The sequence below is a fragment of the Nymphaea colorata genome, chromosome 8 (assembly GCF_008831285.2).
Source record: "Nymphaea colorata isolate Beijing-Zhang1983 chromosome 8, ASM883128v2, whole genome shotgun sequence".
Classification (NCBI taxonomy): domain Eukaryota; kingdom Viridiplantae; phylum Streptophyta; class Magnoliopsida; order Nymphaeales; family Nymphaeaceae; genus Nymphaea; species Nymphaea colorata.
This window is the reverse complement of record NC_045145.1, coordinates 21,191,068-21,312,963: the sequence shown is the minus strand read 5'-3', so window position 1 is coordinate 21,312,963 and position 121,896 is coordinate 21,191,068. Positions and strand designations below refer to the sequence as shown.

Sequence of the window (121,896 nt, the reverse complement as noted above, 5' to 3'; positions counted from 1 at the left end):
GATGCCATTATGAGATGGGAATATTTCAAAGTCATTCAACTCACCAGCTAGCCTCCGCAGCAACGAAATGAGCAAAACGAAGCATTGCAGGAGAGAGCATAAAGGAAACTAGTCTACCGTTCCAAATAAGTCTGTGATGCATTTGTGGGCAAGGAACTCATAACAATTATATCCCGCGGCATTATCACCCAAGGGACATATTGTAGTGCAGGCTGCACCTAACCTGGTCTCCTCAGCCACTGTAAATATGCACCTCCAGGACCAGTAACTCCAGCATGTCAAAAGAAACTAGGTGGTTCTCCTCCTACTCAAAACTAGATAATAGTAAGATCGAACTTGAAACAGACGAGCAGAAGAGAACTAACATCACGTTGCTGAGCCTGCTCAAGTAGCTGACGCTAACAGCATCTCATTATACAACAGGAATGTAGATCAGTTTGCTTTGATAAACAAGAAATTATTCTTACAGACTGTTGAACCATTAACAAAACCTACCATTCTGTTCCACATGGACAAGAGACGGAATACATCGAGGATTGATGACTGTTAAGTCACTCAGAGCTATGATTCACGCACGTTACAGGTTGAATATTCTAGCAATGTAATAACCACAGACATTTAAGAATGCAATACCTTGAGAAGAAACATGGAAGTAGAATGTACAAGGCTGACCATTGGTTCACTAGCTTATTTGAAAAGTGAAAGAGACCTCCAACCGTCCTGCAATATTCCTCATGGAGCCTTCAGATAAGGACAGAGATGACTTTTCGGAAGACAATTGGGCCACTGGAGATACTGCAAGGGACAAATCCCCCCAGATCTGGGGCTTGTTCGTGCACCCATAAACAAGTGTCTTATTTTTCAGATGTAGGAATATTTCATCACCATCGCCTCCCAGACAAAGAAATGAGCTGCAAGTATACAGAACCCAAAACAGGCATAAGAATAACTTTCCTAAGAAAGACGTCCATGAGACAAACTTGATAAAAAATGTTGCAATGTGGTTAACCTAGGTTATGTGTTTGTGGGTGTTAGCAAATGTGTGTCTTTGTTGTTCTTCAACTCATGCAGTGGGAACAAAGAAAGGACCAGATGCAGAGGAGGAAGATCAGAAGTTGCCACAGTGACACTGTCCTTTAACATAAAGATCTTGGAAGGATTCTTCTTTCGTTTCTTATCTAGAATTGCAGCTTAACGTTGAATTGATAATTTTAACACATACTAGGAAACCCTAAGAGGTAGCTTTCCCACATAGAGATGATTTGTCACAGAATTATAAATAATCAACAGGTTTAGCACTAAACCCAACCTGAAGACTCCAAAAATATAAATTATTGATCGCATACTAGTCCAAGAGAAGGGCAAGAGGGGGAATTTTTAAATAGTGGTCCACACTAGCCCTCTAGCAAGGAAAGCTGTAATCCCATGCTATACCAAATCCTCCAAGATAGAATTATATTACTTTTTTAATCATTTTTGGTTTACTTCTCTTATGCCTGATATTAATCAGAAGATGCCACTTTGCTCAGAAACTGTCATTTGTCCATTGCCAGATAAACTTACAAACCCTTTCTAGCCCTAACATTTACTCCAGTTGTTCCAGAATAAATGCCCCATAGCAAAGATCTTAAATAAGTAAAAGCTTCTAAAACTAAGCATTTACATTCTTCACCCTCTAGATCTAACTTTGATCCATGCGTCCTATCCCTGTGGCAGGACCATGACTGATGACTGCTAGTAGGACAAGGCCAGAATTTGAGGCCTAGAATTAGGTTTGTTATAACACACAAAAGTAAATCCTAATAGGCAACCTTGTTTGAACTTTTGTTCTTGAAGTCATAACCAGCTGAAGATGCTAAATTTTAAATTCTATGTTGCATTTTATCTTTTGCCTATCCGAAACCACCTCCAGTTGCCCAGAGTCTTTCTGTAAGGTAGCCCAGATAGGATAGACAACATGTTCACAAGCAATGCCCAGTTTTCTTTTTTTCTCCCTTTAGCAACAAATTGCAGAAACCAGCAACCTACAAAGCCATGGCAGTGCAAAGGCAAATTCCAGTCTAACCATTTAAAAGCTAGCACACTAGTATGCACCACTTGGCTAGACAATTGAGATCAACTACAACAACAGACGCAATTATAATAACTAGTGTTTAGGACAAAGAGAAGGTAGAAACCTGACGAGCAACCTGCACCAGTCGCCTGCTATCCCGAGATGACTCCATCACTGTGCTAGAGCCACATGGCTTGTGCATACTACGAGGTCTTCTAGCTGTCCTCTTCCTTGAACATGGTTTCTTTTCCTCAACAATATTTTCAGGCTTGTTACATGATACTTCCCTTTTGCGTTTCCTATGAAATGTGTACTTGAGAAGCTTATCATTCACAGGTCGGGCAGGGGCATTAGGAGGTTCAGAATGCCTTTCGTTCACATAAGAGTTCTGCAATGAATTGGATTTCATGATGGTCTCTATTGTAGTGGAATCATCCAGATCATTTGCAGCTTCAGAATCTGGCTTGCTGAGTGCCGGACCATAATTCATTTCCTGTTTTTCTGTGTTGCTATGAATATTTCCATTTTCAGCCAACGCATTCACACTGCTGTCTTCACATTGAATTGCTTTGTCAGCCATGTTTAGAGCTGAGGACAAGGGAATGCAATCATGTCCACTGCTTAGGGAATCAACATCAGCAGATAAATTAGTATGCTCTTCCAGGTCTTTGCCTTCCTCCACATAGCAGTCATCACCTGACAATACAACACATACATGTCAGACTCATCAGTGACTTCTTTATCCCCGTCAGTGGATGTTGGTTGTAAGTTAGACTCGTTAGCAAATTCATTGGTAATTTTTGTCAAAATGTTTTCATCTAATGCATCACTAGCACCTGACTCGTTACACTTCGAGAAAATTGGCTAGTGAAGTGAAGTTGAGCAAGTAAAATTTTGTCAAAAGGATATTCTGACAGACACTATTTCTTAAAGAAGAGCAATGTGCTGACTTACCAGCTTCTTTCTTCTCAGTGTGGCCCTCAATGTGCACCATGTCCCTAGCTTGTGTCAGGTTGTTCACATCCTCAATTCCTGCTTCATTTTCCTTATTCATGGCAGATGAAAGAGCAAAAGATTGTTCTAGGGCACCAGTTGCATCAATGCCATTCTTTCCAAGGGAGTACCCATTAATATTTTTTTCAGAACGAGGCCAACGTTCAGCAAGTAGGTTCTTCTCAAATGCACGAATTCTTTGAGTACATCCATTCCTATATGATTCTGTTTCTTTACATCTCAAAATAATTGCTGCTAAGTCTGGGTTGCATGCATTAAAGTTTTCTAAGGATGCACTACTCTGTACTGTTGAATTTCCAAACATTTCTTGCTGGGAGTCATTTGACAATCTGAAATCCATGCCCTTGTATTCAGACAGTGGGAGTGGTTCACTTTGGGAACAAACAGAAACTGATGATTTGAATTTGTCTCCATTACAAGCAGATTGAAAAGAAGTGGCATTTGTTGCTAAAACATGTGGATCTGATGCCTCCCGAATGACATTTTTCTTCCCACACTCTCCAGAGGATCTATTCAATTCATTTCTAAGATTTTGTATTGTATCTTCTGCTTCCATTAGCTGAGACTCAAGTTCCTTAATCCTTCTGCTCTGAATGAATGATGCCTTTTCTGCTTCAGCAATCTGGGAATGCAATGATGTTAGTTAGACAATTATAAGGCATTAATAGCATTGAAGGAAATAAAGCACAATGAGATTCATATAAGTTTCTGCAATACTTTTTATGGCTTTTCTTTTTCTACTGCCATTCTCAGTGCAGCTTGGTTTAATGATGACGCTCATTAGTAAAGCTTTTTGAATGCTAAAAGCTGAAATACATTTAAGCACCCATACTATGTCATCATATATTTACTCAAGCCACCAAACTACTTGAAACTAATTTCAAAAAACGACAAAAAAAAATAGCAGTTATATCAATGTGCATGTATATAGAGGTGGAAGGTTGGCATAAGTAAGAACAAGAAGTAAAAAGGACATCTGCATGTGCACATAAAATTCATGAAAACAAGCTGCAAAATGGCTAGTAAGTTTTGCACCGAAAATATAAGTCAGGGAGCAATGGATACAAGAACCAAAGAGCAATCAAAATAAATAGAAACATCAGAAGTAAGCACCAAATTCTATAGATGGTTACAACAGGCACTCTAAGATGAAAAAGGGGGGAGAGAGAGAGAGAGAATTAATACACAACAAAACTCCATATTAAATCCACAAAACAATTGATAAGATTTCAAAGCAATATGCTTAACAAGGATAACAATACAGATGATACACAAATTTATAATTTTCCAGCATAAGATCTTCAAAGAAAACAGTACCTAAGTTGAAGGAGGACTCTTACAAGCTATAGCATGCAATCTTTAAACAGATTCAGAATAATCAGCTAAACAGAATCTTACCTTTGACTGCTAAATTGTACATTATCCAACCAATAAGAACGGAACTCACAATCTTCAATACATGCAAGCTTCAGTCTCCACTATTAGCAGGATAATCTAATAAACTAGCTTCACTCTCACTATTAGCAGGATAAACTAATAAACTAGATTCACACTCCACTATTAGAAGGATAAACTAATACTTGGTGAACCTCTAGATAAACATCTCACTTTCTCTAAATGACAAAAAAGAAGCAAAAGTATATAGACATGAAGAAGCAAAAAAATAATAAGGAAAACTTCACACAGTTTAGCCATCAGAAAGCTTTAGGACAGAAAGCAAACTAAGAATCTGGACTAGATTAATGACCAATTACCCAAACAACAGATGTTAACAAAAGGATCTAAGGGAAAGCTTAGCAGGTAATGTTTCAATCAAAATTATATATCCACAATGAAGATAAACTAAATTACGTATACAAACACAACCAGACACCATAACCAGATCGGTGATAAGTAAATCAACCTGATAAATGTATCATGGGTACATATGTAGCACATGTTTACAATCACACTTGGAAAAGGAAGCAAGTTCGCCCTGTAATTTTATGACAGTTTCATGCACCAGACCAAGACAGTCTGAGATGGTTGTCATTTGTCAATTTCATATTGGGTTTGATTTGAAATCAAAAGCTTGCAAAATATGGTAGAAAGCACCTAGCAGGAAGGTAATTAAGGATCATTACAAGATTTCTGACATTCTGATGATATCTCTTCCAGCTCTATCTTCGTCATATCATTCAGCGCATAATATGAATCAGGGTCTTAAAACTTAAAAGGCTGGCCACTCCGTTCTAACCAGCTAAAAGCACAATGCTATTTCCTGAATTTGATTTTGTTGCTATGCAAGGCAATGTCAAAGGATTCTGACTCCCTTTTTATAACAGCTTTACTCTTGCTTAGACGTTAAAAACTAAAAAGATCTCTCCAACGTCATTACCTACCAAATTTCACATATAAAAGGGGAAAGCAATCCTCTCATCTTTCGTCCCCTCTCCATCTAAAACTATCATTTCCTTCATCACGGTTATAGCTGGAAATATAACCATTCCGGTAAGGACCATCAATGCTGTCGCAGCTCATTCTTTCACAACCATTGGCTTGCGTTCAGAAACCAAATCCACATATGTTTCAAGGCACGTTACTTGCAGGCTCAATTAAGGAACCCTCGCTAAACCAGCAAGTAATACATCCCCATCGGTACTAAATGTCATAAACAATTGTGACACAAAAAGCAGAGGACATTACAGCAATCAAAATAATAACCCACTTGGCAAACTATTATCATTATCTAGCTAGCAAACCAAAATTGGACGATCCAAATGCCAGAGTTTTGCCGTCGTCAACAAAGAGAAAGAGAACCATTCAAGGCCGAAACATGATCAGCATTAGAAGAGATAATTGTACTCGAACAAGGCAAGAAAAGGCCGACAAACAATCCAATAGATCAAATCATGACGATAACAAACCCAATATCCCACTTTGCAAAGCAAGCAACTCAAGATGTTCTACAACGATCAAGCAAGTTAAGCAACAATTCTGTTCATTAGACAAACTGAAACTTTTAAACCGTCAACCACAAAAATCAACAAAAGCACAAAAAAGGGCACGAAGCACCATCATCACAAAAAAGGCTAACAAGAAACCTCGTCAACCATCGATACAAAACTGCAGCCTACCAACTAAAAAAGCACCAAAAAGAAAAAGAACTCGCAGAGAAACCCAAATAGGAAAAATCTAGGAAGACCAACCACCTCCCACCTTCAAGTCCATCGTCTGCTTCAAGCGTACCAGCATCATCAGCGCCTCCTCCCTCACAGCATCGACGTCCCTCTGGAACCTCCAGGCCTTCCGCTCAGCGGCCAGAATCCTCTCCGCCGCCTCCCTGGCGACGCTCTGGACAGCCTCAGCTGAAACCCATCTTGGAGGTAGCCTCATGTGAATCGAATCCGCAGCTGGTGGAGCAGAAATGGCGACCGGCAGAGGACCCATCACCTGCAGAAGCTTAGAGACAGAAAGCTGATAAGAGAGAAGCCGATGACAACCCTAAGAGAAGGCAAAGAAGGGATAGAAAAGCCGCCGGGAGACGTGTGAAAAGATGAAAAACCGCCCTTTTCCGAGACTAGAGAGTGAGAGAGAGTCTCGTCTCTTACCTCTGCTTCTTCCATGGCTGCAATGGAAGAGAGGGAAAGGAAAGATAAAAGAAAGAGAGGAAGGGAGGGAGGGAAGCCTGCTTCTAACAGTGAGATGGGTTCGGTGGTTGTTTCTTTGCAGCTGTTAGGAAACGATACAACCGACCTAAATTACAGAAGCACCCTTCCCTTCCATTAAAGTATCCAAATTAGCTCTTCCTCACCAGAGAATTATCCGTGTTTATGTTTATGTATTACAATTGCGAAAGAGTCTAACCAATCTTTCTTTTACAAATGTTTAATGATTTTTATTTTTTCACTCCCTCTTTTTTTTCATCTTAAATTTTTCTCTACCCATAAGGTTCGAAGCTGTTTAAAATTTATGTGGTCACACAATATATCATTTACGTTGAGCATTACATTATGCAGCTGATCAACTACGTTACACTCCTCAAAACATTTTATCAGTTTAAATGTGATAGGCTATAAAAAAGATACATGTGTCAATTAATCTTGAATGGCTTAATTATTATGAGGTCGATAAAGCAACCTATAAACCAACTTTCGTAGTCTTGGTGTTTACTTAATTCAAAGAGAATTTCTCTTCTCATGATATTATATATAAAAGTAGCCGATTTCTTATAATAACGAAGGTGAACTCATGTACAAGAACTTTACTTATTAGACAAAGCCATATAAAAAGTACAAACAATAATGGCAACATTAAAACTCAATGTAAAACGTATCCACTTTAATACCCCTCTTACTTTCCTCTAAAACAGCCATCGTTCAGAAAAGCACATATCATTCTAAATTCAGTTTGTTCAAAGAAACAGGTTGCCGCTTTTTATGCAACATCTTCCCGGGCATCTGGATTCCGCATTGACACAGAGTTTTAAAAATTGGAGTAGATTCATGGAGTCCTAGTTGCCAAATGCCTCTTCATGATCATCTAAACATCGGCTCCTTTTTCTAGAACCCTGAATTGCATCATGATACCAATCTTGATGCATAAACTCGCTTAAACTTCAAGTTAAATTCCATTGCACTCAAATTTACATAAAATTGCGCGATAAGGTTTGAATTTTAAATTTGTTAACTTATCTAGTTAATAAAGCAGCCATGCCTATAGATTATGGTACGGTTTCCAGATTTTGGTTTTGTTAATTGTACTAAGCTCGATCGAATTCGAGTTTTCAAGCATTTAATTGATCTAGATCAAGATGCCAACATTGCTAGTATCACGTAGAACCTTCGATGAATCAACTTGATCATAGACCTAAATTTTTTTATAAAATGCATGCTTAAATGTCGTGACCTAGCGGCCAAACTACTAATCATGCATCTTAATTAAGATATTATGATTAACTTAATAAGTATTGTTAACATGTGAAGTCGTTGTCATGACTGAGCGTCCTAAGCAAATGGTGGAGGAGAGACTGAAGAAGCGGGGTGACGTGCTATTGTCGTAATTTCGTGGATGACTGTGGGGAGTTTAAGAGAGGGCTGGGTTTGAGGGAAGTTGGTTGTTGGTCGGAGCCGCCGCCGATCTCCCGAGCCGATCGATTCGCTCGGTAAGAGAGAGAAAGAGAGAAAATATGTTGACTGAAATGACCCAACAGGCCGACGATCGGGGGGAGCCGGGCAGAGTGGGAAGTTAACGGGTCGGGTTTGGATTTGGTATCCGATTTATAAGTACTAATCATTTCAGAAAATGTATATTTCAGTGCCTTTTTTTTTTTGCTACAATTGAAAAGGGAGATTTCTTTCATAAATTTTAATAAAAAGCGACATTTTACATAAAGATATTAAATAAGTCGTCATAATTATGAAATTCAAACGTTTTTTTTTCTTATTATGCATACATAAATAATTACATTTTGACTTTTAAATCGTAATCAGATTGACTTTATTTATTAAATATTCAGTAATTATCATGATTCATCGGGTGACCTTTAATCATGCGTGCGTGGTGCATGTATAATTACTAATTAAATTAGTATACATACCATAGCTAAAAGTTATTTATATAAAGTGAAAAATAATTAGAAAAAGGGCTCTCATAATATAGGCACTTTTAGTTATTACTAAATTAATTAGTAATTACTTTCCTGAGTTGGCATTACACTAAAATATTATAAATAAATTTATATGATCTAAGGGCACAGTTATTTGTGTGTATATATATATATATATAATACAATTATATGTTGTCATGTTCTATGTGGTTAAAGGTTTAAGATCCCTTGCTAAAAGTACCATGAACTGTTGCTAAATTTATCAAGAACAGTTGTTGCATCATAAACGGTTGTCTTTATAACAAACGTTCAATCGTACCCGTCTTACACAAGGTTGCGTTTCACAAGCAAAAAAGATGTGGATCTTAACGGAGGATTAGATCACAATGGCATAAATTTTCATTGCTTAGAGGATTAGATTTGGACCAGATATTTAATTAAACCATTAAAATAAAAGATATAGAGAAGGAAAAAAAATTGGACGCACATGAGATATGAATTTAGAAATGAAGTCCCATCAAATTATGAACCAAAATTGGTTTTAAATAAATATATAATCGGATTTGGATTTAAATTCCGGTTCAAATACATATATTATATCAAATATTCACACATTATGGAAGTTGGTTCTTTCATATCATAATGCAATTGTTCAAATTTGGTGGTATTTTAGTTTGGATTCTAACCCGAACATGAAAATAAAAGTTGGATTAAAATTGTCAATTTAAAATTCGAATTCAAACATTGCATTCATTTTTTTTTAATCACATTCGAATACAAATTCAAATCCTAGTATTTGAGCATCCGATAAAATCGTGATATGGACAAATAATGCATCCAATTTGTATTCGATTCATAGTATTTGATAAAGCGACTTAGACTCGTGTTTGAATCCAGATCCAAAATTTCCAACGGAAGTCCAACCCTTTTGACACTCTCGGACCAGAGTAGGGATTTGGACCCTGGAAGGTCTACCGGGTCCGGGAACTGCATTAACCCTAACCCTAACCGCAGTGGTGGATTAGTTAACCGCGAGAGGAGAGCACACGTGGCAGGTCGTGTATATCCAAAACCCTGAGAAGGACGACCCCTCAAGGGTCTATATAAATTCCCCGCCGTGTGTGATTTCTTCCCTCTTTTTCTACCTCTTTCTGGCACTCTCCCATTTTCTGTTCTCTCGCGCGCCCTTGCTCCCTTCATTCCTCTCCGGCCGTCCACTCCCCTCGTCGATCAGTAGAAAGGCCATAGAATCTCGGCTCCACGTCCGTACGGGCGGTTTTCCGGTGATCCCAGGGCATCGGCGGCCGGCGGAAGCTCGGAGTCCTTGTGTTCTGGTCTTGGCTCGAAGTTCTTTCGGGCCAAGACTGAGGATAATTCGCGGAGCACTCGGAGCTTGTTGGAAAGACTCCAGTTTTCGGCTTCTTAGGTCATACTTCTTGTTGTTCTGTGTTAGTCCATTCGATTTGGTCTCCATTTCTCTCTGTTTGCTCCGTGCTTTGTGTTTCTTTGACGTTGATATCTCCGATGTATCTTGTGGGTTGGGTATCTCACTGGTAGGAGCACTAGATCGACGAATGAAGTAGGAGAAGGGGGAAAGGTTGTAATTGTGTGGCTTTTTATTTGCCTAGAAATCGTGAAATGCCAACCGATCAGCTCCGACGATACAGGCAGAGGGGGGAGCCTGGTTTTGTTGGGTCTTTCTGCTTCACAGAAGTAATGGGCATCGAGGGACGTGATTTACGAAGAAAGTCATGAAGATGACTCCTTCCTTACTTTTTCAATTGTTGCGTTTCACTTGTCTCTTTGCTAGTTATTTTTTTTTCTTTTTGTTGGGTTATTACTTCAGCCTTCTTGTGGACGGATATTGTTGGTTAAGCATATGTGTGCATTCCATGCTCACTGGAACTGTACACTATGTCAGGATGCGGATGGAAGAAACAGTGTGAAAAATGCACTTTTTTGATACTTTCCACCGAAGATAGAAATAGCTTCAAATTTGAACTGTATATTGGTCAATATGAAAAAGCAAAATTATTCTTAATTTTGATTGATTAGTTTGGTGGTTTAGGCTTTTCATATTGATTAGTTGCACGGAACAAAGTAGTTCCATTTTTATTATCCAAGTCAGAAAATAGATGTTACAGTTGCTTGGTTTGTTCTCACTGATGCGAAATTTAGACCAAACTGAATTTAAGAATTACTTGAAGGTCAAGGATCGATAACAGAAAGTCAAAGTATCATGTTTGTATGCTTATATCTGGATCCACTGTCCTGTTTCATTAATTGATCCATCGTGGGAGTCGATTTGCATGTAAGCTATATGAATTCAATGTTGCAAGCTCCTAATGTGCTGATCTCTTTTATTTCACGTTTTGGTTTCAGATGGCATCTGATGAGGGTTTCCTTACAGAAGAACAGAGGGAATTGTTGAGACAAGCATCACAAAATAATGGTCATTCTTCTTTGTCTTTTAACTCCCAGTCTTCTTTTAACTCTGATCGTCATTCCCGAGTGAAGAATTCACGTAGACATCATTCGGGAAAACTCGTCCGTGTAAAGAAAGGTGAGATCGGGATTTCCTATATATGTGAATAAGACTTCACATTTATTAAAAAGTGATCTTTTGGATGCTTGTCCTGGTAAAATTAGCGTTTGTGCAATCTTTCCATGTTCTGCTTTTGTAGGTCGGATTTTCCATGTTTCTTTGTAGGCTATGGATGATAGCGGCTTCTAGAGAGGAGGGAGAAAAAGAAAAAGAAGGTAAAATTTATGGCAAGTGATAAGATACAGCAGTCGACAGACATCTTTGAGAAGTTGGTTTCTGTCGTCCTCCCTATGGAGAGAAAAAAAAAGAACAAAGACAAAACTATATGGCAAGTAGTAAAAATTAAAATACAGAAGTTGACACATTTTCGTTGAGGACTTTTTCATCTCCTTGGGCGTGGCAACCAAAGTTGATATGTTTGGGCATTCTAAAAGAATTGTTTTTTCTTACTTAGTTACGCATACTGGCTGCTGGCCAGGTATGCATCAATAGATGATTCACTTCTTTCAACCTTGGGTGGAGGGATACTGTGAGGATGCTAGGTACTGTGTAGATCCACTTCTCTTGGTCATGTTCTAGGCTTCTAGCTTCAATGTTTTGTTTAGCAGTACATGAAAGATATGATAGCCAGCTGGAGTTTTTCATTACAACGACAACCCCAAAAGAAAGAGAATAGTACTGATTGCTTCATTCTCCATTCATTAGGAATTTAGGATTGATGAGTGTCACTTGCTGATGAAATCAGCTTCCGTTGGTAAATAAATAAGATAAAAAGGAAAAATGAAAACTTCCACTTCCCATCTCAGTCTATTTGAAATATACCATATAGATGTAATGTATATATACCCATATCATGAGGCAAGCCTAACTAGTTGCCTAACCCACACTTGCAAGATCACTATGGACCCTAACAAGGACGACAGATAGGGGCCACCTCAAATAAAGGTGCATATGTATTTGGCAACAGTTGATCACGCCATGAAATGGTGGTGGTGCAGATAAGCCTTCGTGATGAAGGAGTTAGGGAATGCAAATGGTGGCTTCAGGCTTGAGTGCTGGAGAGCCCGACCCATGACCAAGTTGTAGCATGTTTTGCCTTCAGCCCTTACTTGATAGGAGAGCCTTGGTGCTAGTCTGAGGTTGCTACAGGACGACTTCGAGCGGTGGCTGGACTAACCTGTCATGTTGATTGGCAGAGATATTAGGAGAAGATTTCCTGGTTCACATGCTAAGAAGGACAGAGACTCAAATAATTTTATGTCATTTTCATGACATGTGTACATTGAAAATGGATGGAGCTTAAATAGAATTTTCTATTCTAGTTGTGGAAATTAATTCCATAGTCACAGAAAACGCTTTTTTTTGGGAAAAACTAAAAAAAAAAAAGGCTGTTTAAAACTAAAATAAAAACATTTTTTTTGAAAAAAATGCGTTTTTTTCACTTTTTCATTTTTTTCAGTTTTTTTTAATGCCAAACAGTTTCTTTTTCATTTTCTATTTTTTATTTGTTGCAAATCTATTTATATTAATTTCACACTTATTTTATTTTCCCCCATTTTTAGTTTTTTAAAATTTTTAAAAGTTTACCATATTTTTCTCAAGCTCGCTATATTATACCCGAGAAAAATCTCGCCATTTAAAACTCTGAGACATTATTTGTGACTGTGGTACTTAATTCAAATGGAAAAGAAAAGCATGCTCATATCCTCAAAAAGAACTGCCAAACTAGAGTGTTCATCCAAATTAACTAAAATAAGGAAATTCAAAAATAAATGGAGAAATCTTTGGTGAAATCTAGTTAAACTTGAGTGTCTTTCTATGGGAGGCATCATCATGATTTTTGTCCTTATCCTTTTATTTATTGTTCTTTGTGTGGCTGCTCCTCTTCATATGCATTTCTCCTTTCTTTTTAAAGGGAGTAAATGTTATGGTTCCTTTTTCATTGTCATGTTGATAGGCAAGGCCACGCCATGGAGGCCATGACATGTAAATTGTAATGTGTATCTTCAATTCACCATAGCACAGTGTGGGCCATCCTAGGGATGGGCTGTCCACTTTCATCATCACCTCCATGATATGATTTCATACCCATGTGATATATGTATATAGATGGGCACAAGGAGACCACCATGATGATCTTCTATCATATGGACTGGTCTTTGGTGAGAAAAGTCCTTGCCATGCTTTGACCAACTTAAACCCTCCTTTGTACTTGGCCTGGTTCACCATAATATAACTCCACATCGTTAGGAAAGTGCGCTGGTCTGGTCTAATGGTTTTGGACTGGATTTTGATGTTTTTAGATCTAGGTATGAACACACTAACACGAGCTGGTTGGCCTTGGTTGACTGGACCAAGTAGGGAAGGTGTCCTATAGCTGGGGGTTCATCACATCGTAATGCATTACAAAAAATTCATTACCTAAATGAGATAAAACAATAAGTTTTCTCTCTCAATTGATCACATTAAGGCGTGACATTCCCATGATTTGAATAATACTTTTGTTAGTAGCATTTGAATTTTGTGTCAGGTAGTTACTGTTATTTGGTTAATATCACAACATTTTTGCATTGCACATATGTATGTATGTAAAATTGAAATCTGTCGGCTGCTGAGTGTTGCCGGATGGATTTCTGTTTTCCATACATTGGTGACAGTTTTTCAAGGATTTTAGCAGCTGTTTTTGGGATTTTTAGCAACAAAAAATAAAATACATTCATCTGGTAATGCTCAATCAACAGTCGGCAAATTTCAATTTCTCTTTTATATATATAATATTCACCGAAACTTTTTTTTTTATATCACTGACCTTTTCTCTTTTCCTGTCATTCTTTTTTCTTTTGTCATCTCCGTTACTGTATTCCCTCCTATGTCACACGGATACGGCAGAATGGTTCAAGTACCGGCGTCGACACGCCGACACGGGGATCCCGACACGGCGATACGGCTGGATACGTTTTGGATCGGGTCTGGGTCAGACCCGATCCAAACCACTTTTATAACCGATTTTTTAACCCGTTTTGTTTTACGCATTAACACTTACCCTCGACGGTCGACCTTCCTTTACCCTCGACGGCTTCCGCCGCAGGCTGGCAGCACAGTTCGGCAATGGCGGGCGACGGCGACGACCTCCGGCGACTTCCGGTGGCGTCCGGCGGCAGCCGGCGACAGACAGGTAAGTGTTTCTTTTGTCTATTATTTTCGATATTAGAAGTTAGGGTTTCAACTTTTATTTGGGGATTTTTTAGATTGGGTATTTCTTGCCGATTTGGGGATGTTTTTGGTTTAGAATCATATTCTTCAATGCTATGTGCGATGTTTTATTTCACTGTTTCATAAATTTTATGTTCATTATACGTTTTTTCCATCTTTTTTTTATGTTTAATGTATATTGGATATTTCTTGCCGATTTGGGGATGTTTTGGTTTGAAGATTGGACGGTTTAGAATCATATTTTTCATCTTATGTGCGATGTTTTATTTCACTGTTTCATAAATTTTATGTTCATTATACGTTTTTTCCATCTTTTTATCATTTTTATTTTTTTTGAATTTAATATTCGCCGTGTCCGCGTATCCTAAAATTTTGAAACTTGCCGTATCCCCGTACCCGTACCCGTACCCACAGGATACCCGTACCCGTATCCGTGTGACATAGATTCCCTCCTATGGATTGGAGGACACTAGGGAGAGAGGAGACCTGAAAAACCAGTCTATAAATGGGACTGGTTTAACTCCTTTCCTATGTATGTATGTATGCATGTATATTAATGATTTTTATGAGTCCGATTAATTTGATTGGTAGTTTACAAAGTGTCACATGTAAACCTACATTTTCAACAGGCAACGTGTGAATGATCTAGCTGATTGGATGGCCTATAATCATTTTGTACGGTCCTGATATTGCTTAGTTGACATGTATATGTAACTAAATTAGAGTATAATATCAGAAATTGGAAGCTGTACCTGCTGCCAACTAGGGTGTGTTGACTATTTGAAGGATTCATGTGATAGAGGGTCCAGATTTGGGTCTCTTCTGAACATAATAAGAGCCAGGCCATGCTAATGGTGGTTCAGGTCATGGCTGAGCTCTGCAGAGACTGCACATTCAGTGAATCATGGACGGAAAGTTCTAAGTCCATCCCGATCCTTACCATGGCAGCTGAGCTCCACCTTATGCATTCTGTTATCAGTCAGTTGTTGCTTGGTGTTTACCTAGATGGTGACTTCTCCATTTTTGCTGGAAATTGTAAGATTATTCCAGATTCATAAATAACAGAAAGTAAAAAAAAAAGCGTTTTTTACCATATCTGCATAGGATTAACAGAATTTGATGTTCGTTTTGAAAGCTGCACTGTGTTTTATATATTAGGTTTCCTATCTGTTATTGTGATCTTTTATTTCATTGGGAGTGTTCTTCCGAAAATTTGAAGGGACTTGAAGGCCAAAAGGCCCAAAACATTGACTATGATTCTTCTCAAGTTGGAGCTCTTGGAATAATTCAGGATAGATTCTGGATTGATGAGAAAAAGAACTGCTGTTGCTACTGTTTGTCTAGTTTGCTAGATTTATTTCTTGAAATTTTGTTTGACATTTGATAATGAAGGCTGGAAACTGTTTACAGGTGCTTTTATTTAGCTGAAAAAAAAGAAGAAAATCTAGGATATATAATTGTGCAGAACCTCCTCCTCCTTTTTCATCATAAGCAAAGTTGTTGACATTGATTGCAAATTGAGAGAAACATTTGTGTATTATAGAGATGCTAAAAGGGTCCGGCCTATAGAGTCCTTGGACTCATGGAACCTTCCTGATGCAACTGGCATGGCAATTGTCATTGTTACTTGATAGAGTGCCTAGGATATTTGTTCTTCACTTGTGCTGAAAAACTGATTCTTTTCTGTTAGCTATTTTTTTCTATGGATTGGCTTACAGCAGCTTAGAACGAAATTGAGACCGTCTCTCATATGGGGAATTGTGATTGTAAGCTTTGAAAAGTGTTACATCCTGGACGTAACACTGCGAAGCTTATAAAGCTGTGGGTTTTAATGGAGAACTTGCACAGATATTCTAGTTAATTTTGTGGTCTATGTATTGATGTTTCTTTCTGGGAGTACATTGTGACCCTTGTTTACCTCTAAATACTAATGTCATGCATTACAGTATAAGGGCTTGAAAGGTTGAACTAGCTTGAATGTAACTTTTGGGTGATTCCATTGTAGTATCTTGTGCAGCAAATTTTTTGGTCATATGGAATGGCTCATGGATTCTATGTTCTCAATTAATGGTCCTGGCAACTTGCTAGATTTCTTATGTTAGTTTGGTAAATAACTACATGTTGGTAGAATAAGGTTCCTGTGTATCCTGGAAACTTGGTGAAGTCTTTGCACTTTGCAGGACTTTTCACTTGTTAAAAGCAGTATTACGTTACATAGTTGAGTTGCTTGCAATCCTGGGTTACTCTAATTGTGTAGTACAAGGTTTTCGTTTAAGTGTGCAGGTATCGTAAATTTAACTTACCTTCAAATGAAACATGGCTCCTGATTCCTGCTCTGTGTGTTATAGATGGTGCTGGAGGGAAGGGTACATGGGGGAGGCTACTTGATACTGATGGTTCTGCAGAGCTGGACCGCAATGACCCTAATTATGACAGTGAGGAGGTTCTCTCTCTCTCTCTCTCTCTCTGTGAGCAACTTACATAGATAAATTTTGGCCACGGTATAGCTATTTCTAGACAAATTGTTTGGTCTCTTTCTGAAAAGAAAAATTGCGTCATTTTTCATCTTGTGGTAGACCTAGCGAAGGACTTTCATTTCGTCTTTTTACATGAAAGTTTAGCATTTGTTTGAAGATGAGAAAAAGTGATGGTGTATTGAGCAGCTTGCAACAAAATCTTCTCACAGAAAGTTGAAATGGTAGATTTGGCAGGTCCAAAGCTCTCCCTGTTCTCTGGTCTGTGCCACTGTATCCCTTTGCTGGTCTAAGTAAAGTTAATCAAATATCATATCTAATTGATGCCTGAGTGTGGGTTCTGTTTTAGACACCTATTTTCAGTTTCCTTTGGCGTCAAGGTTCAAAAGCTGTTTCTTGCCACCTATACAGCAGGAATAGTTAATAATTTCTAACTGATTGTACATCTGATCTTTGTCTTGATTCCACGTTCTCCTTTTCTCTGGTGGAACTCAAGAATCCATGTCTGGTGGATGTTTTCCTTTCACAGAAACTAAATCTTGCATCCAGACAATCCTTGATTAAATAACCATGATTTTTGACTAATTATAATGGTTGTCAGATTCAAAGGTTGGACCTCAATTTTGTGCCATTTGTTTAATCATTCTTCTGTCAAGCGAATGCTATAAATTTTGGGTTTAATCAAATAAGTTGCTCTTTTTGACATAACAAAAACTTGTTCATCTACTTTGCACTTTTATTGACTGATTTTGCTAGATTAAGTGTTTAATGGAGAAGAAGCGACCAAATTGAATCACACAGGAAGATCAATTGGGCTTCCACGGAATTCTACAATCTGATCATGATTCATAGGCTAATCTAACTTGTTACAGTTATGCATGAGCATTTTCTTGGCCAATTATTTCAATTTGAAATTCTTAATTAAAATCATGCAGGAACCCTATCAGCTGGTGAGCTCTACATCTATTGTTGCTTCACCATTTGACAGCTACAGGAAATCCATCAGAACTATCATTGAGGAATATTTCACTAATGGGGATATAGCCACAGCATCTTCAGATCTTCTGGACCTTAATTCCCGTGTTTATAATGCTTATTTTGTGAAGAAGCTAATCTCTATGGCAATGGACCGTCATGATGTTGAGAAGGAGATGGCTGCTGTTCTGCTGTCCTCACTCTATTCAGATGTCATCTCATCAGAGCAAATAGCTACTGGGTTCATGAAGTTGCTTGAGTCTGCTGATGACTTGGCGCTAGACATTCCAGGTGCTGTTGACGTTCTTGCACTTTTTGTTTCTCGTGCTGTTGTGGATGACATCCTCCCACCTGTTTTCCTATCTCATGCCAAGTCCTCACTTCCTGAGGGTTCCAAAGGTGCGGAAGCCGTCCGTGCTGCTGAGAAACTCCATTTATCGACACCACACCATGCAGAGTTGTTAGAACGACGGTGGGGTGGATCTACACATGCAACTGTTGAGACAGCAAAGTCAAAGATTACAGTCCTGATTGATGAGTATATCCGCAGTGGGGATATGCAAGAAGCTCTTCGGTGCGTGCGAGAGCTTGCGCTGCCATTTTACCACCATGAAGTGGTGAAGCGGGCAATGATCGTGGCTATTGAGAGGAATCCTGTGGCTGAATCACTTGTTCTCCAGCTGCTGAGGGAAGCTGCAGATGAGGGACTCATAAGTTCAAGTCAGATGTCAAAGGGTTTTGCACGAGTCTCTGAGAGTCTAGATGACTTGACACTGGATGTGCCTGCTGCAAGAGATATCTTCCAGTCCCTTGTTCGTGTTGCCACAAAAGAAGGTTGGCTGCCTTTGGATGAAGCTCTGCCTGACAAAGATGAACAGTTGTACAAGGTGGAAGTATCTGCTCTCATATGTGAGTACTTCCTTTCTGGTGATGCTTTTGAAGTCGCTGAGAGTCTGGAAGAGCTTGATATGCCGGAGTTCAACCCAATCTTTATCAAGAAACTGATTACTCTGGCTATGGATCGTAAGAATCATGAGAAAGAGATGGCATCAGTTCTGCTGTCAGCACTTTACAGCGAGGTCTTCTCAGTTGCAGATGTTGTCGCAGGCTTCCTGAAGCTCCTGGAGTCTGCGGAGGATACAGCACTGGATGTGCTCAATGCATCGAATGAGTTAGCTCTCTTCATTGCACGAGCTGTGGTGGATGAGGTTCTGGCCCCTGCTAATCTTGATGAGATGGAGTCAAAGCTGGCATCGATTTCTTCAGCGGCTGAGACCGTACGTGCTGCTCGAACGCTTGTATCAGCACCTCATGCAAGTGAAAGGATTCTGCGCTGCTGGGGTGCTGGTGGTGGAACCACGGGAATGGCTGTCGATGACGCCAAAGATAAAATCATAAAGCTTCTCGAGGAGTATGGCTCAGGTGGAGTGGTCAGTGAAGCATGCCAGTGCATCCGTGAGCTTGGCATGCCCTATTTCCACCATGAGGTGGTTAAGAAGGCGCTGGTTATGGCAATGGAAACCAAAAATGGTGACAGGATGCTGGACCTATTGGATCAGTGTTCCAGTGAGGGGCTGATCACCGTGAATCAGATGACAAAAGGTTTTGTGAGGGTGGCAGAGGGAATCGATGATCTAGCTCTCGATGTTCCGGATGCTCGTGAGAAGTTTGCATCTTACGTTGATCGGGCGAGGAAAAGTGGATGGTTGGTGGGTGTGTCTGGCTTGGGACCCAAACCGGCCTTGGCTGAGGCGAGTGGTGTAGCTGTGACTGCAGTGGCCTAACCTGGCACCCCGGCAGCCAAGATTGGGACGGTCACCAGCTGAGAGGTTAAGCCGGTTTGGTGTAGTACTGCCATATTACTCGCTTTCTCCATTCATTTATCACTACCATTATAAAGTAGAACATGTGTGTGTGTGCGTGTGGTGGGCCTGAAGCTGTATTGCTGCGTGAGTTTGACGGATTGAGGTCTAACTTGAGGTTGAGTTGCATCCTGTTGGGCAGTGTGTGGTCATCTAACAAGGCACAAGCTTGGGGGGGTGGGTCTACATGTCTAAGCCAGGGTAGTGGAGGTGATGGCCCTTTTATAGCCATAACTTGGACATGTTTTTTCTGATAGTGAGTATTTTGTGTAGATTCTAGGTTCTTCTACTTAAAGAGAAGCAAAAGAGAGACCTTATATCGAGATGCCTGTTTAGAAGATGGACACTAGAGCGAGCAACCTTTATACTGGTTCTTGCTATTCAGTCTTGGCGCTTGCAGTGTAATGTTGTTGCATGGTTTTTCACATATATTTCATTAGTTGCAGTTTCGTCGTTTGGTTGTGCTACCTAGGGATGATAACATGTGGTTTTACGCTTATTTCTTCTTTCTTTAAATGACGAAGGGAAACTGCTGAATTTTTGATATGTTGGAGTTATGGACTTGAAAGGTGCGTGTCTATATGGCATTCTGGTTTCTTCTTTCGCTGTAAAATTCTCAGGTACTTTGTCTTGTGCGTGGGAAAAGTTTTATCTCCGGCCTCGCTGTGTATTTAACTGTTGAGTTTTTCCCTCAAGTCGAAGGATGTATTACGACCCACTTAATCAGCCTATACCAGGCTTTTGAGCCCGTTCCAGCTATTCAGAATTACTATTACATACTGGTGCTTCTGTAAATACTCAGCTGACAAAAACATGATCACGGAGAGCATTTGCATTCTGCCAACTTAGAAAGACTTCGTCTCCACTCCGTTTATTCACCAAAGGGCGGCACGAATAGCCAAGACAGGACGACCATCAACTGTTTATTTTGTAATACTTTTACGCGCCTAACGAACGGTAGGTCAATTGCGTTATACAAAATGGCGGTGAGATAGTGGTAGGAAGTCTAGTGAAGAAAAAAGGAAAATTGCCTCTTATAATGTTAGAAGTTCACAATTACCGATTTATTTCATATGGTTACTATTTTCCCTAAACTACCAAAACATCGGGTGGCCTACTTTTCTTTTCTGACAGAATTTTGTAACTAATCAAAACCTGCCGCTGAAGCCTCATTCGAACCAACGGTCTTGGTGCTTTACATATAATCGATTCAATGCACCCATTGAGTGGTCGTTTTCTTGATAGTATGTATTAGAACACATCTGTAAAGTGACGGATATATTCTAGTAATTCCTTGAACCTATGCTAATTCATGCATGAGATGGGTTAAATGGATCTGCAACTGGATAACATTGCCCTTGGATTATGCGTAGATTTGATACAGGTTGCGGTAAAATTGGATTTGAATTAACTATATCTGGAGTCACTTGGCTCATTCATGAGTAGTGGCAGAGCGCTTTGATGCAATTTGTGGTAAGATTGGATTTGAATTATAACAATATCCGGAGTCACAGCTCACTGAACAGTAGCCTGGGGAGGGGGCTGGGGGCTGGCCACCCTCAAACGAACAAAAAAAGTGCATGTAATTTATACAAATTAATTTAATTTATTGAAAAATTATATTTTGGTCCTTGTTAAATTTTAAAATTATAATTCAGTCCTTTAATTAAAAATTCCTAACTCCAGTCTTACTCATGAGGGTCTTCTATTCGTAGTAATAAATGATCGAGAGAGAAACAATAAGAAGAAAAAAGCATGAGTATTTCGCCCTATATAAAATTTGACTACAAAAAAACTCACCCTCCCTAAACCAACAAGGTGAGTCAACTTAGGCCAACCAAATTTAGTGAACACAACCGAACCGTAAGAGCTTAGACGGACCCCGATGTAAACTACTTCGAGATGAGGAACACTTACTTGTGGCTGCAAATGCTTCTATTGTACAGTCCACGATGACGCTCTTAATAGACGGGACCCACGTTGCAGAAGGTCAAAAGCAGAGCCATACAGCAACCATGGAAGGACTCTGCGAGTGGTGCTGATTGATCTGGAGCAAGAGAGTCCTATCCTTCTCTCTGTTCCACTGCCTTGCAAATTGCAAGCATTCTGGACGAAGAGGACGACATCCCCTCTGTCAGAGGAAGCGTTCTTCCGCACCCCCGGAACTCAGAAGAAGAGGTAGTGGGGCTGTCACCGGAGAAAGTACCCAACAATGATTCGTTGGTTAATATGCACGGCGACACGACAGTCTGCAGATGCTGTGTCCTCCATAGCTACAACTGCAGTTTTTGCTCTTTTAGACATTTTGGACGCCTTGCTCTGTTACATTTACGCTCTCCTTGACGCCCTGTTAGAGGGGAAGGCGGGCTCTACTGTTTCCTGCTACTGCTATGGGAAGCGAGAGAGGACAGAGAAGAGTTGCAGGACGTCCGAGACGATCCATGACAGGGGGAACCAGTGGAGGAAGTTGTTGATGGGGGCGGAGGAGTTTCTGGGGCTTAACAATCGATCAACAGGAAAAGAAGGCGGAAAGGAGGCATCTGTGAAACAGGGTGGTGGTTCCAAGGCCAAGGGCGGCCGATGGTCGGACTGCAATTGCGAGAGCTGCGTTTCCTGGGAAAGAGAAGATGGGAGAAAACTTCATGTGGTTGCAGAGAAGTCAACATTGCATCCATTGGGTACTCTCTCTCTCTCTCTTTCTTTGTTCATTTTTAGTTTCCCTTTCATAATGCCACCTTCCAAATTTTTGTAACAGAAAAGGCCGAGGCCGTCATCTTCTTGCACGGGTTTCAATCTTCTTCGTCTCTGTGGACTGAGACGGTGTTCCCCAACCTTTCTGAATCCGCTAAAGCCAACTACTTGTTCTTCGCCGTGGATCTTCTTGGATTTGGGGACAGCCCTAAGCCGAGGGACTCGCTTTATAGATTGGAAGACCATGTTGAGATGATCGAGCGTTCAGTGATCCAGCAGTTTAATCTCGACTCCTTTCATCTAGTGGCCCACTCAATGGGTTGCATTATCGCATTAGCCTTGGCTTCGAAGTACCCGAGTTCTACCAAGTCCATCACGCTAGTTGCACCAGTGAGTAACGGGCTAAACGATTAACTAGCTAAGTAAATCAAGTCCTGTGACGACATATCTTCTCTCAAATTTGTTCCTAACAGTTGCTCTGCTTAATGAAATGACTTTCCAGCCATATTTCTCGGCGTCATCGGGAGAGAAGGCTAGCCGAATTATGATGAACAGATTAGCCGGAAAGAGACTTTGGCCGTTTCTATCTTTCGGTTCTTCTGTAATGACGTGGTATGAGCACGTTGGCAGAACCATCTGCTTCATCGTCTGCAGAAACCATAGGACATGGGAACGGGTGTTCAAGTTTCTCACAAGAAAAAGGTCGGTAGGCCGGAAGATTGATAATGCTATTGTCTTCTTGCTAGATCTTAGAAAACCGACGCCTATGGCTATTGAACTTCTTCTCTTTGGCATCTCCAACTAGTTTCTGTTTTGCTTTTTCTTCTGCAAGAGGAAATCTTAATCTCTTTCTGGTGTACGTAGGGAGGTTCCCTTCTTGATAAGAGACCTGACAAGGCACACACACCATTCAGCTTGGCATACCATGCATAACGTCATCTGCAAGGGAGCAGAGTATCTCGATTCTTACCTGCAGGATATCAGAACCGCTGAGATTCCGATCCTGGTGGTTCATGGCAGCAAGGATCAGATAGTTCCTCTGGAGTGCAGCTTCCATATTAAATCCGCAATTCCTTTTGCAGATGTGAGAACTATACCAGGTGCCAATCACGGGACGGTGATAGTTGGTAGAGAAATTCATTTCACGAGGGAGATAGAAGCGACATGGGATGCATCCAGAGTGCGGAAACAAGATTTGAGGACATAACCAAGTCTTGCAGATCTTTTGAGCCGATTTTTTTAGTTTGCATTTTTCCTCCCCCTCTCCAGTACTTATGCAATGAAAGACAGTCATCAGAATAGATGCTTTGAGTTGGATAGCGGAATTCATGGGTGCCTTCAGACAGTTACATGCCTATTATGTAGCAAGAAGGATAAACGCATTCTGAGTAGAAATGGACATTCAGTAAAAGAAAGTGTATAAGACCCTCTTGTAGCAACCACTTGACATTTTGAGACAAAAACATCATGTATGATACTATTGTTATGAAAGAATGTGAATTAGGGACTAACTTTCTATCAGCCACGAGTCCGACCAGTTATGCCAGATCTCTTGTATTTAAAAAATTTGAAGATTACCAAACACTCTCGTATAATACTTGCATTCTTCTTCTTCTTCTTCTTCTTTTGGTAACACTTTGCCTTATATGCCGCTTCATGTTAGCTGCAACCTATTGTCTCTCGACTATAATGGAGTCCTGTCATCCATACCATCCACCATAAATGGCAAACTCATGATCCGAGGTCGCCCGAGTCGACTAGGATCGCTCATTTACTGGGTCATATGTCAGGGTTCATCGAATTAGTTGGGATCATCAATTAATTATGTATTCTTTTTTGTTGTGTGTTTCTGGATGCTAAAATTTGTTTATTTTTGAATTGTGAAATATTACCAACTTTACTAAGTAGATATAAATACTCATATTACATGTTGTTCAATCTTAGTTGATAAAAAAAATGAAACAAGAAGTTCCGACAAATTTACCTTTTTCATCTATTTATAAAAAAAAATGCACTATAAAAATTTAAAAACAAAGAAAGCCGAGTCACTGAATCAATTTTCTAAACCGAAACCTAGTGTTCAGCCGATTTGTGGGGTTTGCCAATTATGCCATGCAGTCGAGGAGGTGGTAATGCATGCCGTGACTGATCACAGGGGCCCGGGGCGGAGCCAGGATTTTTTCAGGACCGGGTCAACAGTTAAACTTTGGATCCAAGTAAGGCCAAACTAAACCCGAATCTAAAAAAATATATTGCACAACTAAAATTTTTAAAATTTTTCAATGTATTTTTTTTTCAAATAGTTGGGGGTAGGGCCATGGCCTATGTGGTCCACCCCCTTCCTCCAAGTATGTTCCTTTTCATTCAACACTAGAACTAATGTTCCATCGACAAGCCCCGACTTTTTTTAGCATGAGCACATCAGAGTCATTTCAAATAGCCAAACATGAACCCGAACACATGACCTGCTTACAGACAAAAATTGAGCCTGTTTGGTTAAGAAAGGAGAGCATGTCCGCATAGTCCCAATTCATAAAAGGCCTTTCGAAGTACTCTGTATCGGAATGCCTCCTTTGCTACTCGAGAATAAGTCCTCGGTTTAAACTTCAAACTTCTTCAATGTCACTTGATTTTTATGTTATTTGAGAAAAGAAAACCTAAGCCTCGGCTAGGCCTGAAGTGAGCTTGAATTGGCTAACTCAAGCTCGGATCGTTTAATTAGATGAGCTCAACTTTAATATTGAATAAATTGTTTACTTAAAATTATAGCCCGAGCCAAATCTTTAGATCTGAGCTTTAACGGGCTGGGCAGGTGGTGACATGCAAGAGGCAAAGTTACCTTTATTTCTTATGTTCTCAAGGTCTATAACTATTTCGGAACATGACTGGTCGTATGGTATACCATTCAATTCGAGTATTTATACCATTCAATTCGAGTATTACGCATGCCTTCATTTTCATTTCAAATGAGTAGCATCCACACATCGAATGGAGGATGGTCGCTCTTGCCAACCGGCTATGTTACATCCCTCCAGGCTGAATATAGCTGAACAGACTCATTATATTGCCCAACTAGATCAGATTTAAATATGGTAGATCATATTTATCATACTCGACGTCTCAGTTGTTGCTTAATTTGATTCAAAATAGGATTCAGATCCAAATATTACAAAATAATAAACCATATTCAAATCCGCATATTAATCTGATTCAGATATTCATAGAAAACCAACACTTATTCAAATTTTGTAAGAAATACCCAATATTCGAATCTTCTTTTATGATCCAATTTCTTGAAGTTGGTTTCGGAATCCACCATGTTTTCATTCTTATTGGTGTCTTAAACAGATCAACAACGGATTCCCCAAGAACATGCCAGTCAAAAGTTTTTGTGGAATTGCTAAACTTGGATATGCTGCGCTACTTTTTTAAGTTTTATATCTATCATCCTTTTCTCAAAGTCATCGTTCCGATGCAACCCCTTCGGGGATCCAAGTTCTCACAAAAAAAAAAATGGTAAATATGAAAAAATCACCGATTCACCGAAATCCGAAAGTCGAAGACAACTCCTGTTGTCAAGTCCATGATGTTTTTCAGGGGTAGGTCAAACGGTCCGCAGGTCGGACCAAGAGGAGCGACGGGTGAATCAAACTAAAAAAATGACTTTTTCAATATATTACCATCAGTTACGCTACTTCCCTCGAGACAATTTTTCCTCTACGATAAATGGCATTCCTCAATCTCTAGTTTCTCCCTAAAATCAAGATAAACCATTGGAAGAACCGCTCGCCGAATTTTAGTCACCATCTCTAGTTGAAGGCGAAAGTCTTCAATTAAGCGACTACCTCTCCAAGCCCTGGGACAAAGTAGATTCTCTAGCATTCGTGAAGGTTCAAATCCTATTTGCAACTTCGAAGGGATGAAGGATGGATTCCTTTGCAGGTCTACAAAAACAAAAACAGCTAGGAAGGGAGATGCCAAGCCATGACAGTCTTTCATTCGTTAACACACGGTCTTTACAAGCCATTGGAACTATGGCAGGCGTCTTTCTTGCAAAACAATGGCCCCGAAAAGACGTCGGCTCCAAGTCATGGCGGTTGCCTCCATTTGGCCCCAAACAGAGTGGAAATGGTGAGATCGAGAGAAAAGCGGTCCTCTGCCCTTACAAGCCTGAGCATTTTTTTGAAGACTTGTTACTGCTATGAGCAGGGTTAGAGTTAGAAATTTTTTACAAAGAGAGTTAAATTATAGTTTCAAAATTTCAACAGAAACCAACCAGAATATAATTTTTCAAAATCTTTTATATCAAATGAATGATTTTTTTTAAAAATTTACACACAATTTTTTTATTTTGAGAGAAAAACCGGTCATCAGTTTGATTCTCATATGAAACTCATGATTCTCATATGAAACTCATCTGTGTTGCCAACCCAAGAGGTGTTCCTTTTTCCAGTTCTCAAGATATATGGTTCTAAGGCCATAATCAACATCCAGCTTTGCTTTTGGCCTAGCAGATATATAATGGCCAGTTCATATGGCTGAGCATAAACAAAGCTTTGTTTATTTATTTATTTATGTGAATTATCAAGGTAGAGAGAAGCGGTGCTGCTCAGCCTAGTAGGGGCAGTGACAATGACAACACACATCCTTCATGCATCGTGACGATTCCACTTTCCTCGGGTCCTTCATTTCCTCTTGTCGAACTCAAAATAAAATCCCCCATCACAATCATTTAGTGGAAAAACGGACAGCTGAACAATGAATCTGTTCTTTCAGGGTCAACATCACACCCAAGTAGGGCCACATCCCATTTGCAACCAAAGCAAAGGTCTCTTTTCTTCTAGATCTCATGGTAGCCGCAGCATCTTCTTACTGAAGATCATCATTCTGTCAACGATGAGGCATCATCTTGCCTTCAATTTCATTATGCGCACTCATTACTGGGGGCCCGTTCGGACAGTTCATGTGTCAAGGGAAGGTAACCAATCTGAGAAACGCGCAACTGCTCGGTGTTATACATGGAAGAAAAAAAAAAAACTTCTAAATGATTATGAGCAAAAAGTTCTTGGAAAATTTTAGGAGAAGGATCTTAAGCTTCTGTAAGAAAGGTCAACAGTAAAGTCCTCAAAGAAACATTCTTGATTTTGTTAAGACAGTACAAACCCCTAAATGGGCTCTTCATAGCCTTCTCTGCAGAAGGGAAATCGATCTTTACATAAGGAAAACTGAAGAATCAAAACCAGATGATAGAATATTTCCATCATTATGACTCCCATTTTCATCCAAAGCAGGGAATTACGTGACAACCAGAAAAATCAGCCCAATTTTCTCCAGGTCCAAACAGAGAGGCAGCAGCTCCACCATAACCCCAGTTGCTCTCCCATGCCGTCTAAACAGGACGAAGATCCGCCAAATTGGTGGGCTTTTTACGCTGAGATCATTCATCCAACAGAAACCACATGGATCCCAACGTCATGAGATTCATCAAGATAACCAAAGTATAGCATGATGATGATAAATAAGATGGTAGCCATCACTTCCTGCTCCTCGATAATGTCAGCAAAGCATTTTGGGTTTCTTCACTTGAAGTTCTCATCCAATTTTCCGGCTACCAACGATGTACCCAAAAGAATCTGTACCTCCCAATCCGCCAAGAAGGAGATCATCTTCATGCCCACTAAACCATCTGTGGCTTGAAGGAAGGCATACGTCTGGGGGCAGGTAAATGACCTGGTTGCTCCAAGAGAACTCCACGGCTATCAACAGGAAGTAGAGAAACAACACAAAAGGAACTGCAAGGTACAAACCACAATGTCCCTCAAAGATAGCTAAGACCTCCATTGTTTCTATCTCAGGGAGAGAGAGAGAGAGAGAGAGAAGGTCTACCACCACTGAATCTTGCGAAGGCAATGAAGAAGCTTGCGGTTCTATGTTTATATAGGAAAAGACGTCATTCTAATGTGTCCTCATGAGATGTACTCTGCTCCACAATTGGGTCAAGTTGGTACCATTAATTTTTGACAACTCACTTGTTTGTGACAAGCATCGACTGGCGTCAATATCAGAGGTAGGAACGTAAATGGACCTCATATTTCTGATCAGCAATTCAATTTCGAATCCCGAGTTGGTTTCCTGATCAGTTCAGATGCAGCGTGCAGTTTTATTACTGAATCTGCGTCAGGCTTTGATACCAGACTGAGATCTGATAAAGATATGGCCCAATTACACATAAATGCCATATCATATGCCAGTGGGATCTGCACTACATTTAAGATATTAACTCTGAATTCAAATATAAATCCAATTAGGTATAGGGTCCGATTAAGTCAAATTTGATAAAAGGCTGGATTCGAATGGAATTCAAACCATGTAAATCCCTAATCAAGATAAGCTTAACGTTAAACACCTCATACACACTTTATGTCATCTCTCAAGCAGAAAAGGAGGGCAGCATTTGAGCAGAAAACTTGGACTACTGCGCCCATAGAAAACAGAAGAAAACGCATGAATTTGTTGAGTTCCACAGGCCACAGTGCCCCGTGAGGTTCACGTGCACATCCCTGTATCTGGATGGGGAGAAACAGTTTTCTGGGTAGTGGAACAACTACAGTAACTGCTCTCAACAAAAAGATGTGGAGAGCAATAAAAAGTTGACGCTTAGAAATTCCTTCCCATTCAACAAGCAACAAGCCAATGTTAAAGATAAGCTTGGGCATCGGGCAGGCTCGCTGCCCAAAACTAGTTCAATTCTAGGCTTGATCCGACCATTAAAACTCAAGCTCAAGTTCGGTTCGATTAAATTAATATGTATATATATATATATATATTAATATAAATAATATGTAAATGTAATTAATTGTAATAAAATATTATATTTTTATATAACAATTAATAACATAAATATTAAAAAAATTATCGAGCCCACCCGGCCCACAGCTAAATAAATTATCGGGTTGACCTGGTGTATTTTTTTGGGGTCTAGGCCGGGACTCAAGTCGGGCCCGGTACCGGGTACCTGCCGGTGGCCCAGCTTGATACCCAGCCTTAGTCAAAGACATTAGATATCATTAGACCAAATAAGTTGTGGTTCTGGTCTAATCTCTCTGCAATTAATTGTCTTAAATTGAAACTTAGAAAAATGTTTAAATCTCGTGATCACTGTTACAAGTGCACTTATCTTCTAGGGTCCCAACACAAACTCTTGACCTTGAGGGTGATGAGCACAAGGAAGATGCAGTTCCTTTTTTTTGGGGCAATGGATATGAACCATTCACCCTCAAACAAAAGAAAAAAAAAAAAAACTTAAAAAGATAATCTCAAGGAGGTTGGTGCAATGAATAGGGTGGAGGCTAGTAGGCAGTCAGTCTTCATTTTAAAATATCAAGACATCAATTCTTTGTGCTAAAAAAGGAGGGACCATTGATGTACAAATTAAAACACGATGAAGGCGGTACGAAAAGCAGACCATGTATCTTAGAGGATGGAAAATTGAGTGGAAGGTTTAATTTTCTTTTGTATGGTAAAATAAAATACTCCTACTCACCCAGAAATTAAAACTTGGAAAGATGGATGAAGTTAACTCTTTATGAAATGCCTTAAGCTAGTCCAACGTGAAGTAATTAATTTTTTTCTGAAGGGAAAATGCCATGTTATACATGGCCCTAACAGCCCAAACGTAAGAAGCTTTTCTTTAAATATCTGGAGGACTGGGAATCGTCTGAGGTCTCAAAGAAAAGAAAGCGGCCTTAAATGCAAGTGACCTTGGCCCAATAAATGTCTTACTAAAACCCACTTTGATATATCACTATCTAAGAACACGAAGAAGAAGGCTCACTAAACCAAGGAGTTGGGCTTTAATCAAACCAAAAGTAGGCCTGACCTAGTCCATCAACCGCACCCACTTGTTGCTTAACTGATAAGAGAAATAAATAACAAAAGGTGATCGAGCTCACTAGACTCATGAGGTTCACAACTACATGTGGGGTCATGTAATTGGGACTCATCACATGGGGACTTTTCTAGACAAGATCGGGTTGATTGTTGTAGACATGAGCTACTTGGTCTAGGTTCGATGGCTACTATCTTTAACGAACCCAGTTGGTGACTCTTAAAGGAGACAAGTGGGTCTACGTTTCCCATGGTTATGCACATGGGTCTGTTCCCTTGCTCAAGTGCCATGGTTCCTTTTAGGTGTGCAAATGGACACCACAAGTGGGTCTCTATAATGTGAGCGAGAGGATGAGAAAATTGAAGGCCCATGGGTCAAAAATGATACGATCCATGGTACTGGTGGATTCCACAGGATCTGGGTTTGGAGAAACGAAAGTGGTCCGATCCAGTATTTAGCTTACATTTGCTGGTACTGGTTATTAAAAGAACTGTCAAACTTCACTCAAGCTTAATTGGCTCTAGCATGAGTTCCAGCTAAAATCGACACACCTTAATCTCTAGGTAGATGTTTTAGAAAACAATATTGTTGCTGCTTGTGATCCGGTTATGGTTTTTCCTGTGACAGACTTTGCTGGATCTGATCTGGGCAAGGTATCTGAACCATAAAATCCCCTCAGGCACCTAGTTAACTCACTGAAACCTGATCAAGGGCTCGAGGGGCGTAGCACAACTGGCGGGCAAGTGAAAGATTGGTCGTTAATTTGATTCTTGTGGACACTATTCTTTTAAGCTACAAACGGTAGATGCACGACACTTGTTGATGGGTATACCAGTGTCCACCTAGGTCCGAATCTGCCTAAGACCCTGAGAGCAGAGATAAAATAGTGCAAGCAACATGTTTTTCCCGTTATTTGTGAGATCATGATACACACACATATATATATATATTTGATCATTGCAAAAAGCTGTCGATATCCGTAAGCGTGTGCCTGCACACACACACACATGAGCATGGGCATAGGTCAGAATTAACCAGTCCGTATCCGCGGCACTCTTGAATTTCTCAATCGAAATTTAGTCATAGTGGAATACTTTTGATGGAAAAATTATGACGTCGAGCAGAAAAGTGGTACTGGCTCCAATTATTGAGCAGGTATGATTTTTTCGGATTGGACTAAAGAAGTTTAGAGTCATTCGGATATCCAATCTGAATCCAAACCGTTTGGACCCATGACGAAAGCAATGATGTACATATTCGTATGTTAAAAAAATTAGCCGTCTACATTTATAGCAGGATGTTTTTTAAAATTTTATGATGGCAAAAAACCGTCGCAAATGGTGCGTTTCATTGGATAAAAACTGTGGCCAATCAACTACTGTCGTGGAATGCATCATTTAAAACAATTTTTAGTATCACAAAATATAAAAAAAACCATCTGACGATAGAGATTGGCCGGCGGATTTCAATCTTCGTATGTTCAGTACTGGTTTGATAGTTTCAGCAAAATTTTAAGTCTGGCAGGCTTGAAGATACAACTCAATCCATCACCAGATATTTGATGCTCTAGATTCCAAAGGGGTCCTTTGGAATCTATAAAAGCTTACAAATATTTGCAGTACCCCTGAAATAATCTGTGTTGTCATCAAATTTGACCATGTATTTGGACTTCTATGTTGTCCATCTGAAATCGATCAAAAAATTGTGGATTTTAATGGCGGATTTCTGTGTCTCTGAACTGAAATAGCCTTTTTTAGATCAGAAAATTGTGGCATTTTCATGGCTGCCCAATTCTTAAACGACTCGCAGCCCTTGTGCATCTTTTTTGTTGTGCAGATTCAAGGGATCATCCACTCCCACCATGTGGATCACAAGGTTGAATTTCATGGGAGCGGTAACCAGTAATATATATTTTAGCACTTGCTTGGTCAAGTGGGTTACTGTTTCATGAATTTGCAGCATAAATTAGAGGTAAATTTATATAATTATGTGCCGTGTTACAATGAATCTGACTCAAAAAACCGATTTTAAAATTTATATAACTATATGCGGAGTCATAGTGTTTCATGAATCTGACTAGAAGAACTTACACCAAATTATATAACTATATGTTGTGTTAGAGCAACAAATCGGACTCAAAAAACCTACCCCAATCTTGAATCTGCCACATAAAGCCGGTGCAAATTCATAAAACTATGTGCTATGTCACACTGTTTCATGAATCTCTTAAAAAAAAAACATTTTCCGATCTTACTATTGCCGATTGACCTGTAAGATGCATCTACCTGCGTGATCAGGCAGTAAGAGGGAGGTGTGGTTCTGTGAATCGTGTAAGTTGAAACTTTGGCTCATGTCCCAATGCTGCGCGAGCTTTCTCATGGCGTTGTTTGTTTGAGTATCTGAAGTTTCATCGACAAAAAAGTGAAGGGCACCCAAGCGTGTTACGTCGAGAGTCAATATTCCGGTAGTGTGTTTAATCACAAACGTGAAGGAAACCACGTGGTTTTCCTCATCGTCAAAAGAAAAACACAGCATCTTCGATGGAATTCAACATCTGATTGCTCAGTTTTGATTCATATATCAGAGTTTATCTCTGAATCAAGGGAGCCCGCGTCGGTTCTTGCTCGTTACATGGACAACCATGGTTCAACTCTTCACAGAGGCCGAAACATCTGTAGGCCTTGGAACGAGGCACTGGGACAGGCTTTTCCGACCATTTATACGGGCGACCCATGTGCCGTTTATTGGTGTAATAAATCAAAAGAAGAGTTTCATCTTATTTATAGTTACTGTTGAGTGATGTAAAGCAATCTATGTTCATCAGCAGAAAAAACAAAGAAATTAATGAATTCCGAGTTTCAAGAAACACTTGAAGATGAATTGAAGGAGGAAAGATGTGTGAACAAAACTGTATAATTCTTTAATTTCCTTTCACAATACAAAGACTTATACAGGGGGGTTTATAATCTTTCTCCAGAAGATGAAAGATCTCGCTATGGAGGGGATTCCCGCCGACTCCTTCACATCTCCGCAGGACTTCCATTTTCATCAGAAGAAGGGGATTTGAAGGTACAGAAAAGTTAGCCTCGCGAATCCCGACATACAGAAGATGAAGGTCTTCAGCACAGGGTGATCTTTCTCGACTTCTAGAAATTGTGAGCAAATGGTGGGATTCTAAATCCTGATTCCATTTCATCTTACGAGAAGGCAATTCCACAAACGCCAACATCACATTCACCAAGATAACCAGACTGTTGCAGGAAAGATCGAATGACGCCATTGATTGCTTTGCCAAAAAGAAATTCTTCCAACCCGTCTGATTTACAATAGCAGGTGTCGATCTTGAATGCCACATTCGACGAAGTCCATCAACTTCTTGGGGTGCTTCACTGGAAAGAATACATCAATTTCTGACCACCAATTATGTGGTCAAGAGGGATTGGGGAACCGAGTACCCTGGTAACAGGAAGATGATCTTGGTGCCGACCGAGCCATTTTTGGTTTGAGGGGAAGCAAGCATCTGGGGGCAAGCCAATGCTCTGGTTGTTCCAAGAGAACTCCATGGCCATGAAGAGGAAGAGGAGAAAGAAGACGAGGGGAACCGCTAGGCAGAGTCCCTCAAAGCTAGCTAAGCTTTCCATTTGTAAGACAAGAAGGCAGAAGGTGCTGGTGGTTGCAATTAGTAGTGGGTGGAGGCGATGGCCGGAGAAGGCTGTGGGATTAATTCCGGAGCTTCTGCTGTTTATATAGGCAAGGATGACGATCATTCCGACCTCAAGAATCGTGGATATGGACTTCCCAATTGCTTGCCATCTAGTGAGCTTCACAATTTCGTGAAGTCGGTCGTCTCGTTTTTTTTCAAGATTCACATTGTTCTCTTAAGCATCGTGTCAAAAGCCACGAGAAAGAAGGCAAAAAAAAAAAAAAAAAAAAAAAAAAAAAACACAAAACGAATGGCATAGAATGGCTACCGCCAGTTGCTTTCATTCAAGCTAGAAATTGACTTAATGAGAAGCCGCCCCATTAGTAGTTTTTTTTTTTTTTTTTGCCGAAATATATTAATATCTCAGTTATACACTTTTAATTCAAAGGGCTTTTCTTGTCCTCCCCTGTTGCATACAGTCTCTAATTAAGAACAACTTTTTTGTGAAAAAAAAAAGACTTCTGCTAACGTCGGAAACCGCTTTATTCTTTATATATATATATATATATTAGATCACTAAGTCCTTTACTGATGTCAGCCGGAAGATAGTCTTATGGACCACTCAGAGTCTTATCGATCAAGCGCTCAAAGTGGTCCGGTCCACTCAGCTAAGACTACTTGCACCTTCGTCGACGGAAACAGTGAAGAAGAATAAATACGAAAAGGTGGATGCCATGTGAGGCAACTGGCAAGCGGGGCTGTCCAACCGACGCTTACTGTCTGTGGGCATGAATATCAATGTAGATGACACTTAGACTCAGTCCTTCGCAGGTCGCAAATAATGTTTTCACTTGTTCCAGACAAGATTTAACAGAAGAAGAGAAGAGATGAATATAACCGGTAGTAGGGAAGCATGTACTTGACATAGACAAGGCATGTAGATCTCTACTTGTCGTGGCCTGAGCATGTTAAGTGGGGACTCTCTAATTTTTAGAATGCTGGGGGATGGAAGCCTTTTCCTAAGCAATTCATGGATCTTGCTTGGCAAGTGGCTCGCTATGTTCATTGACATGAACTCAATTGTTGATCTTCCCTTCCCTTTTCCATGTGCATGATGGCCTTTTCTGGTGGAGAGTTACATGTACATGGCTCTACTATGAAAATGCTGGAGAGTTCAATTACAGCAAGGAGCTATGGAGGCCCAGCTAATATGTATGATAAACTGTGCTCTGCAAGCAGTAGATGCTGTCTGGATACTAAGGGTTAGGACTCAAAGAAGACCAAAATAAGATCGAGTTTGGACCGAGCCTACTTTCACCTGTCTAGAATGAACCATGCCCTGGTCTTGTGCTTTTACATTGAATTTCTCTCCGACCCATTGCCACAGATATCGTGATATTAACGAAAAAAATAACACAAGTTGAATGAAAAAGCCAGAAAACATGAATATATATATATATATATATATGTATATATATTGCGTTTATTTTTTCCCTTTTTTTACATCAATGAAATTCAAATTTAAACTTAAATAAAGTTATTTAACAATCATTTTTATCATCATCATAACATTATTGTTACATGAGTGGACTGTGTAGTACATAAGCAACAGAGACATGATTGTGACAAGCCATGTGGCCACCAGTAGGTACCCAGACTCGGGCCTGGGCTATCGAACCGGCCCAATTGGCCTCGATATTTTTTTTTAAAATATTTATTTTATTAATATATATATATAATATTTTATTATGATTAATCATATTTATATATTATTTTAAATTAAAAAATATATTTTTTTAATTTAATGGGCTCCAGGATGGAGCTCCGATTTTAATAGTTGGGCCGAGCCATGCCCAAACTTACTTTTATTGGGAGAGCATTCCTTTCTCCATTCTAAGGAACTCAGAAAAGGTCTCCTCTTGAACCGATATTTGTCAATCTTGATGTAAAATTATATGCAATAGGTTTTACAAGTTGCTACCAAACCCAATTATTAATACACAATAGTGTTCTATACATATAGAGAGAAACTAGTACTTTGACTACTCAGTTTGAATGGCAGACTGAATTCACAACAAGAGTCAGGCATTTTCATTTTCTTCAACTCCAGTTGAATGGCAAAGACCCTCTGCCCAGTAGAAAGCCAAAGTTCTCACTCAACTCCGAGTGAATGGTAGGGGTCCTACTTTCTGTGTCGGTTTTTTTTAACTCACTTTTGCTTACAAAGTCTAAGCGGACAGTCTTGATGAAGTCATGCAGCATGTGAGATTTTAAACATTTTCCAATATTTTTAGTTTTATGATCAGTTGAGGAGTGTTCTTTTTGTGGCTTTCCTACAAGAGATATATATTGCTGGTGTGGCTAATCTTTGTGGGGACAATGCTAAAGTTCAATGCGATAAGAGCCTACTTCATGCATAAGATCAATAAATTTTTGAACAAACAAACACACATATTCATTATCTACATTATTTATTTTTCAAATGATGAATTATTAAACAAAAAAATATTAGAATAAATGAAAACAGAAACAATAACTTTACTATGTCCTACTCCCACGCTTATGTCCGGTTCCAAGTGTGTAGTATCAGCTAGGCATAAATTACCATTTTGGGGCCACCCACTTTTGGGGATAGGAGGTGCATGTAGGGTGCGCATCGGGCCTGGCCCCGGCTCGGCCCGATAGCCCGGGTCTCGGCCTGGGCCTGGCCTGGGCCTGGCCTGGCCCAATCCATTTAAAATTAAAAAATAAAATTTTTAATTAAATTTTTTATATAAGACAAAAAATTTTTCTAAAATATATGATGTCGAAACCTTTGCTTATAGCCGATGTGGTGGCTGTACAAAAGATCTTAGGTTCTTTGATGTTGCTTAGAGATTGTCTTTGGTTTCTGTTTATTTTTTTTAATTTGTACCCAAAATTTCATTCAAAAGTAAGCATCTAAACAAAATGATCCAGATCTAGCAGCCGGATCCAGGTCCAATCCAGATAGGTGCGGTTGATCCCGAATGCCGGTAAACGCAGGAAAGAAAGAATAATAATTGAGGAAGAAGGAACCCAAAGATTTCACTAATCCAAATCATGCAAAAACGTGAAGTCAAAAATGATGTATTCGCTTATGTCAGACGAATTTTGTCTTTAAAAGAGAAAGCATGAATATGATGATGTGACTACCAGAGACATGGCCTTGACAAGCCATGTGGATTTGAACTTAGAAAGCTGGAGATCTTTTCGGAAGCAATTCATGGCTCTCGCTTGGTGATCGTGTCAAGTTGAAGACTTTGGGTTCATCTCTCAAAGCTGCGGAATATTTGGAAAAGGACATGGTAAAGTGAAGCTACATTATCATCGAACGTCAAGAAAGAAACCGCGTGGTTCTTCTCCTCATCATCAAAAGAAAAACTCAGCATCTTCAATGGAATTCAACATTTGTTTGCTTTAGTTTTGATTCATGTAACAGAATTTTATTCTTCTTTGAACTCAAGGGAGCCCACATCGGCTCTTGCTCGTTATGTGGACAGCCATGTTTAACTCTTTACAGAAGCAGAAGCATCGAGGCACTCGACAGTAATTTATGTTTGTCTGCAGAAAAAAGAAAACAAGTTCATGAATTCCGAGTCTCGAGAAAGAGCTGAAGAGGAATTGAGGGAGTGAAGATGTGCGAGCAAAACTGTATAATTCTTTATTTCCCTTCACAATATAAAACATTCGTACAGGGGGATTTGCTGGTTTGTAATCTTTCTGCAGAAGATGAAATATCTCGCCATCGGCAAACACGGGACATCAGGAGTGGACTCCCGACTCTATCACATGTCCGCTTGACTTCCATTTTCATCAGAAGCAGGGGATTTGAAGATGCAGAAAGTTGGCCTCGCGAATCCTGACATACAGCAGATGAAGGTCCTCAGAAAACGATCTTTCTCGACTTTTAGGAATTGTGAGCAAATGATGGGACTCTAAATCCTGATTCCTTATCATCTTAAAAGAGGGCAAGTCCACAAATCCCATCATCGCGTTCACCAAGGTAACCAGAGTATTGCAAGAAAGATTGAATGACGCCATTAATTCCTCTGCCAAAGAGAAATTTTTCCAACTGACATGTGATTTACAATAACAGGCGTCGATCCTGAATGTCAGAAGTCCATCAACTTGAGGTGGGGCGCTTCACTGGAAGGAAAACATCAATTTCTTGCCACCAATTATGTGTTCAAGAGGGATTGGGGATCCAAGTACCCTGGTAACAGGAAGATGATCTTGGTGCCTGACGAGCCATTTTTGGTTTGAAGGGAAGCAAGCATCTGGGGGCAAGCCAATGCTCTGGTTGTTCCAAGAGAACTCCACCGCCATGAAGAGGAAGAGGAGAACGAAGACGAGGGGAACCGCTACGCAGAGTCCCTCAAAGCTAGCTAAGCTTTCCATTTCTTTAAGACAGCGGAAGATGCTGGTTGCAACTAGTTCTGGAGGGAGGAGATGGCCGGAGAAGGCTGTGGAATTAATTCTGGAGCTTCTTCTGTTTATATAGGCAGGATCATGATCATTCTGGCTGCAAGACTTCTGCGATGCATTGATTTCGACAATTTCGTCAAGTGGGTGTGCCTTCCTTGACGCGAACAGTCAAGAAGAATAAATACCAAAAGGCGGATGCCATGTGAGGCAAGTGGAGTTGTGCAACAGAGGCTTATTGTCATGAATATCAATGGTGAAAGGACAATGGAGATGGCGGCACTTGAAGAGTCAGTCCATGGCAAGTGGCCCTTGAGCCAATTTGAATATTACATCAGCCTTCGTTCTCTCCCCCTTGGGCATGTTGGTGCTTTAGTTTTTGGTGCAAAGAGCTGCACCACAAGTGGGTCACAGGGCATGGTCTGGCTTTTGCACCAGGGGTGGAGGCAGGTGTGGGCACTTGCCCACAGAAAGCCACAAAAAATGTTTATTTTTATGTTCACATTTTAGGGTAACTTTTTTCATTTACATGTTTATGTCTTTTAAAAATTCAAAATTTATTACTAGTGCTTTTTAGTCACAAATTTCTGACTTGGCCCATGTTCTGCACCTTCTAGTGGTCAACTAGGCTTGATTAACAAATACATGCATGAAACCTTCCATTATATTATAAAAAAAAAAAAAAACCTTGAGCCCCATTCTGGTTCACGGGTATGAATCCCCAATTTACTACAAAAGTTTGGCTGAATGGGTTTTCTACAGATGTAGGAATATCAGGACTGAGACTAGCCGTTTAGTAATATGTCGAAAGAGGCCATTTTTGCTGTAATGCTGCAAAACTCAAACGAAATGCTTACTGAAAGGCAATTCTGAGGTTATATATATATATATATATATATGTATATACAATCACAAGTGAAATCCAGTACAGATATGAATGAACCAATTAAATATTAGGCCACAAGCGAAACAATATAAGCAGTACATCACGGAAATGGTAGATCACGTCAGATGCAAAAAACCAACTTCAAAAAATAAAAGCCGCATGAAGTTTCAGAGTAGTCATCTATTTCTTGTATGATTAAATTCGAGTAGATAAATGGAAGGAGATCCAACACCCAAGTGATCATCTCTCCATTCCCTCATCCCTTTTAGAGTCAAAAACTGCTTTCGTCAATGATAAACAAAACTCAGTTATATGAATCAAAACTGTAAAACTCAGTCATATGAATCAAAACTAAACAATCAGATGTTGAATTCCATTGAAGATGCTGAGTTTTTCTTTTGATGACGAGGAAAACCACGCGGTTTCTTCCTTGACGTTTGATGATAATGGTGTCACACGTTACCATGTCCATTTCCAAACGTTGCTCAGCTTTGAGACATGACACAAAGTCTTCAATTTGACACGATTGCCAAGCGAGACCCATGAAAAGATCTCCAGCTTTCTAAATCTTTAAGCCAAGTAAATCCACATGCCTTGTCAACGCCATGTCTCTATTAGTCACATCATGTCTTCACTTTTTAGAGACAAAATTCGCCTGTCATAAGCGAGCGAATACATCAGTTTTTTTACATGACTTGGGTTAGTAAAATCTTTGCCTACTTAACGAAGCTGCTGCACCAATTAACTATGGAGGAAGAGGGTATTGGATAAGGTTTGTGGAATTCTGGAGCTTCTTCTGTTCACACAGTAGGCAAAGATTTTACTAACCCAAGTCATGTAAAAAAACTGATGTATTCGCTCGCTTATGTCAGGCGAATTTTGTCTCTAAAAAGTGAGGACATGATGTGACTAATAGCGTTGACAAGGCATGTGGATTTACTTGGCTTAAAGATTTAGAAAGCTGGAGATCTTTTCATGGGTCTCGCTTGGCAGTCGTGTCAAATTGAAGACTTTGTGTCATGTCTCAAAGCTGAGCAACGTTTGGAAATGGACATGGTAACGTGTGACACCATTATCATCAAACGTCAAGGAAGAAACCGCGTGGTTTTCCTCATCATCAAAAGAAAAACTCAGCATCTTCAATGGAATTCAACATCTGATTGTTTAGTTTTGATTCATATGACTGAGTTTTACAGTTTTGATTCATATAACTGAGTTTTGTTTATCATTGAATCAAGGGAGCCCGCATCGGTTCTTGCTTGTTATATGGAACAGCCATGGTTTAACTATTCACAGAGGCCGATGCATTGAGGCACTCTACATCAGCAGAAAAAGCAAGCAAGTTGATGAATTCCGAGTTTCAAGAAACTGTTCAAGACGAATTGAGGGAGGGAAGATGTGTGAGCAAAACTGTATAATTCTTTATTTCCGTTCACAATATGAAACCTTATACAGGTGGAATTGTAATCTTTCTGCAGAAGATGAAATATCACGCCATCGCCAAACACAGGACATGAGGAGTGGATCTCCCGACTATCCCATCTCCGCATGACTTTCACCGTCATCAGAAGCAGGGGATTTGAAGATGCAAGAAAGTCGGCCTCGCAAATCACAACGTACAGCAGATGAAGGTCGCCTCCCAGGGTGATCTTTCTCGACTGCTAGGAATTGTGAGCAATGATGGGATTCTAAATCCTGATTTCTTTTCAATCTTAAAAGAGGGCAAGTCCACAAATCCCAACATCACGATAACCAGCCTGTTGCTGGAAAGATCAAATGACGCCATTAATTCCATTGCCCGAAAGAACATGTCTCGCAACCTGTGAGTGATTTATCTTGACTGTCAGATTCGTGAAAAGTCCATCAGCTTGAGGACGTCAACAGTTCTTGGGGTCTTCACTGGAAAGAATACATGAATTTCTGGCCGCCAATTACGTGGTCAGGAGGGATTGGGGATCCGAGTCCCCTGGCAACAGGAGGATGATGAACTTGGTGCCTATCAAGCCATTTTTGGCTTGAAGGGAAGCAAGCATCTGGGGGCAGGCCAATGCTCCGGTTGTTCCAAGAGAACTCCACCGCCATAAAGAGGAAGAAGAGAAAGAAGACAAGGGGAACCGCCAGGCAGAGTCCCTCAAAGCTGGCTAAGCTTTCCATTGCTTTAAGAGGGCACAAGGTGCTGGTACCAGCTAGTTCAGGAGGGAGGCGGTGGCCGGAGAAGGTTGTGGAATGAATTTTGGAGCTTCTTCTGTTTATATAGGCAGGATCGTGGTCATTGTGGCGACTTCCCAATTGCGATGCATTGATTTCGACAATTTCGTCAAGTGGGTGTGCGTTCCTTGACAAGAACAGTCAAGAAGAATAAATACCAAAAGGTGGATGCCATGTGAGGCAAGTGGAGTTGTGCAACCAAATATCAATGGTGAAAGGTCCATGGCAAGTGGCCCTCTAGCCAATTTGAATATTACATCAGCCTTCGTTCTCTCCCCCCTGGGCATGTTAGTGATTTTGTTTTTGGTGCAAAGAACTGCACTCAAGTGGGTCACAGGGCGTTGCTGAAAACCAGTGGCCGCTCTCTGAAGGAAGAAAACTAATCTTAATTGTTCATGAACATAGGAAAAAGAAACAGATCGATGAATGGAATTCGACTTCCGAGAACTTGGAAGAAAGCATTGAAGACGAATCTGTGACTGCATACCTCTTGATTTCCATTTACAGACAAAACCTTATCCAGGGATTCGTAATCCTTTGTTACAGAAGATGGAAATCTTGCCACCGGCATGAAGACTGGAACCTCCCGACTCTCACCTCTCCGCATGCTTTCCGTTTTCATTTGAGGACATCAAAAAGTTGGCCTCACTTCTTCTCGCGCCAATCCAGGCAAACAGCAGACCAAAGGCTTCATGTCAAGGTGGATCTCTCTGGCTGTAATTCTAAGAATCCTGACCAAACGATGGGATTTATGGGATTTTGAACCCTGATTCCTTTCATCTAAGAGTGGGCAAGTCCACAAATCCCAAAATCACATTCACCAATATAACTTGAAATTCGGAAACCGATGAACACCATTAATTCCTCTGCCCAAAAAGCCAATTTGATTCGCTTAAGCCCTTGTGGCTAGCTTTATGGTCCCCATGGAGCTAAATCCAATCATGAGCATGTTATCATTTTTGTTTCAGGTGCATAGAACAGCAGAACAAGTGGGTCAATTGGCATGCAGGACCATGTGATGTGCACCTTCCAGTTGTTGTCCAGTGGGCTTGCCTTAACAAACACATGCATCAAACCCTCCATTGACAAAAGCATTGAGGTCCAAGCAGGTTCATCGATAAGAATTGATGAATTTCAAAAACTACGCTTATAGCCGAAGAAGTGGCTATAGAAAGATCTGAAGTACTTTGATGTTGTTTAGAGATGTCTTTGCTTTTGTTGTTTGATTTGGACCCAAGACTTCAATAAAAAAGTATGTGTTGTTTGATTTGGTCCCAAGATTTCAATAAAAAAGTGTGCATCTAAACAAGAGGAGCCAGATCTAACAGCTGGATCCAGGTAAAAATCCAGACAAATGCAGTTCAATTCATATGCAGGTAAATGCAGCAAAGGAAGAAACAATACTTAAGGAGGGACCTCAAGATTTTACTAATCCGTAAAAAGCGTGCAGTAGAAAATGATGTATTCACTTATCTCAGACAAATTTTGACTGTAAAAGAGAAAACATGATGTGACTAGTAGAGACATGACATTGACAAGGCATGTGGATTTACATGTCAAGTAGGGCTCCCCTGTATTTAGGTTTACAAAGGTGGAGACCTTTTACGAAGTAATTCATGGATCTCCTTGGCAACTGGCCTGGTTGAGTTACGGACTTGAGCCCTCGTGATTGTTCACTTTTTCACGTGTACTGCTGCCTTTTTAGCTCACATTATACGAACCTGGAGAGATCCCACATGGGTCCTCAAACTCAAAGTGGGTCCGCATAGTTGGTTGGATTGGGAGCCGCATTACTTTTTCATTGGTTTTTCAGGATATTACTTTTTTAGACTGCAAACGATAGTAAGCATAACTCTCTTGACCCCTAACCCGTCACAAACTACTCGAGGGTGAGGCAAAGGAAAAGGGCTGCAGCCCTTCTTCGAGCAGCTTCTACTCTCCTGAAGGATAGTGTTATGAAGACAGGCCAAACCAAACATTTTGATTGCATTCCTTTTCAATTGCAGCAAAAGAATTTGCATGTTACTCTTAAGTGTTGTGACGCCACTTAAATGTATAATAAACTACTCTGTCTAAGTATTAGACCCCATCTTGGTACTAGGGCTTGGACGCAAACAAGGCTTGATTGAAGGCAGGTCTTGCTTTGAGGTAGTATTGGTACCGAATGTGAACCAAGTCTACCTGCACCTATCTGCAATGAAGCAAACCATGTCACACAAAGATTTACATTCGGTGGTTTTTTTTTATTGAGTTTCAGGGTTTAATTGTACTCTGACCTAATTTTAGAGCCTGGCTTCTATGGTATCACATAAACCGTAACGTTGCTGCTAGGTTTGAGTGTTGAAAGCATGTTGGCATGCATTTGATAGTCTTGATCAAAGATCTGAAGTGACTTGAGAACCACAAAGAATTAAAGATCCATGAATATGGGGTCCGCCCTTGGATCCACAGATTTGGAAAAGAGTCGTAGAAACATGATTTTGACAAAGGCATGTAGATCCATTTGACTTAAGCTAATCGCAGGAGCAGAGGTTGTCAACACGGGCCTTTGGATCTTGAACTAGGTGGAATCCAGATCCAAGTCCAGCCACCTGCGTTGCCTCCACTGGACCTGGGCCTTTGCCCCTAATATGAGTCCAGGACTCAGCTAACCAAGTGCACCTTTACTCTCCTCGGTGGGAAATCAGTATTAAAAGCCATCAGGCAATTGATGCCCTTCAACCAAAAGTTTCTGGATCCAACACTAGCTAATTGCCATGTGGGATCTCTTAAAATTCTTAGGGAGCGTTTGATCACTCTGGATATGAAATCAACGATCTATTGTATATTTGACATGGCATGCTTTTGCTGATATAGCAAAAGATTCGTGATAAAATCCATGGGTTATCAAGCTAAAGATTCTAGGCCAGACCTTAAGAACAACATTTGAAATCTTTATTTTACTTATTTACATTAAAAGAAGATCGGATTTAAGATTGCAGAGGGGGAGGGTCTAATCTTAAATAACGGTTCTCAAATCTTGAGGATCTTAAATCCCAGGCTATCAAACGCTCCCTTAGGAACTTGGAAAGCAATTCACGAGTCCGCACTTGCACAGGGACTTAAGCTCAAATCTTGATTGTTCACCGTACCCGTACTACTTGCACATGGGTCTATCAGTGTGAAACGGTTTTTATGTGCGTGGGGGGTTATTGTTGAGGGAGAGTTTCTTCTAGAACAGAACAGCGCATGCATGGATACAAGTGCTCGCAGTTCGCACACTCACACACAGAAAATTACCTGATTTCTCTTTAAGTCCTACTGTCATACGATTTTGTCTTTTGTATTTGGACAAACCCCACGTTACATATGCACAAAGAATGATCTTCTAATCAACCATAGAATCTTATATATACTACATTTTTGTGAGGCAAAATTGTTATGTCACTGTTACTTTATTAAAAGTTGAAGAAAAAAGTGTATGTGTTATAAATTGCTCATTTGATATTATATTTCGAGAAATAGTAAACAAGTTATGCAGATTACATGGGGGTTTGAGAGAGAGAGAGAGAGAGGGAGAGAGAGCCGGCAAAAAAGGTCTTAAAGTGCAACTGAGCCCGGGAAGCTGATTGATTTTGATGCGCATAGATTGGCCAACTTTTACCTTCATTAAACGCAGGGCATTAAGAGCAATCGATAGAGAAGCGTGGGATGGGCGAATGCCATGTGAGGGAAAGGGACTTTTGAGCGTTATCCTTCTCTATATTCGTGATCAGTGGTAAAGGTCAATGGAGATGGACATTAAGAGAGTCCATGGCAAGTGGCGCTTGGGCCAATTTGTTCCCTTCCCCTTCGGCATGCCATGTTTTTGTTTCTGGTGCAGAGAACAGCGCCATAAGTGGATCAACCAAGGGACCTAGTCTCAGCATTGGGGGAGCCAGAAATGGGAGGCTAGGTCCCTTGATTGCAACTGTTCTGCAGACAAATTGAACGCAGCTGCAGTAGCAAAAACGAAAAGAAACCGAGTTCCTCATGGAACAGCTCATCGCAGTGGCAACAACAATGAGGATACATGACAATAGAAGACAGCATCCCAGTCACTTGCAGTTTCAAAAGAAACCCTTTAGGTAGCATAAAACCGGCAACATTTCTCAAGACTTGCTTGTATCTTCTGTTTGAGCACCACCTTTATCCCAAATATGAATGCATTTTATGTTAAAGCATGCCACGACCATACCATCATGCAAGCACCATTCGTTTACGCTCCACAACATACAACATCAAGGAGCACAAGGACTGATTTAAAAACTGTATCATCTTGAAGAAAAAATTTGTCAACTACAGGGAGGACTGATCATGAATCAGTTTTCTGTGCTGTTGTTGAGGTAGAAGTTGTGTTTTTTGGTAGAGGAGCTGGACGAGGGACTGGTAACCCCAAATCCTCTGTAGCTGCTATTAGTCTTTGCCAGGACCATGTTAGCAACAATGTTCAAGGACTCGTGCTTCTGGACATAGGGTTGCGAAGCATATTCCTCAACTGGCATCCACTGAATAAAGCACGGAAATAGATCAAAGCCATCAGACATACAGCCCATCAGGTAATATGTTTGCAGTTGAAAGCAAAGTCTCAGGATAACCCAACAAACACCAAGAGCAACATAAATATTGGCCAGAGCCCTTCTTAGTATGATTTACACAGGGAAGAAAAATGTACAACTTATTCAGAAGAGAACGGTCAAACTGCCCAGGTAGAATAGATGTTATTCGAAAATGTGTCATTGTTGCAATGTTATATGGATAAGATGACATTTGGCATCAATTCTGCTTGCAATTTTCCTATCTGAAATGCAGGATGGATGTTCTCATCAGCACAGAACAACTAATAATATTTTAGTATTTTAAACAATGTGTTAAAAAATTACTAACGTAACACAACAATTATATGTATCAGTTGCCACATCCACATTCAGTGGAAGGCACCAGGTGCCTACAGCCAAAATGGCACCACTGGCTGGCTTGGTCCACCGACACTATCCTAACTAGGATCTAGTTCTGTCCTTAGGATAAGTACAGGAAAACTCTGCCATTTCATGTACTCATCAGAATCTAAATGCCATCTAAAGTCTGAATTCTAATTGAGATAAAACTGTAAACATATGGTCCCCCATTTGGAAAGCCAACTATAAGAGCCTTGAAACATAATGACTAACAATATTGGTGTTGTCATCTAACCCTTAATATTGATAGGTGCTTAAAAGGTCACGAAGGAACATTGCCCTGTTACGAGAAGTAAAAATAAGCTTTTCACACATACTTGAAAGTAACTATACCAATTGGTGGAATTTACCTGAGCATCTGCAATTTCAGAGTCTTGCTTCACGATAGCATATGTCTTGGGCTCCAACATACATACGAAGAAGAGATCAGACTTTTTGTTGAAATGGGCTTTGTGACTTTCTCTAAAAGTTGAAAAGGAGTGTCAAAAAAAGGAAACTGTACAGGATTACAAAACTGATTTAAGTACATGGCCCCCCTTCAATCCATGTCATCACTGAGTTACATATTCATGTTACACATTTTATATTCTGAACCAGATAAATCCTAACACTACACATATAATTATCATCTGGATAACTGTCTGATGACCAGAACCCATGTAAGAGATTATGACATGGAATATAAGGGATTATGAGAGAAATCATAGCAATATCTGTATTTTAATCTGCATGAAGACATCATGGCTGATACATCAGCACACTCTGGCCTATGCTGGTGAGAAAAGCATCACAGATGACATTCTAACGTGATGGAATTCCTCAGTTCGATGCACAGTCTGTATCTTTGACCTTAAATAGCATGATATGCTACATGGAATAAAACAGCTCAACTAAGACAGCTCAACTAAGATGCACATTTATAATCTAACATGCTTCATACCTGAATCCAAGAATTTCCACAAACTCAGCCTCAATCTGCAACAATTAAGAAAACACAGGAGTGTCCATACTGATTGAAATTACTGCAACAGATTGACCTATGTGAAAACTAAATTAGGCGAATTTTCAATAGTTTACCCCTGTTTCTTCCATCACTTCTCTTTTAGCCCCAGTAGATATATCCTCCCCCTACCAAACAATAACATTATAAAAAGGTTCCAAGTATGTGTCATCCTCCACAAAATAAACCTAAACTCCTAAAGAAATAGAGACCTCTTCAACAACACCAGTAGGAAGTTTCCAAACACCAGAACCCTTGAAATAGCCAGCCTTTTCTTGGACCACTAGAACCTAAAATCATGTAAAATTACAAACACAAGTCAGATGATTTGGCACAATAGTTTGCTCAAATTAGAGTGCCTTGTGATATGCAGCATAGGAGTTCGTAGGAAAGAATCATTAAAAAGGAGACACAATTTTTATACTTTTATTGCTTCCTTCCTTGGCAGGTAGGGAGGTATGTGTTCTACATTGAAGAGGACAGAAGCATAATTACTGTGAACAGGTACGTTCTACATTGTAAAACATAAAAGCATAAAGCCTGATTGGAAAGCATAAGCACTATTCATTATCATGGGAAAGCGTCTACTTTCCCACGTTAGTAATCAACTTCCAAACATGATATCTACTAATACCAAATCATTGGGAAAGTAGATGCTGTTCAAAGCCAAATAAGAAAGTTCTAGAATTGCATTTCCACAACATGTGACTTTCATTCCCATACAGCAGTTACTATTGCAGGCAACAAACTTATTTTGTTCATCTCATTTTGATTTATTGTCCTATGGTCTGCTTGCAAAACAACACACACACACACACAGAGAGAGAGAGAGAGAGAGAGAGAGAGAGAGAGAGGGAGAAAGAGAGAGAGCAACTCACAGGATTTGAGTTGTTATCGCTTACATATGAAATTTATTTTTACATGTAAAACAAAAACACAGTTCAAATTTGACCTAACAGAACAAAAACTAGACGCCATACCTCCTTTTTGTTGTTAATGACAACAGCGCCGATACCAAGTCGGTGTGTAGCATATATAGGCAGAACATTTGGAGTGTCAGGGAGCCACTTTACAAGCATTAAATAGGTGGGCTCTGCATGGTGGTACCGAAATCCTTCCTGTAAAACAACAGAAGAGTCGCTCAATCATCTCCTGAGTGTAATGTAGCCAAAACAGCAGTAGAAAGGGAATGATATATCTTTGACAGACAACATATATGAGTTATAATCCACACACTGAACCAGATAATACCAGTGCTTACAAGGAACTGGAATGATATCAAAAAAATCTTGGCAGTTGCCACCAAACTTGTTGGCAAATGAAAATTCTTTCAGTAGAATGTTTTACTGTTAGGAAGAAAATGTTTTGCATATGTACAATTTGAAATGACAAGAAAATCAGAAAGTTGTAAATAACTTTAACCATAACAAAATCATTTATTTAGTATGATGACACAAAGAAACTATATAATGGTCGAATTTCTTATCTTTCAAATTTGGCATACATTGCAAGTTATTGTTCTGTAAATCTATAAAAATTATCATGACATTTTTAAAAATATTTTCCACATTCATGAGAATGGACAAACTTGAATAGCCAGTTGCTGAAAGCCTTTTGCTTGAGAAGTTATAAGATTTCCTACATCAGTTTCAACATGGAAGTAGCAAATGAAAGAAATATACTGAAAGTCTTTGAAAAATATATGCTTAGGAAAGTAAGTTTTGTTCCCTGATCGTGAAAATCCATTACTTATGTTGCTAGCTCCATGAGCAAATGAAAACGAATAAAAGATGACTAACGGCTAGCTGCATTTTAGTTATGTCATAACAGTAAATAAGAATGCCTGGATGTTTAACTTATCGCTGAACCAATAAGGGAACAACACTAACCTCAATGGCTGCAGGAACAAGCTTCGCACAGTCGCATGGAATGTTAAGCCAGATTCCTTTCTTCCTCTGAAAACCAATAACGTTAGGGAACTCTTACAAATACATTATAAGCTGCAGGTCTACACAAACCTCAGTCTATTGCTACAATGGAAAAGCCCACTAACAAAATATTCAGGTACAAAGCTGCAACTTTCCAAAATTATATAAATGTGAAGTTTAAGGTTGCACTAAATGGTGAATCTCCTAATATCAATTTCAAGATTTAGCACCAAAAGAATATGTGAAGGAGGATGGGTAAGAAGGATCCTCTGGCACACAAGCCAATAAGCAAATGATGTCAACTGTTTTACCTTTTTTCCATTTCAAGCTTTGAAACACTCCAGAATTAAAACGTGTACCACCAAAAATTCAGTTAAATGCAGCCATCTAACATGGGTTTACCACGTCTAAACATATTGCCTGCTATAACATCTCCAAACAAATTGATGTATCCTGGTTAAACAGATCTATGTTTGGTTCTGCTACATCAGATTTACTCCTTTTTAAGTGGTATACGGTCGATCCCCAAATCATGTTATTGATCTACCCTTGGTCCCAAATGTCAGAGATATCACACCTGCAACACTAGATACCATTGAGTATATGCGCGACATTCATAGCCAGGTTAAATAAAACCTCAAAAAGCTATGAAACCTACAAGTCCTATGTTGATCAAGGTCGATGAGAAGGTAGTTTTGCAGTTGGTCGACTTGTCTGGGTCTACCTTTGTCCTGAATGATGTTCTGTTGGAACCTAAAACAAGCTAAGCCCAAAGAATATATGGTCCTTTTTAGATCCTTCGTTTGGCATATTTCGCTAGTCTTCAATCTCTCTGATCTATTTCTCTGCTCTAGTTACAATGATTTATGGGAGGTGACCTCTCTCCAACCAAGGGAGAATGATGCAGAGTGTGACCAGACCTGCTATGTGCCTGGATCTGGCTCCACGACTTGAGTCCCACATCAAAGCTCTAGTGCAGGTTATGAGGCCCCGACAGTTGAATCCACTATAGATTTAGAGCACAGTTGAGATGGAGCACCTCTATGTAGATCGTCAAAGCTGACGAAAGGGCAACGACGGCGTGGTTATAGTCCATCACCAGCTTGAACCACATTTTGGCTTGTAGTTTTGGATTGGATCCTGTTAGATCTAGATTACTTTGCTTGGGTCACAACCCAAGGTCATTCTCCTTTCCCTATATAAAAGGGCATGTGGACCTTCTTTTGGCGGTTGGTTGAATCATAAATGCAGCTTGTCCTCATGTTTTACATAACCTTTGATTCTCTTTAAAAACTCTTTTTTCTTGATTCAATATTGTAGTAGGCCTTCTTATTGTTGTAATTGGCAGGATTAGGAACTGTGACTTGCATCACTTAGTGAACCTATCCACGACAAATTGAAGAGACAACCAGAAGAAAAAGAAAATGGTTCTATCTGGCCAAGTGCATTGGCATAAACCCAAGCTTCCCCTTTCTCCACAAGACAATACAACCATGGGTTACAGGCTACATCATCCTGTCCTGACAGCCAATTTGTGAAGTCCAAAAGCCTTCCTCGCTAATCGAGCTAAGCAGTAACCAGAGCCCTCGGAAGAGCCCTGCCCAGAGTTGCTAATCGCATCACGCACTAGAGGATATCTCACATTAACAAGTAAAAAGTAAATCAACGAAAGCACCCTGCACTAGAGGATATCTCACTCGGAAGCGCCCTGCCCAGAACGCACGTCAAAAGGAAGCTTATCAATTAACGAAACCTATTATTCATTAACCAGAAAAAGGCAATGGCGAAAAACAAAAAGTAACTGAATCGTTACGATGGCCGATGGGATCAAACTGGAGAAGCCAAAAAGAACCATCAAAAAGAAGAAATGATGCATAATGGAGGACAAAACCAAGTAAGTTCTAAATACAGCAGTTGAAAGGGGGGAAAAAAAAAGAGCACCTGTTCCTTCCATTTGGTTAGCGATGCTCTAAGTTTTGCTACAAAAACACCAACATCGATCTGCTCCTTGATCGTAACAGTGACTCCATCATAGAGATCCTCCTCCCCAACTAGTACCTCAACCTCTTCCTGTGAGGTAGTTGGGACCGACATACTCGTATAATCCCAAGGAAAGCGCCTACCACTTTCACCCTTTCAGCAGCATAGCCACTCTAGTTGTCACGAGCTGACCGTCTGCGACACTAGCAGTCCCAAATAAATGTAGTATATTAGCGGCGGGAGAGAGGAAGAGGCTCACCTTTTGAATACTGCAATAATCACGAGCAAGTTTTCCACAGTTTTGCTTTCCGAAAATTGACACGAAAATATACCTTTCTTTGTGAAAACATAAAGTTTCTTCTAACACATGGTTTACTTAAATGCCAATAGTATTGCAGGCTTGCAGCGAAGGTCATGCCTTTATATAACTTAAAGAAAAAAACGAACGAACGAACAAACAAGAACTTCTAGCCAGTCACTGTTCGATTGAAATTTATACTGTCTGGAGACAACTGCAGTTTTGAAAAGTTCCCCCCTCCCGTTTGATTAGCGATGGGGATGCCAATATACAAATGTGAAGCTAACATGGTTATTTTGGATTAGATACAACATCAAGTGGGCCTTCCGCAGAAAGACTGCGTGGGGGTTAGGCCCCCCAACCTTTTATTCAAAACCAAAATGAAGGGAATGCACAAACAAAATGAGGAACCGCAACACACTCAAGCGGGCCTTGGGTTTTGACAAATGCATGGATGCATCATCTGATACACAGAAATTGACAAGGTTGCTTACCACTTGCAACTCCACGCCGGCGCAAGGCATCATATGTAAGAGGTGAGGATCATCCGGACCGAGATCTCAGTTGAAGATCTCATATCCTTGGGCTCCTGGTAAGACAAAATTAGACAGAATTCTTCAAGGATCTAAGGCTGTCATATAGTGCCTTCCAGTCGGACCGGGTATAAACCCATGACCAACATCAGATCCAGTTGGACTGCCTCACTGGTGACTGGCTTTGAGTCGCTAACCGGGTTGGATTTGGACAAACATAATCAAATTAGGGTGGGCACACGGGGTAACGGCTTATAAATTTTCAAACTGCGTACGAGCTATTGTGTGTGTGTGTGTGTGTGTGTTTTCCACCACCGCACCAGGCTTAAGCCACACTCTCCTCCTCCTCCTCTCTCTCTCTCTCTCTCTCTCTCTCTCTCTCTCTCTCTCACACACACACACACACGCATGCACACTATTTGCCCAACTGAAAGCGTGAAACATCTACAGCTTCTTTACAAATAAAGACCAAGAATCACTTCAAGAAGAAAAAATACGCACCTCACTCCTCCACTCCAAATGGAAATCTCTTTTGACCATTTCTACAAGCAACGATTTGAAATTCATAAATCTCTGTCTTAAAGACAAACCAGACTAGATCAGAAGCAATCAGGCGGTCCCTTAAAGGCTTCCAAAATTTAATGAAATGGGAAACAATTGAGAACCAAGACGGAACAACCACTTTTCTAAACACTTCAAAAACTTCAAAATGCAATTGAGGGCAGATGACAAGCAACGAAAAACAAGAAGAAAGAACCAATACTTTGAGGCAAATAGGGAAACTATTTGCTCAAAATTTCAACTGCGCATTACAGAACCATTTCCATCTGACGGAACTCATGGGCACAAACTGGAGTCCCACTAGAATTAGTAATACGGAGCACACAGAGATCGCCTCTGCACGACTGCAATCAAGAAAGCTGAACCTCGAACATGAACCAAAAGCATATTTCACTGAAGGAAAAAGAAACCCAGAAAATCGAATGGAAAAGAGAGAAAGAGAGAGTACCCTATTCGAAAATGCTGGCCGGAAGCAGCACGGAGTTAAAATCATCATCGAAACTTTTGCCGTTGAAACTTTAAAAGCGCGAAGTTTTGGCTTTTTTTACCTCCTCTTTCTTGTCACACTCGGACGCCTTCGGTGGTTAGTACACCCCTATTGTATAAATTTATAATAACTAAAATGTCGCCATTGAAGTAAAAAAAAGGAGAACTTTTGAAACGACAAAAGGAAAATTATAAAATATTAAAAAATTAAGCATATCTTCTTAAAAAAAATTAAAATGCTCCCCACCTTCGTTTTTCGTACATTTTTGTGAGAACATATTTGTTGCATGAGACTACTTTGGGGATTTAGGTTTGCTTTCATGAAACTAAACTTGTCAATTAGAATATTATACATTATCGTTTGCAGAATACAGAAATAACATTTGTAAGAATCAAACTATCTTCGGGCCCTCAATCCGGCTACACTACACTTCTTAAATACTAAAATTGAGACAATGAAAATGGTATATATGTATGAGGAAAAAAAAAACAGAAAATTTGACCTATCGAGCCATGAATAAGATCTGCATGAATCTCATTGACTGAATAAAAGTACCTGCTCACCAAATTGCAGAGAAAAAGAGGAGAACCAAAGAAGAGGAGGACGATGAAGGCTTCTCATACACAACCCGCGTCGCACAAACGACGACTTCTTCTTCCTTTACTTCCTCTTTTTCCTACCTTCTTATCTGCCTATTGAATGTGACTGAAAGTCTGAAGCGTATTGCCAATTTCAATATTTTGACGGAAAGTGACGACTCTTAAGCAGTCATGAAAATGTCATAGCGTTCGAGGGGAGCGTGAATGGTTGGAATTCATCGATCAATAAAACTAAAAAGATTCACGTTCCTCAAATACAGTGCTGAAAGAAAGAAAAGTAAAGATTAATCTGAATGGTTGGAATTAATCGATCAATGAAACTAAAAAGATTCACGTTCCTCACATACATACAGTGCTGAAAGAAAGAAAAGTAAAAGATTAATGTAAATTTGCCTCACACTTGGTACTACCTCGAGCTTTGATGTAAAGTGTTTGGATTGATGACTGAAATTTTACTGAATGCTTCATCAATTGGCTTTAGCTTCACGTTGTAGTTTATCTATTTTAAAACATTAGTTTATAGCTCTGATGAAAATATGGCACCATGATCTAGTGAATCTCAAGCCATCCGGCATCTAGCTTTGGTTCGTATAAAGAGAAAACCAAAGTCGTAATAAAATTTATGATGGTTTTTGAAAATGCTTCATATAGGACAAGTTTCAAGTCCTATCACGAACGTGGAGTAGTTTATATGTTCCATCAAGGCTTAGATATGTACTAAGTTTTTTTTTTAAGAATTTTCCTTTTCAAGGCCCACCTTTTGTAGTGGCTCTAACAAATTTTTGCAATATTTAAAAAAAATGACAACAATTTGTAATTATCCTAGTAAGGATCGAACTTTTCATCAAAATTTCAAATAAGAACATCAAAGAAACTATCATTTAACATGAAAGAAGAAAATTTACTTACAAAGGTAAGTATGTAATTTAGTAATAAAAGGTAAAATTGAAAACAAAAACTGCAGCGGAATTTCTCTATATGAACGTTCACCTGAAGCCCGTATTTCATAGCTTTCATAAAAAAAGCAGCCTTTATTAAGAAAATAAAAATAGTTGTTCCATTTTTAAAACTATAAACAAAAAAGTCAGTCCAAAAATGGAATTTTTTTTATTGGTTATTTGCAAGTTGGGAGCAGTTAATTATGAGTTAAGCTAACTCACCACACCACATCAGTTCATAGAACAAATCCAAAAGACGACCAATTCAAAATTTGATATTATTCATAAATTTTAACATCACAATCACATGACCCTAACATTTTTATTTACACAGGAAGACTTAAAACCAACATTCTTAATCATCACATAGTTACAACCAATACTATTAAATATGAACATCTTTCACTTGGTTACAAACAATAACATAAACAAGGCCATAAATGAGAACAGAGTTACAGGCTGCTATTAATGGAAGAAATGGCTTCTAATTCAGTAATTCCTTGTCATTGAGGTATAATGAGTGCACAGAGGAGCTGGAGCGAACACTCATATGAGCAAATCCTGCATAGTTTTTGCTAGTCGTTGACAATATCATTTCAGCAATCTTCTTCATTGATTCACGTTTCTGGACAAAGGATTGTGCAGCGTATTCCTCAACGGGCATCCACTGAGTGAAACACAGAACTCAAGGAGATGAGGAAAAAGGATATGCAGTTGGGAGCAAAGTTCCAGGATAATCCAAGAAGACCCAAAAAGACATGCTACTATCTTTTTTCTTTTTGTTTGGGAAAGACAAGATATTGGGAATAAGATGAAACTGTTCTAATGTAAATAATTACAACAATGTTGATATTAATAATAACGACTGTGGCCATGTTCTCGAGTTGTATCTAATCCTTTGATCCACACGACTTAGAAAAAGCTTTTCTCATTAAACCAAGGATTAGGAAATCATTGTCAAACAAGATATGTAGGTGAAATTTATTCTCATTCAAAAGAAAAGAAGGGAAGACTCAAACTCAAATTTGAAGACTGGGTATATAGATAAGCTTGAAAGTAGTACAAAGACCTCTTGTTTGGTTCTGTCACCCGCTAAGTGCTTTAAGATTTGCATGTGAGAATATTATCTCCCATGAACGAGTAATATATATGCCGGGAGACTCGAATGAAGAACAAAGAACATGAAAGGCCGTACAGTGTGTGTGAAAGTAAGTGAGCTTCACAATCAGACTAGGGAATATCGAACAACTGATGAATTTACCTGGGCATCCAGAATTTCTGAATCTTGCTTTAGAATATCCGATGACTTCGGCTTCAAGATACATATGAAAAACAGATCAGATTTCTTGTTGAAGTGGGCTTTGTGACTTTCCCTGCAAGTTTTAGATCAAAAGATCTTGAATCAATGAAGGGAAGTTGTAGGAAGGAATTCAAAATTGTCCATTGCACTTTCATTTTACTACTACATTGTGTTATTTGCACAAATCTACTTTCAAGTCAAGAAATCTTTCAAATCTCAGAGGAATCTTCTCCAAGTCAATGCCATTATGGCTTCATGATTGGGTTAGTGACCAGTCTGCTTTTCCTTCTCCAGGAGCTGTGAAACCATTACTGTGTATTACAGCTGCTCAATCAAAGATTTCTTTGTTCTTAGATCTTTTGAAATTTCTTAAGGACCAGCTAAAATGCAGCCATGCATCCAATAATTGCCAAAGTATCCTAGAGATTCCCTCTAATGTTTCATAATTTTTTTTGTCAATATTTAGTTTGATAATTCGACCATATCTTTTCAGAATAATGACTCGTATAATTCCCTGCATGTCAAGTTATTTTGCTAGAGTTGCAAGCATGTGCATGTTCCTACAGTTCATACCTGAACCCAATGATTTCTACAAATTCAACTTCAACCTGATCCAATGAGAAAAGCAAGATTTTGTCAGTACAAGTGAAACTAACACCTGAGGCTTACAAGCTAAAACGAATGCGACAGATTAGTATAGAATCGAAAAGGAGAATGGAAGAACTTGCCCCGGTTTCCTCCTTCACTTCTCTTTCAGCTGCAGCAAACACATCCTCACCCTGCAAAGAAAAGTTTTCACTTTCATAATTAGTATCAATTATTTGCTACTCTTGAAACATAATGAAGATATTCGGGTGAGCAGGAGGCTTATCCCACTGTCTGAATGGGAAGTGAAGCTCCTCTCCCTACCCCCCTTCTCCTTGTCCTCTTGGTTAATAGCACAAGGTAAGATCACTTTCTCTTGCTTCAACTTGCACTTCGAGACCTACCCCTCCTTTTTGGCACATGAGCATAGCAAACCCAACCCCCTACTGCCACTAGCGGAGCCAGAAATTTTTTCTGGTGGGGGCATTCATTCAATAACTTTATTTCTTCGGGGCACTTATATGTGTAACATTCAAATATATCGAAACATTAATATATATATATATATATGTATGTATATTAAACTAATTTTGTGAGGGTGGTGTGGGCAACTGCCTACACCAGCCACCATGTGGCTCCGCAACCACCGCCCAAAGGTTGAATTGGAAACATGCTGCGCAGCATGTCCCAGCCTGCCCATTTGAGATATGCCCCTTGGGGCTTAACAAAGTGAAGATATCAGCAATTCATTTATAAAGACAAAGACCTCCTCGACGACTCCAGTAGGAATCTTCCATACACCAGAACCTCTGAAATGGCCAGACTTCTCTTGGACCACCAACACCTAAAATCATATTAAAAAATTAGAATCATATAATTTGTCACAAAAGATATTTTAGTTATAAATGTGCAACATTATATCAGAAACAGGTTGAACTTCCAAAAGAGAACATAAACAAATAAATCCTTGAAAGTCGCTTCATACAAGCCATGTACCTCTTTTTTGCTGTTTATGACAACAGATCCAACACCAAGTCTGTGTGTGGCATAAATTGGTAGAGTATGAGGGGTGCTGGGGAGCCAGTTCACAAGCATCAAATAAGTTGGCTCTGCATGGTGATACCAAAATCCTTCCTGAAAGTATTAAAAAAAGAATAACCAGTCATGTGCAGAAAAGAGTGCATTAAGGTTCTTGATTGTAAAGCTAAGGGAGTAATGTTAACCTGCACTGCAACAGGAACACAGCCCACAAATGTGAGAGGAATGTTGAGCCAAACTCCTTTCTTCCCCTAACAACAGAAAGACAGTTATTCATTTGAGTCATCTGTAGCCCTTTCCATGCAACAAAAATTATTCATTTGAGTCATCTGTAGCCCTTTCCATGCAACAAAAATTATTCATTTGAAAATCCACAAAAACTAACTATCGATAACGCTTCCTTTCCATGCATGTGGTGCTGAATACACGCTTAACATTGAATAAAAAAAATAAGAAAAACAGAAAGAAAGTGAACATCACACTAAAACTACATGCATTTTTCAACTTTCGTGCATGCAATGCTGAAATTTATAAAATTTAAATAACGAAAGCCTGAAAAAAAAAATTAGAAAAAGAATATTAATATTGGTTGCATAGCAAAATGGATTTGACGGTATTAAAATGAAATCCAACAAGATAAATCAAGCTAAAGAAGACTGTAAAAGTGGAGAATACCAATGAATGGAATGATGATTTAAAGAGCCACCTGCTGTTTCCATCGGGACATGGAAGCTCTAAGTCTGGAGGCAAACACCCCAACCTCCATATGCTCCTCGATCTTCACTGTCACCCCATCGTACCTATCTTCCTCCCCACTGAGCACTTCCATAACCTCTTCTTCTACTGAACTTGCCAACGTCGACATCCTACCACCGTATGTGACCTCAAAGGACCTTGGATCGCTTGCTAGATTATGATAACAAAAAAAAGATAACCAAATTGAATTTCTATATCCAAAACAATATGGCACCTTTTCAATTTTCATGTAAATGAAAATTTGTCCACACTTGCACGCATTTAATGATTCTTCCAAATAATGATTCGTTAGTGTTGATTAAGCTGACAAAGCATCGTAATAACTCGAATCTAATCTGAAGATACATTGTTATGATATTAACGTCTTATAACCATATCTGCAACCTTTTTTGATGAAATAATCGTATGTAATTTGATGATTATGTTAAAAAAACATACTTATTAAGAAATAAAGTCATTCCACTAATGTATTATTAACATCATAAGTTGACTGAAAATGAACCTGCTAAAAACAAAAAAGAAAAAGTAATCCCTCCTTCTCTCTCTCTCTCGTGTCTGTCAGTATCTGTCTTTACTCAACGAAGGCATGCTGTACCTCTTTAGAAGTGCATCGGTGTGAACCATGGTTAGTAACTACTATATATGTTAGCTAGTTGATCTCTCCAGATATATATTTTCAAAATTTTCAAACTATTTGGATGACACCTGGCTGTATATGTGTGTATATATATATATATATATATTTGTAAACTACTCGTGAATAAAAAAAAAAAAAACAATTGCCACATGAGCATTAGCGACAAAAAGACGAGGCTCGTGGAAGATATTCTGATGAGATTAAGATGGACGAGCAAATGACCTATTGCCTTTAAGATCAGAGGCGTTCTTTCCAGATTCCAAAAAAGGAACGCCGGGATCTGAAAGAAGAGCATGAGGAAAACAGGAGAAGGAGGCAATTCAAGCGCAACGGTGCGGGTGAACGAGATGAAGGTACGTGTGGCAACGTTTATCAAATAATTATAAAGCAACAGACAGACAGAAGGAGAGAAACACAAAAACGCTAGAAAGCAGCCAATGATCAACCAACCAACGAAAGCCTTTGAGTTAACGAGTTGCTGGAGCAGGAAAGGACCAACGTCCAACGCAAAAAAAGTTGAAACTTAGAAGACCACCTTTGAAATTCTTCAACTTCAGATACAAATTCGAAGCTGCTCATGCCTGATATTTGTAGAGCATAGAAGATTGCGAAGGAAGCAATGAAGGAAGAAGAAGGGAGAGAGAGTGTCGACGGTGACAGATGTCTGAAAGTTACCGATACTTTCCAAGTCACTGCACCCTAAAATATCAAACTTGGAAAGCAAGCGATACAATGCTTACGTGTCGTCTGAGCATTGTGTCGGCCTGACATCTAAAAGGTGCATGCTCCGACTCAAAAAAACTTGTGTTGGAGCTTGATTAAATTTAAAAATAATTTGTTAAATATAATTAATTGTAATAAAATATTATAAATATGTATAAAAATTAATAAAAAATTTAAAAAACCTAGGCCGGCCGTATAAATTATCGGGCCAGCCCGGGTCCTTTTTTTTTTTAGGTGACATCCGGTTCTTTGAAAATTGCAAGACAAGTCTACCGCATGATTTTTGGTGTTCAAGAATGGTAAATTAGCAGATGGCAATTTTTTGACACTTTTTTTGCCACTTTTTCAAGATATCAAACACTTTTTGTATTCATTTTTATTGTATTCGATATTTGAATTTGATATTATATGACATGAAATTATTTTAAGAAACAAGTCGTATCTGCTCATATCTTGGCTTTCATTTCACAAATTTTGTGAATTGAGAGTCAAGATTTTTTTTTTTTTCTTTCATGCGCTAACAAACCCAACAAAAGACAAAAAAACAAACTTTGGAGCCTTCAAATTTAAATTTTCATAAAATCCTATTGCATTTTTCACGAAACTTGTTTTTTATCTTTGTTTTTAGGTTTTTCAAGTTAGAAACCATAGTCTACAGTTAGAATATACATCAGTAGTTTTTCATATAAGTTAGTTGCTCAAATAATTTTTACTTGATTATTTTTTCTATTTTTAAAGATATTATATATTTCAAAATTTTAAACATGATATTTACACATCATATCGCCACATTGTGCATCGTCTTCCCTCGTAGGCTAAACGCTTCAATGCACTTCACAACATTGCTTTCAACCAAAAGATTGCAAAACTTTGTTGGAACTTAGAAATTAAGGAGTAATTTCAAATCTTACTTACAGTTGATATAATTAAACACAGTTAAACTGACGTGTGGTTCCCAGCTACCCTTGAGTCTTGGTGACTAAAACTAGAAAAAAGTTATATCTGCTGAGTCAATTCCACGTTCAATCCATTTGAAGATAATTTTAGAAGTCCATTGACTTGCTTGGTGGTGAAGAATTTCCTCATGGAGAATGAAGATACACATAACTTCAAAGGGGTATAGCCGTTACCAGTCATGCCTCAATTATTAATTTCTTTATCAGATTTGACTGAGTGGGTCTGAAATAAAATTTTATGGGTCCAGTCCTTGATGAGCCAGACTTGCGTTGGATATTTGACACACGGGCCGGCCCGATTAAAAAAAATTAGCAGGCCAACCTAACCCCAATTGGGTACTAGGGTATATATATATATATATATATATATATATATATATATATATATATATATATAAACTGAGCCATGACTCCGCCATTGATTTGTCAAAATTACAGCTGATTTGAGTCATCGGATCTTATTATTGATGTTCCAATGACACCTCTTTTTATTATCGATGCATATGGACTATAAGAAGCTGTATTGCTCCATTTCAGGCTATATAATCCATGTCGACTGGTACATTGCATAATTTTTAACACATTAAACATTAGGTCTTCCCAATTCCTAGTCCATGAGAAAGAGGGAGAGATTTATAATTTTAGGTTTTTACTGCTTCTACCAGTAATTTTGGTTTTTTATTTTTCAGAATTTATAGAGCATATCTGTAATTTTTTTTTATTTTTTCCTGATTTTTATGTAACTTTTGATTTTTTTTTTTGGTGAAGCCTAAACATATATATCTTGATCATAGAAATATTCTGTTACTGTCCTATCAACCTACTAAAAAAAATGGATCGAGTAGATTAATAGAACATTATGTAACAATGTGTTGCAAATGGCTCCTTAAAACATGAAACATTTGTAACTTGTAATTTTTTTTTTGGGCTTGTTTTATGTGCAAATTACAAAAACTTGCTGCATCTTATCGAAATTTAAGGGGCGTATTACTTATTTATTAAAATGTCTGAGGGACCAAAAGGTTATTTTAAATCTGTCGCTATACAATCTTCAACCACTTCACCAGCACTTATAAGATAATCTTATTTATATATTCAAATAATCTCATCCAAGAACTAAATACGGGTTTTAAACCCTTCGAATTAAGATTGCATGTACAAGGCTAGAATTTGTGGGAAAAGTGGATTTGAAGTTTCCGGATGTTAATCCGTTACACGCTCCAAGTTTAGAAATCCAACGGAACTGCCCTAAGAAATTAAGTCTCTTGCTTTAAATAATGAGGAAATTGATACTCTCGATGGTTCTCCATTTTTCAATTAATAATTCAGCCCATTTCCTGTCAATTGCTTCCAACTGTTCCACCTTATTTTTTTCTCTTCAAGATGTTTTCTTACTTACGTGTTTGATGGTCATAAGAAGGACATCGTGTCGTTGGATAAGTCCTGCTGGAAAAAGCGTTCAGATGCATGTATAAGATAAGGTCAATTTCATGGCCGCAAGACATTTATTGTGTTTGATGGGCACAGACAAAGTCTTCCTGATCCTGACCATGTATTAATTCTGAAACCATGGAAAATTTCATTGTGGAAAATGACGATCACATGCACACCCTTTCGTTGGTTTCTTGTTGCTTGCCTTCAAAGAAAGAAGGAAGAAACCACACAAACGTTGCGTTTGTTGACCTTGGATCTCAAATTTGTAGTAATCTGAGAGCGCCATGATTTTTTATATAACATTGATTTCAAATTCATGCCATCGAGATCATTTGTTTGCTTAAATTAAAAATCTTACATAACACAACTTTTAAAACCGCCGCGGATTGCAGCAAACATGCAGCTCAATGGGAAGCCGAAGAACAATTTGCATCTGTTCAAATCTCGGGGCCTGCCAGTCTTGTTCGACTCATCTCTCATAACATTAAAATTGCCCACGAGAGCACCGGGTTTTTGAAAATTCTGCAACAAACGCGTCAACTGACATTTAGAATACGGTGGGAAATTAAGGCTAGGCACCAGATCGGGCCACCACCGAGAATCCGGTACCTGGCCCGACTCATACCCGGACCGGCCCAAGTGGGCCTGATAAGCCCTATTCGGGCTCGATAAGTTAGTTTTAAATTTTGTTTATTAATTTACAAGTATATATATTTATAATATTTTATTATAACGATTTATATTTATATATTATTTTATATTAAAATATATTTTTAAATTTAATCGAGCTGGGCCGGGCCGGCCCAATGCCCAAACTTAGGTGAGAATGCTAATATATCTGAATTGAATTGCTCATATGACCAAGCAATTAAAAAAATCTTATATATATATATATATATATATAAGATTTGATTAAAAAATCATTTCGGATTCATATTTGAAAAATAACATCTGACTGGATTCAGATTTGAATTCAGGTATGCATAAATATCCGATCGGATTTAAATTCATATTAAATTTAGTTCTAGACAAATATCCTATACCCAATGCTCTTGCATTTAGAAAATTAGCCAGATCTGGTTCAAATTTGGATTCAGATTAAGATATGAATATAAAAATTAGATTCAAATTCTGAAAATAGATTCAGATTCGAATATGATTTTTCTTCAACAGTATTTGAATCCGAGTATATGAATGTTCAAAAAACTTGATACAACTAAGAGTATGTATATTGATTCGAATCAGATCTGTCGACATTCCTAAAATCTAGATTAATAAGGAGATACACACCCCTCCCACAATAGTCTGAATCCCTTCCTTAACAAATAAGTTATCCCCCACCAAAAAAAAAAAAAAAAAAATCTAATGCTAACATCCTTGAGTATAGCCCAAACAGTGCATCTCTTTTGCGTCACATGTTTAAGTTCAAAAAGCACATTTTCTTTATTTGATTATCAAGCGAAGTTGATTTGTTTTCTTTACAAAGGATTTAGTGGCACTTGAAAGGGGCATTTGATGGCCTGGAATTTTGATTTTAGAATTAAAATTATAGAAATAAAATTTCACCTTAAACTGGAATTAAAATGAAAATTGGAGTTTTAGTTTCTCTTTATATTTGACAGTTTGGGTTTTCATTTCAAACTGAAAATAATGTGTTTGATGAAACATAAATTAAAATTCTAAAATTGATGAATTAAAACCTTCATGACGTGTTCTCTAAAGAGACATAAACATTTCTAAAATTCTGCAATCATAATTCTACCGATAATTAGTGTAATTCTAATTTCATAAAAAAATGAAAATTTTAATTCTAATTATGGCCTCATCAAACACCCCCAAGCTTTCCTGGCGGGCATACAAATAAATGTGTTGTTCTCAAAGTTAAATTATTTGACAGAAAAATTATCAGTAATTGGAATGTGCAACTCCTTTCCTTTGGTTTCTTAATAATTAAGTTAGTACTGGATTTTATTAGTACAACATCAAATGTTTAAAGGCCATTTTCAAGAATGAATGTTGTCGAAACTTAATTGTATGATGAAAGGAGAGACAAATGAGCGAGTGATACTTTTTGTTAGCTACATTGCTTTAAGAATACTTTACTTTCTCAGCGATGAAGCCATTATCAATTGCTTTGGAAACACGGAAAGTAGGCAAGATTAATTATAGCACTTTATATTATAATAGTTTGATTTATGTAAGTCATGTCTAGCGTACAGGTTTTTTTGCTAGATATTGAAATTATGTAATTGAAGTTTCGAGAAAATAAAAAATAGCTTAAATATTAATAAAACGAAACATTTTTTTTAATATTTAAAAATAGTTAGGTAATGATGATCACATAGGGATTGGGCTGTGCCCAAGCGTCGAGATAGAGTAGGACTTGATTCAAAAAAGTTGAGCTTGAGCTCGGTTCGAGTTTCATAGAACGGGCTTGAGCTCAACTCAACTATGGAGTATTGAAAACAACTTGATTAACTAGTTTAACTCATTTCTATTAACATGTCTCATTTCTTCTAACTCGTTTAACTCGGCCATTGATTTAACTAGTTTACTCGTTTAACTAATTCAATTACGATGAACCACTTTTAGTTGAGCCAAGTCGAGTTCTTATAATTTAAACTTGACTCATTTAATATTTCGAGTATAAATTTAAGCTGGAGCTCCAGTCGAGTTTCTTCAAACAAGTTCAAAGTCGAATGGAAACCCCCATAAAAGTGCATGAGTCTAATCAATTATCGATCTTTCAAGTTCAACCCAAATTTTAGTGGAGATCGTTAGTTCAGGGAAGTGACAGCTGAAAGAAAGAGACTTCTCTTTTTTGTTCATCTTTTTGTTCTATGCTATGGCAGGTTCATCAACATAGGGGCAGAGCCCAGACGGGTGCAATAGAACCATGGCCATCCTTCAGATTAAAAAAAAAAAAACCATGTAATTGTAAAAGAAGTATTTAACTATATAAGAAATTTGAAAAAATAAATTTCAGCCCTCCTTAAAAATTTAAAACTATTGTTCATCTTATAAATAAAAAATTCCTAACTCTGCCCCTAACTATAGGATCGACTACCGAGCCCAGGCATTGATCGACATTGATTCACAGGAATGCCAAATTCCAGGATCACAAATCACAAGTTCACAGGCAAGATCCTTTAAATCTGGATTTATTTAAAAGCCTTAAAGAAGCTAATTAGCTTACAAATTGTTGATTAGACCTTACTGAAATGCTTCAGTAAATTGGTTCTAGCTTCACGTTCCAATTTTTCTCTTCTGAAGATATAGAATGCAGTGATGAAGATGTGATTGTGAGTCCCATCAAACCATCCCATAGCTAGCTTTGGTTCGTGTGTGTGTGTATATATATATATATATATATATATATATATATATATATATATATATATATATATATATATATATATATATAAGCAAAGCAAGCGATAGTATGACAACCGGATGTGAATAAGGTTATTAAGATCTTTGAAAAATTTTCTTGCAGGACTATGTTCAAGGCCTGCCTGCCACATACATGGAATGGTTACATGTTCCATTTATGTTTTGATATGATCAAGTTTTCTTTTTTCACAAATCTCCTTTTCTCGGCCGTAAATTTTGCTAAAACCTTAGAAAAGTAATCACTTTTTCTTGTAATTTCTAATAAGAACAAGATTTTTCAGAAAAATTACCGAACAAAGTGCATAAGAAACTTTCGTTAACATGAAACGAAAAGAAAAAAAGAATACATACAAAGGTAAGCACGTCATTTAAGTAGTAAGAAAGCTAAACTTGAAGAAAGAAAAATTGCAGCTAAAGTTTCCTATATAAATGTTCACTACGCGCCTTCAAGAAGAAAACAGAAAAAATGTTTCCCACTTCAAAATTAGATAAGCTGACTCACCACACTAATCAGTTCAATAAGAAACTCAGAACAAGTCCAAAAATCAATCAAACAAATTTGTAATTTATTCATCACAGCGTCAACAATCTGCTATAAATAATACAATCAGTACAAGCTTTACTTTGCAAACAAGGCCCCTTTTTCCCTTTCCTTGCTTATTGCCCAAAACATTTTTCTTTACATAGGAAGAGTAACAGCCAGTATTCTTAAACATCTGTCTCATTGTCAACACTGTGAATACCTTCACTTAGTTACAGGCAATAAATATAAACAATAACGCCACAAAGGAATACTACAGGCAACCACTAATTGAAGAATTGGCTTCTAATTCATTAGTTCCCTGTTATTTAGGTACAAGGAATGAACAGAGGTGCTGGACTGAACACCCACACGAGCAAATCCTGTGTAGTTTTTGTTCGTCTTTGACAGGATCAGATCGGCAATCTTCTTCATTGACTCACGCTTCTGGACAAAGGGTTGTGCAGCGTATTCCTCAACAGGCATCCACTGAGTGAAACATAGAATTCAAGGAGATCAGAGATATTCTGAAAGGAAAGAAGGATATTATCGCAAGTTCCAGGATAATCCAAGAACAGCCAATAAGACAGGCTACTAAATATATATACATATTTTTATGTTAAGATACTATCTTTTTTGGAGTATGGTCTTGGACTCGAATATGTAACAAAGGGATGCTGGGAAGATGATCAAATTATTTTAATGTGAGTAATTATAACAAAATTGATATTCATATTAGTGAATGCAACCATGCTGTCTCAAGTTGTAGTTGCTTCTTTCAAACATTACTTAAAGACATTTTTTCCCATTTACCGAACATTAGGAAATTAATGTCAAACAAGACATGCACATTAAACTTATCCACTTTCAGCAAAAAATGGAAAAAAAATGAAGAGATTGGAAACTCAAATCCGACGACTGGCGATACAGATGATCTTGGCACTAATGCCAAGTACTCTTCTAGTTTTGTTCTACCACGGCAAGCAAGATACTTTAAGGTTTGTATATTAGAATGTCTCCATAAATGGTGAATGAGCAGGAAGACCGCAGCCTTCTCGAAACGAAGAAGAAAGAAAATGAAATTGAAACACATTGTTTGTGAAAAGTGAATAGTTAAGCTTCTGAATCAAACTAGGGAATGGCTACCAACCAACCAATGAATTTTACCTAGGCATCTAAAATTTCTGAGTCCTGCTTTGTAATAGCCAACGACTTCGGCTCCAAAACACATATAAAGAACAGATCGGATATCTTGTTGAAGTGGGCTTTGTGACTTTCCCTGCAAGTTTTAGATCAGAAGATCTATATTCAATGGAGGAAAGTTGTAGGCAGGAATTCAGAATCGCCTAGCACTTCAATGCACTACTACATCGTGTTATATGCAAAAATCTACTTTAAGTCAAGAAAAATTTGTGATCACAAAGGAAACTTCTGCTTTTCATTCCACAGGAAGATGCCATGATGGCATCCAAACAGCTGAAAAAACCATCACAGGTTATTAGTAGAGCTACTCAATCGAGGAGTATACATATGACTTTTAGCATCTTAGAGGTTCATATTGAGTCTTACAATTGGACAGTACTTTTTTCTTAATAAATCACTTTTTTTTTCTTCCTATTTCTTGTTCTTTGCTTCAACTGAATGAATGTGCATGTGTTTATTGCAGTGATGGAGACAGGATTTTTTGGCCAAGGGGCACTTTGAGTTGCCAACTTAAGTCTGATGTTGGCATTGACATGTGACTGAACCAGCAGCGGAGCTACATATGACTGCTCACGCCAGCAAAATTTTTTTTATTTATTTTTACATAGATTTTTTATAATTATTTACTTCTTTATGTATGTCGTGCCCCTTCAAAAATGAGAATTTTTATAATAGTGCCCCACAACAAAAAATTTCTAGCTCCGCCACCGGACTAACCAAGTCCAGCTTTACTGCAACTAGATTTTTGAAGGCCTGGTGTGGACGCCGGCCCACACCGACCACATTGTCCATACCTGAACCCAATGATTTCGATGAATTCAACTTCGACCTGTTGCAACGAGGAAAGCAGGATTATGTCAATACAAATGAAACTAACACCTGAGGCTTAAAAAGAAAATGAATGAGACGCAACATATAAAAGCTGCAATGGGAAGAGTTAGAAGAACTTGCCCCGGTTTCCTCCTTCACTTCTCTTTTAGCCGCGTTATACACATCCTCACCCTGCCAAGAAGTGATTCAATTTCTATAATTAATATCATTGGTGTGCTAAGATCTTGGAACAAATTGAAGATATTGGCAAGTCATTTATAAAAGCCGCGAACCTCTTCAACAACCCCAGTAGGAAGCTTCCATACACCAGTACCTCTGAAATAACCAGACTTTTCTTGCACCACCAACACCTAAAATTATGTTTATTCACAAATTTGAATCATATAACTACCCAAATGATAGATGATAGATCAGACTATGAATGTGGAACATTAAAAAGTTTGAAGTACTTTGAACTAAACAGAAGAGAGTAAAAACAAAAGAATCTTTGAAACCCGCAGATTTGTACTGCTTCTTAGCTCAATGATCAGCAGCTTCTACACATTTATGAAGTACAGAGGCAGCATTTTACATTGTAAAATTTCAAGCCATGTACCTTTTTTTTGCTGTTTATGACAACAGCACCAACACCAAGTCTGTGTGTGGCGTAGATAGGCAGAGTATGAGGGGTGCTGAGGAGCCAATTCACGAGCATCAGATAGGTAGGTTCTGCATGATGGTACCAAAATCCTTCCTGCTATCAAAGGAAAAAGAATATTCACCAATCTTGTGCAGAAAAGAATGCATTAAGATTCCTGATTTTGTAGTTAAGAGAGTATTGTTAACCTGCACTGCAACGGGAACAAGCTCAGCAAACTTGAGCTTAATGTTGAGCCAAACTCCTTTCTTGCCCTAACAACAAAACGAAAGTTATGTTGTTCACATATATGAATTTTGTATAGCCATTTATGTGAATGCAACAAGTCCAGTGTTGAGCCATAAATTTTGGTCAGGAGGCACATATATGTCAATTTTTAATTGAGAAAAATGGATTGGGAAAAAATATCATCCTTATAATGCCCAGCAGTGGCGGCAGGTGTGGCAATTGCCCACACAGACCCACAAAAAAATGCTTATTTTCGCATTGATACTTCAAGGTAATTTTTTTCATTGTATATTGGTATCTCTTAGAAATTATAATTTTATAACGAAATGTATCTCTTAACGATTATATTCTTGAAATATATGCTCTTACAACACAATTTTGTTGTTCTAAAAACACTTATATACTAAGATGATGTCCCACATTTAGTGTATATATACTTACAACACAATTTTCTTGTTTTCAAAAAATATATATACAATAATTGTGTGTCTATATATATATATATATATAGGAATTGAATCAACATTTATGGCCGAATGGTTTTTAAAATTTTGTGATGCTGAAAACCATAGCAAAAGATGCATTTTAATTGCATAGAGAAATGGATTTGACCAGCCTTACTAAAATTCCACTAACTGACAAGATCAATAAAAACTGAAGCCGTTTAATTGTAAAAAGTGAAATATCGATGCCGTTGAAGGAAACGATGATGCATGTCGCAATATAAAAAGATGAGCGAATAACTGAGGAAGAGAGTCACCTGGTGTTTCCATAGGGACATGGAAGCTCTAAGTCTGGAGGCAAACACCCCAACCTCCATACGCTCCTCTATCTTCACTGTCATCCCATCGTACTCATCTTCCTCCCCAGTGAGCACTTCCCACGCTACCTCCTCGCTTGAACTCCCCGACATCGACTTCCTTCCCGATATCAGCCCACAGGATCTTAAACACCAAACTGCGAAAGGGAACAAAAAAAATGCAACTAGTTGTGACCTGAATGTCTTAAAACTCGTATCCGCACGTAAATTGTTCATGAAATAATTATACAAGTCATAAAATCGTATTGCATTAACATATATAATCTACATCTTAAGATGACTTAGATAAACAACTTAATACTACCCGTGGATGTGCACATAAATATAAAGCTATAAACTATGTCTACTTGATCTGTGCGATGTATATACTATGGTTACTTTCTGCTGAACTATTTGTACGTGACGCGGTAGATGGAGCATTCTCCTTCACCAGCTCACCGCTTGGAGTCGAAGGTGGATGTTGCTCCATGATACACCCCTCAATTAGAGTATCGAGCTATCAATAGTTGCAATTCATAAGAGTAGCACTCACAATAATCAAAATGACAACCAGTTTCTCACCAGTTGATGACAACCAGTTTCTCACCAGTTGGTTAGCCCAAACGTCCCCTCGAGAGTACTAGCGTTGTTAAATTACCACATAGTAATGCAACTGATGAAAGATAGAAACCCAAAGGACTACAAAACCGTCAAGGATGGATCTTTTGTGGAGATGGCCATGAAATATTTTGGAAAATTCAACCGACGGAAACTCTACTTTTGAAGTTCTTCAACCTCTGCGGAGACATGAAGAGAAACCGCTAATTGTTGAGATCTGGTGAATTATGAGGGTCTCGCCTGCTCTTTAAATAGCAAGGCAAGGAAGAAAGTAGAAAGAAAGCGAGGGGGGAGAGAGAGAGTTCAAAAGGAAAAAGACAGCCAATTGCGTCGTTGACCGACTTTTTGTTAGTGAATCGTATAATATTCCTAGCAATTTTTTGGCGAATCTGCAAGCCATTCAAGGAAGCTCCTCAGGCCCAGATGGGTGCTCTTTCGCGGAACTGTCCCTGCATAATTTATTCTTGTCCTCGGCTTCAAAAGCGAGAAGAGGGAAGTGCAGTGCATTGGAAAGAGCAGACGAAGAAGAAGATGAAGAAACTTGCACACAATTACAAAGCACTTGGTTGAGAAAAACCGGGGAAATTACATACAATTACAAAGCACATGGTTGAGAAAAATCTGGAAAAGTGAGTACTCCAAACCCCTTTGTATGACACGGTGCCCCACACGGGTGGAACAAAAAAAAGTTTTTTATTGAGAAGACCAAATAATATTTTCAAAATTTGTAGGGGAGCCAAATAATATTTTTCAAAAAATTGACATGAGTCGTATTAAAATTTTTCAAAAATATAACTATACAATTTTTGTATGAAGTAGGGCTATGACCCCTGCTGGCCCCTGATGTCCACAGTCAGGTGTACTGTGTCACGTACAGAGACCCAAGACATCAATAATCTACTTTCCCCAACCATTAAATGCCTCTCACGTATATTCCATGCCTGCACACATGAAATAGAGAGGGAGAGAGAGTTTGCAGTTGCTTCCTCAGCTCTACTTGGGAGGGTGATGCGTGGGCCGATTCCTCAATTCAGTCAAGTATTCAAATAGCCATAATGTATTTTTACTGCAGCTAAATCGGGCGATTCTCGGCAAATCAGGGCCAAGTCAGGGGCGAGCCAGCCTAGACCTTGACTCGTGGCCGAATTGCTGAGCTGACTCGAGCGATTCTCGAGTCATCCCAACAAGTTTGCCAACTATGGTGGATTGCATTTGCATAATTGGATGTCTTTTGTTTCCTAATCCTCCTTTTGAGCATCCTGCTTCTCAAAATTGAAGGTTACTAGTTCTTCCATTCCTCCACATCGCATCAACAGCTTTCTTCTAATTATGGTTGGAGAACGTGAAAATATATATCATGCTGAAACCATCGCCTGTGTTCCTCTTAGTTTTCAGATGATTCTATTGCACAACCAAACGTGTAATATAGTTTCTTCCTCTTCCTTCCATTGCTTGCCTTTGAAGGTAAGTCTACAAGACTTCCACACCATGTGCTGAATTTGTTTTGGCATTGGACCCTCCATTCCATGAATGATCATGTTTAGGGATGATCACACAACATATATGCACCTCCAAAAAAGGTGAGAATTGGGTTATTTTAGGATTTTTTTTCAAAAAGAAATATCATTTTAGACTTTTAACTTTTCTCTATATTTTCTTTTGTTTTCATGAAAAAGGGTTTGTTTGTTTATCACCAGAGTCATTCTGGTCATTACGCAAGATGATGCACAACCACCACATGGGTATTAAAAACGGTCTGTGATGCAGAAATCCTTTATGGCGCTTGCTTTTAGCAACAACTATATATATAGGACGCTTTTCAGCTGCAAATGTTTAGTTTTTAGTCATCCGTGCATCCATAATTCAGCAGATTTGAATCCTTCTATATGTGTGAGTGTGTGTGTGCGCCTGTCACGGAAGAGGTACATATTTTTAAAGTAATGAAATAATTTTCTATTATGTTCATTTGTTTGATTGCACTGATACTGGTACACGGCGTATCCCCAATTTGATTATACAGAAAAGAAAGGAAAAAATAATAAGGGCAGCATATAACTCGCCATTTTTGGGTCTTCTAGATTATTGACTCTCCGCCATCTCTACAAGATCCTCTCTGTGTGGTATCTCCTCTTCTTCCTCAATGGTCTGGCCCATGGAGTCCTTTCTGGTTGCCATTGGCAGTGGCGGCGGCGTCTTGTCTGTGGTTACATCAGCCTTCTTGAAGATAACATAGACGGCTGTTACAAGGTAGACAATCATAATGGGGAACACCGTGATCCCTATTATCACTGACGCAGCCTTTGGCAACTTGTTGTTGACCAGCCACTCAACAAAGCCTACGCTTAGATAGTAAACATTGATTCCTACTGCACATAATCCAAGTATCCATGCTGCAATTATCACCTGCAACAGAAAAAAAAGGGCAAATTTGAACAAAGGACGTTTTTTTGCATCCACAGCACTTTTTGTGAAACTAATCACATGGATATGGTTTTTATATATGGTCTTTATAATTATGAAATTTGGTTGTGAATGAAGCTTACAGCTATATGGTTCTTGTATGAACGCATCTTCTTCCTGCTGCTGGTGAACCTGAGGAGGGGCAGTATGGTAAATGGGAGCTCAAAGGAGAGCATCATCTGCATTCAGAATATGCAACTCTTGTTAATCCCAACAAGAAATCCATCAATAGCATCAACATATATGTATAAAGTTTCATTTTCATAGACTAACTGTGTCTTGGCATTCAGATGGAGGATATCTGAAATACATACTGATGATATGATGATTAGTCGAGCGCAAGCTGATGGACCTCCAACTAGAGCAGCTATCAAGCTTGGTAGGATTGCAGCTCCTCTTGTCACAACTGTTGTGATCCATTTCTTCATCTTCTTTTGAAGGAAGCCCTGAAAAAATTACCATTTCGGCTTAGCATGATAAAAAAGATGCAAGTCCAAACAATAGAAGTGCAAGAAACAGGTGGCTATGTATAGGACTTTGTTTCATGTAATCCTAATTGGATATGCGTATGGATCTTCATGCTTAGGTCTACTGTTGTCTGTAGATGAAATAACACCACCCAAGTTGGCGGCATCCATGAATCTATACAGTTCCAAGAGATCTCCATAGATGGCCCTGAGGATCCAAAACATGATGCCGGGATTGGTCTAAAACATAAATCAAACTGAAGATTTCATGAAAATGTATGCATCCCACGTATCTCAAACTTACTTGCGTGACATATTGCCCAGAACATCCAACAGTAAGAGCAGAGCGTTGTGCTGATGCCAATATTGAGATGCCATAGACTAGTCTGCTCCATTTTCCTAATACATCCTGCCAAAGCAATTATTGTGTTATTGTCTTAATATTTACCTTGAATTTTATTACATCTTAATAAAAATTCCGACTATCTGGATACATATATATAAGAATTGTAATAATCCGGATGCCAGACATTGTTGCAGGATATGTAATTAAAAACCAAAAATATAGTACTTCAGCTGCTACAGCTTAGCTTTCAGAAAAATGATGTTTCATTTTTAGTCATCCGGCAATATTCAGCATATTTGAATTCCCCCTCTCCTTTTTGCTCAGGGTTTGTGTGTGCATGTGTGTGTGAAGTTCTAATCAAGTTTAACAAAGATGGGTTGTTCGACCGGCACTTTGTACCTTCAATAAGATGGCCGCATTGTATAGAGTAAGGTCCTTGCGTGCAGCTGCTGATGCCGGCGAGGTACTACTTGCAAAGCTTATGCTTCCAGCGACAACGACGGCAACGATTTTGATGAATAGGGCCAGGGCCATTGGTGGTGCACTCTCTATGCCGAAATATCGGCAGGCATCCTGGTGCATACGCAAGGAAAAGCCGGCAGAAGTGAACTAGTGAATCAGATAAACTACCACGCTACAGGCACACGAGATACAAGTTTACTAAGTTTTAAAATCAAACCCATAAGAAAGTTGAGAGTTCTCTTCCTTGAAAGTTGTGAGTGCTTTTTGGTATATATATATATATATATATATATATATATATATATATATATATATATATATATATATATATATGTATATATGTATATATATATATATGTTTCTCTTTCGAAAAAACTAAGAAGGGATAAAAATTATTCCTTTTGACTTTGAAATAGATTGATTAGAAGAACTTGATTATTTTTTTAATGTCCATATCTCTGAAACCCCATGTATGTATGTGTATTTGTGAAGAGAGAGAGAGAGAGAGAGAGAGAGAGAGACTTACATTTATTCCTTTGACAGACTGAGGAGGTCTTCTTGTGAGAACCAATGCTGAATGAATAAACAGGTTATGCCTAAGGAAAGAGATAAAACGGGTTCGCTTTGTCAGTCATGCAACGCTATACATAGATCTCACAATTAATTACGTAATTCAAGATCCCTTGTCACGATTTCTGCATATGAGTGATCTCCATTGTTATCAACACCACAAGCATCCCATGCAATGGTTCTCATGGGCATCCGGCCGGCCCGGCCTACGGTTCGATGTTTGAAACCTGAGTTTGAATCCTGCTCGGCTAAAATAAAAATTATTTTTAATATAAAATTTTTAAATATAAAATATATTTTAATAATAAAATATATATTATTAATAAAATAAAAATAATATTAAAATTTTATGAGGTCAGCTCAATCTAGCTTTTACGGGCGGGGTACCCGTGGGATACCTGGTCCCATGCACACCTCTAGTTGAGGTCCCGTCCCCATGTCAAGTTTTATAATTGAGTTGAATTCGAGTTACCTGAACTTGGGTCGATTGCATTGGAGTAAGTTCGTTTAATTTGCTGTTTTCTTTTATAATTTTCAAATGAAAACAAAAAAAAGTGATCAAATCAAATAAACAAGTTTAAACAAGTGGAGCTTGAACTGAGACCTACTCTATTGGGTAGAGTTTAAGCTAACCTCGAACCAAGCTCGAAGCCGCACAATATATGGAATCGAGTTATGGCTCATGTACGTACCTAGACTGGGGGTGGATTTTTGATAACGATCCTCAAAATCTAATAAGAACATGCATAATTAGGGGTGGGCATCCGGCCGGCCCGGCTCGCGTGGTAAAACAGGGTCAGCCTATCGGGCTCGAGACTCAGGTCCCTGCTTCACCCGGCCCGGCCCAGTCATAATAAAAAAATATTTTTTAATTATAAAATATTTTTTAATATCAAATATATTTTTAGTAATAAAATATATATTATATTTAAAAATAATTTTTTTATTATTATTAACGAGCTGAATCGGGCCAGACCTGAGCTGGGTCCCAGCCCCACCCTTGGCGGCCCCGTCCGGCACCCACCCTTATACATAATGGCATGTTACATATTCAGGCCTTTAGCGTGTTGTGACTGTCTTCTTGGGGTTGGTTGAGCATGGAACACTGAGAACACTCCCAAAAACGCACTGGACACAGCGTTCTTTTGTCCAATTTTTGCACTGGAGATATGGACAGTGTGGGCTTCCTAGAACAAGCTTGTTCGAGGCTTCAACGACCAAATATCTGTGCATCCGACCTCAGAAGGAACAAAAAACGAAAAAACAAAGGGGAGATGGGGTTTATAACTCACGGCATGATAAGAGCTCTAAGAAGGCAATGCCATTAGCTACGGTGTCTCGATTCTTAAATCCAGGGATGAAGCCTTTAAACACCTCCGAAGGCTTGGGCTTCATGTATGGACGCTTCCCAACGAAGCACGCAGCTATCACGAACACCACCATTGCCAGCGCCATTTCCACCTTCCGGAACTGCCATGAATGCAGAATCACCTCTCATTAGAACCACCGCTCTCTCTCTCTCTCTCTCTCTCTAAACTTAATAGAATGATGGGAAATCCATTAATTACCCCATATTTTTGCAGTCCAACAATAATAAATGGAATCAAGCCTGTAAGCAGAATACCAACCCCGACGGGAATATGCAGCAATATGTCGAGAGCAAAGGCTGTTCCAATGACTGGTTCAAGTAGAAAAGAACCAATTTAAATACATGTTGGAGAGAGAGGTTTTGCTTTGTCATATCTCTTTTGTCCTTCATACCTTCTGATATGTCAGCTCCTATAACAGCAGCCTCAGCAATTATCCAGAAGCAATAATTCAAATATTTGGGGTATTCAAGCCTATAATGCTCTGCAAGATGCATTCCTGCACATTCCAAGCAGCTATATAAGCACCTTCTGGTCACTTTGAGTTTGACCTCAACATCGTCTTGTTTACTGGTTAATGAGCGATGAAGCACGTACCTGTTACTACTCCAAGATTGGCTGCAAGAGACTGGACTAAGAAAACCAGGATGAACCCAAGAAGGATAACCCATAGCAACTGCAAAAGGAAATCAAACTAAGAAATCTGGCGTCTCCCTTCTCTTAAATAGTCTATTGAAGATTTTTGAAGCATACCTGGTACTGATTTTGTGATGCAGTTTGGAACAATGTTTCCACTGCACGTCCATTACAGCAGTTGACATGATCTTTAATTAAAAACTTTCCACATGAAATATTTCGGGTGATGAAAATTAAACACAGCAACTAAGAAAATTTCTATCTTACCGCTTCCGGGATCTATAAAAGCCATGCAAACGAGGAATGCAGGTCCGATATGTGAGATCAGCCTCTTCCATCCTGGCCTGTGGTTCTGTTTCAGAAACCCAAATGTTAAAGCATGCAAATCTTGAACAGCGGAAATGAGCTACGATGAAAAGGAAGAGAGGCCATGCTTTGCTTCAAAGAAGGTTTTCCATTTTCACTTGTGTGTATATTACCATTAACTATAATCTTGAAATAAGTTTTAATGAATTCAACTTTGGAAAATCAACTTGATTTTCTCACATGCAGACACGTAGTCTCATAGCCATAACTATGTAGATATGTAGGACTCACATATCAGAGAAAGAAGGAAAGGAGCTTTCCGCCTCCTGGTTGCTGTTTCTGCTTGAGTAACTCAAAGGTTCAGCACAGAGAGAGGGAGAGAGAGAGAGAGAGAGAGACCAACCTCAGGCAGATGCTCTGGTTTGTCGCCGTGCTCAGGCTTCTGATACTCGTTAGCCTCTAGATCGTCTTTCGCCGAAGGAGCTCTGCTGGTACTCTTCCCCTTTGAGGAAGTAGCTTCCCTCTCGAGAGTCTTCATCGCTTCAGCCTCACCCGATACTTGACCTCCATGACTAATTCCTGTCATCTCTGGCTCTTCTTTTGCGTTCATCTTCTACAGACCTAGCAGATGACCATGCAGGCATGGTAAATTCCCATTTCGTATTTATACCTCTCTCAAAACCCCCACACAGCTTCAACACCTCCCCAAATCCATTCATTTGGCTAGAATTTGTGGGAAACGCTTGCAAATTAAGATTGCATGTACATCGTTATGATATTAACGTCTTAAAACCATATCTGCAAGCCTTTTTCATGAAATGATCGCATGTAATTTGATAATTATGTTAAAAAACCTACTCATTAAGACATGAAGTCATTTCGCTACATAATTAACATCGTAAGTTGGCTGAAAATGAACAAGCTAAACAAGTTAAATATATGTATATGTTTGATATTATCATGTGGCTTACAAATAAAAATCTATCCCACATGAGCATTAGCGACAAAAAAGCTAGGCTCGTCAAAGAAATTTTGATGAGATTAATAGATGGACGAGCACATGACCTATTGCCTTTAAAGATCAGAGCGTTCTTTCCAGATTCCAAACAAGGAACGCAAGTCAATCGCAACGGAGCGGGTGAACGAGATGAAGGTACGTGTGGCAACGTCATCAAATCATAAAGGAACAGACAGAAGGAGAGAAACACAAAAACGCTAGAAAGCAGCCAATGATCAACCAACCAACGAAAGCCTTGAGTTAACGAGTTGCTGGAGCAGGAAAGGATCAACGTCCAACGCGAAAAAGTTGAAACTTAGAAGACCACCTTTTAAATTCTTCAACTTCAGATACAAATTCGAAGCTGCTCATGCCTGATATTTATAGAGCATAGAAGATTGCGAAGGAAGGAATGAAGGAAGAAGAAGGGAAGGAGAGTGTCGACGATGAAAGATGTCAGGACAGATTAAAGTCACCGATACTTTCCAAGTAACTGCACCCCAAAATGTCAAACTAGGAAAGCGAGTCGATACACGAGTTTGGTTGGGCACGCCCGCTCCTGAGGTGACGTTCGGTTCATTGGAACACTCTAAATCGGCAGTGGTGAAGTTAGAAATTTTGTGAGAAAAGCACCATTCAAAATTTTCAACCTTGATAAATAACAATGAAGCTAGATTTTTCAAATAAAGGGGTCATTTGGCATTTAATAAATTGTTACTGTATAGTGACTTTGCTCCAAAATTTTGGATAAGTTCATAAAATACTACAGTATTTCATGGATCTGCGCTAGTTTCACTGAATGGTAACAATTTGTTACTAGAGATCGTTGCAAAGACAAAATGGTGGATATGGATATATGAGGATGGTCCACATGACACCAGCTAGCACTCAGTGGAAAATTAATTGCATGAAGCAATGTCTGATTAAACATACTGTAGTATTGCATCAGAAGTAGTTAGGTTTTTCAGGACCCATTAAGTTGCTTGGTCTGAAAGCATTCCTCGTGAAGAATAAAGGCAATAGCATCAAATTAAGGAGAGAAAGTTGCGTCCAAATGGAGGAAATGACATTTTGGTAATTTGTTAAAAAAAAAAAAATTCTATAGTCTTTTTATTTTTTTATTTCTATTTTTGTCTTTACAAAAAGTTTGAGTGTGAAACTAAGAGGGTTTTAATTATTCACCATACCGACGCTGGCATGTTAATCATACTGACGCTGGCGTATATAACCATTAAATTAAGTTTGGACTAAGAATATTCCGTGTATAAGGTCAGAACTTTGGAAAATATTTACAAGTTGATGAAGTTTTAAGAACGTATGACGCTTTGGTTGCCTTCACATCTCATGGGATGTATCCACAAATGATTACTTTTTCTACGATTCCGTGTATACATGAAAATACAGTGTCCTTGCCTTTCTATTTTACTGTCCAGATAATAATCTGGCAGGAATACCTTTTCCTTTAACGAGTCTCCCTTCAAAGGTTCACCTTAAATTTTTTTTTTTAAAAATTACGTGTTAATTTAAAAAAATTCACTTGTTCTAAATAATTTTTTTTTTAAAATGATATTTGAACTCTAATAAAAAATTTAGAAACTTTAATTGTGTCCAATCCCCAGGAAAGACTCATATGGCGGCGCAATCACTTTTCAGGTAACATTTTTTCATTTTTTGTCACATTTTTTGTGAGAGCATATCTATTGCATGCACCCAACGCCTCAATCTCCTCAAAGACCGCAGCCGTATTCGAGTTAAACCAATTTGAATGGGCATGTGTCCAACACAAACCCGTTTCCAAAGAAAATTATCGAAATACCAACAAAAAAAAACACAGGAAATAAATAAATGAATGAATTGTAAAATCTAACCGAAACGGAGAATATTTGAAAGTACATTCGTCGATTAGAATATTATACATTTATCGTTTTCTCATACTTAATATTTTGAATGTATACTGAAAGTCTGAAACTTGTTTGCCAATTTGAATATTTTGACGGAAAGTGACGATTCTTAAGCGACCGTGAAAATGTCATAGCTTTCGAGGGAAGCGTAAATGGTTGGAGTTAATGGATCAATGAAACTAAAAAGATTCACGTTCCTCACATACATACAGTGCTGAAAGAAAGAAAAGTAAAAGATTAATGTAAATTTGCCTCACACTTGGTACTACCTCGAGCTTTGATGTAAAGTGTTTGGATTGTTGACTGAAATTTTACTGAATGCTTCATAAATTGGTTTTAGCTTCACGTTATAATTTATCTATTTCAAAATATTAGTTTTATGATCTAGTGAATCTCAAACCATCCGGCAGCTAAGCTTTGGTTCGTATAAAGAGAAAACTAAAGTCGTAATAAAATTTATGATGGTTTTTGAAAATGCTTCATATAGGACAAGTTTCAAGTCCTATCACGAACGTGGAGTGGTTTATATGTTCCATCAAGGCTTAGATATGTACAAGTTCTATTTAAGAATTTTCTTTTTTTGAGGCCTACCTTTTGCTGTGACTCTAACAAAATTTTGCAATATTTAAAAAAAGTGACGACCTTTTGTAATTTTCCTAGTAAGGATCTAAATTTTTGTCAACATTTGAAATAAGAACATCAAAGAAACTATCATTTGACATGAACAAAAAAATACTTACAAAGTTAAGTATATAATTTAGTAATAAAACTGCAGTCGAATTTTTTTATATGAATGTTTACCTGAAGCCCGTATTCCATAGCTTTCATAAAAACTGCAGCCTTTATGAAGAAAATTAAAGTAGTTGTTCCTCTTTTAAAAGTATAAGCAAAAAAGTCAGTCCGAAAATGGTTAAAATTTTTTTATTGGCTATTCGCAAGTTCTGTACACGAAGCACATGTGAACAACTAATTATGAGTTAAAGCTGACTCACCACACCATATCAATTCAAGAGAACAAATCCAAAAGGCGACCATTTCAAACTTTGTAATTATTCATAAATTTGAACATCACAATCATAAGCCCATAACATTTTTCTTTACAAAGGAAGATTTAAAACCAATATTCTTAGTCATCACATAGTTACAACCAATACTCTTAAAACATAATCACACCCTTTGAACATCTTTCACTTGGTTACTAACAATAACATAAATAAGGTCATAAATGAGAACAGAGTCACAGGTTGCCATTGATGGAAGAAATGGCTTCTAATTTAGTAATTCCTTGTTATTGAGGTATAATGAGTGCACAGAGGAGCTGGAGCGAACACTCGTATGAGCAAATCCTGCATAGTTTTTGCTAGTCTTTGACAAGATCATTTCAGCAATCTTCTTCATTGATTCACGTTTCTGGATGAAGGGTTGTGCAGCGTATTCCTCAACGGGCATCCACTGAGTGAAACACAGAACTCAAGGAGATGAGGAAAAAGGATATGCAGTTGGGAGTAAAGTTCCAGGATAATCCAAGAAGACTCAAAAAGACATGGTACTATCTTTTTTCTTTCCGTTTGGGAAGAGACAAGATATTGGGAATAAGATGAAACTGTTCTAATGTAAATAACTACAACACTGTTGGTATTAATATTAACCACTGTGGCCATGTTCTCGACTTGTATTAGTCCTTTGATCCACACGACTTAGAAAAGCTTTTCCCATTAAATCAAGGATTAGAAATCATTGTCAAACAAGATATGTACGTGAAATTTATCCTCATTCAAAAGAAAAGAAGGGAAGACAAACTCAAATTTGAAGACTGGTTATGTAGATAATCCTGAAAGTAGTGCAAAGGCCTCCTGTTTTGTTCTATCACCCGCAAAGTGCTTTAAGATTTGCATGTGAGAATATTGTCTCCCATGAACGAGTAATATATATGCCAGGAGACTTGAATGAAGAACAAAGAACTTGAAAGGCCATACGGTGTGTGTGAAAGTAAGTGAGCTTCAGAGTCCGACTAGGAAATACCTAACAACTGATGAATTTTACCTGGGCATCCAGAATTTCTGAATCTTGCTTTAGAATATCCGATGACTTCGGCTCCAAGATACATATGAAAAACAGATCAGATTTCTTGTTGAAGTGAGCTTTGTGACTTTCCCTGCAGGTTTTAGATCAAAAGATCTTGAATCAATGGAGGGAAGTTGCAGAAAGGAATTCCAAATTTCCCATTGCACTTCCATTTTACTACTACATTGTGTCATTTGCACAAATCAACTTTCAGGTCAAGAAATCTTTCAAATCTCAGAGGAATCTTCTTTATGTCAATCTACAAGAAGATGCCATGATGGCTAACATGATTGAGTTATGACCAGTCTGCTTTTCCTTCTCCACGAGCTGTGAAACCATTACTGTGTATACAGCAACTCAATCAAAGATTTCTTTGTTCTTAGATTTTTTGAAGTTTCTTAAAAACCAGCTAAAATGCAGCCATGCATCCAATAATTGCCCAAAGCATCCTAGAGATTCCCTCTAATGTTTCATCGATTTTTTGTCAATAGTTAGTTTGATAATTGGACAATCCTTTTTCAGAAAAATGACTAGTATACTTCCTTGCATTTGCAAGTTATCTTGCTTTAGTTGCAAGCATGTGCATGTTCCTACTGTGCATGTTCCTACAGTTCATACCTGAACCCAATGATTTCTACAAATTCTACTTCAACCTGATGCAATGAAAAGAGCAAGATTTTGTCAGTACAAGTGAAACTAACACCTGAGGCTTACAAGCTAAAATGAATGCAACAGATTAGTATAAAAGCTGAAAGGAGAATGGAAGAACTTGCCCCGGTTTCCTCCTTCACTTCTCTTTCAGCTGCAGCAAACACATCCTCACCCTGCAAAGAAAAGTTTCACTTTCATAACTAGTATCAATTATTTGATACTCTTGAAACATAATGAAGACATTCAGGTGAATAGGAGGCTTATCCCACTGCTTGAATGAGAGCCCAAGCTCCTCTCCCTATCCCCCTTCTCCTTGTCCTCTTGATTAATACCAAAAGGTGAGATCACGTTCATGTGCTTCAACTAGAGACCTACCCTCCTTTTTGGCACAAGAGCATAGCAAACCCAACCCCCCACCGCCACTAACGAAACCAGAAATTTTTTCTGGTGAGGCACTCATTCAATAACTTTAATTTGTTCAGGGTATATGTATAACAATCAAATATATCAAAACATTAACACATATATTAAACTAATTTTGTGAGGCTGGTGCAGCCAACTGCCCACACCAACCACCATGTGGCTCCGCCACTGTCCACCGCCCAAAGGTTGAATTGGAAACATGCTGCGCAACATGTCCCTGCCTGCCCATTTGAGATGTGCCCCTTGGGGCTAAACAAAGTGAAGATATCAGCAATTCATTTATAAAGACAATGACCTCTTCAACAACCCCAGTAGGAATTTTCCATACACCAGAACCTCTGAAATGGCCAGACTTCTCTTGAACCACCAGCACCTAAAGTCATATTCAAAAATTTGAATCATATAATTTGTCACAAAAGATATTTTAAATTATAAATGTGCAACATTATATTAGAAACAGGTTGAACTTCCATAAGAGGACATAAACAAATAAATCCTTGAAAGTCACAGGTTTTTACTGCTTCATACAAGCCATGTACCTCTTTGTTATTGTTTATGACAACAGCACCAACTCCAAGTCTGTGTGTGGCATAGATTGGCAGAGTATGAGGGGTGCTGGGGAGCCAATTCACAAGCATCAAATGAGTTGGCTCCGCATGGTGGTACCAAAATCCTTCCTGCAAGTATTAAAAAAAGAATAACCAGTCCTGTGCAGAAAAGAGTGCAGTAAAGGTTCCTGATTGTATAGCTAAGGGAGTAATGTTAACCTGCACTGCAACAGGAACAAAGTCCACAAATGTGAGAGAAATGTTGAGCCAAACTCCTTTCTTTCCCTAACAACAGAAAGAAAGTTATTCATTTGAGTTATGTGCAGCCTTTTCCACGCAACAAAAGTTATTCATTTGAAAATCCACAAGAACTAACTATCGATAACGCTTCCTTTCCATGCATGTGGTGCCGAATACACGTTTAACATTGAATAAGAAAAATCAGAAAAACAGAAAGAAAGTGAGTATCACACTAAAACTACATGCATTTGTACTTGACTGTTTTTGCAAATTTCATGCATGCAATGCTAAAACTTATAAAATTTAAATAAGGAAAGCCTGAAAAGAAAATCTTAGAAAAAGAATATTAATGTTGGTTGCATAGGCAAAATGGATTTGACGGTATTAAAATGCCAACCAACATGAAAAATCAAGCTAAAGAAGCCGGCAAAGGTAAAGTGGAAAATACCATCAAGGGGAATCATGATGAAGAGAGTCACCTGCTGTTTCCATCGGGACATCGAAGCTCTAAGTCTGGAGGCAAACACCCCAACCTCCATATGCTCCTTTATCTTCACTGTCACCCCATCGTACCTATCTTCCTCCCCAATCAGCACTTCCATTACCTCTTCTACTGAACTTGCCAACGTCGACATCCTACCACCGTATATGACCTCAAAGGACCTTGGATCGCTTGCTAGATTATGATAACAAAAAAAAGAACAAAAAAGATAACCAAATTGAATTTCTATATCCAAAACAATATGGCACCTTTTCAATTTTCATGTAAATGAAAATTTGTCCACACTTGCACGCATTTAATGATTTTTCCAAATAATAATTCATTAGTGTTGATTAAGCTGACAAAGCATCGTAATAACTCGAATATAATCTGAAGATACATTGTTATGATATTAACGTCTCATAACCATATCTAAAACCCTTTTTGATGAAATAATCGTATGTAATTTGATGATTATGTTAAAAAACATAATTTGATGATTATGTTCAAAAAACATACTTATTAAGAAATAATGTCATTCCACTAATGTATTATTAACAAAAAAGAAAAAGTAATCTCTCTTTTTCTCTCTCTCTCTGTAAGTATCTGTCTTTACTCAACGTAGGCATGTTGTACCTCTTTAGAAGTGTATCGGTGTGAACCATGGTTAGTAACTGCTATATATGTTAGCTAGTTGATCTCTCCAGATATATTTTGCCTAGCTATTTTCGAAACTTACGAACTATTTGTATGACACCTGGCTGTGTATGTGTGTGTGTAAACATCTATCGTGAATAAAAAAAAAAAACAATTGCCACCTGAGCATTAGCGACAAAAAGACGAGGCTCGTCGAAGATATTTGGATGAGATTAATAGATGGACGAGCAAATGACATATTGCCTTTAAGATCAGAGGCGTTCTTTCCAGATTCCAAACAAGGAACGGTGGGAAGGATGCGGCGATCTGAAAGAAAAGCATGAGGAAAACAGGAGGAGGAGGCACGTCAAGCGCAACGGAGCGGGTGAAGGAGATGAAGGTACGTATGGCAGCGTCAAAAGTTATAAAGAAATTATAGAGAAACAGATAGAAGGAGAGAAACCTAAAAGCGCCAGAGAGCAGGCAATGATCAACCAACGAAAAGCTTGAGTTAACGAGTTGCCGGAGCAGGAAAAGATCGACGTCCAACGCATAAAAGTTGAAACTTAGAAGACCACCTTTGAAATTCTTCAACTTCAGATACAAATTCGAAGCTGCTCATGCCTGATGTTTATAGAACATAAAAGATTGCGAAGGAAGGAATGAAGGAAGAAGAAGGGAGAGAAATTTCCGACGGTAAAAGGATGTCAGACCAGATTAAAGTCACCGATGCTTTAGACCAGATTAAAGTCACCGATGCTTTCGAAGTAATTGCACCATAAATTTAAGAAATCAAACTTAGAGAGAGAGCAAGCAATACGAGGACCCGCGCACTACCAAGCTGCCTGGGCATGGGCCGGACCGACATTCAAAAATTGGGCCCGAACCGACCCGACTATGAAAACTCCAGCTCCGCCCCATTAAATTTAGAAATATTTTGTTAATATAAAATAAAATATAAATATAATTAATTATAATAAAATATTATACAAATATATATATATGTATATTAATAAAACATTTTAAAATACCAATTATCGGGCTCACTTGGATCGGCCCGATAAATTATCGGGCCAACCAGGTCAAAAAAAAAAAAAAAAAACTAACTTTGAAGCCTTAAAATTTAAATTTTCACAAAATACTATTGCACTTTTGACAAACTTTGCTTTTTCCTTTGTTTTAGGTTTTTCAAGTTTGAACCATATTCTATAGTTAGTTTCAATTTATAGAAGAATACACATAAGTAGCTTTTCATATAAGTTAGTTGGTCAAATCATTTTTACTTGACCATTTTTTTATATTTTTAAAGATATTATATATTTCAAAACATGATATTTGCACATCATATCGCCACATTGTTCTTCATCTTCCCTCGTAGGCTAAACGCATCTCTTGGCTTCAATGCACTTCACAACATTGCTTTCAACCAAAAGATTGCAAAATTTTGTTGGAACTTAGAAATTAAGGATTAATTTCAAATCTAAAAGCCTAACTTTTAAGATCTTATATCACTGTAGATCTTACCGTTGAGATAATTAAACACAGTTAAATTGACATGTGTGGTTCCCAGCTACCCTTGAGTCCTGATGACCAAAACTAGAAAAAAAGTTATATATGCTGAGTCAATTCCACGTCCAATCCATTTGAAGATAATTTTATAAGACCATTGACTTGCTTGGTCCTCAAGAATTTCCTCGTGGAGAAAGAAGATATACATAACTTCAAAGGGGTATAGCCGTTGGAAATTTAACTAGTCATACCTGAATTTTTAATTTATTTATCATATTTGACTGAGTGGGCCTGAAATGAAATTTTAATTAAATAATTAAGGGTGGGCAATGGGCTGAGTATTCGATGGTAGCTGGGTAATGCGCGTGTGTTGGTTATTTGACTCTCGGGTCTGCCTGATTAAAAAAATTGGTAGACCAACTAACCCGAGTTGGGTACTAGGGGCTTGATTATATATATATATATATATATATATATATATATATATATTGAACCATAAACTGTGACTTGCATTTCGCAAAATGACAGCTGATCTATATATTCAAGCAGGTTGGGTTTGGACCGTCAGCAAAGACTTCCGTCCGGCCTTACATGACTTTGTGGAGTCTTGGGCTGGCCCAAGACAGCCCGATGCCTAGCCTTATAAATAGGAATATTCTGTTATTGTCCGGTCAACCTGCTAAAAAAATGGATCCAATAAATTAATAGAACATTGTTTTATGAACGGCAGTAGATTTATAAGACAGTAACAATGTGTTCTTAAATATGTTGATGTTGACAAATGGCTTCTTCAAACATTAACTACTTGCGACTTGTAACATTTTTATGAGCTTGTGTTAGGTACAAATTACAAAAACTTGCTGCATCTTATCGAAACTTAGAGGGTGTATTACTTATTTATTAAAATTTCAGAGGGGGCAAAAGGTTATTTTAAATCAATGGCTATACAATATTCAACCACTCCACCAGCACTTATAAGTTAATCTTATTTACATATTCAAATAATCTCATCCAAGAATTAAATACGAGTTTCAAATTAAGATTGCATGTACAAGGCTAGAATAAAGATTGCATGTATAAGCTTGGATTTGAAGTTTCAGGATGTTAATCCGTTAGGCGCTGCAAGTTTAGAAGTCCAACGGAATTTTTCAATAAATTATAATAAATAATGGGGAAATTGATAGTCTCGATGGTTCTCCATTTTTCTTTTAATAATTAGCCCGTTTGCTGTCAATTGCTTCCAACTGTTCCACCTTATTTTTCCCTTCAAGATGTTTTCTTCCTTACGTGTTTGATGGTCATAAGAAGGACATCGTGTCGTTGGATAAGTCCTCTTGGAAAAAGCGTGCAGGTGTATCTATAAGATGAGGTCAATTCCTTGGCCGCAAGAAATTTATTCTGTTTGATGGGCACACAAAACGCGTTCTTTAAAAAAAAAAATGCCATAAATTAAATGATCATTTAAAACTTCAAAAAACGTGTTTTTTGAAGAATAAACATTAAAACCGAAAAAAAGACGGTTTTAATGCTTTTTTAACGCCTTTTTCACTATTTTCACTTTTTTTCAGTTTTTTAATGCCAAATAGTTTTTTTTTTGTTTTATATTTTTTATTTGTCACAAATCTACTTATTTTGTGATGTTTGTGTTATTAGTTTTTCACTTATTGTATTTTTTCCCCATATTTAGTTTTTTAAAATTTATTATATTTTTCTCATTTTTTTTAAGCTTGCCACTAGAAAAACACTGCCCTTTAAAACTCCTGAGACTTTATTTGTAACTATGGAAAATTTCTTTGTGGTTGCAACATCAATGTGGAAAATGACTATCACATGCAATTTAACATCCATGCAGACGCTTTTGTTTGTTTCTTGTTGCTTGCCTTCAAATAGAAGGAAGAAACTTACATAAGAAATTTATTTTGTTTGATGGGCACAAGCGTTCAGGTGTATGTATAAGATAAGGTCAATTTCACGAAATTTATTGTGTTTGATGGGCACAGACAAAGTCTTCTTGATCCTGACCATGTATTAATTTGGAAACCATGGAAAAAATTCATTGTGGAAAATGACGATCACATGCAATTTAACATCCATGCACACGCTTTCGTTTGTTTCTTGTTGCTTGCCTTCAAAGAAAGAAGGAAGAAACTGCACAAGTGTTGCCTTTGTTGTTCTCAGTTCTCAAATTTATAGTAATTTGAGAGCACCGGGGATCTCAAATTCATGAATTTAAGGTTAGATCTCCTCCGGTTTGATCTTAAATCCATGATTTTTTATATAACTTTTGATTTGAGATTGGTGCTATTGAGATCATTTGTTTGTTTAAATTAAAAATCTTACATAGCACAACTTTTAATGCCGTCGCGGATTGCAGCTCAATAGAAAGCCGAAGAACAATTTGCACCTGTTCAAATCTCGCGGCCTGCCAGTCTTGTTCGACTCTTCTCTCATAATATTAAAATTGCCCACGAGAGCACCGGGTTCTTGAAAATTCTCCAACAAAGGCGTCAACTGACATTTAAAATATGGTGGGAAATAAGACTGGGCACTGGGTCAGGCCACCGTCGATAATTCGGTACCTGGCCTAACTAAGGCTTGGGCCGGCCTGACTTGTTATCGGGCCGGCCCAGGTGGGCCCGATAAGCTTGATTCGGGCCTAATAAGTTAGTTTTAAATTTTTTTTATTAATTTACATATATATATATATATATATATTTATAATATTTTATCATAATTATTTATATTTATATAATAGTTTATATTAAAATATATTTTTTAATTTAATCGGGTTGGGCCGGGCCGGCCTGATGCCAAATTTAGGTGAGAATGGTAATATATCTGATTTGAATTGGTCATATGATATGACCAAGCAATTAAAAAAATCTAAGAATATATATATAAGATTTGATTGAAAAATCAATTCTGATTCAGATTTGTAAAATAACATCTGAGGTTCGGATTTGAATTCAGATATTCATAAATATCTGATCGGATTTAAATTCATATTAAATTTAGTTCTAGACAAATATCTTATACCCAATGCTCTTGCATTTAGAAAATTAGCCAGATCTGGTTCAAATTTGGATTAGGATTAAGATATGAATATAAAAATTGGATTCAAATTCTGAAAATAGATTCAGATTAGATATCATTTTTCTTCATCTGTACTTGAATCCGAGTATATGAATGTTCAAAAAACTGGATACAATTATGAGTATATCTGATTCGAATCAGATCTGTCGACATCCCTAAATCCAGGTTAGTAGGGAGATACACACCCCTCCCACAATAGCCTGAATCCCTTCCTTAACAAAGAAGTTATCCCTCACCAAAAAAAAAAAATCTATTGCTAACATCCTTGAGTATAGCCCAAACAGTGCTTCTCCTTTAGGTCACATGTTTAAGTTCAAAAAGCACATTTTCTTTATTTGATTATCAAGCGAAGTTTATTTGTTTTGTTTACAAAGGATTTAGTTGCACTTGAAAGGGGCATTTGACGGCCTCGAATTTCGATTTTAGAATTAAAATTGTAGAAACAAAATTTCGCCTTAAACTGGAATTAGAATTAAAATTGGAGGTTTAGTTCCCCTTTATATTTGACAGTTTGGATTTTCATTTCAAATTGAAAATGATGTGTTTGATGAAACACAAATTAAAATGCCAAAATGGACGAATTAAAACCTTCATGACGTGTTCTCTAAAGAGACATAAACATTTCTAAAATTCTGCAATCATAATTCTACTGATAATTAGTGTAATTCTAATTTCATCAAAAATGAATATTTTAATTCTGAAATTCCATAATTCTGGCCTCATCAAACGCCCCTTAAGCTTTTTTGCGGGCATACAAATAAATGTGTTGTTCTCAAAATTAAATTATTTGACAGAAATTGGAATGTGCAACTACTGCCCTTTGGTTTCTTAATAATTAAGTTAGCTGGGCTTTATTACTGCAACATCGAATGTTTAAAGGCCATTTTCAAGAATGAATGTTGTCGAAACTTAATTGTATGATGAAAGGAGAGACAAATGAGCGAGTGATACTTTTTGTTAGCTACATTGCTTTAAGAATACTTTACGCTCTCAGCGATGAAGCCATTATCAATTGCTTAGGAAACACGGAAAGTAGGCAAGATTAATTATAGCAGTTTATATTATAATAGTTTGATTTATGCAAGTCATGTCTAGCTTACAGGTTTTTCCCAGTAGTGCTAGATATTGAAATTATGTAATTGAAGTTTTGTGAAAATAAAAAATAGCTTAAATATAATTAAGCTTGAGATCGCTTCAAGTTTTTTCGAACAAGTTCAAGTCGAGCGGAAACCCCTATAAAAGGGCATGAGTCTAATCAATTATCGATCCAATCGAGTCAAGTTTCCAAATTCAACCCAAATTTTAGTGGAGATTGTTAGTTCAGGGAAGTAAGAGCTGGCAATGTGAGAACTGAAAGAAAGAGACTTCTCCTTTTTTTGTGCATCTTTTTCCCATCTTTCCTACTTTGGCCATGGGAACTTCAACTAAAGAAATAACCAGAGATGCCGTCCACGGCCAGAGATTCCACTCTCAGTCAGATCGTTGGCGTGATCAAGAAATGCACATGCTTCTTGCCTTCCTCCTCTTCTTCTCTTTTCTTGTGTATAAATCTCCGTTTGCCCCACCATGAGATCCCCATCACCAATCCTCCCCATCAGAGTCTCCCTCCTCCACAAGAAATTACAGAGCTTGATCGAAAACTTTCACGTCCAAGAACAGTGGCAGGGTCATCATGGTTTAGCGGCTGCACCAGCAATTTGTGAGACGCAAAAGCTATCTTTCTCTCTTCCCTCTGGTCCAAACTATAGTCACAAATAGCATCATGAAGTTTTAAATGGTGAGGTTTTTTTGGGGTATAAAACGGCGAGTTTAAAAAACTAAAAATAATATGGTAAATTTTTTAAAAATTTTAAAAACCAAAAATAGAGAAAAAATAAAATAAGTGAGAAACTAGTAACACATATAAATAAATTTGCAACAAATAAAAAAAATAAAAAAAAAACTGTTTGACGTTAAAAAAACTGAAAAAAAAAAAACACGTTTTGTTTGTTTTTAACATTTTTTTTCAAAAAAAACTTGTTTTTTTTAGTTTTAAACCGCTAGTTAATTTATTATATTTTAAGAGAAAAACTTGTTTTCTGTAACTATGGTCTGAAATTGTTTCAAGACATTGGTCAGTATGTTTTTTATTCGAGTGTCGTGCATGCTACTGTTTATAGTTAATAGGAATACTGTCTACCGAAATCCAACTAAGGACCGAACTTGCACGGGCCTGCCAAGTGCCAGCCTAACCAAGCATCAGATCGCTCGGATTCACTCCACCAGGAACTCAATTTGTCCTATGCTATGGCTATTGGCTGGTTTTTCAACATAGGGCAGAGCCCAGCGGGGTGCAATAGAACCATGGCCTTCCTTCAGATTAAAAAGAAAAAAAAGAAAAAACATGTAATTGTAAAAAAGGTATTTAACTATATAAGAAGTTTGAAAAATTAAATTTCAGCCCCCTTGAAAAATTTAAAACTATGGTTCATCATCTTAATAAAAATGTCTAGATCTGCCCCTAACTATAGGATCGACTACCGAGCTCGCCAAATTCAAGGATCACAAATCACAAGTTCACAGGCGAGATTACCTAAATCTGAATTTATTTAAAATCCTTAAAGAAGCTAATTAGCTTATAAATTGTTGATTAGACCTTACTGAAATGCTTCAGTAAGTTGGTTCTAGCTTCACTTTCCAATTTTTCTCTTCTAAAGATATTCGTTGAATGCAGTGATGGAAATGTGGCACTAACCTCACAATCTCATCTAGTGAATCTCATCAAACCATCCCATAGCTATATATATATATATATATATATAACTAAAGCAAGCGATAGTATGACAACCGGATGTGAATGAGGTTGTTAAGATCTTTGAAAAATTTTCATGTAGGACAATGTTCACATGGAATGGTTATATGTTCCATTTATGTTTTGATAAGATCAAGTTTTCTTTTTTTCACAAATCTCCTTTTCTCGGCTGTAAATTTTGCTAAAACCTTAGAAAAGTAATCACTTTTTTTGTAATTTTCTAATAAGGACCACATTTTTCAGAAAAATTACCGAATAAAGTGCATAACTAATAGGACCTCGCTCCGGAATAGGTCTAGACGCTTTCCTACAGCCGATTCTATACCCAAGATCTCTTGAGGCGCCTAAGACAAACCTAAAGAAAGACAAACCCAAGGAAGAATCCTACTACAAGGAATGCTAACTAATGTGAGGTCAAACAACACAATTAAAAGAAACTAGGCTAAATACAGAAAAACAACCACTAAAAATAGAGCAATGGAGATGCTAAAGTCTTGCAGCCGGATCTTAGGCCAGTGGCCACCGGAAAACTACAAGAGCGTAGCAACTCAAGTGTAATGCTAAACCAAAAACAAAAGAACTCTCCTTGAATCAAACCAATAGGAAGCTTAAGGAAGACGTACCCACTCAAGACTAACTTGGAATTCCAGCACAATGACCACGGAATGAAAACCAATTCCCGGGTATTTCAGTTGCAGAGAGTGAGAAATCCAGTGCTGGATCAGGTCAGAAGGTGTCTGCTGCCGGCAGTTTTCAAGTGACGGAAAAGAACCTGTCCGAAGTCCAGCAGAGTGCCGACGTCTCCTGTTGCAAAAAAACGCCCAGCTGAAGGCGCGGGCGAGTGATACAGTCGGTGTCGCCGATGGAGTCGCTGGTAGGAGATGAAGGCTTCACCGGATGATGGCTGAGCCTGCACACGAACTGGGCTCGGTCTAGAGCTCGATTGAACCTAGCTACAGTCAAGGATGGAGGAGTGGGTTAGAATCCTCCAGCTTACACCTCATGTTTGAGTGTTGAACCGACTTTGACACCAACCTAACACCCTGGCAAACATACCCTAACCCGCATGTAGCAATTTTGGTTCTACTAATAAAAAAAAAAACAAAAAAGAGAACAGTTAGGCACCAAGTCAATTAATCAATTAAATAACCTTCTTATAAGTCCTTAAAGGTCTCTCACTTCACATGGATGAACCATAGCATGCCTACCGGCTACCACCAATCAAACTACCAAGAATATATACATGAGAACTTAGTAACACTTTGGCCACAGTTGAGCAATTTGGCTTTACATAGAATTAAAGGGCAATGGCAGAAATGTTCCCTTCTTCGGCAGACTAGCAAAACTGCGAAAGTCACTCCCACATGTAAGATTCTAGCCAAGAATCGGTCCATTAAATGCAATCTCTCATAAAGAACATAAAATTATTGATTGTTCTTAACCTAACAAAGCTAGAAAAGGTGATGACGTCAAATTTTCCAAAGTGAAGCATCGGTCAGGGATGTCTGGACACCAGAGTGAAGCTGAAAAGAAGAAAGCATATGCTCACTTCCTCCTGCCTCAGATCAAGATCCTGCATGGACCGCAGTTTTAATCTCTCCAATGGAACCTAAGCTGGAAGTGAGTGGTTGTACTTCCTTTTCTCCCTTCTATTTGTTGGCTCAAAGAATCGAAATTGGCCCCAAGAGCTTTTAAAATAAGAAAAGGAAAAGAAAAAGTGACTCATCTTAGGAACAAAGCATCTTTCTTTTTAGGTAGGAAAAGCTTTGACTTAAGCTTTACCAATCTCGTCCCTATCAGGTAGAACATGGTTCAGATTTGGACTAGGACATTTCTGAAACTGAATTCTGTCAGACTAGTTTAATGTCCACCTAGAGTTGGTTTTTTTTGGCCGCAGATTAAATTCAAATGCAAAACCATACACAAGTAAAATCTATCACCCAACTATGTCACCTATAATATATGTAATTATAGTCGCCAAATGAAATTTTGATATTTAGAAGGGTTGTATGACAAGTCGAACCAGCTTGAACTCGATTTGAACTTGCTCTCCAAAACTCGACTCAAGAGCTCAAGTTCAAATATACACTCGAATATTAATTGGCTCGTACTTGAGCTGTAAGAGCTCGACTTGCTTAAACTCGATTATGCTCGATCACATAGTGAATGTGAAGTTACAATAAAATAATAGATAAAGGAGTAGCAACTAAATAAGGTAATTGAGAACGAGTCGAGTTCAAGCTAGAGCTGACCCAACTTGAGCTCTACTTGGCTTATGGACAGCCCTACTTTTTAGGTTGGATTTTCTAATTTGGGAAAGCTAAAATCATTAATCCTTAAAAACTTTATAAATAAATTCAGTTTAATTGATCTTTTTTAATTTTATAAATTTCAATAGTTTGAACGAAGACAATTGAAGTCTCCATAGATCACATGAGGGAGGTGGCATGTTTATGGAACACTAGATATAAATTAGACTAGACCAGTTGCTTGGTGGAGGGAGTTTGAGGCCCATATATGAATGGTATATAATTTGAATGGTGAAGCTAACTTTTTATAGTTACCCAGCCATATAAACAGCATCGTCCGATCCACCATGATAAATAGTTAAGAGAGAAAAAAAGAAGAAAAAAGGTGTATGTTTTTTTTTCTTGTTTTTATCATCCACGATCTCTTTTAGAAATACAACTTTGGTCAGATGGTAGAGTAACCCTTTATTTAGGGGGTGTTTGACAGGCGAGAATTTCTCTGTTGAACCAGAAATATTTTTTCTAGTTTTCAAAATATTTCTAGTGTAACAAACGCGGAATTATTTTTTCAACCATTCAGGTCAATTCCGGAAAAATGTTTCCAGAAACATATTTATACTGGGAGGGGTGGAAACATATTTCCAGAATTTGTTTTTTTGGACCGTTAGGACACGGTCGTGCATCGCAAGGGAAGGAGGGAGGAGGAAGAAAGGAGGGAGGAGGAAGAAGGGAAGGGAAGGGAAGGGAAGGAAAGGATGAGGAAGAAGGGAAGGAGGGAGGAGGGAAAGAGGCGGAGGCGGAAGAAGGGAAGAAAGGAGGGAGGAGGAAGGAGGAAGGAGGAGAAAGAAGGGAAGGAGGTGAGTGGGTGGGGGGGGGGGTGGTCAACCGTCTTCCTCCTCACTCGGCTGCCTCTGGAACCAGCGTGGCTCGTTTTACGGTGCAAGGAAGAAGCTGTCACCAACGTGAGGGAGACAGCCGGCAGATGCTCCTCTCTGTCGCGGTGAGACCTAAAAAAGAAAAGGAACTCTGCTACCACCACCAGGAAAGACACCGGTCGGCAAGCTGCAGGTGTTGCGAAACAGTCTCTGCAAGGGTTTGGGGTGTTTCTGGAGGTGCAACCGGTGAGCCCTCTGCCGCCTCCCTTGTTTCTCCTCCCTTCTTCCTCCCTCTTTATCCTCCCTTCTTCCTCCTCCCTCGTTCCCTTCTTCCTCCCTCTTTCTCCTTCCTCCTTCCTCCTCCCTCCTTCCCTTCTTCCGCCTCCTCCTCCTTTCCTCCTCCCTCCTTCCCTTGTTCCTCCTCCCTCCTTTCTTCCTCCCCCTCCTCTGCAAAGGTTTTAAAGCACCATTTCCATCGATTCTACGATGAAATTTGTTTCTAGAAAAATAATTTTCAAGTTAACAAACACAAGATGGTTTTGGAAATATGGAATTTTACTTCTCATCCACCAGTTCCAGAAATAAATTTCTGGAAACTTCTTTCCAAAAACATATTTCTGACCATCAAACGCTACCTGAAAATTAATTCTCAAGATGAATCTGTATCCGATTTGGATATTGCTTTAATTCTAAATCCAAATCCAACCGAATGTCATTTCTTCAATTTGAGTCATATCCGATATATATATATATATATATATATATATATATATATATATATATATATATATATATATATATATATATATATATATATATATATATATATATATATATATATATATATATATATATATATATATATATATATATATATATATATATATATATATATATATATATTCTAGTTTCGTTGAATTTTCAATTCAAATATGATACATGGACACTCCTAATTAAATAGGGCTCAACAACTATGCCACTGACCTTGACTTTACAAGGCTTGGAGATACGGAACAATGGACAACCAATTTGTTTGATGGATTATTGGGAGTGAATAATGAGCTCGACTTGTTAATGCTCGGCTCGTGAATGAGTTCGAGCCAAGTCATTTGCTTAAGAAGTCGAGCTCGAGTTCATGAGTCGACTCGTTAAATAATCGAGTTGACTTCCAGCTCAACATGTAACTGTCAAGTCAAACTCGAGCCTTAATCGAGTTTGTCGAGCCTTAATCGAGTTGAACTTGAGCTCAACACAAAACGATAAATATCAATTCTACTCAAACAAGTTTGTCATGCCTTAATCAAGTCGAAGTCGAGCTCAACACGTAACTACCGAGTTCAGCTCGAGGTACTTCCGTCGAGCTAGTCTAGAGCTCGAGGTTTCATTAGTTGAGCCAAGCACGAGTTAACAGAACTCGAGCTTGACTCGGCTGGTGCTCACCCCTCGGGATTATTATGCATTTAATAGAGTTGCTGGAGTTTGGATTAATATACTGCGTACTATTTCATCAAGCTAGCTAGGGTTGGTGATAGACTTCATTGCAGGCATACATTCCAGTAAATACAATTATTTTCCTTCATATCTTGAGGAAATGACATCTGCATCAGCCACTGTAGCTATCACTCAACTCGCAAGGGTGAAAAAAAAAATTGCTGGTAAGGTAAGTGTCATTGTTTCTATTACAAGTTGGTAGAGCCAAAAGGTTCCTTGAAGGGCAGAACTTTAAAAAGAAAAAAATAATGGTAAAGAGGCACCAACATTTAAATAACTAGATGACTGTGAAACCCTAATATGCAAATAACAGCAACCATGTTTGGGTTTTGTTAAGTACAATAAAGTTTATTGAATGACTTCCTTTGTATTCGGAAGGGTTATAGCTGTACTGGTAAATATCACATCTGCACACGCTCAATGTATGTAGATCCTGATCTAACAACTATCTAGGATAAACTGAAATAAAACTATTAACTAACATTTAGTTAAGGATAACAATGATCAAATAATCGTTTGATTCGTAAATAGGTTATTGTTAGATAGATGTTTAAGCTGTTCAAACGATTGATTATTAGGATATAGTCATTATATAGAGTGTGTGGACACATTTACCAATGTAATTCGCCCGTAGGTAAAATGTTTTCCCATGCTTGTGTCACTTCTACCAACGTTTTTTTTTTTTTTTTTTAGTGATGCTCAACATTTATTAGTGTCAATAGTTAGCTTATGTGGTGGGTCGCACAAACCAAAGTGCTGTGTTTCACACATGTATTGTCTGATTTAAATAAGAAAAGATGCACCATGATTCTCTTAAAGAGGCATTTGATTCTACCAATTTTTGAAATAGCTGAAATTAGCATGGATATATTTCTTGAAGCAGTAACTTTAGATGCCATTGCTCACCTGGTTCTGCATGCCCTCTATATAAGAGCATTGTGTTTCTTTGCTGTATACCCCCATGATCAAGTTCCTCCAGATGCCCAAAATGGTTTCTACATTATCCTTTGTTGCAATCCTTCGTCCAGACCAACTGTATGGAGTGGGCTTCTGGTCTGAAAGATGGCAATGGATTTTTTGGTTGCAAAAATATTGCTTGAAAGCTGTTTCAGGCGCTAGCATAAGATTCTTTAGTTATTAATAGGAACTCTGGTTCTGTCTAATAGTAATAAATAAAAAAGAATCTTATTATTAGCTGCTTCGTTGGAAGCAACAAAGATAAGATGCTTTATCATGCTTACAGTGAGAGACAGTATGCCCGTAACAATGCCTGTTTTTATTGCGAGACCAAGTAGCGGACCCCGGAAGTAAAGCAAATTCGCTGAAGGTGAATTTAACCCCTCATCCAAACGTCCTATCTGTTCACAGGGAGAGCAAGGATTAAATGCTAACGTTAGCAGCAACAAAAGCAATAATATCTAGCAAAACAGAGTAACTATACTTACTATTTGTATTCCATGATTCTGAGCTTTGAAAATGAAAACCAACAAGGTTGATGATATCACAGAGGCTAAAGGGGCTGCTGCTGACACCCAGAACAGCTTTGGCTTTCTCAAGCTCTGAGAGAGAAAGAGAGAGAGAGATAAGATGATGCCAATAGGTCACTTAGAGGACCAGGGTCCAAGAACTACACTCACAATATGCCTTACAGTTAGCAAGAGGAGCAGAAAGCAGGCACCCATAATGATAGTTTGCCATTCCCACTGCATTGAATTAAAAACAAAAGGAAAAAAAGGATCACTTAAACGTTAAAAGTGAGTTACACAGTTCCACCAACAAAAAACTCTCTAAGACAGCCAATAAAGAACACGCATTGCATTAGGATATATTCTTCCCCTAAAATGTGAAGAAAACAACCTGAAACACTCCCCATAGTATTTTTGGAAAGCATAAACATCCCCCTACAAAATTTCTGATTCTGCCCCTAAGCTCAGTATGTTCATGATGGAAAAAAGGAAAAAGTAATGTTGGAAGAGAAAGAGCACAGTCTAAAACGTGGGACATAAAATGCAACCGATGGAACCCATTAATAGTAAAAAATGAACGGCTTCTTAGACCATCAAAATTTGGATAGTGTAAAGATCAATTATTTTTACATAAATGATTTGAACTAAAGCATGATTTATATTAAATTAGTGTTTAGAAACACATTAAAAGGTTCACATTTTGTTTAAAATATTTTTTTAACATGAATTTAAAAGGTCTGCTTTTTATCCCTTACCTAAGGGTCTGGTATCTAGCAATACACACACACACACCTCTCTCTCTCTCTCTCTCTCTCTCTCTCTCTCTCTCTATATATATATATATATATATATATATATATATATATATATATATATATATATAAAATTAGAATTATAGGGTAGACTATCTTACCTCATCTCTCCGCTTGACGACGGATTGGACGACCGGGACAATGTTCATCTGCGGGGCGAAGTGAACAATTCCAAGCAGGCCCTTGAGCTGTTGAAGGGAAACGATGATGGCTGCCCCTGCCATGAACCCCACTAGTGTTGGCCTCGACAAGAAATCTACTATGAACCCCAGCCTGCATCCATTACACCAAAAACTCTTTTCAATTCTCTCTCTAAGTTTTTTTTTCCCCCCTTCAAGATTAAATGTTTCGATGAGGAAAAAAAGCCAAGGCTCCCAACCCAGGCTGTTTCTACTTGTGAATAATTAAGTGAAAAGGGCAAAACATTAATGTGATGCAGAACAAATGCAAGTCCAAATTTTTGAAATCTGGATTTAGATCCGTATGAACAAATCTATTTCTGAGTTTCCATTGGTAAGAGAGATCCTCAAACTTTACTTTTCCAAAATTGTGGGCACTTTCAGCATGATAAAAAAAGAAGACGAAGAGAAACCGGTGGAAATTTTGAGCTCTTAATCCTAATGCACAGATTCACAATCAAACTCGATTTACTATTCATCCGGGAGGCCCAACACAGGAGTAGCACAACTTGACCTTTTTAGATTATCTGATGTGCATAACGCCTTTAATTTTTACATTTTCAGAGAAGAAATAAGAGCTCTTAAGACGTGTTTGTTATATATTGCATAACTATTGACATGTTGGTGTCTGAATATATCTTACAAACTTGAGATACTTTCACAAGTTTTGGTGATCTCCAATATACCAATCCAAAAAAAGAAAGGTGCAAGTCTATACGTCGTTGCCATTGGAGAAGAAAGGAATGACTTTATCAGGTGGGGTGGAAGTAGCAGCGGCAGTTGAGGCACCAAGCAAAAGCCATGTCAATTTCTTGATCTCGCCAAAGAGCCAGCTGAGAGTGGAATATCTGGACGTGGACGGCATCTCTCTGGTTATTTTATTTCTTTAGCCGAAGTTCCAATGGCTCCAAACTGTAAAGTAATTCATTGCTTTTTTCAGAAAGATTTTCTCCGTCGGCTTCTTCAGGCAAAAGGAAAAGGTAAAAGAAATTTCTCTTCACAAACACTAAAATAATGAAGTGCGTGATCGAACCATTTCCAACATGAATTATGAACTAACTAGACTCATGGACTAAAATGGGCATTTCCGCGTGTTATAATGTCACATATTTTTCATTATTTTACTATTAAAAATATTTTCAAGGACTTTTATTTTTAATTATATTTAATTTTCATTCTCTTTTTCTTTTAAAAAATTCAATTAAATAATATATTTTTGCTGATTCGTGTACGATTAATTCAACTAAATCGCCTCAACACTAACGCTTTCCATGATTATGTCACCATACTCATTTCTCATAGTCATGAAATAGTTAACAATTTCCCTTATGAACGATTATTTGTTAAGTACATGGAGATGCATAACAATTGACATGGACATGTACCTCCTGTGCCAACTCCAACTCAGGCATGGAAGCATCTCTAAACCAAGGAAAGATGGTTCAATTTAAATGGCAGGATGACACATTATATTCACTTAAAACATGAATATTATATTCAACTATTAATTGGTTCATTTTATTACTGGTATTTTTTTTCAAATAATAATAATAATAATGTCGGTCTTGTTGTTGTTGTTATTGTGATGTAAGAAAATAAATCGGCATACAAATATTAGGGAAAAAAAAATATTCTCAAACTATAGCCACTACGTCCTCCCACTAAATTCAACCACCGCAGCGCTCTTGTCTTGACCGCCCCCTGCCTTTTTAACCCCTTCGCTATAAAAACTTCGTCGCCACCCTCTTCTTCTCCACCCCTGCCTCTCATCTCTCACTCACCCTCTCTATTCCTCAGCCTCTGCCTCGAATATTCAGGCAGAAAGAGAAGGGGGGAGAGAGAGAATGGTGGGTAACTCCAATAGAGTGGAGGATTTCACCTCCATTCCTGTGTTTGACGGAGCAGTAACAGCAGCAGCAGCAGCAGCCTTTCCTGTACCGATGCCAGACTCCTCACCCTCCACAGATACCCACAAAGTGTGCCTCCCCCTTTCGCAGACGGCCTTCCAGAGGCTGAGGCATGGCTTCTCGGAGACATTCTTCCCCGATGATCCCTTCCATCAGTTCAAGAACCAGAGCAGGCTGAGGAATTCGGTTCTGGCTCTCCAGTACTTCTTCCCAATCCTTCAATGGGCACCCACCTACAGCCTTTCCCTTTTCAAGTCAGATATCGTCTCAGGCCTCACTATTGCTAGCTTAGCAATTCCTCAGGTCAAATACTGAAACCGACCCACTTCACTGCGATCATTCGTTCTTCTTTTCCCATTCTAAATTTGTTTTCAATGACCGTTTGAGTTTATTTATCACTTTGTTCCTTTTATTGTGCAGGGGATTAGCTATGCGAAGCTTGCAAATTTGCCTCCTATAATTGGACTCTGTAAGTAGATCACAGATCCTCTTGTGCATGCATGCATTTACACACTGCTCTACAAATTCTTTTCTTTGTTGCTTTCACAAAAGCCAAAAAGGAAAAGAAAAGAACAGAGCCAATACATTTAAACTTCCAAACTCACACATTCCTCTGCTCTTTCTTAAATTCAAAAGGAAAAGGAAAATTTCAGGATCCACTCTTCCACTTGAACACCCAAATCAAAGTTTGGAGGACCCCAAGGCGAGACAATATGAGTGTGTGTGCCTGCCTCTGTGTGTGTGAGTGGGATAGAGAGTCAGGCGAAGCTTGCATTTATGAAGAGGAATTGCAGCTTTGGAGTAATGAGGCACCGTTGTTTTTATGGGTGCGTGCAGATTCGAGCTTCGTGCCACCATTGATTTACGGAGTGCTGGGAAGCTCCAGGGATCTGGCAGTGGGGCCGGTGTCGATCGCGTCACTGGTGATGGGGTCCATGCTCAGGGAGGCGGTTTCCCCAGCCCACCAGCCGCTGCTTTTCCTCCAGTTGGCCTTCACCGCCACCTTTTTTGCCGGCGTCTTCCAGGCATCCTTGGGCTTTCTCAGGTCATGATACTCCATATTCACATTCTCCTCCTCCTGCTGCTTCTTGGACTAACAGTGGCAGCTTCTATTTCCTGTAATTTTCCCATGAACATGTTCATGATGCATGATCTGGCTATCATTATCATGCATGACATCAGAAGACTACTTTATTCCAAGATCAGCGTAGAGCAAGTTATGGTGGGGAAGAGAGAGAGATGCATTTGTGTCGGATGCTGGGGATGCTTCGAATTTTCAAATTCATGTCATCTTTTTTTGGATTGGTATATTGGAGAGATCACCAAAACTTGTGAAAGTATCTCAAGTTTGTAAGATATATTCAGACACCAACATGTCAATAGTTATGCAATAAATAACAAACACGTCTTAAGAGCTCTTATTTCTTCTCTGAAAATGTAAAAATTAAAGGCGCTATGCACATCAGATAATCTAAAAAGGTCAAGTTGTGCTACTCCTGTGTTGGGCCTCCCGGATGAATAGTTAATCGAGTTTGATTGTGAATCTGTGCATTAGGATTAAGAGCTCAAAATTTCCACCGGTTTCTCTTCGTCTTCTTTTTTTATCATGCTGAAAGTGCCGACAATTTTGGATAAGTAAAGTTTGAGGATCTCTCTTACCAATGGAAACTCAGAAATAGATTTGTTCATACGGATCTAAATCCAGATTTCAAAAATTTAGACTTGCATTTGTTCTGCATTACATTAATGTTTTGCCCTTTTCACTTAATTATTCACAAGTAGAAACAGCCTGGGTTGGGAGCCTTGGCTTTTTTTCCTCATCGAAACATTTAATCTTGAAGGGAAAAAAAAAACTTAGAGAGATAATTGAAAAGAGTTTTTGGTGTAATGGATGCAGGCTGGGGTTCATAGTGGATTTCTTGTCGAGGCCAACACTAGTGGGGTTCATGGCAGGGGCAGCCATCATCGTTTCCCTTCAACAGCTCAAGGGCCTGCTTGGAATTGTTCACTTCGCCCCGCAGATGAACATTGTCCCGGTCGTCCAATCCGTCGTCAAGCGGAGAGATGAGGTAAGATCGTCTACCCTATAATTCTAATTTTATATATATATATATATATATATATATATATATATATATATATAGAGAGAGAGAGAGAGAGAGAGAGAGAGAGGTGTGTGTGTGTGTGTATTGCTAGATACCAGACCCTTAGGTAAGGGATAAAAAGCAGACCTTTTAAATTCATGTTAAAAAAATATTTTAAACAAAATGTGAACCTTTTAATGTGTTTCTAAACACTAATTTAATATAAATCATGCTTTAGTTCAAATCATTTATGTAAAAATAATTGATCTTTACACTATCCAAATTTTGATGGTCTAAGAAGCCGTTCATTTTTTACTATTAATGGGTTCCATCGGTTGCATTTTATGTCCCATGTTTTGGACTCTGCTCTTTCTCTTCCAACATTACTTTTTCCTTTTTTCCATCATGAACATACTGAGCTTAGGGGCAGAATCAGAAATTTTGTAGGGGGATGTTTATGCTTTCCAAAAATACTATGGGGAGTGTTTCAGGTTGTTTTCTTCACATTTTAGGGGAAGAATATATCCTAATGCAATGCGTGTTCTTTATTGGCTGTCTTAGAGAGTTTTTTGTTGGTGGAACTGTGTAACTCACTTTTAACGTTTAAGTGATCCTTTTTTTCCTTTTGTTTTTAATTCAATGCAGTGGGAATGGCAAACTATCATTATGGGTGCCTGCTTTCTGCTCCTCTTGCTAACTGCAAGGCATATTGTGAGTGTAGTTCTTGGACCCTGGTCCTCTAACTGACCTATTGGCATCATCTTATCTCTCTCTCTCTTTCTCTCTCAGAGCTTGAGAAAGCCAAAGCTGTTCTGGGTGTCAGCAGCAGCCCCTTTAGCCTCTGTGATATCATCAACCTTGTTCGTTTTCATTTTCAAAGCTCAGAATCATGGAATACAAATAGTAAGTATAGTTACTCTGTTTTGCTAGTTATTATTGCTTTTGTTGCTGCTAATGTTAGCGTTTAATCCTTGCTCTCCCTGTGAACAGATAGGACATTTGGATGAGGGGTTAAATTCACCTTCAGCGAATTTGCTTTACTTCCGGGGTCCGCTGCTTGGTCTCGCAATAAAAACAGGCATTGTTACGGGCATACTCTCTCTCACTGTAAGCATGATAAAGCATCTCATCTTTGTTGCTTCCAACGACGCAGCTAATAATAAGGTTCCTTTTTATTTATTAATATTAGACAGAACCAGAGTTCCTATTAATAACTAAAGAATCTTATGCTAGCGCCTGAAACAGCTTTCAAGCAATATTTTTGCAACCAAAAAATCTATTGCCATCTTTCAGATAACAATTTTTTACAGTGCCAAATGAAATTCAGCACCCAAGTTAAATAAACCAAAGATTATTTAAACTGTTGAAAGGAAAAAAAAAAAAAAACAAAAGAGTTCATTCTAGCACCTTTTATTATGTATTCTGTTGGTCATGTGCACGTTCACTGATACTGCAGGAAGGAATTGCTGTTGGAAGAACTTTTGCTTCCTTGAAGAAATATCAGATTGATGGAAACAAAGAGATGATGGCTATAGGGTTGATGAACATGGCTGGTTCTTGCTGTTCATGCTACGTTACTACAGGTGATCCTCTAGTTGATTCTTGATTTTGGCATTTTGATATCTCCACTCGTTTGGAATTTCCAGTAAATATTTTACCAAAATCTCGCTGCATAAAATTTCATAATCCGAAGAAATTATGTGATTAAAGGTCTGAACTCCATGCTGCTTTTCTAATTTACAGGATCCTTTTCTCGTTCAGCTGTGAACTACAATTCCGGATCTAAAACAGCAGTTTCAAATATAGTTTTGGCATCAACAGTCTTGGTCACTCTGCTGTTCCTCATGCCACTCTTTTACTACACACCAAACTTGATCTTGGCAGGAATCATAATCACAGCAGTGGTTGGACTGATCGACTTCAGGACAATGGGCCGCCTATGGAAGGTCGACAAGCTTGATTTCTTGGCTTGCATGACTGCGTTTCTTGGTGTGCTCTTCTTCTCAGTTCAGGGCGGCCTCAGCCTAGCAGTTAGTGATAATCAACTTGGCATCTAAAAAGTTCAATCGACTATTTCTGTCACGTCCTCCTGTTGCTCATGCATGAATTTGCAGGTCGGAATATCAGTGTTCAAGATCCTGTTGCATGTAACGAGACCCAACACAGCCACTCTAGGGAATGTGCCAGGCACAAAGATCTACCGCAACTTCATGCAATACCCTGACGCTAAGAGAATTCCGTCATGCCTGATCGTCGGAATCGAATCACCGATTTATTTTGCTAATGCCAATTACTTGCACGAGAGGTGAGCATAAAAGATTTTAAAAGTTCAGTATAAGCTCCGCACTCTGTAGAGTAAAATGAAAAAAGCCCGGATCATGACATGATCCGCTCAAGTTGGTAGATGCCTGTCAGATGACTCTAGCTGTCCGATTAATAGTAACCAAACCGCAAATCAAACTGGTGATCCATCGTGAGTTAAGTTTTTAACTCTTGGGTCATTCATCAAATAAGCTTGTCTTTGCTCTGTCGTGCTAATGTGTTTATGGATGAATTTGCAGGGTTTTGAGGTGGGTGCGCGAAGAACAAGAGCGAATTAAAACAAGGAGGGAGAACATTCTCAAGTACTTGATCTTGGAAATGACAGGTATGTTCTCCGTAAAGCTACCGTTTGAGTTAGAGGCCTCTATGGAATCATGTTGCTTTCGAAATTGAAATTGATTTCTCCTAGGGCGTATCAGTTGCCAACTCTGAATTTTGTGATTCCACTCTGTAGCAACGCCTCCCTAATATCAATCTTAATTCAGCGTTGCACTGCAGTAGACGCACAATCCAGGTCCTCCAGTCCCAAATTTGACCAATTGTGGACACCACCGAATCAGTACAACCATCCTGCTGTTACGCGATATCGTTTCAGTTAGCAAAGATAGAAACCGACAAGCTTTGAAAGTGGTGAATTCAATAAGGTTAATCATCTGATAGGGCTTGCTCTCCCCCTCCCCTCCTCCCATCCAAGAGTAATTAAACTTTGGACGTATATTTTAGAGTAAATCCAGATCACCCATTAAAAGTACAGTTCATAATCGCTTATTCACTAACTACGGATACAAGGTTAGGTCTATATGGGCATTTTAGTTATTATGGGCTCCAAAGCTACAGTGTTTTCTGGAAAACTTTTATTAAATGGAATTTCTTGTTATATTGCAGCCGTAACAGCTATGGACACTAGCGGCCTTGGCATGCTAACAGAACTGAAAAGGACACTAGAGAACCAATCAATAACTGTAAGTAGTTAAAAAAACTTGTTTACTCTAAACATGGGCAAACATTGACAAGAATTATTTTCTGTGCTACACAGCTACTGCTAGTGAATCCCATTGGAGAAGTGATGGAGAAACTGCAGGATTCAGATTCATTGGCAGCAATTGGGTCGGACTGCCTGTACCTAACTGTAGATGAGGCAATTTTGTCCATTCCGCTGAAAGTACAGCTACAGCCATGATTAATCAAGTATTACCAGCCATAAAGCTTAGATTTAGCATGGAAAGCCAAGTGTTAGGTTTCACTGAGAACTCCAGCTCTTCTTATTCTAGGTAACAAGAATTTTGCAACCCGATTCATGTACAAGCCACTTTTTGTGCTCTTCCTATAGTTTCTGCCTATGCAGAGTCAAATATGTGGGATCTGCACTTTTGAAAGAACATATTTGGGTGTGAAGGCTTCAGGCCCAATGGGAGAAACCATAAGTAGTAGCAATCATGGATCAATAATTAACTGTAAATCAGATACAATAAATTTTGTTCAAGTCAGCTTGTGGTTTAACAATAACCATGTTCATTTACAAAATGAAGATTTCATCAGATTCACCAGTCTAACGCATGCCACAATGATATTCTTCAAAACTAATAACAACATACATCTAGAAAACTATACATCATACGTTATTAGTGTCTAAATCAAGATGAGTTTTCAATAGACCCAGGTTCAAGTAGAGTTAAATAGGTTCAGGCTTGGGTAACTGTCAGTTTTAAAACAGGTTGGAGATAGAAATCAAGTTTTGAGTACAAATAAGGCATATTCCATATATACTTCCACCTTTCAACTGCATTGAGAAATTAGACCCAACAGCAACCATACGTCCATCGAGTTCTGGCTGTGTGACAAATGTTCAATTCAGGACACCAGCTTAGATTGAGTATATCCCCTGGTTGCACCAATACAAAACTCCAAGCTCTATTTACATATATGCCTGACAATTTGCCATAAGGAATCCAATGGATTGTATCCAATTGACATTTCTGTCAACATCTGACCCAGTCGATGTTACAGGACTAATTTTATGAATTTCTAAGTAAAAAGATAAATAAACAACCTACTACGTCAACTGCATTTCCCCATTAGCCCTAGATCCCAACCATGCATTATCCTGTAGGAACAAGTGTTACAGTGGAACTAACCAACGGTATGATCTAAGCAAATCATTTATGAGCCTGAAATTGGGTATCATGAATCCAGCTTGAGGGTGACCACTTTTATTTGCTATTTCACTTTTATTGTTGTTTACATGAAATCGTCCACAATCAGAATCAATGGATCCATCTGCCAGACGATGTCTCTATCATATCCATACCAATCACTTCTTCCAACAATATACAACCTATTCCACCACTCAAATATGCTCAATGCACCATCTACCACAGAAAAAGGTAGCATAAAGAGAATAATCTGACTGTGAAGCAGAAAGGAATCAACGACTTGGAATTGATCAGTTACTTAAGAAACAGAAATTACGTATAGCTATTCTATACATGCTACAACTTCTGGAAATTATTTTAGAAGCACGAAACTCCACTTCACTTGAAAGATATTGCCATGCATTTAGATGATAGATATCTAGTTGTCCCCTGGGATCTTTATGCCATTCAAGTTATAACTAACGAAGGCATAAAAATGCCCAGCAAAAAAACACCAATGATTTCCATGTTTTGTTCACGATTTTTTGTAGAGTAGGCATCATATTGATTGTGAACCATATACATGTGAAAGACAAGCACGCATTTCAAAAAACTTTTGAAGTCAAACAGTACATAACTCATTAACAAAAAACATGTTTTTCACATTCTGTAAAATAATCAAGGTCCAATTCTCAGAAAATAAACCATGCTAAAGATATCATGTTTTGATTGAAATGATGAAGCATCATGACATCCATCACAATACTTTCAGATGTGCATTGTCTGCCAACACCTTTGGATATAAGTCCAATCAATATGGAGAAAATGCATCAACCCAAACCCCAAATTGTGATACTCATCCACATTTAGTTCACCATAACACTTCTCAACCAGTCCTTGTGTAAGAAGAAACTAGGCCTACTTTCAGATTCCAGGACGATACACACACACACGGGCTTGTGCTCTTGCATAACTTAGAGCAGAATCAGAAAACAGTTTGAAATTTTGATGTTGGTCATGATCTTTGCATAGTGAAAATTTATAAATGAAATTTGCAGAATGATTCTCTCAGACAATTCCCATTTGTTAACTCTTCATTCACGAAAATGTCAGCAAAATAAAAATAAAACACAAAATTACACCTTCATAAGATTACATAACAGAATAGAACAAGCCTGGATTCAAATATTAAAAACTGGACACATAATTTTAGCATCATCAATCGTTGACAAACAGAACACAACTAACTAACAACTAGAAGATGAATGCCAAACCACATACATGAAATTATTACTCATAGAATGTAATATTAGGCAAGACCAAGATAAACAGGATAAATGCCACAAGATCAGTAGTTTGACCTTAGACTACAGCAGATGGACTATGATTCTGACGTCTCTCCATCTCAAGATGCACATCACATACATTCCGAGTTCTTGTATCGAACAAATAACTAAACGTATCAACCTTTTCTAATAAGACTGACTTGTCAGAAATGTGAGATACCTTACCACAACACAGAAAAGGTGTTGTAACTTTTGCCCTTCCAAGCATGTAACCTACACAAGCTACACCAAGTTTTGGCAAATAAAAATGGATTTTTACTAAATTTAATTTTAAACTCTATCTAGCAAAATCCTTTGACATTTAAAGGATACATCCAGTGTACATTTAAAGGATACATCCGGTGCCAAGGTTCACTTCATGACATCTAGTGGCCCATCACACAAGTCTACTTTTTTTCCAGAAGTTTCTACCATTCAGTTTCTTGCTCTTTTTCGTAACTGTCCAGATTCCTTTTCTTTTTTTCCTTTCTTTCATATGAAAAATCCTTGCCTCCAATAAAATTAAAAATAAAAAAAGGAACATCAAAGAATGGAATTTCTATTCATATAATCTGTTCATGTCAGATCCTTGAGGAAACCTTTGAAACTGGACACAACAAAGGGGAGGAGAGCTTGAATGAGCACAATTGGATGGTAAAAATCTATGTCCATCTGCAAATTAATAAGGCCAAATACCTGTCACAAAAATGCTGGACAACTTCCAGTTCTTACTTTGCTTTGTAGCTGCACTCTTCCCTTAACCAGTGGAAGCGGAATCAAAGCTGGCAAGCAAAGCTACAGCATGGTTCTCCAAGATACATATAGAATTTAAAATAGCAGCTGTCACAGTGTCACCAGATGATCAACATCCCCGTGCAAAAACTATTGCCTATCCTACACCTGCAAGGAGGACCCCATAAATTTATACATCTGTTTTTTTTACTTTATAGGAGAACAAATGTTTCACAAAAACAAACCTACCATTTGTTAAGATTTGTTGTCTTAAAATCTTTTGCTATGATATGAAATAATAGAACAGTTGATATGCCATGAATAGATGGAATTGACTAACCAAACCCGTGAAGAAATAGGTGAAGCATCAGACATGCATGACTTTCTAGAATCAGGGAATTTCTTTGTTGGATCTCACACAGACTTCTCCAGTACATTTTTATACCAATATCTTAAGTAATTACCATGTTGCCTTACTTTACAATAGTTAGGGGACCAAAATTTAGAATTATACGCTGACAGATAAGTTAGGGAACACTTGAATGTGATTTGCTCTAGTTAAATACTTCACCATGAGTAATTTTTTCTAAAAAAGCTAACAAGACAGATGATCTCCAGATTTCAAAACCATGGAATGAAACAAATAGTTATGGTTTTCCAATGCACGGATAGGATTTTATATGTTGAGAAAGCTCAAATTGTTGAGTTTTCAAATTCTCAGAAAATACATTCAAGCATCAAAAGAATATGATTTTTTTTTATTCTTATCATTCCAAACAAGGAAATTATGTCCCTAAGGTTAATTTTCTCAATGCATTTATTGTAGAGTTATTTAACTAAAGTGTACTAGATTCAAGTGGACACCATATTTTCGTATATATATATATATAGATGTAGATGTAAAATCTTGTCCCCTTATCACATCTCCAAAAGAAGAAAGTCTCTCTCTCTCTCTCTCTTTCCAAACCCCCCCCCCCCCCCTCCTCTTTTTCCCCACGTTAATTTAAAAAAAAAAAACAAGGTAACATGATATATCATGACGGTACGTTTGGGCTCCCCAACTCCATTTTTCAGATCACAGCACTTGTCTTGTTGCTTTGATGCAGTGAATAGGAGGAATGTCTTTATGATATAACTTTGATCCATTAGAAGACCAAAGAGCACACCAACAGGCATAGTTATTAGAGTTATTTTTTTCATTGATATTAAAAATGATAATGCAATCTTGCATCTTAAAATAAAACTGCTTTTTCAATTAAAAATTTCCAAAAAAAAAGTTCATAATAAGCCTCAGTCTCACAATTGGTCATATCAATAGTTTTGTAGCACAGGCTGGAAGGGAGCTGATGTACTTCGCCACCTAGGTTGTATGAGAGGTAACATAAGGATCAGAAGGAGCAAGGAGCAACTTGGTAGGAATTGGTTAAGGATGATCAATGTCTAAGGGCAAAAGGTCCCTTGCTCTCAAGTCTGTGAGGTTGCAAAGAGTCAACTGTCACAACACCATCTTACTTTCAGTTGACATTCTTTTACAGAAAACCTATATTATGAGCTTCATAGAAAGGTTTTATCCCTGCAGTTGCATCCATGTGAGATAGTCCGTCAACATGGACAATGAAGGTTGGATATGTACTTAGATTAATCACAAACAACTATGAACAGAAATAAATATTATTCCAACTGAATCTCTAACATAAGACAAATACCGTACAAGTGAGAAAACTTTCAGTAAATAGCAATCATGGTATTGGTTCCTGTAAAACAGCAAACTTATGATGAAGAGGTTAAAATAACAAAAGAGTGTTAAATCATCAAATATTGAAGAAATTTTGACTCAGGAAGTTCACATTGCATGCTGTACATATTTTTGAAGAGAAAAAAGAGTATGACTTACGCAAACGAGTAATAGGAATTTCCCGTAACTCACGTCTTATACACAGCCATTCACCAAGCAATGCCATTATTGCAAAACCAGTGCCGTTCACAATCCACCATGTGAATGAAGATGGCCAACCTCCATATACAAGGCACATGAAAAGATGAATGATGTAGAGGGTTGCTGAAAAATCCAAGCATTTCTTTGCCCTCTCAATTAAAAGGAACATGTAACCAGCTCTGCACAAGGACAAGCAAAATGATGGAAATTATTTTCTTTGATTTTCTATAATAGAATAGCATACATGCTACGCTTCCATTGCCATTCACTGATGACCAAAACCCTGGTTTATCAATTTGCAGAAGCTCAACTTTTATGAGTATAAGCTGTTTGCAGTAATCACAATCAACTGGATCCTAATCACCATTTAGAAATTAGAAGAAATATTATGCTAATATTATCAAACTCAGGTCCATTGAACATAACCAAAAATGATTTACTATTTCTTGCTTATGGTCCAAAATATGGATCTACTTTGCCAATGGTCCAAAAATGTCATTAAATGAGATAAGGGCATTTTTATGCAAATCATTGTCTTTTAAAATGATATTCACACTCTTTCTTATTCAAGTATCTTGAATACTTACTATTTGCATAAACAAACTAAGCCTCCCTATGACGAACATGGGAATCCAATTCAGCTGCCCAGTCATTTTTCCGTTATACATATTTGCACAAAATACCCCGCAGCACTGTGTATGATGATCAAGCTCAACAACCTTCTCCATAAATCTTTTATGTGTCTCCAACAGGAATTTCTATAAGATCAGCTTACATACATTATAATGGCCTTCCACTTCTGCTTTTACCTTTAAACTTTAAAGTTTAACCCATCTTTACAGAAAAATATTCCTAAACCGCCAACTTTATGCATCTAGGTCACTAACATAGCCAGCACTATTTAGACAGTAATGAATATAAGGCCACACATGAGGTTGTAGATGATTTCTTTATTGCTATTTGCTAAAAACCTAAAATGCATATGATGTCAGGTTGTCAAATCGATCTCTAACTTTTCCAGATTCAGTTAAGCAGTTGGCTATTAAAGGGAAGTAACAATGTGCAAAGAATTCAGCTTGAGGAACTCATTCTAACCCAAGTGCACTTCTTTGAGATAAGAATCAGGTCACCTCGACAAGCGTCTCAATTCACTACAATATTCAGATGACCTACACAGAGATAGCTTCATGGGATCCTCCGCTCCTATAAAAAAAAAATCGTTTCTGTGTTTCTTTTATATCCTTCAGTGTAACACATTATAGTATTAAAAAAATCTTTGTATTCTTTCGCACAACTATGCCCAAACTTCAGAGTGTTATTAGACTGCATTAACTAGACTGGTTGCACCTTAAGGTCCCAAACAAACTAGTGGCTGCCTATGTAGTCAAACCTTGCTTAGACTTCTGTCAAGGTTCCCGAGACTCTCTAGGCTATCTTGCCATCTTGGTCATCTAGGCTTATTGGTTATGGGTCGCTAGAGAAACTAATAGGGTAGGCCCTCACCGAATGCATGTAAGCATGCTTGGCCACATTCGTTCCTATGCTTGAGGATTCAAAAGGTTGAAACTCCCTTATCTTTGTGTCCCTTTTTCTCTTGCCGCCTTCCTCTCCAACTTCTTCTCTTCTTGTTTGACAAGACAGCAGAAATATTTTTCTACCGTCCACTATGTGCTAAGTTGTTCAACAAATTCTTAAGTTTGTTGAGTCAATCTCCAACAAGACGAACAGACTACCGACCCAATAACTCTCACGCGAATTCTGCTGGTCGACGAGAGAAGAATCAGAAGCTTATCCAGCCCAGATGCCGTGTCGCAGACATTGTCAATGGCACCAACTTGATGAAGTCCGGCCGCCACCGGTACTTCCCCGGTGTCGGCCATTTCGTCATGCATTACGCATTATTTCCAGACATGCCCCGGTGGCCGGATTCTCAACGTAATCTCAAGTACACCTTCTCTACCGACAACCAGCAATATGGAGCAGAGCAGCTGCGGTCTGTCTTCTCTGCAGCGTTCGCCAAGTGGGCAGCAGTGTCGCCGTTCCAATTCGCTGAAGCCTCTGAGGGCGAAGTAGCCGATCTACAAATTGCTTTTTACAGCGGAGATCATGGAGACCTGGCTGCTTGACGCCACTCGGACGAACGGAGTGGATCTCGAATCGGTGGCAGTCGGCCATCTTCTTGGGCTCGGCCATTCTGCCGATGAAAGCGCAGGCATGTATCCGTCAATTGGCGCTGGCGTGAGGAAGGTGGAGCTGAGTTCCGACGATGTTCAAGGGATCCACGTGCTTTACGGCTCTAAGTAAAGCACCATTAGTGGACGTATCTGTTGGATGAAACGATGAAGTAAGTACACTGAGAAGACATATAGTTCACGATAGGGTTACTTATTTAAGTTAGATGACAATGGGAATAAAATGTGGGTTACATAGGTGTCTTATAGCGTGTCTTGTTCCACATATTGTCGAGTGGGCTCGTATTGATCATGTCCCCTTTTCTGTATTTACAATAAGTTCCTTTGTTGTTTTCTAGTGTTGCCTTCATTCATATAAGTTCTCAAGGTTGGATAAAACATGACTTCAGTTTCAAATGAAAAGTACTTCTTTGAATGAATGGCTGGCGTTACCAAAATATATGCATCATCATAACACTGCTTCTGAAGAAGGTAATGAATTGTGTCTTGGATGATGAAAGTGTTGCATTGTAATGACCCCAAGTGTACTTCGATTTATTGTTAGCGTCATAAGAACAATACTCTACGTCATAAGAAGACAATCTTTCTTCAGATATAAACAGTAACGAAAATGTTAAGTTAGCGTTTGGATGAACTCCATGAAAAAATGGTGGATGAACTCCATGAAAAAATGGTTTTGTCAAAACCTGATTTTGTGAAAACCATTTCTTTTAACGAGTTTTGAAATTCTTGATTTTCATGTTTGGGTAACATGACAAAAATCAGGTGTTCTCTCTTTAAAACCTGGTTTCTGTTTGGATGACTTAAAATGGGTTTTGGAGTTACTTTAAAAATTGAACGCTGCTGAACGGTTCTCAGACAACTTACTTCAGCCACAAAAAATATGTAGACAGCTTAAATAACACAAAATGAATCTTTATCCTCCCATCCCCTAACATGCTGATTTATCGGTGATTTCTCACTAATTTTTATGTAACATATACATGCTTTGGTTTTAAACTGGTTTTGTGAAAAGATTTTTTACCATTAAATCCTTAATTATTAAAGCCGTCAGTTTATAATTCCCCACAAGACGTAGCTCAGGATGAAAAAAACTGCCTTGTCATTAAGATATAATTTAACTCACTAGATCTATCATTTGGTAATATATGTGTATGCTAAGTCACCGGACTCTTCTATTTTACTGCCGCATCGAGTCGGGTGCACACCAGACATGGGTGCGGCTCCGACTCACACCTGAGCCCAGTTAGAATGTCATATTACTAAATTACTTATATAATATATCTTATTTTGATATTTTCCTATACAATACAATTATTCAAGTATGTTATATACATTAATAATTAAATTGTAATAATATGCTTATTCTGTTATATATATAATAAATTAAGAAAATAATAATAATAAAATACCCTCGCCGCACCGCCGCACCTAAATTTTTTGAGATGTGCCGTTCTGAGACCCACATCGGCACCAGCACTCGCACCCTGCAATATGGTGACATAGTGTGTATGTAAAGCCAATGCTGCCGTGTGCCGGTCGGCTGTCAGATGGGTAAAATTTTAAAATCTGTTGTTAGAAAAACCAAAAATCATGGTTAAAAGCCACTATAGACTGTCATCACATCATAAACCAATGCATGAATACTAACAATTCAATGAGTACTTTTTAGTGACAAATTTTAACTGGCGCAACATCCGATATATGGCGGCTTTGAATTCCCCATGTAGATATGTTTCAATGATCTAAACTCATGAAAGTTGTATCTTGAGAGAGAGAAATAGCAACAAGTTCGCTTCGAGAGAAAGAGAGAGATTTTTAACTAAAACATGTTGTTTTTTTATCACAAATCGAACGTATTCGAATATTCAAATCTACAGGACAATTAAAAAAAAAAATGCACGCATGTCTATATTATTCGAAGTTAACTATTTCTTGTGAACATATGCTTTCAACCTGATTAGCATCCTAGCCCTCATGCACCATGGAAATGTTGAAATCTATAGGATAACAAAAAAATAACGGAAATGAGATGTTTAAATTGGACTTGTAACTAATGGTCATTGCTTTTGCGGCTTATAAAATTCAATTTACAAGATATCCTTAATGAGTTGATTTGTGCATTAATGAACTACCTTGTACTGGACATACTGAGAAAATATATGGTTTAAAAATATATATCGTTTTTCAAAAATTTTATATTGAATAAATTAATTTTTTTAAATTTATACATAATTTTTAAAATAATGAAGGGAACCTCAGGTTCACTGCCGGTCTCCCTTGGCGTTGCCTCTGACTGCAAGTATTACTCTTAAATTTATACATTTTCATTGTTACAAATATATTAAGGTGTTTATATTTTATTAAAGTCTTTTTTGACGGCTTCCACTCTCCCAAAAGAAGGCCCTCAACACACTACGTAATGTCATGGTCTCTAAGTCTAAGATAATTATGCAGAAAAAAAAAAAAAGGACCTTGTATACAACAAAACGATGAAAGTGTTGAAAAACATGAAGGGTATCAGCCTCATAGTTCAAAGAGTGCAAACCATGCCAATTGACTTTAGAGTCATCGACGCATATAATCAGGCAAAACTTGTCTTTCATCTTTAGAAATAGTCGGGGTTGGCCACCCACAATTCTGAATACTTGCCAAGCAAGTCAAACATGCGTAGAAATGAAAGACGAACGACATTACTTTCTATATTGACAATTTGCACAAATTTGCATTTTGTTTTCATCGTCAACACCGGAAATGAGATAAAAGAACAAATTCAGCATACATTAGATACTTCATACTGGCCTTGACAACAAGGCAAAACAGTGCTATAAACCCATTAACCATAGGGTAGGGGCGGAGCAAGAAAATTATGCTTAAAAGTTGCTAGGTATAAAATTTTAGATTTTTTAAGGGAACTAATATGTAAATAAGAAAAAATACTCACAAATATCAATATCAAGTAAGAAGCTTTTTTGGAGTTAGGGATGCCCCCTAGATTTTTTTAGTTTTGTGACAGACGCTTCGTTAGCGTCAGTGAAGGGGTGCTGTCGCTGTGCAATTTTAATAATGGTTTTGAATGTTTTTAGCAACCTAAAAAATCACTCTTTTTTGGGGCTAGAAGAACAAAGTAGGTTCCTTATCGTTTTTTATTTATTATTATTATCCATATTCAAGATTATCATGTGAAAGCGCATAACAGGAGGTCCACATTTTAATAATGGTTTTGAATGTTTTCTCCTTATATCCTCTGCAACTCCCCTTGTCCTCCAGATTCCGAAGATTTTAATGTTAACTAAACTCCTTGTAACACCCTAAAAGTTTTAGTCATCATAAGTTGCTAGGAGTGAGTTAGAATCCTCCAGCTTAAACCTCATGTTTGAGTGTTGAACTGACTTTGACACCAATGTAACACCCTGGCAAACATACCCTAACCCTCATGTAGCAATTTTGGTTCTACTAATAAAAAAACAAAAAAGAGAACAGTTAAGCACCAGGTCAATATGAAAAGGAAAAGAAAAAGGAACAAAGCATCTTTCTTTTTAGGTAGGAAAAGCTTTGAGCTAAGCTTTACCAATCTAGTCCCTATCAGGTAGAACATGGTTCAGATTTGGACTAGGACATTTCTGAAACTGAATTCTGTCAGACTAGTTTAATGTCCACCTAGAGTTGGTTTTTTTTGGCCGCAGATTAAATTCAAATGCAAAACCATACACAAGTAAAATCTATCCCCCAACTATGTCACCTATAATATATGTAATTATAGTGGCCAAATGAAATTTTGATATTTAGAAGGGTTGTATGACAAGTCGAACCAGCTTGAGCTCGATTTGAACTTGCTCTCCAAAACTCGACTCAAGAGCTCAAGTTCAAATATACACTCGAATATTAATTGGCTCGTACTCGAGCTGTAAGAGCTCGACTTGCGAGCTGTAAGAGCTCGACTTGCTTAAACTCGATTATGCTCGATCACATAGTGAATGTGAAGTTACAATAAAATAATAGATAAAGGAGTAGCAACTAAATAAGGTAATCTCGAACTAGTTGAGTTCAAGCTCGAGCTGACCCAACTTGAGCTCTACTTGGCTTATGAACAGCCCTTAGGTTGGATTTTATAATTTGGGAAAGCTAAAATCATTAATCCTTAAAAACTTTATAAAATAAATTCAGTTTAATTGATCTTTTTTAATTTTATAAATTTCAATAGTTTGAACGAGACAATTGAAGTCTCCATAGGTCACATGAGGGAGGTGGCATGTTTATGGAACACGAGATACAAATTAGACTAGACCAGTTGCTTGGTGGAGGGAGTTTGAGGCCCATATATGAATGGTATATAATTTGAATGGTGAAGCTAACTTTTTATAGTTACCCAGCCATATAAACAGCATCGATCTACCATGATAAATAGTTAATCTACCATGATAAATAGTTAAGATGAAAAAAAGAAGAAACACGATCTCTTTTAGATATACAACTTTGGTCAGATGGTTGAGTAACTCTTTATTTAGGGGGCGTTTGATGGGCAGGAATTTCTCTATTGAACCAGAAACTTTTTTCTGGTTTTTACAATAGTTCCAAACGTATCAAACGCGGAATTATTTTCTCAACCATTCAGGTCAATTCCAGAAATATGTTTCCAGAAACATATTTCTACTGAGAGGGGTGGAAACATATTTCTGGTACTTTTTTTTGGACTGTTAGGACACGGTCGCGTATCGCAAGGGAAGGAGAAAGGAGGGAGGAGGAAGAAAGGAGGAAGGAGGAAGGAGGAAGAAGGGAAGGAAATGAGGAGGAAGAAGGGAAGGAGGGAGGAGGGAAAGAGGCGGAGGCGGAAGAAGGGAAGAAAGAAGGGAGGAGGAAGAAGGGAAGGAGGTGGAGGGGGAAGAAAAGAAGGAGGGAGGAGGAAGAAGGGAAGGAGGGAGGAGGGATGGAGGCGGAGGTGGAAGAAGGGAAGGGAAGGTTTTGGTCAACCGTCTTCCTCTTCACTCGGCTGCCTCTGGAACCAGCGTGACTCGTTTTACGGCGCGAGGAAGAAGCTGTTACCGACGCGAGGGAGACAGCCGGCAGATGCTCCTCTCTGTTGCTGTGAGACCTAAAAAAGAAAAGGAATTCTTCTACCACCACGAGGAAGGACACCGGTCGGCAAGCTGCAGGTGTTGCGAAACAGTCTCTGCAAGGGTTTGCGGTGCTTCTGGAGGTGCGACCGGTGAGCCCTCTGCCGCCTCCCTTGTTTCTCCTCCCTCCTTCCCTTCTTCCTCCCTCTTTCTCCTCCCTCCTTTCTTCCTCCTCCCTTCTTCCGCCTCCGCATCCTTTCCTCCTCCCGCCTTCCCTTCTTCCTCCTTTCATCTTTCTTCCTCCTCCTCCTCTGCAAAGGTTTCAGAGCACCATTTTCACCAATTCTACCATAAAATTTGTTTCTAGAAAAATAATTTTCAAGTTAACAAACACAACATGGTTTTGGAAATATGGAATTTTATTTCTCATCCACCAATTCCAGAAATAAATTTCTGGAAACTTCTTTCTAGAAACATATTTCTGGCCATCAAACGCTACCTAACTGAAAATTAATTCTCAAGATAAATCTGTATCCGATTTGGACATTGGTTTAATTCTAAATCCAAATCCAACTGGATGTCATTTCTTCCATTTGAGTATATATATATATATATATATATATAGTTAGTTAGTTTCGTTCAATTTTCAATTCAAATCTGATATACAAACACTCCCAATTAAATAGGGCTCAACAACTATTCCGCTGACCATGACTTTACAAGGCTTGGAGATACAGAACAATGGACAACCAATTTGTTTGATGGATTATTGGGAGTGAATAATGAGCTCGACTTGTTAATGCTCGGCTCGTGAATGAGTTCGAGCCAAGTCATTTGCTTAATAAGTCGAACTCGAGTTCATGAGTCGACTCGTTAAATAATCGAGTTGACTTCCAACTCAACATGTACTGTCAAGTCAAACTCGAGCCTTAATCGAGTTTGTCGAGCCTTAATCGAGTCAAACTTGAGCTCAACACAAAACGATAAATATCAATTCTACTCAAAGAAGTTTGTTATGCCTTAATCAAGTCGAAGTCGAGCTCAACACGTAACTACCGAGTTGAGCTCGAGGTACTTCCATCAAGCTAGTCTCGAACTCGAGGTTTCATTAGTTGAGCCAAGCTCGAGTTAACAGAACTCGAGTTTGACTCGGCTGGTGCTCACCCCTCGGGATTACTATGCATTTAATAGAGTTGCTGGAGTTTGGATTAATATACTGGGTACTATTTCATCAAACTAGCTAGGGTTGGTGATAGACTTCATTGCAGGCATACATTCCAGTAAAAACAATTATTTTCCTTCATATCTTGAGGAAATGACATCTGCATCAGCCACTGTAGCTATCACTCTAAACTCGCAAGGGTGAAAAAGGCATTGCTGGTAAGGTAAGTATCATTGTTTCTATTACAAGTTGGTAGAGCCAAAAGGTTCCTTGAAGGGCAGAACTTTAAAAAGAAAAAAATAATAGTAAAGAGGCACCAACATTTAAATAATTAGATGGCTGTGAAACCCTAATATGCAAATAACAGCAACCATGTTTGGGTTTTGTTAAGTACAATAAAGTTTATTGAATAGCTTGCTTTGTATTCGGAAGGGTTATAGTTGTACTGGTAAATATCACATCTGCACACGCTCAATGTACGTAGATCCTGATCTAACAACTATCTAAGATAAACTGAAATAAAACTATTAACTAACATTTACTTAAAGATAACAATGATCAAATATTCGTTTGATTAGTAAATAGGTTATTGTTAGATAGTTGTTTAAGCTGTTCAAACGATTGATTATTAGGATATAGTCATTATATAGAGTGTGTTGACACATTTACCGATGTAATTCGCCTGAGCAAACCATCGGTAAAATGTTTTCCCATGCTTGTGTCACTTCTACCAACGTTTTTTGGTTGCTGTATTTTTTTTTTTTTTTGTAGTGATGCTCAACATTTATTAGTGTCAATAGTTAGCTTATGTGGTGGGTCGCACAGACCAAAGTGCTGTGTTTCACACATGTATTGTCTGATTTAAATAAGAAAAGATGCACCATGATTCTCTTAAAGAGGCATTTGATTCTACCAATTTTTAAAGTAGCTGAAATTAGCAAGGATATATTTCTTGAAGCAGTAACTTTAGATGTCATTGCTCACCTGGTTCTGCGTGCCCTCTATAAAAGAGCATTGTGTTTCTTTGCTGTATATCCCCATGATCAAGTTCCTCCATATGCCCAAAATGGTTTCTACATTACCCTTTGTTGCAATCCTTCGTCCAGACCAACTGTATGGAGTGGGCTTCTGGTCACAATGGCAACATCCATTACCAGTAAGGGTGGGCGTCGGGCCGGGCCAGGCCAGCCCGGACCGGTTAGGCCTGTTTAACATTAAAAATATTTTTTTTTTAATTTTCTTTTGTTTTAATAGTATATATTTATTATTATTAAATATATTTTACATTTAAAAAATTATTTTATAATTAAAAAATAGTTTTTTATATCTGATTTTTTGAGAGCGGTTCAATCAAATATCTATTCAAATCGAATATATTGACATTCCTAAGTAAATTGGTACAAACAAACAAGGTGGCCACAAAATCTGGAATTACCTGTAGAATATGCCGGGTGAATGTTTTCCTAGAGTGGGAAACTGCACACAAGCTATGCTTACTAGTAAAATTTTGGAGGAGTCTAGGGAAGGACTAAAAGAGAATGGCTGAGTGGATTCAATAGTTTGAATGAGACAACTGAAGTCTCCATAGAT

The 121,896-nt window shown here is 38.2% G+C and overlaps 8 protein-coding genes, 1 long non-coding RNA gene and 1 pseudogene across 21 annotated transcripts; 3 read left to right on the top strand and 7 right to left on the bottom strand.

The window, feature by feature from the left end:
* Nucleotides 1–371: 371 nt before the first annotated feature.
* On the bottom strand, nucleotides 372–6,765 carry LOC116259661 (uncharacterized). The gene is made up of 5 exons (XM_031637527.2): nucleotides 6,658–6,765; nucleotides 6,266–6,499; nucleotides 3,008–3,689; nucleotides 2,178–2,749; nucleotides 372–911 (listed from the first exon to the last, which is right to left on the bottom strand). The coding sequence occupies exons 1-5, from the start codon at nucleotides 6,670–6,672 to the stop codon at nucleotides 882–884; spliced, it is 1,533 nt and encodes a 510-aa protein (XP_031493387.1). The 5' UTR covers nucleotides 6,673–6,765; the 3' UTR covers nucleotides 372–881.
* A 3,009-nt stretch (nucleotides 6,766–9,774) lies between these two features.
* LOC116258426 (MA3 DOMAIN-CONTAINING TRANSLATION REGULATORY FACTOR 3-like) lies at nucleotides 9,775–20,190 on the top strand. 3 transcript variants are annotated; one of them, XM_031635575.2, is made up of 4 exons: nucleotides 9,775–10,080; nucleotides 11,037–11,106; nucleotides 16,761–16,855; nucleotides 17,822–20,190. In XM_031635575.2, exons 2-4 carry the CDS (start codon nucleotides 11,037–11,039, stop codon nucleotides 19,643–19,645), a joined length of 1,989 nt encoding a protein of 662 aa, XP_031491435.1. In that variant the 5' UTR covers nucleotides 9,775–10,080; the 3' UTR covers nucleotides 19,646–20,190. The 3 variants fall into 3 exon arrangements, with proteins under 3 accessions (XP_031491435.1, XP_031491433.1, XP_031491434.1); XM_031635573.2 differs by having other exon boundaries at nucleotides 11,037–11,217; XM_031635574.2 differs by lacking the exons at nucleotides 9,775–10,080; nucleotides 11,037–11,106 and adding an exon at nucleotides 14,288–14,374.
* Nucleotides 20,191–21,747: 1,557 nt separating this feature from the next.
* On the top strand, nucleotides 21,748–24,009 carry LOC116258503 (probable lysophospholipase BODYGUARD 4). Its single transcript, XM_031635670.1, has 4 exons — nucleotides 21,748–22,401; nucleotides 22,479–22,804; nucleotides 22,917–23,116; nucleotides 23,279–24,009. Exons 1-4 carry the CDS (start codon nucleotides 21,936–21,938, stop codon nucleotides 23,619–23,621), a joined length of 1,335 nt encoding a protein of 444 aa, XP_031491530.1. The 5' UTR covers nucleotides 21,748–21,935; the 3' UTR covers nucleotides 23,622–24,009.
* Nucleotides 24,010–40,675: 16,666 nt separating this feature from the next.
* On the bottom strand, nucleotides 40,676–42,713 carry LOC116258398 (uncharacterized). The gene is made up of 2 exons (XR_004173711.2): nucleotides 41,970–42,713; nucleotides 40,676–41,847 (listed from the first exon to the last, which is right to left on the bottom strand). It is a non-coding gene; the product is annotated as an uncharacterized LOC116258398 (long non-coding RNA).
* Nucleotides 42,714–45,648: 2,935 nt separating this feature from the next.
* On the bottom strand, nucleotides 45,649–53,934 carry LOC116259150 (nudix hydrolase 7-like). 11 transcript variants are annotated; one of them, XM_031636808.2, is made up of 10 exons: nucleotides 53,801–53,934; nucleotides 52,699–52,739; nucleotides 51,328–51,569; nucleotides 49,348–49,413; nucleotides 48,439–48,576; nucleotides 47,671–47,748; nucleotides 47,536–47,586; nucleotides 47,399–47,433; nucleotides 46,809–46,920; nucleotides 45,649–46,008 (listed from the first exon to the last, which is right to left on the bottom strand). In XM_031636808.2, exons 3-10 carry the CDS (start codon nucleotides 51,478–51,480, stop codon nucleotides 45,823–45,825), a joined length of 819 nt encoding a protein of 272 aa, XP_031492668.1. In that variant the 5' UTR covers nucleotides 51,481–51,569; nucleotides 52,699–52,739; nucleotides 53,801–53,934; the 3' UTR covers nucleotides 45,649–45,822. The 11 variants fall into 11 exon arrangements, with proteins under 11 accessions (XP_031492668.1, XP_049935194.1, XP_031492673.1 ...); XM_050079237.1 differs by having other exon boundaries at nucleotides 51,328–51,561; XM_031636813.2 differs by lacking the exon at nucleotides 53,801–53,934 and adding an exon at nucleotides 53,207–53,327 and having other exon boundaries at nucleotides 51,328–51,561.
* A 1,118-nt stretch (nucleotides 53,935–55,052) lies between these two features.
* LOC116258424 (nudix hydrolase 7-like) lies at nucleotides 55,053–59,746 on the bottom strand. The gene is made up of 8 exons (XM_031635570.2): nucleotides 58,412–59,746; nucleotides 57,891–57,956; nucleotides 57,664–57,801; nucleotides 57,434–57,511; nucleotides 56,811–56,861; nucleotides 56,656–56,690; nucleotides 56,044–56,155; nucleotides 55,053–55,449 (listed from the first exon to the last, which is right to left on the bottom strand). The coding sequence occupies exons 1-8, from the start codon at nucleotides 58,688–58,690 to the stop codon at nucleotides 55,267–55,269; spliced, it is 942 nt and encodes a 313-aa protein (XP_031491430.1). The 5' UTR covers nucleotides 58,691–59,746; the 3' UTR covers nucleotides 55,053–55,266.
* A 6,513-nt stretch (nucleotides 59,747–66,259) lies between these two features.
* LOC116259610 (nudix hydrolase 7-like) lies at nucleotides 66,260–69,936 on the bottom strand (annotated as a pseudogene).
* Nucleotides 69,937–72,519: 2,583 nt separating this feature from the next.
* LOC116259609 (metal transporter Nramp5-like) lies at nucleotides 72,520–77,664 on the bottom strand. Its single transcript, XM_031637467.1, has 14 exons — nucleotides 77,458–77,664; nucleotides 77,016–77,100; nucleotides 76,866–76,906; nucleotides 76,710–76,788; nucleotides 76,507–76,611; nucleotides 76,314–76,423; nucleotides 76,038–76,215; nucleotides 74,702–74,748; nucleotides 74,113–74,286; nucleotides 73,672–73,776; nucleotides 73,493–73,607; nucleotides 73,174–73,346; nucleotides 72,984–73,079; nucleotides 72,520–72,843 (listed from the first exon to the last, which is right to left on the bottom strand). Exons 1-14 carry the CDS (start codon nucleotides 77,662–77,664, stop codon nucleotides 72,520–72,522), a joined length of 1,839 nt encoding a protein of 612 aa, XP_031493327.1.
* Nucleotides 77,665–81,038: 3,374 nt separating this feature from the next.
* LOC116259221 (nudix hydrolase 7-like) lies at nucleotides 81,039–85,584 on the bottom strand. The gene is made up of 9 exons (XM_031636925.1): nucleotides 85,459–85,584; nucleotides 84,358–84,554; nucleotides 83,858–83,923; nucleotides 83,630–83,767; nucleotides 83,386–83,463; nucleotides 82,790–82,840; nucleotides 82,635–82,669; nucleotides 81,996–82,107; nucleotides 81,039–81,404 (listed from the first exon to the last, which is right to left on the bottom strand). The coding sequence occupies exons 1-9, from the start codon at nucleotides 85,547–85,549 to the stop codon at nucleotides 81,222–81,224; spliced, it is 951 nt and encodes a 316-aa protein (XP_031492785.1). The 5' UTR covers nucleotides 85,550–85,584; the 3' UTR covers nucleotides 81,039–81,221.
* A 15,647-nt stretch (nucleotides 85,585–101,231) lies between these two features.
* LOC116259055 (probable sulfate transporter 3.4) lies at nucleotides 101,232–107,154 on the top strand. The gene is made up of 13 exons (XM_031636656.1): nucleotides 101,232–101,670; nucleotides 101,788–101,836; nucleotides 102,205–102,412; nucleotides 103,265–103,436; nucleotides 104,097–104,162; nucleotides 104,241–104,354; nucleotides 104,442–104,558; nucleotides 104,908–105,034; nucleotides 105,195–105,481; nucleotides 105,566–105,756; nucleotides 106,013–106,098; nucleotides 106,659–106,735; nucleotides 106,810–107,154. The coding sequence occupies exons 1-13, from the start codon at nucleotides 101,305–101,307 to the stop codon at nucleotides 106,951–106,953; spliced, it is 2,004 nt and encodes a 667-aa protein (XP_031492516.1). The 5' UTR covers nucleotides 101,232–101,304; the 3' UTR covers nucleotides 106,954–107,154.
* Nucleotides 107,155–121,896: the final 14,742 nt, after the last annotated feature.

Bases quoted from the DNA above. Each gene is read 5' to 3' on its own strand.
- LOC116259609 (XM_031637467.1), bottom strand. From the start codon at position 77,664: ATGAACGCAAAAGAAGAGCCAGAGATGACAGGAATTAGTCATGGAGGT. The intron at 76,612-76,709 runs GTACGTGCTTCA...TGGAATGTGCAG, and splicing joins CAATCTTGGAGTAGTAACAG to GAATGCATCTTGCAGAGCAT. The intron at 73,080-73,173 runs GTTAGTCTATGA...TTCTGAATGCAG, and splicing joins CATCTGAATGCCAAGACACA to ATGATGCTCTCCTTTGAGCT.
- LOC116258503 (XM_031635670.1), top strand. From the start codon at position 21,936: ATGATTCGTTGGTTAATATGCACGGCGACACGACAGTCTGCAGATGCT. The intron at 22,402-22,478 runs GTACTCTCTCTC...TTTTTGTAACAG, and splicing joins GTCAACATTGCATCCATTGG to AAAAGGCCGAGGCCGTCATC. The intron at 23,117-23,278 runs GTCGGTAGGCCG...TGGTGTACGTAG, and splicing joins AAGTTTCTCACAAGAAAAAG to GGAGGTTCCCTTCTTGATAA.
- LOC116258424 (XM_031635570.2), bottom strand. From the start codon at position 58,690: ATGAAAATTGAAAAGGTGCCATATTGTTTTGGATATAGAAATTCAATT. The intron at 57,512-57,663 runs GTACATGGCTTG...ATATGATTTTAG, and splicing joins TCATAAACAGCAAAAAAGAG to GTGTTGGTGGTCCAAGAGAA. The intron at 56,862-57,433 runs GTCTTTGTCTTT...TTTTCTTTGCAG, and splicing joins CTACTGGAGTCGTCGAGGAG to GGTGAGGATGTGTTTGCTGC.
- LOC116259055 (XM_031636656.1), top strand. From the start codon at position 101,305: ATGGTGGGTAACTCCAATAGAGTGGAGGATTTCACCTCCATTCCTGTG. The intron at 101,671-101,787 runs GTCAAATACTGA...TTTATTGTGCAG, and splicing joins CTAGCTTAGCAATTCCTCAG to GGGATTAGCTATGCGAAGCT. The intron at 105,035-105,194 runs GTGATCCTCTAG...TCTAATTTACAG, and splicing joins TTCATGCTACGTTACTACAG to GATCCTTTTCTCGTTCAGCT.
- LOC116259221 (XM_031636925.1), bottom strand. From the start codon at position 85,549: ATGCGTTGGACGTCGATCTTTTCCTGCTCCGGCAACTCGTTAACTCAA. The intron at 84,555-85,458 runs GTTTCTCTCCTT...ATCATAATCTAG, and splicing joins CTGCTCTCTGGCGCTTTTAG to CAAGCGATCCAAGGTCCTTT. The intron at 82,841-83,385 runs GTCATTGTCTTT...TTTTCTTTGCAG, and splicing joins CTACTGGGGTTGTTGAAGAG to GGTGAGGATGTGTTTGCTGC.
- LOC116259661 (XM_031637527.2), bottom strand. The intron at 2,750-3,007 runs GTAAGTCAGCAC...TTGTATTGTCAG, and splicing joins CACTGAGAAGAAAGAAGCTG to GTGATGACTGCTATGTGGAG. The intron at 912-2,177 runs GTTTCTACCTTC...GTATACTTGCAG, and splicing joins TGGTGCAGGTTGCTCGTCAG to CTCATTTCTTTGTCTGGGAG.
- LOC116259150 (XM_031636808.2), bottom strand. From the start codon at position 51,480: ATGTCGGTCCCAACTACCTCACAGGAAGAGGTTGAGGTACTAGTTGGG. The intron at 49,414-51,327 runs GTGCTCTTTTTT...ATTGGTTTTCAG, and splicing joins TAACCAAATGGAAGGAACAG to AGGAAGAAAGGAATCTGGCT. The intron at 47,587-47,670 runs GTCTCTATTTCT...ATTGTTTGGTAG, and splicing joins CTACTGGTGTTGTTGAAGAG to GGGGAGGATATATCTACTGG.
- LOC116258426 (XM_031635573.2), top strand. From the start codon at position 11,037: ATGGCATCTGATGAGGGTTTCCTTACAGAAGAACAGAGGGAATTGTTG. The intron at 11,218-16,760 runs GTGAGATCGGGA...TGTGTGTTATAG, and splicing joins ACTCGTCCGTGTAAAGAAAG to ATGGTGCTGGAGGGAAGGGT. The intron at 16,856-17,821 runs GTTCTCTCTCTC...AAAATCATGCAG, and splicing joins CTAATTATGACAGTGAGGAG to GAACCCTATCAGCTGGTGAG.